We start from the raw sequence: 130,033 nt of genomic DNA on the forward strand, positions 1-130,033 counted from the left end.
GGGTCTAGTGATTGGGCTGTTGGTCTGATTAGCTGCCCATTTGTCTGCACGTTGCTTTCTCCTCCCATTCTGTGCTCCCTGCCATCGCCCTGCAGCTGCTGCCCAGGAAGCCTGAGGAAGGGATTCCCTCTGGAGCTGATGGCAGTGGCGCTTTGGAAACTGCTGGCAGGGGGTAGGCTATAAAAAACAATTTGGTCTGGGAACAAAAGGCATCAATCACAGCAGTGTCATCAACCCTTGATTTGGATGGGGAGAAAGAAATTTCTTGGATCACCCTGGAAGCAGGAAAGGAAGAGTTATTTTATTTAGTCATCTCCGCTTTCCTATGTATTAGAGGCTCTAATTAAATTAATGGGAAAGCTAATGCATGACTGCTTCACAAAGATCTTTTTCTTTAGTCATGTCCTTTGGTGAGGTGGAAGAAAGTTATATAAAATTGCCAGAAATCACTGGACTCTATCTTTAGAAATAAACTTCTCCGTTCAGTAAATTTCTCTCATAAGCCTGGGAGTTTCTGAGCTATAATTAACTTTTGGAACATAATTATGGATCTTAAATGAAAGGTGTAAAGATAATATAGAGAATGTTACTAGTAAGGGGACTAACAAAAACAGAGAACCCAAGGAAAGCAATTGAAGTCACAGAAATAGCAAACTGAGAAGAACTGGACCATCTCTGAATCAAAAATCAAGTCTTAGACCAGGTGCAGTGGCTCACGCCTGTAATCTGAACACTTTGAGAGGCCAAAGCAGAAGAATAGCTTGAGCCCAGGAGTAAAAGACCAACCTGGGCAACAAAGTGAGACCCTGTCTCTACAAAAAAATTGTTTTAATTAGCTGGGCGTGGTGGCTCATGCCTGCATTCCCAGCTACTTAGGAGGCTGAGGTGGGAGGACCACTTGAGCCCAGGAAGTCAAGGCTGCAGTGAGCTATGACAGTGTTGCTGCACTCCAGCCTGGGTGACAGAAGACTCTGTATCAAAAAGAAAAAATAATAATAAAAGCATCATCTGAATAGTTCTTATAAAGAGTTAACTGCATAAGAGAAGTGGCAGTATTTCTGAACTGGGAGAGTACTTCTCAAATACTATATAACTTTCAAATCAAGCTTATCCATGACACCCTTAACACAGGACAGACAAGTTATTGCCCTGGGCTCCTTTCTCCAAGCATTATCTCATGCTCCAAAATCCCACACCCACGTCCCCCATCCCCATGCCACACACATGCACACAAATAGAAACTTAAGTAGGAATGCCCAGGTTAGACATGTACTGTTTATTCTGGCTAAGTACAAGAAGATTGGCAAGAGGCCTGGGAAGAGGGGGCTTCTAGATGCCATCCCAGATCTAAACTTCTAAAGAAAAAAGAGAGGAATCTAAACTTCTGTTTAGTTTCAAGTTTTAAGAGAGCTGCATGCTTGCTTGCTTTTTTGGCTGTCTTTAGTTTGAGTCCTGGAGAAAGGAACCAAACAAAATGACATATCGTGCTTAACAAGGATGCCACGCTATGATTCTGTATGATGAAAATGCATTAAGGCACCAGTACTTAACAACCACAAATGCATGCACAGTACTTTGGTAACACTTAACAGGTTATGTTGGAAGACAGACTTCTCCTCTTCTAGTTATTTTGGAAGTAAACAAGAAGGCAGACTTCTCATTTTCCTACTCACCTTATGCTGCACTTCCCAGTTCCTGGCTCATGAAGTAAGGAAATCAAATGTGTGCAAAATTAAAGAATTCCATGATAACTATATTATTTTCCATTTGCATGTGGATTTGTCTACCGATCCCTAAAATATATCTTAAATTAGTCTGCTTTTCTCCACTTTTCCCCTTCCATTTTATTTTTATTTATTTATTTTTTTTTGAGACAGGTTCTAGCACTGTCGCTCAGGCTGGTGTGCAGTTACACAATCATGGCTCACTACAGCCTTGACCTTCTGGGCTTAAATGTTCCTCCTGCCTCAGCCTCACAAGTAGCTGGAACTACAGGCATGCACCATGATGTCCGGCTAATTTTTGTATTTTTACTAGAGATGTGGTTTCCCCATGTTGCCCAGGCTGGTCTCAAACTACTGGGCTCAAGCGATTGGCCCGCCTCAGTCTCCCAAAACGTTGGAATTACAGGCATGAGCCACCGCACTCAGCTTCCGCTCCATTAAAACAACAATAACAACAACAACGAATGGCAGGTCTGGATTGGAGATGACTACCAGCACAGAATTTTTCTTTCTTTTTTTTTATGTTTGATATGTTTAGACAGAATCTTCCTCTGTCCCCTAGTCTGCAGAACACTGGTATGATTATGGCTTACGGCAGCCTTGACCTCCTGGGCTCAAGCAATCCTCCCACCTCAGCTTCCCAAGTGGCTGAGACCAGAAGTGCAGGCCACTACACCCAGCTAATTTTTATACTTTTTGTAGAGACGTGGTTTTGCTATGTTGCCCAGGCTGGTCTTGAACTCTTGGCCTCAAGTGATCCTCCTGCTTTGGCCTCCCAAAGTGCTAGGAGTATAGGCATGAGCCACCACACCCAGTTGGAATTTTTTGCTACACACAATGCTGCCCTTTTTTTTCTTTCCTCCATGACAGAGGCTTTGAATGTGGAAATGACCTCCTAAAGCTGTCACACTGGAATCCTACTGTAAAAATGATTTGCTTTTTCCTGTATGTCCTTGGTCATTGCTAAAAAATATAACAATTTATTGGCCGGGCGCGGTGGCTCAAGCCTGTAATCCCAGCGCTTTGGGAGGCCGAGACGGGCGGATCACGAGGTCAGAAGATCGAGACCATCCTGGCTAACATGGTGAAACCCCGTCTCTACTAAAAAATACAAAAAACTAGCCGGGTGAGGTGGCGGGCGCCTGTAGTCCCAGCTACTCGGGAGGCTGAGGCAGGAGAATGGCGTAAACCCGGGAGGCGGAGCTTGCAGTGAGCTGAGATCCGGCCACTGCACTCCAGCCCGGGCGACAGAGCTCTCGCTCTGAGACTCCGTCTCAAAAAAAAAAAAAAAAAAAAAAACAATTTATTATTTATCTTTTGTTTTGTTTTGTTGTTTGTTTGTTTGTTTTTGAGATGGAGTCTCGCTCTGTCGCCCAGGCTACAGTGCAGTGGTGCAATGGCACGATCTCAGCTCACTGCAAGCTCTGCCTTGTCTCCCGGGTTCACACCATTCTCCTGCCTCAGCCTCCCGAGTAGCTGGGAGTACAGGTGCCTGCCACCACGCCCGGCTAATTTTTTGCATTTTTAATAGAGACGGGGTTTCACTGTGTTAGCCAGGATGGTCTCGATCTCCTGACCTCGTGATCCGCCCACCTCAGCCTCCCAAAGTGCTGGGATTACAGGTGTGAGCCACCACGCCCAGCTATTTATTTTTAAGATTTTGGTTTGTTCTCCCAACGCTGATGCTAAAGGTGTTTTGAAATACAGTGGGCACACAGACTCAGAAGGAGTATGTCCAAAACTTCAGAAAAATACCAACACTGACAACTTGCAAAACATCTTAGCCACTGACAGCTTAAACACAGTCTATTAATAAGGAAGTGTTGCCAGCCCTTTTAAAGTTGACATTTGTTACAACATTTATTTTTCGTAATCTTAATGTTTCTTTTAATTACAAAAGTAGTTACATAAATACTGTAGAAAAATTTAAAATACAGCTAAGCAAAAGAAGAAAAATAAAATATTTCTAACATCCAGAGATTATAGATAGTAACACTTGAGTGGGTATCCTTCTACATGTTATTCTATACACATTTATTTATTCATTTTTTAATCTAAATGAGAACATATGGCTGGGCACAATGGCTCATGCCTATAAACCTAACACTTTGGGAGGCCAAGGCAGGAGGATTGCTTGAGCCCCAGAGTTTGGGACCAGCCTGGGCAACATAGTGGGACCCTATCTTATTAATACAAAACAAAATCAAAACCAAAATTAAATGGGTGCACACTGTGCATATTGCTTTGTAACATGCTTTTTTTTCAGCTAACAATCTTTCTTTCCATTTTCTTACATTATATTTTCTTTTCTTTTTTTTTTTTTTTTTGGGGGGGGGACAGGGTCTCATTCTGTTGCACAGGCTGGAGTGCAGGGGTGCAGTCTCAGCTCACTGCAACTTCCACCTCCCAGGTTCAAGGGATTCTTGTGCCTCAGCCTCCTGAGTAGCTGGGATTACAGGCACAAGGCAATGTATTTTCATCTCATCTAATACTCAGTCTAGATTCAAATCTTCTCAGTTGTCTCAGAATGTTCTTTGTAGCCTGTCTGCCTAAACCAGGGTCCAACCTAGGGACAGGTACTGATTTTGATTATATATCTTAACTCTCTTTTAATATAAGACAGTCCCTCTTCTCAAGACACCCATTTATTTAAGACAGGCTGAGCGCGGTGGCTCAACGCCTGTAATCCCAGCATTTAGGAGGCCAAGGCAGGTGGATCACAACGTCAGGAGTTCGAGACCATTCTGGCCAACATAGTGAAACCCAGTCTCTACTAAAAATACAAAAATGAGCTGGGCGTGGTGGTGTGCGCCTGTAGTCCCAGCTATTCGGGAGGCTAAGGCAGAAGAATCGCTTGAACCCGAGAAGCGGAGGTTGCAGTGAGCTGAGATCATGCCACTGCACTCTACCCTGGTGACAGAGCAAGACTCCATCTCAAAATTTAAAAAAGGCCAGGCACGGTGGCTCAAGCCTGTAATCCTAGCACTTTGGGAGGCCCAGCTAATTTTATATTTTTAGTAGAGATGGGCTTCCTCCATGTTGGTCAGGCTGGTCTCAAACTCCCAGTCTCAGGTGATCCACGCACCTCGGCCTCCCAATGTGCTGGAACTATAGGCGTTAGCCACCAAGACCAGCCATGATTGTGGTTTTTGCCACTGTTTTTTAATGGCAAAAACCACAGTTGCTTTTGCACCAGCCTAAAAGTTATCCAAGTGATTAGTTTAAGATCATCCCCTGGTTCTGGCCATTTTCATTGTACCAAAAAATTATTTATATATTTACACCTTTCTATTTTTTACTTTTTACATCAAACAGGTAATGTGATGATGCTGTAACAAGGTTTGAGGCAAGCATATCTCACACATAAGCATGAAACCAAATTATCATCCTTATGGCCTACAAAAGCACCTACTATGCCTTTTAAACTAGACTGTCTCAACTGTGCATTAATTATGTATCTAGATATAGGATATGTGCTTGGGAAAATGTATAACTAAACTTTATGTCTTACTTCTCAAACTTAAGAAAAACATCTAGCAACATCTTACATCAGTTTTCCATTACCTAGTGTTACATCATTGTTTTTTGTTTTGTTTTGTTTTGTTTTGAGACGGAGTCTTGCTCTGTCACCCAGGCTGGAGTGCAGTGGCACGATCTCAGCTCACTGCAAGCTCCGCCTCCCAGGTTCACGCCATTCTCCTGCCTCAGCCTCCTGAGTAGCTGGCACTACAGGCACCTGCCACTGCGCCCAGCTAATTTTTTGTAGTTTTAGTAGAGACGGGGTTTCACCATGGTCTCGATCGCCTGACCTCATGATCCACCCACCTCGGCCTCCCAAAGTGCTGGGATTACAGTTGTGAACCACCACACCCGGCCCCACATCACTATTAAAATCATACTTTAGGCCGGGCGCGGTGGCTCAAGCCTGTAATCCCAGCACTTTGGGAGGCTGAGACGGGCGGATCACGAGGTCAGGAGATCGAGACCATCCTGGCAAACACGGTGAAACCCCGTCTCTACTAAAAAAATACAAAAAACTAGCCGGGCGAGGTGGCGGTCGCCTGTAGTCCCAGCTACTCGAGAGGCTGAGGCAGGAGAATGGCGTGAACCTGGGAGGCGGAGCTTGCAGTGAGCCGAGATCCGGTCACTGCACTCCAGCCTGGGTGACAGAGCGAGACTCCATTTCAAAAAAAAAAAAAAAAAAAAAAAAAAATCATACTCTAAGCCTATATTTTACCTTAATGTTATCTGCTTCATAGAATAGTTATTCCTTTAACACTTATTTTTAAGAAATAAATTTATTTTACTTGTAGTTACTTAAATCCTAGAAATAATTTTTTCAAACAATAGAAATACAGCCTTTTACAGTAAGATAGTTCATGATTTGTTCTTTCGAGGATTTTTTTAATAAGGTTCTTCTACAATTGGATGGTGACAAAGTTTGGGTTTGTTAGGATTATTTTTCAGCAGCCAATCAGCTAGCCAAATCTATGGGGAGGAAAAAAAAAACCTTAAGTTAAGAAGCAGTTACATATTTCCTTTCAATATATACTATATCAATTGGAAACTTAAACAGTTTTCAAAATCACTTTAAGAAAATGACCATTAAAAATGGAAACATTGGCCGGGCGCGGTGGCTCAAGCCTGTAATCCCAGCACTTTGGGAGGCTGAGACGGGCGGATCACGAGGTCAGGAGATCGAGACCATCCTGGCAAACACGGTGAAACCCCGTCTCTACTAAAAAAATACAAAAAACTAGCCGGGCGAGGTGGCAGGCGCCTGTAGTCCCAGCTACTCGGGAGGCTGAGGCAGGAGAATGGCGTAAACCCGGGAGGCGGAGCTTGCAGTGAGCTGAGATCCGGCCACTGCACTCCAGCCTGGGCGACAGAGCGAGACTCTGTCTCAAAAAAAAAAAAAAAAAGGAAACATTTGGATTTACATCATGCAAGATTGTCAAGAATAGATCCAAACTGGAAAGAAAGAAGTAAAACTATCTCTATTCACAGATGGCATAAACCTATATATGGAAAATCCTAAGGAATTTACAAGGAAGCCACTAGAGCTAATAAATTCAGCAAAGATGTAGGTTATAAGATCAATACACAAAAATCAATTGTATTTCTATACATCAGCAATGACAGTCCAAAAAAAATTTTTAAATCACTTTCATTTACAATAGCATATAGCTATTGTAGCATACAATAGACAAATAAAATGCCAAGGGATAAATTTAACCCAAGAAGTGAAAGGCTTATACATTAAGAATTGTAAAACATTGCTGAAAGAAATTGAAGAATACCTAAATAAATGAGAAGACATTATTTTTCATGGATAGGAAGACTTGATATTGTCAAGATGTCAATACTACCCAAAGCAATCTACAGATCCAATGCAGCTCTTGCCAAATGTCCAACAAGCCTTTTTTGCAGAAATGGAAAGCCAATCCTCAAATTCATATGAAATTGCAAGGGGTTCTGAGCAGCCAAAACAATCATGAAAAAGAACAAAGTTGGAGGACTGACTTGTACTCTCAATTTCAAAACCTTCTACAAAGCTACAGTAGTCAGCACAGTGTGGTAATGACATCCTTATGCCAGACATGTAGACCAGTAGAATAGACCTAAGAGTCCAGTGCTCTCTTCGGCAGCACATATACCAAAACTGGTATGATACAGAGAGGTTATTAGCATGGCCCCTGTGCAAGGATGATGCACAATTTATGAAGCATTTCATATTTTTAAAAAAGAATGAGAATCCAGGAATAAACCCAGGCATCTATGGTCAACAAATTTTTGACAATGGTACCAAGTCCATTCATGGAGAAAGAACAGTCTCTTCAACAGATGGTACTAGGACAATTGGATTTCCACATGCAAATGGATAAAGTTGGACCCCTATACCACACCACATACAAAAATGAACTCACAATGGACCAATGACCTAAATATAAGAGCTAAAACAATAAACATCTTAAAAGAGGCCAGGTGCAGTGACTCACACCTGTAATCTCAACACTTTTGGAGGCCAAGGTAGGAAGATCACTCGAGACCCGGAGTTTAAGACCAGCCTGGACAACATAGGGAGACGCCATCTCTACAAAAAATGTTAAAAATTAGCTGGGTGTGGTAGTGTGCTCCTGTGGTCCCAGCTACTTGGGAGGCTGGTGCACAAGAATCACTTGAACCCAGGAGGCAGAGGTTGAAGTGAGCCAAGATTGTGCCACTGGACTCCAGCATGGGCAACAAAGACTCAAATGTCTCAAAAAAAAAAAAAAAAAAAAAAAAAGGGAAAGAAAAAAATCTTAAAAGAAAACATAAAACATAGGGGAAATTTTTCATGACCTTGGATTTGGATTTTACAATGGATTCTTAGACATGACACCAAAAGCACAAGAAATAAAAGAAAAAAATAAATAAATTGGATTTCATCAAATGAAAAATGTTTATACATTAAAGGACATTATCAAGAAAGTGAAAAGACAACCTACAAAATGGAAGACAATATTTGCATATCATATATCTAATAAGGGTTTAATATCTAGAAATATAAAGAACTTTAACTCAACAAAAAGACAACCCAGTTTAAAAACCGGCAAAGGACTTTAATTTGAATAGACATTTCTTCAAAGAAGGTATACAAATGGCCAACAAGCTCATGAAAAGATGCTCAACATTAGTCATTAGGGAAATGCTGATCAAAACCACCGTGAGAAACCACTTTGTGTTATCTAGCAGGATGGCTACAAAGAAAAAGAAAGACAGGCCAGGCATGGTGGCTCACACCTGTAATCCCAGCACTTTGGGAGGCCAAGGCAGGCGGATCACATGAGGTCAGGAGTTCGAGACCAGCCTGGCCAACGTAGAGAAACCCTGTCTCTACTAAAAATACAAAAATTAGCCAGGTGTGGTGGCGCATGCCTGTAATCCAAGCTACTCGGGAGGCTGAGGCAGGAGAATTGCTTGAACCTGGGAGGCAGAGGTTGCAGTGAGCCCAGATCGCACCACTGCATTCCAGCCTGGGTGACAGAGTGAGACTGTGTCTCAAATAATAATCATAATAATAAATAAACAGAGCAAGAAAATAAGTAATCAATAATTATACATAATATCTAAAATGTATATAAAATACCTTCTAGAAATGTTTTTTTTTTTAAAGGTTCTCAATATTTGCAGTATTTCAAAGGACACAATGTCTTAAACATGAAAACTATAGACAATTTATAGACAATTTTTTTTTGGGATGGAGTCTCGCTCTGTTGCCCAGGCTGGAGTGCAGTGGCACAATCTTGGCTCTCTGCAACCTCTGCCTCCTGGGTTCAAGTGATTCTCCTGCCTCAGTCTCCTGAGTAGCTGGGATTACAGGTATGCACCACCACGCCTGGCCAATTTTTGTACTTTTAGTAGAGATGGGGTTTCACCATGTTGGTCAGGCTGATCTCAAATTCCTGACCTTGGGATCCACCCACCTTGGCCTCCCAAAGTGCTGGGATTACAGGTGTGAGCCACTGTGCCTGGTGACAATATTTTTAAGTGTGAATAAAAATATTTCTTACCAAAGGATCTGCTGGTTTTTGCTTACAAAGCTCTGTGAGTCCTTCAAGCAAAGTTGGCATTATATGTAAATTTAAATAGTCCTTAGCAGCTTGTCCAATTGGAATGGGCTCAATGATCACTGCAAATACAAATGTATTCTCATTGAAGCAAACATAATGATTAAATACTATACAATCATTAAAAAGGCTCTTTTTTTTTTTTTTTTTTTTTGAGACGAGTCTCGCTCTGTCACCCAGGCTGGAGTGCAGTGGCGCTATCTTGGCTCACTGCAAGCTCCGCCTCCCGGGTTTATGCCATTCTCCTGCCTCAGCCTCCCGAGTAGCTGGGACTACAGACGCCCGCCACCTCACCCGGCTAGTTTTTTGTATTTTTTAGTAGAGACAGGGTTTTACCATGTTAGCCAGGATGGTCTCGATCTCCTGACCTCGTGATCCGCCCGTCTCGGCCTCCCAAAGTGCTGGGATTACAGGCTTGAGCCACCGCGCCCGGCCTAAAAAGGCTCTTTTTAAAGAACGTTTCTCTTTTTTATACATATTTTTTGAGATGGAGTCTCGCTCTGTTGCCCAGGCTGGAGTGCAGTGATGCAATCTCAGATCACTGCAACCTCCTCCTGGGTTCAAGCGATTCTCCCACCTCAGCCTTCCGAGCAGCTGGGACTACAGGTCCGCGTCACCACACCCTGCTAACTTTTGTATTTTTACTTTATTTGTTTATTTATTTTTAAATTTTTTGAGACAGAGTCTCGCTCTGTTGTCCAGGCTGGAATGCAGTGGCACGATCTCAGCTCACTGCAACCTCCACCTCCTGAGTTCAAGTGATTCTCCTGCCTCAGCCTCCTAAGTAGCTGGGATTACAGGCGTGTGCCACTATGCCTGGCTAATTTTTGTACATTGAGTAGAGACAGGGTTTCACCATGTTGGCCAGGTTGGTCTCGAACTCCTGACCTAAGGTAAACCGCCCACCTCGGCCTCCCAAAGTGCTAGGATTGCAGGCATGGGACACCGTGCTAGGCCCTAATTTCTGTATTTTTAGTAGAGACAGGGTTTCACAATGTTGGCCAGGCTGGTCTTGAACTCCTGACATCAAATGATCTGCCTGTCTCAGCCTCCCAAAGTGCTAAGATTACAGGCATAAGCCACTGCAACCAGACTGTTCTGTTTCTTTTCTTTTCTTTTTTTCTTTGAGACAGTTTCACTCTTGTCACCCAGGCTGGAGTGCAGTGGCATGATCTCAGTTCATTGCAACCCCATCTCCTGGGCTCAAGCGATTCTCCTGCCTCAGCCTCCTGAGTAGAACCAGCCTCAATTTTCAGTTGGGATGTTTCTCTTATTATTTAGACATAAGAGTTCTTTATATATTCTAGTTACAAGTTCTTTATTCCTTTATGTGGTATATTATTTGCCAATATTTTTTCCCAGTCTGTTGCCTACCTACCTTTTCATATTTTTAAAAATTTAACTTTTTTTTTTTTTTTTTAGACACAGGGTCTTGCTCTGTTGCCCAGTCTGGAGTGTGGTGGTATGAGCACAGCTCACTGCAGCCTCGAACTCCTGGGCTGAAGCATCCTCTGGCCTCAGCCTTCCAAGTAGCTGGGCCTGCAAGTGTGTGCCACCACACCCAGCTTTTTTTTTCTTTAAGTTTTTAGAGACAGGGTGTCACTCACTATGTCCCTCAGGCTGGTCTCAAACTCCTGCCCTCAAGCAATCCTTCCACCTCAGCCTCCTGAATAGCTGGATTTACAAGTGCAAACCACTGCTCCTAGCTCTTCAAATTATTTTTTGTGTGTGTGACAGAGTCTTGCTCTGTCACCAGGCTGTAGTGCAGTGGCGCGATCTCAGCTCACTGTAAGCTCTGCCTCCCGGGTTCACGCCATTCTCCTGCCTCAGCCTCCCAAGCAGCTGGGATTACAGGCGCCCGCCACCACGCCTGACTAATTTTTTGTATTTTTAGTAAAGACGGGGTTTCACCGTGCTAGCCAGGATGGTCTCGATCTCCTGACCTCGTGATCCGCCCACCTCGGCCTCCCAAAGTGCTGGGATTACAGGCATGAGCCATTGTGCCTGGCCTCTTTTCATATTCTTTTTTTTTTTTTTTTTTTTTTTTTTAGAAACTGATGTTTATTTTCCATCAACCATTTTTCCATGTTGCTTAAGAGCCCGTGCAAGAACAGCTTAAGACCATTCAGTGGTTGCTCCTACCCATTCAGTGGCCTGAGCAGTGGGAGCTGCAGACCAGTCTTCCGTGGCAGGCTGAGCACTCCAGTCTTCAGTAGGGAACTGCTGAATAGGCACAGAGGGCACCTGTACACCTTCAGACCAGTCTGCAACCTCAGGCTGAGTAGCAGTGAACTCAGGAGCTGGAGCAGTCCATTCACCCTGAAATTCCTCCTGGGTCACTGCCTTTTCAGCAGCAGCCTGCTCTTCTTTTTCAATCTCTTCAGGATCTCTGTAGAAGGAGAGATCAGGCATGACCTCCCACAGGTGTTCACAGGAAATGGTGCCACGCATGCGCAGAACTTCCCAAGCCAGCATCCACCACATCAAACCCACTGAGTGAGCTCCCCTGTTGTTGCATGGGATGGCAATGTCCACATAGCGCAGAGGAGAATCTGTGTTACACAGAGCAATGGTAGGTAGGTTAACATAAGATGCCTCCGTAAGAGGCTGGTGGTCAGCCCTGGGGTCAGTAACCACAAGAAGCCGTGGCTCCTGGAAGACTGCCTGGATCTGGTTAGTGAAGGTTCCAGGAGTGAAGCGGCCAGCAATTGGAGTGGCTCCAGTGGCAGCAGCAAACTTCAGCACAGCCCTCTGGCCAGTATTCCTGGAGGATATAACACTGACATCAGCAGGGTTTTCAATGGCAACAATGGCACGGGCCGCCAGCAGAAGCTTCTCCCAGGTCCTCTTCAGATTTATGATGTAGATGCCACCACTTTTCCTTTTATAGATGTACTGTTCCATCTGGAAGTCAAGATTGGTGCCACCTAAGTGGGTTCCTGCTGCAAGGAACTTAAGGACATCCTCCTCCTTCATTTGCAGGACATCAAGGGCTCCGGACATTGTGAAAAGTTTCCCTTTAAGTTACGACGGGAATCCAGAACAACACCGTATGGACCCCTCTGTAGGTAGCGCGGAAAGCTCATATTCTTAATGATGTCTTTTGAAGCACAAAAGCTTTTAATTTGATTTAGTCCAATTTATCAATATTTTCTTTTATGGATCTTGCTTTTTTTTTTTTTTTTTTGAGATGGAGTCTCGCTCTGTTGCCCAGGCTGGAGTGCAGTGGCCAGATCTCAGTTCACTGCAAGCTCCGCCCCCCGGGTTTAGGCCATTCTCCTGCCTCAGCCTCCCAAGTAGCTGGGACTACAGGCGCCTGCCACCTCGCCCTGCTAGTTTTTTGTATTTTTTAGTAGAGACGGGGTTTCACCGTATTAGCCAGGATGGTCTCGATCTCCTGACCTCGTGATCTGCCCGTCTCAGCCTCCCAAAGTGCTGGGATTACAGGCTTGAGCCATCGCGCCCGGCCGGATCTTGCTTTTGATGTCATTTTAAGAACTCTTTGTCCAACTCCAGTTACAAAGATTTTCTCCGGTTTTCTTTTAGATGTTTTTACATTGAAGTCTGTGAGCCATTTTGAGTTAATTTTTGTGTAGGCTATGAAACAAGAGTCTAAGTTCTTGTTTTTATGTGACTATCATGCTGTCCTATGTCCTAGCACCATATACAGATTTTCCTCAACTTACATGGGTTACATCCCAATAAACCCATCATAAGTTGAAAATATCATTAAGTCAAAAACACACTTAATATACCTAGCCTATTGAACATCATAGCATAGCATAGCCTACCTTAAATGTGCTCAGAACACTTACATTAGCCTACAGTTGAGCAAAATCATCTAACACAAAGTGTATTTTATATAAATAACATTTTCTATATAATATACATATATTATGAGCTGGGCACAGTGGTTCACACCTGTAGTCCTAGCTCCTTGGGAGGCTGAGGCAGGAGGAGTACCTGAAGCCATGAGTTTGAGACCACCTGGGCAACAAAGCAAGACTCTGTCTCTTAAAAAAAAAAAAAAGATATATATATCTTAAGCAATCCTTCCACCTCAGCCTCCTGAATAGCTGGATTTACAGGTGCATATGTAAATTAAAATACATATATATATTTATTTATATTCAGTGTTTTTCAGATATATATATATATAAAGATATATACAAAAATATATATATATCTTTTTGGGGGGAGGATCTCTTGAGGCCAGGAGTTCAATACCAGCCTGGGCAATATGGCGAGACCTCCTTTCTACAACAAAAAAATTCAAAAAGTAGCCAGGTACAGTGGTGTATGCCTGTAGTCTCAGCTACTCAGGAGGCTGAAGTGGGAGAATGCTTGAGCCCACGAGTTCAGGCTGCAGTGGGCACCACTGCACTTCAGCCTGGGTGACAGAGAGAGACCCTGTCTCAAAAAAAAAAAAAAAAAAAAATAGAATGGTTGTATGGATATTCACCATTAAGGTACACAGCTGAAAGCACCATAGTAAAGTCAAAAAGCTGTAACTTGAACCATGGTAAGTTGGGTACTGTATTGGCAAGACCATCCTTTTCTCACAGAATTGTCTAGGCACCTTTGTTGAAAGTGAATTGACCATAAGTGTAAAAGTTTATTTCTAGATTCTCAATTCTGTTCCAATAATCTATATATGTATCTTTATGTCACTGCCACACTGCCTTATAATTGTGGCTTTGCAGTAAGTTTCAAAATCAGATAGTGGAAGTCTTCTAACTTTGTTCTTCTTTTCCAAAATTGAGTTCTTTGCAATTTTACTAAATTTTAAACTCAGCTTGTCAATTTCTACATAAAAGTATGCATGGACTTTGATGAGGATTACATTAAAATTTTCTTTAATTTTTTTTTTTTTTTCTTATAGAGACGTGGTCTCACTTCATTGCCCAGGCTGGTCTCCTACTTCTAGACTCAAGCAACCCTCCTGTCTCAGCCTCCCAAAGTGTTGAGATTACAGGCATAGCCACTGCATCCAACCCAAAACTGTTCATTAATTTAGAAAGAATTGCCATCTTAACAATACTGAGTCTTCCAATCCATGAATATGGAATATCTATTTATTTAGATATTTTAAAATTTCTCTCAGCAATGTTTTTTGTTTTCAGTGTACAAGAATTGCACTTTCTGGCCGGGCGCGGTGGCTCAAGCTTGTAATCCCAGCACTTTGGGAGACCGAGACGGGCGGATCAAGAGGTCAGGAGATCGAGACCATCCTGGCTAACACGGTGAAACCCCGTCTCTACTAAAAAATACAAAAAACTAGCCGCGCGAGGTGGCAGGCACCTGTAGTCTCAGCTACTCGGGAGGCTGAGGCAGGAGAATGGCGTAAAGCCGGGAGGCGGAGCTTGCAGTGAGCTGAGATCCGGCCACTGTACTCCAGCCTGGGCGGCAGAGCGAGACTCCGTCTCAAAAAAAAAAAAAAAAGATTTGCACTTTTGTTAAATTTATGCCTAAATGTGGCTGGACACGGTGTCTCACACCTGAAATCCCAGCACTTTGGGAGGCCAAGGCAGGTGGATCACCTGAGGTCAGAAGTTTGAGACCAGCCCACCCAACGTGGTGAAACCCTGTCTCTACTAAAAATACAAAAAATTAGCCAGGCGTGGTGGTGGGCGCCTATAATCCCAGCTACTCAGGAGGCTGAAGCAGGAGAATCGCTTGAACCCAGGAGGCAGAGGCTGCAGTGAGCCGAGATTGGGCCACTGCACTCCAGCCTGGGTGACAAGAGAGAAACTCTTGTCTCTTAAAAAAAAAAAAAAAATTATGCCTAAATATTATATTATTTTTAAAGCCATTGTGAGTGGAATTTTCCCTTTTTTACAGCTTTATTGAAGTATTATTGATGTACACAAAATTGCACACAATTAATGCATACAATTTTTTTCTCAACATGGGGAAATGTTTTATTCATATATTATATAAAGTTCATTATGCTAATTCATCAGGTACTAATCATTAAACAAAAATCTTTTTAATATATATATTTTTTGAGACATGGTCTTGCTCTGTTGCCCAGGCTGGAGTGCAGTGGTGTGATCTCAGTTCACTGCAACCTCTGCCTCCCGGGTTCAAGCAATTCTCCTGCCTCAGCCTCCCGAGTAGCTGGGATTACAGGTGCATGCCACTACACCAGGCTAATTTTCTTTATTTTTAGTAGAGATGGGGTTTCACTATGTTGGCTAGTCTGGTCTCGAACTCCTGACCTCAAGTGATCTGCCCATGTCAGGCTCCCAAAGTGCTGGGATTACAGGCGTGAGCCACCGCCCCTGGCCCCCCAAATTTTTTTAACTTATAAGTGTACTTAAAATTTTTTTTTTATTTTAAAAGCATGTCGCCGGGCGCGGTGGCTCAAGCCTGTAATCCCAGCACTTTGGGAGGCCGAGACGGGCGGATCACAAGGTCAGGAGATCGAGACCATCCCGGCGAACACAGTGAAACCCCGTCTCTACTAAAAATACAAAAAACTAGCCGGGTGACGAGGCGGGCGCCTGTAGTCCCAGCTACTTGGGAGGCTGAGGCAGGAGAATGGCGGGAACCCGGGAGGCGGAGCTTGCAGTGAGCTGAGATCCGGCCACTGCACTCCAGCCTGGGCGACAGAGCAAGACTCCGCCTCAAAAAAAAAAAAGTAAATAGGCCGGGCGCGGTGGCTCAAGCCTGTAATCCCAGCACTTTGGGAGGCCGAGACGGGCGGATCACGAGGTCAGGAGATCGAGACCATCCTGGCTAATACGGTGAAACCCCGTCTCTACTAAAAAATACAAAAAACTAGCCGGGCGACGAGGCGGGCGCCTGTAGTCCCAGCTACTCGGGAGGCTGAGACAGGAGAATGGCGTGAACCCGGGAGGCGGAGCTTGCAGTGAGCTGAGAGCCGGCCACTGCACTCCAGCCCGGGCGGCAGAGCAAGACTCCATCTCAAAAAAAAAAAAAAAAAAAAAAAAAAAAAAAAAAAAGTAAATAAATAAAATAAAAATAAAAATAAAAATAAAAAATAAAAGCATGTCATCCTTGCACAGGGGCCATGCTAATCTTCTCTGTATCGTTCCAATTTTACTGTATGTGCTGAAGTGAGCACAACAAATTTTTTAATAGATAAAAAATATTGTATATATTTATTGTGTACATGTTGTTTTGAAAGATGTAAACACTATGGAAAGACTAAATCAAGCTAATTAACATATGTATTACCTCAAATACTTTTCTTTTTTTGTGGTGAGAACACTTAAAATCTACTTTTTTTTTTTTTTTTTTGAGATGGAGTCTCGCTCTGTCGCCCAGGCTGGAGTGCAGTGGCCGGATCTCAGCTCACTGCAAGCTCCGCCTCCCGGGTTCACGCCATTCTCCTGCCTCAGCCTCCCGAGTAGCTGGGACTACAGGCGCCCGCCACCTCGCCCGGCTAGTTTTTTTGTATTTTTTTAGTAGAGACGGGGTTTCACCATGTTAGCCAGGATGGTCTCGATCTCCTGACCTCGTGATCCGCCCGTCTCGGCCTCCCAAAGTGCTGGGATTACAGGCTTGAGCCACCGCGCCCGGCCTAAAATCTACTTTTTTAGCAATTTTCAACAACACAATATATTTATTGACTATAGTCACCATGTTGTTATACTAGATCTCTTGAACTTATTCCTACTATCGTAGCAATAAGTATCCTTTGATCAACATTTCCATCCCCTACTCTCTCTTGCAAGCTCCTAGTGGCCACCATTCTACTCTCCGAGTTCAACTTTTTTTTAGATTCCACATATAAGTGAGATCATGTGGTATTTGTCTCTCTGTGCCTGACTTATTTCACTGAATATAATGTCCTCCAAGTTCATCCATGTTGTCAAAAATGACAGAATCTATTTCTTTTTTTTTTTTTTTTTGAGACGGAGTCTCGCTCTGTCGCCCAGGCTGGAGTGCAGTGGCCGGATCTCAGCTCACTGCAAGCTCCGCCTCCTGGGCTTACGCCATTCTCCTGCCTCAGCCTCCCGAGTAGCTGGGACTACAGGCGCCCGCCACCTCGCCCGGCTAGTTTTTTGTATTTTTTAGTAGAGATGGGGTTTCACCATGTTAGCCAGGACAGTCTCGATCTCCTGACCTCGTGATCCGCCCGTCTCGGCCTCCCAAAGTGCTGGGATTACAGGCTTGAGCCACCGCGCCCGGCCAGAATCTATTTCTTTTTAAGGCTGAATAGTATTACATCGTATATATATATGCCACATTTTCTTTATCCATTAACCCACTGATGGACACTTAGGTTGATTTCCGTATCTTGGTTATTGCGAATAATGCAGCAATGAACATTATTGTGGTTCACTGGTGCAGGTATCTCTTCAAGATCCTGATTCAATTCTTTCAGATATATAGATCCAGCAGTGAGATTGTCAGATCATGTAACAGCTTTAGTTTCTTCAGGAACTTCCACACTGTCTTCCACAGTGGTGGCACCATTTTAAATCCCCACCAAATGTGTACAAGCGTTCCAATTTCTCTATATGCTTGCCAATATTTACCTTTTCTTTCTTTTGATAACAGCCATCCTAACGTGTGAGGTGATATCTCACCGTGGTTTTGATCTGTATTTCCCTGAGGATTAGTGATTTTGAGCGAATCTTTTTTTTTTTTTTTTTTTTGAGATGGAGTCTCATTCTTGTTGTTGCCCAGGCTGCGATGCAATGGCGCGATCTTGGCTCACTGCAATCTCCACCTCCTGGGTTCAGGCAGTTCTCCTGCCTCAGCCTCCCAAGTAGCTGGGATTATAGGCACGTGCCACCACGCCCAGCTAATTTTTGGTATTTTTTTTAGTAGAGACGGGGTTTCACTTTGTTGAGCAGGCTGGTCTTGAACTCCTGACCTCAGGTGATCTGCCAGCCTCAGCCTCCCAAAGTGCTGGGATTTCAGACGTGAGCCACCACACACGGCCTTGAGCACCTTTTCATATACTTGTTGGTTATTTGTATGTCTTCTTTAGAAAAATGTCTATTCAAGTCCTTTGCCCATTTTTTAAGTGGGTTATTTAGGGGTTTTTTTGGATATTGATTTGTAAGAGTTCCTTATATGTTTTAGACATTAACCCCTTATCAGATATATGGTTTGCAAATATTTTCTTCCCTGGAATTGTTTTCTTAATTTCATTAGTGAATTATTCATTTATTTATTTATTGAGAGGATCTCACTCTGTCACCCAGGCTGAAGTACAGCAGCGGAAATGCAGCTCACTGCGGCCTCAACCGCCTCAGCCTCCCAAGTAGCTGGGACCACAGGTGTGCACCACCACCCCCAGCTAATTTTTCATATTTTTGGTAGAGACAGTGTCTTGCCATATTGCCCAGGCTGCTCTCAAACTTCTGGGCTCAAGCAATCCTCCTGCCTCCGCCTCCCAAAGTGTTGGGATTACAAGCGTGAGCCACCGTGCCAGGCTAGGGCTGAATAAATTAATGAGAGAATAAAAACAGTGTTTTCATGTTTCTTACATGGATGAACTTTAAGTTTTTTAAGTTTTCTGTCATCCTTGTTTTATTTATTTGTTTGTTTGTTTGTTTGAGACAGGGTCTCACTCTGTTGTCCAGGCTGGAGCACTCTGGTGCCATCACAGCTCACACAGCCTTAACTTCCTAGGCTCCAGTGATCCTCCCACCTCAGCCTCTGGAGTAGCTGGGACTATAGACATGGGCCACCATGCCCAGCTAATTTTTTATTTTTTGTCGAGATGAGATCTTGCTATGTTGCCCAGGCTGGTCTCCAACTCCTGGACTCAAGAGATTCTCCCACCTCAGCCTCACGAAGTGTTGGAATACAGGTGTGAGCCACCACACCCAGCCTGTATATTTATTTTCAGATATAATCATTTTGATAGCAGGGATATCTTCTTACTCATCTTTGCATTTATGGCAAATAGTAGGCAACTTAATAAATGTGTTGAAGAAATGGAATATAGCAAAACTTTGAATTAGCCATTTCTATTAAAAGGGAAAGGAGACCAGCCTGGGTAATGTAGTGAGACCCCCATCTCTACAAAAACATTAAAAAATTAGCTGAGCGTGGTGGTACACACCTGTATTCCCAGCTACTCAGGAGGTTTAAGGTTGTAGTGAGCTATGATCGCACCATTGCACTCCATCTGGAGTGACATGGAGAGACCCTGTGACCACCCCTCAAAAAAAAGGGAAAGAAGAGAGCATTACTTTTTTTTCTTTTCTTTTCTTTTCTTTTCTTTTCTTTTCTTTTCTTTTGAGACAGTCTCATTCTGTCACCTAGGCTGGAGTACAGTGGTGCAATCTCGGCTCACTGTAGCCTCTGCCTCCCAGGTTCAAGCAATTCTCCTGCCTCAACCTTCTGAGTAGCTGGGATTACAAGCATGCACCACTATGCCTGGCTAATTTTGTATTTTTAGTATAGACAAGGTTTTACCACACTGGCCAGGCTGGTCTCGAACCCCTAACTTCAAGTGATCCATCTGCCTTAGCCTCTCAAAATGCTGTGATTATAGGTGTGAGCCACCGCGTCCAGCCAGCATTACTTTTTTCAAGGGTTAAGAACATGTCTTTGAACATCTTGATAACTTGCTTGAGTGAATCATCGTATAAAGTTTTGCACATAGTTTTTGATCGACTGCTAAGTAAGAGGACGCTCATACCACAAACTCTCAGTACTTGCTCCAAAGAACTTCACAGCAAAAGATCTGCAATGTGCTAAGTAATTAATGATTTTATATTTATCCTACAACTTGCTGCTTCTCAAATATCTAACTAGATCTCTAAACTCATGCCTAGAGGATTCATTTAATGAGTAAAATCAAAGGCAACTGAAAATAACAGTTGGCTGGGCACAGTGGCTCACGCCTGTAATCCCAACAGTTTGGAAGGCAGGCGGGAGTATCGCTTGAGCCTAACAGTTCAAGACTGGCCTGTGCAACATGGCAAACCTCTGCTTCTACAAAAAACTTGAAAAACTAGCCAGGTGTGGTGGTGCATGCCTGTGGTTCCAGCTACTCCAAAGGCTGAGATGGGAAGATTACTTGAGTCTGAGAGGCCAAGGCTGCGGTGAGCTGTGATTGTGCCACTGCACTCTGGCCTGGGCAACAGAGTGAGATTCTATCTCCAAAAAAAAAAAAAAAAAAGCGAAAAGAAAGAAAATTACAGTTTAGGAATATAATCCTATGAGTAAGAAGAGCTTCCAAATATACCTTCTATTTAAGATAAAATGAATTTTTATCCTGTTTTATTTAAAAGCTAGAGAGAAGTCAGGCGTGATGGCTCATGCCTATAATCCCAACATTTTAGGAGGTAGAGGCAGCAGTATTGCTTGAGCCCAGGAGTTCAAGACCAGCCTGGGCAACATAGTGAGATTTCGTGTCTACAGAAAATACAAAACTTAGCTGGGGCTGGTGATATGCACCTGTGGTTCCAGCTACTCGAAGGCTGAAGTGGGAGGATACTTGAGCTCAGGAGGTTGAGGCTGCCGTGAGTTGTGACCATGCTACTGCACTCCAGCCTGGGTGACAGAGTGAGACTCCATCTCAAATAGATAAATAAATAACAAAAGCTAACAAGCAAAAGTCTAATTCACTTGTAAGACTAATATAAAGTGCTACCACATTAAAAAGACCTCTCGCTGGGCACGGTAACTCACTCCTGTAATCCCAGTGTTTTGGGAAGCTGAGGCAGGAGGACTGCTTTGAGAAAAAATATATAATTTTAAAAGTAGTTTTGTTTGCTTGTTTAAGAATCGGGGACTTTTCTTTTTTCTTTTTTTTTTTTTTTTTTTTGAGGCGGAGTCTGGCTCTGTCGCCCGGACTGGAGTGCAGTGGCCGGATCTCAGCTCACTGCAAGCTCTGCCTCCTGGGTTTACGCCATTCTCCTGCCTCAGCCTCCCTAGTAGCTGGGACTATAGGCGCCCGCCACCTCGCCCGGCTAGTTTTTGTATTTTTAGTAGAGACGGGGTTTCACCGTGTTAGACAGGACGGTCTCGATCTCCTGACCTCGTGATCCGCCCGTCTCGGCCTCCCAAAGTGCTGGGATTACAGGCTTGAGCCACCGCGCCCGGCCAGAATCAGGGACTTTTCAGACTGTACAGAAAGGAGGGAAACAGGTCTTCCCCTGGGAGGATGACTGAAAGGCCAGTGGAGGAAAGTTGTCAGCCCATTGTCAGGTCAGCATCAGGCCTTTACCAAGCCTGTTGGCACTAAAAAGTAACAGATCAAGTACTCAAAATGTGACATATATTTATTTTGAATTTAGAAATTCAAACAACAGTGATACTGTTGTATCACATCAGTTATTCAAAAAATGTGAAATCTCCCCCCCCCCCAAAAAATCAAGAACTTTTAAATCTCCAAGACAGTTTTCAGTTTTATTTGAATTAATCTCCAGTGGAAAATACTGAGGAACAGATCTAAATGACTTAGGGAAAAATAAGTCATAACAGGAAAAATAACATACTAAAAAAATTCAAAATTTTGCTCAATGCTTTGCATTTCTTCCTTATAACAAATATCACCAAATTTTATTTCTGCTCTAAAAATATTAAAAACAAACCAAAAACCTCAGTGTTCTTCCTCGTTTGTCCACTTCTCAAAGGCTTACAACTTCTCTAACAGTAAGGAAACAAAAAAAGGGACTAATTATTAATTTCTCAATTGCATGAGACTTTGTTAAGCAAACAGTAAATTGTTAGAGAAGACGGTAAATCAAATGTAGTTTCCAAGAGAGATTATTTTTCTCATGTGTCACAAACTCTACTGAACCTTTCAGGATAACTAGAAAGAACTGTAACACAGAAGAATATGTTTAATGCAAGAGAAAAGAAAGAAAAAAAAAATTAAGCTGGGTATGGTGGCTTACACCTGCAATCCCAGCACTTTGAGAGGCCAAGGCAGGCAGATTACTTGAGTACAGGCATTTGAGAGTGTCCTGGGCAACATGGTGAGACCCCATCTCTCCAAAAGATAAAAGAAAATTAGTTGGGCATGGTGGCATACACCTATCGTCTCAGCTACCTGGGAGACTACAGTGGGAGGATCACCGGAGCCCTGGAGTTTGAGGCTGCAGTGAGCCAAGACTGTGCCACTGCACTTCAGCCTGGGTGACAGTGAGACACTGTGTTAAATTTTTTTTAATGTTAAAAATAGATAAATAAATAAAAATTAAACACTTCTCAAAAGACTCGCTAGAGGGCACAATTTAGTTGTTAGGGAAATGTCAAGTTTTCCATTTGTGGCTTCAAGTTTTTAAGTAACCACAACTTGAAAACCTAACAAAATATACTGGAAAAAAATTATTTTATCTTCCTTTCCAGCTATATCCGCAAAATAAAAGAAAAAGCAAACAAAAAGGAGATGCAGTTGACAAGTTAGTCATCTGTAACTCACCTTCAGGAAACATAAAACGTATTTCTCTTTCCGCAGCAGCAAAGTCATTACTCCCATGAAGTGCATTCCTTAGGTCATCTGTGCCATAAATTGCCCTTAGACTAAAAACAAGTTAGAGATGATGTTCATCCAATCTGACATCTATTCCTTACTTTATATGCATGCATTCCACTTAAGAATTTTACAAAAGCATTGCCACTTCTTACATATGAAAGCTTCATAATTTATGTCAAATTTAAGCTTAAATTTAAGCTTATCTATCTAGATAAGGATCAAATATATTCACGTCTGCAGGAGGAATACACTGGGAAAACAGAAGTTCTCTGGATAAAAACGTGGTGTTTTGTAAGAAGTAAAAAAGCAATGCACATTCAAAAGTGCAATAACTTAATATCTTCTTGTTTCCATACATTAGCAATAATGCTGAAAATTTGAATTTCTGTTCCTGTATTACCATTTTTATTTTAACATACCATCCCAATTTTTCTATCTAAAAATCCTACTTCAGTGGCAGTTTAAAGGTTGAGAGAATAAGGGTAATCAACTATAAATCAGACATTCTCTGATGCTTTTTCTGGCATGTAGTATTAAGATAGGCATTTAACACTTTAAAATGTAAAATGGACCCCCAAGCCCCGCCCCCCTCCCCCCCAAAAAGCTGATTTTGGAAAACTTCCAAATAATAAAACAAAAATTCCCATTACAATGAAATTAGATTTTTTTTTTTTTTTCATTTTCACAGATGGATTCCATTCCCTGCCATCCCCCCAACCCTGAAAATTACCTGTCTGGATGTGTCTCCTTCGCTACTAAGCTATTATTTGGTCCCAAAAGTTCTAACCAATAAGAGATGGCTTTATGTCTAGCTAATATCATGGCAACAAGTGGTCCAGAACTCATGTAAGCTGTTAAATTGGGGAAAAACATTTTTCCATACTGTTCCACATAAAAGTTACTACATTGCTCAGGGCTGAGGTGTAGTTTTCTTCTCTAGAAAAGACACAAAGTCAACAAAAGCATTTAAAATGACAGTTCAATGATAGCTCATTAAAATCATTACTAACTTGAAACTAGTACCAATCTGATTATAACTTCAAGGTTTATCTTTGTATTATGAAGAAAGAAAATGATATAATTAAATGTATGTTGTAAATAAGATAGTAAGAGGAATTACTTAGCCTACTTAAGAAAAATTATGGCCAGGTGCAGAGGCTCATGCCTGTAGTCCTAGCACTTTGGGAGGCCGAGGCCAGTGGATTGTCTGAGCTCAGGAGTTCGAGACCAGCCTGGGCAACATGGTGAAATCCCATATCTACTAAAATTCAAAAAATTGGCCAGGCGTGGTGGCATGTGCCTGTAGTCCTAGCTACTCAGAAAGCTGAGGCAGAATTGCCTGAACCCGTGAGGTGGAGGTTGCAGTGAGCCGAGACTGCACCACTGCACTCCAGTCCGGGCGACAAAGAAAAATTATTCCAGTTAGGCAGCCTCCTTCAGCATATGGTTTGTTAGTAACAAATTTATCACATCTCCTTCTTAGAGTAAATAACACTTCAATTAATAAAACTGGACTTAAAAATATTTCAAATTCATGTTTCTCTATTTGTGTTACTATTTTGGGAGCTGGTTCTCATTATGGTACTTAGAAATAACAGCTAGGCATAGTGACTCATGCCTGTAATCCCAGCATTTTGGGAGGCCAAGGCGGAAGGATCGCTTCAGCCCAGCCAGGAGTTAGAGAGCAGCCTAAGCAACACAGGGAGACATTGTTTCTACAAAAGATTTTAAAATTAGTCGGGTATGGTGGTGTGTGCCTGTAATCCCCACTACATGAAAGGTAGTGAGCCATGATAACACAATTGCACTCCAGCCTGGGTGATAAAGCAGACCCTGTATCAAATAAACTAACAAAAAAAGTAACATGTAGTATAATGATGCAGTAAAAAAGTTTTTCATTTGAACATGTGTGTTCTTTATTCCGGTTCTGTCATAAATATCTTGATTCACTGTAACATGAAGAAAAATTAGGCCAGGCGAGGTGGCTCAGGCTTCTAATCCCAACACTCTGGGAGGCCAAGACAGGCAGATAACTTGAGGTCAGGAGTTCGAGAACAGTCTGACCAACATAGTGAAACCCCATCTCTAATAAAAATACAAAAATTAGGCCGGGCGCAGTAGCTCACGCCTATAATCCCAGCACTTTGGGAAGCCGAGGTGGGTGGATCACCTGAGGTGAGGAGTTGGAAACTAGTTTGGCCAACATGGTGAAATGCCGTCTCTACTGAAAATACAAAAAATAAGCCAGGTGTGGTGGCACGCGCCTGTAATCCCAGCTACTCGGGAGGCTGAGGCAGGAGAACTGCTTGAACCTGGGAGGCAGGGTTGTAGTGAGCCGAGATCACGCCATTGCACTCCAGCTTGGGCAACAAGAGCAAAACTCTGGCTCAAAAAAAAAAAAAAAAACCAGCCGGGCATGGTGGTACATGCCTGTAGTCCTAGCTACTCGGGAGGCTGAGGCAGGCCAACAGCTTGAACCCGGGAGGCAGAGGTTGCAGTGAGCCAAGATTGCCCCTCTCTACTCCAGCCTGGGTGACACAGCGAGACTCCGCCTAAAAAAAAGAAAAAAGAAAAATCAGGCCGGTGTGGTGGCTCATTCCTGTAATCCCAGCACTTTGAGAAAGACGAGACAAGTGGATCACCTGAGGTCAGGAGTTTGAGACCAGCCTAGCCAACATGGTGAAAACCTGTCTCTACTAAAAGTACAAAAATTAGGCCAGGCGCAGTGGCTCACGCCTGTAATCCCAGCACTTTGGGAGGCAGAGGCGGGTGGATCACCTGAGGTCGGGAGTTCAAGACCAGCCTGGCCAACATGATGAAACCCCGTGTCTACTTAAAAAAAAAAAAAAAAATACAAAAAATTAACCAGGCGTGGTGGCGGGCACCTGTAATCCCAGCTGCTCGGGAGGCTGAGGCAGGAGAATCACTCGAACCCGAGAGGCGGAGGTTGCAGTGAGCCGATATCATGCCACCTCACTCTAGCCTGGGCAACAAGAGTGAAACTCCGTCAAAAAAAAAAAAAACAAAAAAACAAAAATTAGCCAGGCATGGTGGTGCATGTCTATAATCCCAGCTACTCAGAAGGCTGAAGCATGAGAATTGCTTGAACCCAGGAGGCAGAAGTTGTGGTGAGCCAAGATCGAGATAGCGCCATTGCATGCCAGCCTGAGCAACAGAATGAGACTCTGTCTAAAAAAAAAAAAAAAAAAAAAAAAAAAAAAAAAAAAAATTAGTTGCTAGTATGTATCTCAATCTGAAAGACTATGAAACATTCTGGACAAATAGATGTTATTTCCTTCACAAATGAGACTATAAAAATTAATCGAGTTTTAAAAAATCATAGTTGCTGAGTCTAATTTGAAAGTATCATGCTTTCTCTAGAAGCAGCTATTTTGAGTGCCTTTTTTTTTTTTCAAGGCGTGAGCCACTGCGCCCAGCCTTGAAGGTTTTTAAAAAATTATTTATTACTGCCAGCCAGGCTCAGTGGCTCATGCCTCTAATCCCAGCAATCTGGGAGACCAAGGCAGGCAGATTGCTTGAGCCCAGGAGTTCAACACCAGTCAGGGCAACATGGCGAAACCCCATCTCTACAAAAAATACAAAAATTGGTGGTGCACACCTGTAGTCTCAGCTAATCGGGAGGCTGAGGCACGAGAATTGCTTGAACCCAGGAGGCAGAGGTTGCAGTGAACTGAAATCATGCCATTGCACTCCAGCCTGGGCAATACAGTGAGACTCGGTCTCAAAAGAAAAAAAAACGTATTACTGCTGTTTTTTCAATTCCACTAAAGGTGGGTCAGGAGGGAAAATGCTCAAAATACAACAGAGGGATTCAAAGTAGAAATCAAAGAACCTCTGCCTGGAGTAAGGATGATGAGACATGGAGGTATGTTACTAAGTGAAGGCTAAAAATCCCCATGATTATGGCAGAAATCTGTCTTTCTAAAATGTCTTAGATTTTCCTGAGAGTAAGTGTGAATTTTACCAAGTGACCCACCTCTTAAAGCCCTTTCCAAAACTCCGTGTTTCCACAGGCTTCAGAAACTTGGTAAAATTGCTTGGTTTGTAGCAAGGGACCAAACTGCCCAGAGCAAGAAGTTTGGTAAGACACTTACCTAGGTGGCGCAGCTCTGTTATTAATAGGACCTGCTGGACAAGTGTAACATTCTCACCAGTGAAGGGCCAGTTACTATGAAAAAGGTGCTGACATTTGTTCTCAAATTCAAATTCACATAGTGAATAAATAAAAGATGTGAGAAATTATAAGAGCACCTGCTTTAGCGTAATCCTCAATTCTATTATCTAAAATTAAGACATTTATGATTATGCATGTTAGTGTTTTTTTGTTTTTTTCTTGCTGAGTTTAAAAATAAAATCTCATCTGTTGAAATGTAAGCCCTTATCTGCCATTTGCCCCTTAAAAAGCAGGGAAACCTACCTTCTGGAGGTATGCCAGCCAATGTAGCACAATTTTAAAAATTAAGGGTTCATCTTTAACTAAAATTGATACTAAATCAATTATTTCATTGGTTGCTTTAAAATTGGATCAGGTGAAATTTTTTGAAATTATATTGAATAGCCTATAGCCATACCACCCTGAACATGCCCAATCTCGTCTGAAATTAGGTTGAATATTTTCACAAAGAGCAGTATATCAAGTACTATCAGAACAGAACTCTTAGTTTGTAACAAAGGCAACACTGCCATCTATTGAAACGATGTATCATTTTTCAGCTTTTCCCTTAGGTGGGACAGGAAAGCCTCAAGTTCAATGGACTCTCAAGCCTATTTTAAAAGCATACAGTGCAAAGGACAAAACTTGCATAATTTAATTTAAATGAGATAGCTTGAATAGTCAAATTCCTACAGACAGCAAGTAGAATAGTGGTTATTGGGGATGGGGAAGAGGGAAGCAACGAGTTAGCATTAGGTAGAGTGTTTCAGTTTAAGATGAAAAGGTTCTAGAGATGGACAGTAGTAATGGTTGTACAACAATGTGAATATACTTAATGCAACTGAAATGTACACTTGAAAACGGTTAAAATGGTAAATTTTATGTTATGTATATTTTACCACAATAAAAGCAAAAAATGAAGGATATACCATGGCTGCCTTTGCTCTGAAAGTTAACCAGGGAAAGTGTCATATATATTTACATTAAATTTTGTTTGTTTGTTTGTTTGTTTGTTTGTTTCTGGTCTCAGTACATTGCCCAGGCAATCTCAGTTCACTGCAACCTCCACCACCCGGGTTCAAGTGATTCTCCAGCCTTGCCTCCTGAGTAGCTGGGATTACAGGCATGCGCCACCACACCCAGCTACTTTTTATTTGTTTGTTTTTTGAGATGGAGTCTTGCTCTGTTGCCCAGGCTGGAGTGCAGTGGCAAAATCTTGGCTCACTGCAACCTCCACCTCCCAGATTCAAGCGATTCTCCTGCCTCAGCCTCCCAAGTAGCTGGGATTACAGGCTCCCACCACCACGCCCAGCTAATTTTTGTGTTTTTAATAGAAATGGGGCTTCACCATGTTGGCCACGCTGGTCTCGTACTCCTGACCTCAGGTGATCCACCCACCTCGGCCTCCCAAATTGCTGGGATTGCAGGCATGAGCCACTGTGCCCAGCCCTAACTTTGTATTTTTAGTGGAGACAAGGTTTCACCATGTTGGCCAGGTTGGTCTTGAACTTCTGACCTCAGTGATCCACCCGCCTCATCCTCCCAAAGTGCTGGGATTACAGGCCTGAGCCACCATGGCCGGCTAATTTTTAATTTATAATTAACACTAGCCACTTAGTTATTAAGTTTGTCACTAAATATTTTTTAAAATATGGACTTTTTTTTTCTTTTTCTTTTTCTTTTTTGAGATGGAGTCTCACTCTGTCGCCCAGGCTGGAGTGCAGGGGCATGATCTTGACTCACTGCAACCTCCACCTCCCGGGTTGAAGCGATTCTCCTGTCCTAGCCTCCCCAGTAGCTGAGATTACAGGCACGTGCCACCATGCCCAGGTAATTTTTGTATTTTTAGTAGAGATGGTGTTTCACCGTGTTGGTCAGGCTGGTCTCGAACTCCTGACCTCAGGTGATCCACCCGCCTTGGCTTCCCAAAGTGCTGGGATTATAGGCATGAGCCACCACACCCTGCCAAAATATGGCCTTTTAAAAAACTTAAATGGGACACCTTTATCCGTATACTTCATTTGTTTTTTCTAAAGTTAATGGGTAATATAATTACAGGATTCAAAAATTCAAAGCAATACAAAAAGGTATGTACTGAAAAATTGTATTCCTATCCATGTGCTAATCTACCCATTTCTTTTTTTTGTTGTTTTTTTTTTTTTTTTTTTTTTTTGAGGCGGAGTCTCGCTCTGTCGCCCGGACTGGAGTGCAGTGGCCGGATCTCAGCTCACTGCAAGCTCCGCCTCTCGGGTTTACGCCATTCTCCTGCCTCAGCCTCCCGAGTAGCTGGGACTACAGGAGCCCGCCACCTCGCCCGGCTAGTTTTTGTATTTTTAGTAGAGACGGGGTTTCACCAGGTTAGCCAGGATGGTCTCGATCTCCTGACCTTGTGATCCGCCCGTCTCGGCCTCCCAAAGTGCTGGGATTACAGGCTTGAGCCACCGCGCCCGGCCTACCCAGTTCTTCCTTGCCCTCAATAGGTAACCCTTTTCAAATGTTTGTTTTATTCCGCCAGAATTTCATTTTTCAAATATTGGCAAACATGAATATATTACTTTGTCTCTATCACAAAAGGTTGGTACACATGATTTTGCTTTTTTCGCTATTTTGCTCTTTTTGCTACACACTTTGCTTTCTTCCATAACAGTACAGACGGGTTCCTCATTCTTCTATTTAGAATTATTTGCACATTATGCAATTTGGTGGGTTCTCCAGAGTTTATTTAGTCCTGTCTCCCAATCTCCCAACCTGGGTTATTTTCAATCTTTTGTTGATAAGTAAACAATGCTGCAAAAAATAACCTGCATATATATCACTTCATATTAATACAGGCACTTACTGACAGGACTAAACAGGGCTCTGTGCATGACAGGTAATAAGAGCACAAGGAATTCTATAGGACAGATTTCCAAGAGCAGAACTGCTGGATTAAATGGTAAGTCCATCTGTTGTATTGGTAGATAACTGCCAGATTCCCTTTGATAGGGATTGTGCCATTTACTTTTATATTTTTGCCAAATGGAATCTCAGTTTAGTTTTAACTTGCTTTTTTTCCCACCTAAAGATTGAGCATCATTTCATACATTTTAAAAATGATTTTCTTTTTCTGTGACCATCCATCCATCTGTTCTGCCCACTTTTCTACTGATTTATTTTTGTCTTTTTCTAGGAGCTCTTTATATATTAGGAAGACTAGTCCGTTGTCTATGAGTTGCAAATCTTTTCCTCAAGCTTGTTTTGTTTTGACTTTGCTTATGATGTTTATTTCATTGTGCAGACATTTTTTGTTTATATAATCTTTAAAAAAATTTTTTTTTTTTGAGACGGAGTCTCGCTCTGTCGCCCGGGCTGGAGTGCAGTGGCCAGATCTCAGCTCACTGCAAGCTCCGCCTCCCGGCTTTACGCCATTCTCCTGCCTCAGCCTCTCGAGTAGCTGGGACTACAGGTGCCCGCCATCTCTTCCGGCTAGTTTTTTGTATTTTTTAGTAGAGATGGGGTTTCACCGTGTTAGCCAGGATGGTCTGGATCTCCTGACCTCGTGATCCGCCCGTCTCGGCCTCCCAAAGTGCTGGGATTACAGGCTTGAGCCACCGCGCCCGGCCTAAAAATTTTTTTATTTTTTATTTTTGAGACAGAGTTTCGCTCTTGTTGCCCAGGCTGGAGTGCAATGGCGTAATCCGGGCACACCGCAACCTCCACCTCCCAGGTTCAAGCGATTCTCCTGCCTCAGCCTCCTGAGTAGCTGGGATTACAGGCATGCGCCACCATGCCTGGTTAATTTTGTATTTTTTAGTAGAGACAGGGTTTCTCCATGTTGGTCTGGCTGGTCTCGAACTCCCGACCTCAGGTGTTCCACTAGCCTTGGCCTTCCAAAGTGCTGGGATTACAGGCATGAGCCACAGTGCCTGGCCTTGTTTATATGATCTTATCAACCTTTTCTTCCATGGCTCCTAGACCTTAAGTCATAATTTAAAAAGGCTGTCCTACTCCTACAACAAAACAAATCCATTATCTTTTCTTCTTGAACTTACATGGTTTAATTGTTTAAATATTTAGATCTCAGGTTCATTTGGAGTATATCCTGGTATATTATACTTGATCCAACTTTTTCAGTGGCTACCAGTTTTCCTAACGTTTACTAAAAAGTTCTTTACCTGAGTCTTTAATTATATTAAATATTTCCTAACACTTTCTTGTACCATCCCTACCCTGGGACTCCACCTGTCCTTCGAAGCGCAACTGAAATTCCACGTCTTTTCTGAAGATTGATATTTTCTCTTTATTTTATTAATTATTATTATTATTATTATTTGAGACAATCTCCCTCTATTGCCCAAGCTGGTGTGCGATGGCATAATCTCGGCTCACTGCAACCTCCACCTCCCAAGTTCAAGCGATTCTCCTGCCTCAGCTTCCCAAGTAGCTGGGACTACAGGTGCACGCCACCATGCCCAGCTAATTTTTGTATTTTTCATAGAGAGGGGGTTTCACCATATTGGCCAGGCTGGTCTCAAACTCCTGACCTTATGATTCACCCACCTCAGCCTCCCAAAGTGCTGGGATTACAGGTGTAAGCCACCGTACCCGGCATTTTCTCTTTATTTTTAAAAATACTGACTGAATAAGCAATATGACACTGTATAAATGTGAGAAAATCAAAAATTGGAAATTCAAATAAGAATACTATAAAAGAGGCCAGGTGTAGTGGTTCACACCTGTAATCCCAGCACTTTGGGAGGCTGAGGCGGGTGGATCACGAGGTCAGGAGTTCAAGACCACCCTGTCTCTACTAAAAATACAAAAATTAGCTGGGCATGGTGGCGCATGCCTATAATCCCTGCTACTCAGGAGGCTGAGGCAGGAGAATTGCTTGAACCGGGACCCAGGAGGCAGAGGTTGCAGTGAGCTGAGATCGCACCACTGCACTCCAGCCTGGGCTACAGAGGGAGACTCTGTCTCAAAAAAAAAAAAAAAAAAAAAACTATAAAAGAGGAAGATTAAAAATATTCAATTCTATTTGATTATCCTTAACAATGCTATTTATATTCACTTTCAAACCCCTAGAATGACAGTGTTTACTAATTGCAGAACAAATGTAAGGCTGAAAACATTAAATGTTTGCAGTAACTGAAAAAAATACCAATAGCCTAAAATTCCATCAATAGAGGATCAAGTAAATAAATTGTAGTTCTAATACACAGGGAAATATTACACAGAAATTCGGAAGAGTGAGATCAATTCAGATGTACTGATCTGGAATCCTATCTGAGGGACTCTGTAAAGGGGGTCAAGGGAAGGGGACTGCTCTGTTTTATGGGGGGAAAATGTTTATAAATGCATAGAAAACTCCTGGAAAAACAGAAAGTGTTAAGTGGTTGCCTCTCTCTGGAGCCTGGGACTTGGGGTGGGAGAGGACAGGTGAAGGAAAAGTCCATTTTATTTCTCATTTTATATCCTTTTAAAAACTATCACATATAACTTTTATACTTAGAAGAATAAACTTAAATTTAATGCTGAACACTAAGGGTTTAAATGGGGAGGCACATTTACATAAGCATTTTTTTTTTAAGGGCAGAGAGGAAAAAAGCATGAATCATACCCAGAAGTTACCTGAACAATGGTGAATCCGGATCTGAGAATAATATCTTGTATCTCCTCCTCTTTGTCAACAATATCTGGTTTGATAATGGCCAGAGTTTTTTCTACATATATCTGAGGTGGAGGCATTGATATCTCCATTATGGCTTTTCAGGGCGCAAATTGCGAGTTTCTTAACAGTATCAACTGCAATGACATGCATTTCCCCCCCATCGCAAATTCAATGTAATTATGATTAAGAATAGCCATAGTAGGTACTTGATTTTATTAACTGATGAAGGTAGAAACTGCTATGTTTTTTTTTTTTTTTTTTTGAGGCGGAGTCTCGCTCTGTCGCCCGGACTGGAGTGCAGTGGCCGGATCTCAGCTCACTGCAAGCTCCGCCTCCCGGGTTTACGCCATTCTCCTGCCTCAGCCTCCGGAGTAGCTGGGACTACAGGCGCCCGCCACCTCGCCCGGCTAGTTTTTTTTTTGTATTTTTAGTAGAGACGGGGTTTCACCGTGTTAGCCAGGATGGTCTCGATCTCCTGACCTCGTGATCCGCCCATCTCGGCCTCCCAAAGTGCTGGGATTACAGGCTTGAGCCACCGCGCCCGGCCAGAAACTGCTATGTTTTTCTATGTACAGGGTCTCAATAATAGGATTCCTACTATGTCCAAATCGAGCCTCGGCTTTTCGTACACGCTGTCACCGAGGCGGAAAGGACTATGGGCTCACATGACCAGAGGCCAAGGGGCGACTGAAGGTCTGGAACCAGCGACAGCCTCAGGCAGCAGAGTGCAGTGGGGCGGGTGGTGGGGGCTCGAGGGGGCGGTGGCTGGTGGGCAACCACACACCACTACAGCGGTGCGTGAGCAGCCTCAGTCGGCTGCCTCTGTGAAGCGACCCTGTCCCGCAGGGACCTCTCTGTGCATAGGGTCAGGCCTAATTGGAAAGCAGGGCTTCTGGGTCTGCGGGGACTTTCCGGATTGCACCTGCAAATTCTGAATTTGACTCTTAAGTACTCACCTCAGCGGCCGTCCTCGTATGCTACAACTTGTTGCTAGGAGACCTGAGGCCCCAGCGTGAGGACGGTGGCTGCAGAGGGCCAATCCCAGCAAGGAGCCTTGCAGCCTCTGGCCAGTTCGTTTTAACCAAAGGGAACTAGCCAGTCATTTTTATTCTTCTTGTGAATGTTAGAGCACTAGATGTTTCCTGACATTTTACTCATAACTTATTTCATCCTTCTGCCCGTTTGAAGGATGCTGCAATTATCCCTACTCTATAAATGATAAGAACCCCCCCATTCCTTTCCAGGTGGTATATGTAAGAAGACCCATGTCAGATACCTTCATTTAGCTGGATGATGCTGTCCCCTCTATGCCCAGCTTATCTAGTCATTAAAAAGCAATATTCATTTGTGTAAAGACATTTATTTATAGAGGAAAAGGCTTAGTAAAATATCTAATCGAATTGTCTTTAAATCAAGCCTATGGAACAAAGATGCGGGCAACATTTATGGCATAAACCCAAACCTCAGCTTCCCCTTTTTTGCTTTATATTATGTCCACATGCATCTTTGACTCGTTGGTTGTGAGTCAAGGCATTATTCTTATTTGAAAAGAAAGTAGGGACATAGCAAAGAAGTCCCAGGATCCTCTGTGGGTCAGAGTTCGGGGAGAGGTTCAAACTCTAGAAAAAGTCAGGATAGCAGCTGCAGGTTAGAAAACAGGTTTTCCATCATCCACTGGGTTGGCTGGTTCCCCTTCCAGACTACTTGAGCCTTTTCTTTTGTCTAACCAAATATTCAGTACCTAAAGGGTTAAGGAACACATAGCAAGCTATTATGAACCTTTAACGCTGAAGTATTGCAAGTTTTTTTTTTTTTTTTTTTTTTTTTTTTTTTTTTTGGCAAATAGACTCAACTATACTTTTTTCTTTAAAGTATGATGCTACCCAGAAAAGAAACCCACAAATGTCTTCTAGCTACTATATCTTATCCCCTAAAGATGGGAAAGTGTGAACATACATTAATATCAACAGATGAAGCAACCAAAAAATACACAGTGACTCCGGTCTCTTTGGAGTTTAGCCTTTGACTTGAGGCTCTGGAAGCGGGAATTCCCATTACTTGTCTATCCTCAGCTCTCTTGAGAGCTCTTCACTGCCGCCTGCATTCCTAGACGACTTCACTATCAAAGCTGGACTTACTGTGAGGCTCAGGGTTTTCCAAACCAGCTGGCACATTATCAATCCTTCAGGGCCTTAATCACCTTTAAAAGTAAACTCTGGGCCGGGCGCGGTGGCTCAAGCCTGTAATCCCAGCACTTTGGGAGGCCGAGGCGGGTGCATCACGAGGCCAGGAGATCAAGACCATCCTGGCTAACATGGTGAAACCCCGTCTCTACTAAAAATACAAAAAATTAGCCGGGCTTGGTGGCGGGCGCCTGTAGTCCCAGCTACTGGGAGGCTGAGGCGGGAGAATGGCGTAAACCCGGGAGGCGGAGCTTGCAGTGAGCTGAGATCCGGCCACTGCACTCCAGCCTGGGCGACACAGCAAGACTCCGTCTCAAAAAAAAAAAAAAAAAGTAAACTCTGAGAACACAAAGTCACCTCGAAATCACCTTTATTCTCATAGAATCTTGATCTGAAATCAAGATCCCAGAGGCTACAGATATCTACATACGCTACCTGAATCTGCTCCAGGACTTCTCGCCGCATCTCCACAGCCATATGGTATACGTGATGATCAGAGTCATTGTACATTACAGCATTTTGGAACATCAGCATCAGGTCTCGCTGGAATTGGGCCATGGTGCGAATCCGACCTTTAGAGAGATTTCTCTTCAGGCTAGTTAAGTCCATGGGTCTGCAGGTGACCAAGAAAAAACAAAGAAAATCAAACTTTTGTGTAGAACATGATAACCTAACGTGTTCTCTTGAAGAACTAACCAGTTCTTAATGAAAACAGTAACAAAGATAACAACCCTCATCAGATAATAAAATAGCAACAGCAGTTAATATTTGCCTGTTTACAATAGGCCAAACACTGTATTTCTATACTAACTCAATCCTCTCAATAAACCTGTAAGGTAGGTATCAATTAATATCCCCCTTTTTTTTTTTAAGTCAGAGTTTCACTCTTGTTGCACTTTTTTTTAAAGTCAGAGTTTCACTCTGATTGCTCCATTGCAATGCAGCAATTTCAGCTTACTGCAACCTCCGCCTCCCAGGTTCAAGCGATTCCCCTGCCTCAGCCTCCAGAATAACTGGGATTACAGGTGTGCACCACCATGCCCAGCTAATTTTTGTTTTTTTTGTTGTTGTTGTTGTTGCTTTTTTTTTGAGACGGAGTCTCGCTCTCTCTCCCAGGCTGGAGTGCAGTGGCGCGATCTCAGCTGACTGTAAGCTCTGCCTCCCGGGTTCATGCCATTCTCCTGCCTCAGCCCCCAAAGTAGCTGGGACTACAGGCGCCCACCACCACGCCCGGCTAATTTTTTTGTATTTTTAGTAGAGATGGGGTTTCACCGTGGTCTCAATCTCCTGACCTTGTGATCTGCCCACCTAGACCTCCCAAAGTGCTTGGATTACAAGCGTAAGCCACCACGCCCGGCCATAATATTTGTATTTTTAGTAGAGATGGGGTTTCACCATGTTGGTCAGGCTAGTCTCGAACTCCTGACCTCAGGTGATCCATCTTCCTTGGCATCCCAAAGTGCTGGGATTACCCCAAAGCATGAACCACCGCCCCTGGCCTTATTATCTCCATTTGACAGATGAAGAAATTGAAATCTAAAGAGGTTAAGTACTCACTGAAAGGCACACAGCCTAAATTCCAATTCAGAGGCAGCCTGACTCCAGAGCCCACAGGTCAAGCCACTATACGATCAGAGGAGCAGTGCTGGCCCCAGGTTCCAAAGTTGTAAACAGCACCAATGATAAATTTATCACACAGTAGTTATTTGCTGTTTACAATGTACAGTCATATATTATTTAGTCTACTTCTCTTACCACACAAATAAAAAGCTAAGAATAATTTTTTCTCCTTTCATGGAGATGAAAAAAGGATCAAGTGAATATTAAGACAATATTAATAAAACACAGAAAGTAGATATGTAAGAGAAGGCACAGCAGTGTAGAAAGAAGACTGAACTGCAGGTAGGAATCTGGGGCTTAGTTCTAGCTCTGCTAGTAACTGTTGGTTGATCACGAGCAAGTCATGACCAAGCACCTCTGAGCTTTAGTTTCCTCATACCTAAAGAAGTTTGTCTCTGCTGTTTGAATGATGGTATCATTCTGTCTCTGCTGTTTCAATGATGGTATCCCCTCTAGAATTCATATTGAAACTTAATCCCAAGTGCAACAGTATTAAGAGGTGGGGCCTCTGGGAGGTAATTAACTCATGAGTACTCTGCCTTCATGAATGGGATTAGCATCCTTATAAAAGGGCTCCATATCGAAGAGAGTGCCCTCTTACCCTTCTGTCCTTTCTGCCATGTGAGGATACAGTGTGTGTCCCCTCTGCAGAATACAACAACAAGGCATCACCTTAGAAGCAGAGAGTAACCCACCTCACACACCAAAACTACCAGTGCCTTGATCTTGGACTCCAGAACCAAAACAAAGAGAAATAGGTTTCTGTTTTTTATAAATTATCCAGCCTGTGGTATTGTACTATAGCAGCACAGACAAGTGACTCTCCAAAGGTCCTGTCATGAACTTTTACACTCTATTACCATACAGGTTTATGACAGCATTTTAGATGACTTATGCTATAAAAATCCAAAATAGGCCAAGCATGGTGGCTCATGCCTGTAATCCCAGCACTTTGGGAGGCTGAGGCAGGCAGATCACGAGGTCAAGAGATTGGGACCATCCTGGCCAACATGGTGAAACCCCGTCTCTACTAAAAATACAAAAATTAGCTGGGCGTGGTAGCGCACACCTGTAGTTCCAGCTACTCGGGAGGTTGAGGCAGGAGAATTGCTTGAACCCGGGAGGCAGAGGTTGCAGTGAGCCAAGATCTCATCACTGCACTCCAGTCTGGCAACAGAGCGAGACTCTGTCTCAAAAGAAAATAAAAAATGCAAAATAGGCTGGGATTACCTACCTGTAATCCCAGCATTTTGGAAGGCCAAGGTGGGAGGATCATTTGAGACTAGGAATTTAAGACCAACCTGGGCAATATAGTGAGACACCATATCTATAAAAAATTTAAAAATTCCTCCTTAGTGATATTCTGAAGAAAAATAATAACATTTCAAACAAAGAAAAAGTTTTATTACAATAAAAAAATCAGGCCAGGCACAGTGGCTCACACCTGTAATCCCAGCACTTTGGGAGGCTGAGGTGGGTGAATTGCATGAGCCCAGGAGTCTGAGACAAGCCTGGGCACCATGGTAAAACTCTATGTCTACAAAAAAATACAAAAATTAGCTGAGCATGGTGGCACACACCTCTAGACCCAGCTATTAGGGAGGCTGAGGTGGAAGGATAGCTTGAGCCTGGGCAGTTGAGGCTAAGGTATCCATGAAATGTGCCACTGCACTCCAGCCTGAGTGACAGAGTGAGACCTGTCTCAAAAAATAATAAGTAAAAATTTAAAATATAATAAATTTAAAAATTAGCTAAGTGCAGTAGCGCATGCCTGTAGTCCCAGCTACTCAGGAGACTGAAGTGGGAAGACTGCTTGAGCCCAGGAAGTCAAGGCTGCAGTGAGCCATGATTGCACCACTGTTTAGCAAGAGTGAGACCCTGTCTCAAAATTTTATTTATTTATTTATTTTTTGAGACAGAGTCTGGCTTTGTTGCCCAGGCTGGAGTGCAGTGGCGCGATCTCGGTTCACTGCAAGCTCCGCCTCCCAGGTTTACACTATTCTCCTGCCTCAGCCTCCCGAGTAGCTGGGACTACAGTCACCTACCACCACGCCCGGCTAATTTTTTTTTGTATTTTTTAGTGGAGATGGAGTTCCACCATGTCAGCCAGGATGGTCTCGATCTCCTGACCTCGTGATCCGCCTGCCTCAGCCTCCCAAAGTGCTGGGATTACAGGTATGAGCCACCATGCCTGGCCAAAAAAAAAAAAAAAAATTTAAATAAAAAATAAAAATAAAATCCCAAAATACTGAGAGGTGAAGCCGGCTGGGCTTCTGGGTCAGGTGGGGACTTGGAGAACTTTTCTGTCTAGCTAAAGGATTGTAAACACACCAATCAGTGTTCTGTGTCTAGCTAAAGGTTTGTAAATGCACCAATCAGTACTCTGTAAAAACGCACCAATTGGTGCTCTGTATCTAGCTAAAGGTTTGTAAACGTACCAATCAGCACTCTGTAAAATGGACCAATCAGTAGGATGTGGGCAGGGCCAAATAACGGAATAAAAGCTGGCCACCAGAGCCAGCAGCTTCAACGTGGCAGGGTCCCTTTCCATGGTGTGAAACCTTTGTTATTTAACCCTTTGCAGTAATTCTTGCCCCTGCTCGCTCTTTGGGTCTGCACTATGTTTATGAGCTGTAACACTCACCCTGAAGGTCTGCAGCTTCGCTCCTGAAGCCAGAGAGACCACAAACCCACCAAAAGGAACAAACAACTCCAGACGTGCCACCTTTAAGAGCTGTAACACTCACTGTGAAGGTCTGCGGCTTAACTCCTGAAGTCATCAAGAGCCCACTGGGAGGAAGAAACTCTGGACACATGTGAACATCTGAAGGAACAAACTCCGGACACACCATCTTTAAGAACTGTAACACCTTGAGGGTCTGCAGCTTCATTCTTGAAGTCAGCGAGACCAGGAACCCACCGGAAGGAACCAATTCCGGACACAGTACTACAGTCAACCAATGTTCATAACTTCCATTTGGATTGACATCTGTGCCTTAGTATACCTATAACTAACTTAACTGAATAAATACAGAGTTCCTTTTAAAGATTTGCTCCAAAAGAATAGTGTCAGAAACAACCAAAGGCTAATTTAAGATTATAATTAATGAGCAGGCTGGGCACCAAGGCTCATACCTGTAATCCCAGCACTTTGGAAGGCCTAGGCAGGCAGAATGGATGAGCTCAGGAGTTCAAGACCAGTCTGGGCAACGTGGCAAAGTTCCGTTTCTACAAAAAATAATATTAGCGGGACCTGGTGGCTCATGCTTATAGTCTTAGCTACTTGGGAGGCTGAGGCTGGAGAATCGCTTGAGCCTGGGAAGTGGATGTTGCAGTGAACCAAGACTGTACCACTGCACTCCAGCTTGGGCAACAGAGTGAGACCCTGTTAAAAAAAAAAATATATATATATATATGTATATAGAGAGAAAGGATCATGTTACTTAAAAGTGAATAGTACAAAATAAAAAGCCTGTATCATCCTTTTGTTTCCTGCATTCCTTCTTAAATGAAGATATGATACGGAGCTCATCATAACTTCATAAACTTGTTTGGCTATGAAACATCTTGAGTTTGTAAGTAATAAAAATAAATAACAGATGGGAAATAAAAAATGAAAAGGCAGATATAAAAGCAACCAACCTTTCTTTACCCCTTTTTCACTGACCTTTTTACCACATCGTTGTACCCTGGGGCCTGCCTTTCTGACACAGGCTTCAGAAATGGACTGCTGAACCTGTTAAGGGACAAACCCAGAGAGGGTAAAGAAACCCTGGCAAGGCATTCTAAACGAGAAGAGTAGCTCAGTTCTTAGTATACTTCCTTTAGGGGAATGCAGACTATGAGCACCATTTGGAAAAAATCTATTTGTTCCCCCTTGCCAGAGAGTTAAAAAAAAAAAAAAAAAAAAAACTCTAAAATATATATTATTACAATATATTGATTTAGGGCTCAGAAATTTGTTCAGAGTTCCCGAGGCACTGTCTCTGTGAAAAAAGAGAATCCACCAGATTGAAAAGAATATGCATTTTAAATATAAATGTTATCATGTAATAGGAACCACTTTCTAGAGGCAATTCAAATGGCACAGCAACTATTTCTTGTACAGACTTGTGAAAGCAGCTGTGGGTACTTTGGGATAAATCAGGCTTAGATACAGAATCTACCTTTCAACTATGGCTCATTTGAGGGATGAACATATCTCCTTTTATGCTTAAACCCCAATATGTATTACTACTTCAGTTCTGAACATAATCCTATTACCACTTTGGAGACCTACCTGTGACTGGCAATCATCTTCCAGACTGGCAGGAGAGTCTTCTTGAATAGCAAATGATCCTGAACTGGGTCATCCTGGCTTAGATCAGTCCTATGGGGATAAAACATGAAGAAAAGAGACAGTAACTTCACAAATAATATTCTGTCTCCCCCAGGTGGGTAATGAGGTTTTCTTAAGACATGCTCCTAATTAATACCTGAAGCTTTTTATCTCCCCTTAAGTTATCTGGCCAAGCAGAGTTAGTTATTAATATCTATTGCTTTCTCTTTTAATTTTTCTTTTTTATAGTTTAATGTATTTTAATAGCAAACTTACAGGAACAGCACAGAAGACAGACAACATTAAAAACATGTACTTGCATGTAGGACAACTCAGTTAGAAAAGTATAGTGAATGGATGGAATCTACTGTATGATAAAAATGCTACAAACACCATTTAGTTGCCGTCAATAAGAAATTTACTTGTTTTAAAAAAATGCAAATGCTGGCATTGTCCAGAAAAATTTAACAAGTTTATTTATAATAATTATAAAGTTGAACCGCTGAAACTTGTTCACTGAAACATTTTAACTTGCATTAATGCTTTACGCCTCTGCATTTATATTAAAAATTCACACACAAATGAAAATGGAAAAACTGCCAATACCTGATTTCTGTCCCCTATTTTTCCACTCGCAATCATACTTAGGTACCTTTTGACCCCATGGAAAAAAAATATCTGACGTTCAGAACTACCAATAACAGGAAGAAGAGAATTTTTTTTTTTTTTTTTTTTGAGAATGAAATGTTTCCCATCATAGTGGATTCTTAAGCACGTTCTCCACGTATGCGGCGTGCTAGCTGGATGTCTTTTGGCATAATTGTTACACGTTTGGCATGGATAGCACACAGGTTGGTGTCTTCAAAAAGGCCAACCAGATAGGCCTCACTTGCCTCCTGCAAAGCACCGATAGCTGCGCTCTGGAAGCGCAGATCTGTTTTAAAGTCCTGAGCAATTTCTCGCACCAGACGCTGGAAGGGAAGTTTGCGAATCAGAAGTTCAGTGGACTTCTGATAACGTCTAATTTCACGAAGCGCCACAGTACCAAGCCTGTAGCGATGAGGTTTCTTCACCCCTCCAGTAGAGGGCGCACTCTTGCGAGCGGCTTTTGTAGCCAGTTGCTTCCCGGGTGCTTTACCACCGGTCGATTTGCGGGCAGTCTGCTTTGTAGGAGCCATGGTACAGAGACCTCCTTACTTACCCCCCTTCTCCTTCCGCTGGAGCTCGGTGAGCGAAAGGCGGCGCTGGCGTTAGAGAGCAACAGCGGGGCGGCGGCGGCTGCGAACACTCTCTTTTAATTTTTTAATTTTATTTTTCTGAGACAAAGTCTTGCTCTGTTGCCCAGGCTGGAGTGCAGTGGCGATCTCAGCTCACTGCAACCTCTGCCTCCCGGGTTCAAGCAATTCTCCTGCCTCAGCCTCCCAAGTAGCTGGGACTAAAGGTGCACACCACCACGCCCAACTAATTTTCATATTTTCCATAGAGACAGGGTTTTGCCATGTTGGCCAGGCTGGGCTCAAACTCCTGGCCTCAAGTGATCCATCTGCCTCAGCCTCCCAAAGTGCTGGGATTACAGGCATGAACCACCATGCCTACCCATTTTTTTTTTTTTTTTTGAGACAGGGTCTTGCTCTGTTGCCCAGGCTGAAGTGCAGTAGTGTGATCATGGCTCACTGCAGCCTCAACCTGCTGGGTTCAAGCGATCCTCCTGCCTCAGCCTCCCAAGTAGCTGGGACTCCAGGCACATGCCACCACACCCTGCAACTAATTTCTGTATTTGTTGTAGAGACAAGGTCCCACTATGTTGCCCAGGCTGGATATCTACTGCTTTCTAATTAAGATTTCATATTTAATCAATTCTAAGGTAAGAATGTGGAATTTACCATCCAAGACTGTGAACTGCCATAAGATAAAATGTCTCAGATTGGGCCCAGCGCGGTGGCTCACACCTGTAATCCCAGCACTTTGGGAGGCCAAGGTGGGCGGATCATGAGGTCAGGAGATTGAGACCATCCTGGCCAACACGGTGAAACACCATTTCTACTAAAAATACAAAGAAAACTTAACTGGGCGTGGTGGCGGGTGCCTGTAGTCCTAGCTGCTCGGGAGGCTAAGGCAGGAGAATGGTGTGAACCCAGGAGGCGGAGCTTGCAATGAGCCGAGATTGCGCCACTACACTCCAGCCTGGGTGACAGAGTGAGACTCTGTCTCAAAAAAAAAAAAAAAGTCACAGATTGCAGATTTCCTGCTGTTTGTACAGTCACAATATGTCATCTTAGCACGCTATTGCTCATACTTAAGGAGTTATAGAAAAGCAAATGAAGGCATTCGTCACCAATCTACATTTTAAACTGTATCCTATTTGTGTACCAAAAATTGAAATCTAGGCTGGGCACAGTGGCTCAGGCCTATAATCCCAGCACTTTGGGAGGCTGAGGTGGGACTACTTGAAGCCAGGAGTTCAAGACCCAGCCTGGGCAACAAAGCAAGACCCTGTCTCTATGAGAAAAAAAAAAGAAATCTGCTGTTTAAAAAATATTATATATATATATGTGTGTATATATATAATTTTATATACATATATATAATTATATATATATGCCTGGTTCAGCTGTATATCTTAGACAAAAAAACACTAGAATAATTATTAGTTTTGCCTTACCACAGACAACTAGGTGGATCTGAAATACACTGAAGAAAAAAAAAACAATTCATACTATATTCTCTCAACAGATGGATCTGACACAGGCCGGAAAAAGAACAATTTATTTATTACCATAACAAAAATAACTTTGCTGTAGTGGCTCATGCCTATAATCTCAGCACTTTGAAAGGCTGAGGCAGGAGAATCACTTGAGGCCAGGAGTCACAGATAAAAACAACTTTGTTTTTCTGCTTTAAAATGTAATTCACTTCATGCCAGATGCAGTGGTTCATTCTTATAATCCCAGGACTTTGGGAGGCCTAGGCAGGGGATCGCTTGAGTCCAGGAGTACAAGACCAGTCTGGGCAATATGACGAAACCCCGTCTCTAACAAAAATACAAAAAAATCAGCTAGGTGTGGTGGTGCACACCTGTGTTCCCAGCTATTCATGAGGCTGAGGTGAGCCAAGATCACACCATTGCACTCTAACTTGAGCAACAGAGTGAGATCCTACCTCAAAAAAAATAATAATATTTTTTTTGGTTTCCTGTTAAAAAGAACAGCCCCCCATTAAGATTTGAAAATGTGTTTTTTAGTCCTATAATTATCTATACAAAGATGAGACAATTATATAAACCAGGGTGTCCAATCTTTTGGCTTCCCTGGGCTACCCTGGAAGAAGAAGAATTGTCTTGGACCACACATAAAATACACTAACAATAGCTGATGAGCTGGAAAAGAAAAGAAAAGAAAAAAAAAGTCAATGCATAAATCTCATAATGTTTTAAGAATTTGTGTTTGGCCCCATTCAAAGGTGTCCTGGGCTGCAGGCTAGGGATTAGACAAGCTTGACATAAACAATCCCCTAAGAGACGTGAAAAAGAAACAAAGATCACAAACTTCAAAATAATTTTTTTCTTTTCTTTTTTTTTTTTTTTTTTTTTTTTTGAGACGGAGTCTTGCTCTGTTGCCCAGGCTGGAGTGCAGTAGCACGATCTCAGCTCACTGCAAGCTCCACCTCCCAGGTTCACACCATCCTTCTGCCTCAGCCTCCCGAGTAGCTGAGACTACAGGCACCCACCACCACGCACAGCTAATTTTTTGTATTTTTAGTAGAGATGGGGTTTCACCATGTTAGCCAACATGGTCTTGATCTCCTGACCTCGTGATCCACCCTCCTCGGCCTCCCAAAGTGCTGGGATTACAGGCTTGAGCCACCGTGCCCGGCCTTCTTTTTTTTCTTGTTTTGTTTTTTGAGACAGGGTCTTGCTCTGTCACCCAGGCTGTGTAGTGACACGATCATAGCTCACTGTAACCTTCACCTCCCAAGTTCAAGCAATCCTCCTGCCTTGGCCTCCCGTGTAGCTGGGACTACAGGTGCATGCCCCCACACCCAGTACATTTTGTTTATTTTTTGTAAAGATGAGGTTTCACTATGTTGCCCAGGCTAGTCTCAAAACCCTGAGCTCAAGCAATCCTCCTGCATCAGCCTCCCAAAGTGCTGAGACTATAGATGTGAGCCACCGTGCCTGGCCTAATTTTTTTCTTTAAAAAAAAATTTTTTTAAGCCTCTCCCTTGTCTCCTACATCAAAATAATTTTCCATTTCAAGTTCATAAAAGCTATTTTAATTTTTTTTTTTTTTTTGAGACGGAGTCTCGCTTTGTCACCCAGGCTGGAGTGCAGTGGCCGAATCTCAGCTCACTGCAAGCTCCGCCTCCCGGATTTATGCCATTCTCCTGCCTCAGCCTCCCAAGTAGCTGGGACTACAGGCGCCCGCCTCGTCGCCTGGCTAGTTTTTTGTATTTTTTAGTAGAGACAGGGTTTCACCGTGTTAGCCAGGATGGTCTCGATCTCCTGACCTCGTGATCTGCCCGTCTCGGCCTCCCAAAGTGCTGGGATTACAGGCTTGAGCCACCGCGCCCGGCTCTATTTTAATATTTTTAAAAAGAGGTATAGTTTGGGCCAGGCACAGTGGCTCATGCCTGTAATGCCAACACTTTAGGAGGCTGAGGTAGGAGGATCACTTGAAACCAGAAGTTCAAGACAAGCCTGGGCAATATAGCAAGGCTGGCCCTGTCTCTACAAAAAATAAAAAATCAGCTGGGTGTGGTGGCCCATGCCCGTATTCCCAGCTACTTGGAAGCCTGAGGTAGGAGGATCCCTTGAGTTTGGGAAGTCAAGCTGCAGTGAGTCATGATCGTGCCCATTGCACTCCAGCCTGGGTGATGGAGCTAGACCCTGTCTCTATTAAAGAAAAAAAGCATCATAGTTTGTATATTAGGCATAGTTTGTACAACATTAGCTCCATCACCCAGGCTGGAGTAATACAGATTAGGCTAGAGTACAGTGGCACAATCATGTCTCACTGCAGCCTTGACCTCCTGGGCTCAAGCGATCCTCCCACCTCAGCTTCCAGAGTAGCTGAGACTATAGGCAAATGACACCATACCTGGCTAATTTTTTTAAAAGTTTTATTTTGTCGGCCGGGCACGGTGGCTCAAGCCTGTAATCCCAGCACTTTGGGAGGCTGAGACGGGCGGATCACAAGGTCAGGAGATCGAGACCATCCTGGCTAATACGGTGAAACCCCGTCTCTACTAAAGAATACAAAAAACTAGCCGGGCGACGAGGCGGGCGCCTGTAGTCCCAGCTACTTGGGAGGCGGAGGCAGGAGAATGGCGTGAACCTGGGAGGCGGATGGCGTGAACCTGGGAGGCGGATGGCCTGAACCTGGGAGGCGGATGGCCTGAACCTGGGAGGCGGATGGCCTGAACCTGGGAGGCGGAGCTTGCAGTGAGCTGAGATCCGGCCACCGCACTCCAGCCTGGGCGACAGAGCCAGACTCCGTCTCAAAAAAAAAAAGTTTTATTTTGTAGAGGCAGGGTCTCCCTATGTTGCCCAGGCTGGTCTCAAAGTCCTGGGATCAAGGGATCCTCCTGCCTTGGCCTCCCAAAGTGCTGGAATTACAGGTGTGAGCCACCACACCTTGCCTTGAAAGACAGTCCTAATACTGATGAAACAGATTTGTTTTATAACAGGAGAGCACATAGACTTCTATTTATATGATGTTAAAATTATACTTAATTAATTATATTTTTGTGTTTTCCAACTGTAATTTTCTTTAACTTATAAAAGTAATCCATTTCATGATTCAAATATGCATAAACAGAAGTATGAATCTTAACAAATTTGGATGAAAGTCTAGGCTTACAGCTTTGAGGAGGTAGCATGGCTGAAAAGTGTATCCACCAAGGGAGTCTCCTTAATGTTAAAGGCATCATCACACTCGCCTGAAGGGGGCTGGTCTTCCATCTCTGACACATACACTTCACCCTGGTTCTCCCCTTTGGATTCTTGCTGAGCCTCCCCCTAGGAATGCCAGGAAACAGGAAACTTTAGAAGGAGATTTACTTTCTGCATAGTAATTTTTAAATGAAAGCTGCCCGTAAGGTGAGAAGAGGTCAATTATATAAAGCTACAAAAGAAATTAAAGAAAGCTGACTTAACTAGACCTAAGTCAATGAGTTCTTGGTAACAGTCTTGCTGGAGGACTTTGACTCCGTGCCACTCACCTCCACCAAAATGGAAAAGCATTATTTGCCCAATTCTCATTGGATTCTTTAAAAACCATCATGATCACCTGTGGCCCTGGAGTTAACTACTCTAGCTGGCCAGATAGTTTTTTTTTTTGTTTTTTTTTTTGTTTTTTTTTTTTGTTTTTGTTTTTTTTTTGAGACAGGGTCTCACTCTGTTGCCCAGGCTGGAGTGCAGTGGCATCATCATGGCTCACTGCAGCCTTGAACTCCTGGGCTCCCCCTGAGACTCCCAAGTAGCTGGAACTACAGGTACATGCCACCATACCTGGCTAATTTGTTTTTTGTTTTTTTGTAGAGACAGTGTCTCCCTGTATTGCCCAGACTGGTCTCAAACTCCTGACTCAAGAGATTCTCCTGCCTCAGCCTCCCAAAGCACTGGGATTACAGGCATGAGCCACTGCACCCCGCCTGCCAGATAATAATGATGATGGTATTCTAAATTTTACTTATTGCTTACTATAAGCCAGGCACTGTGCTGCTAAGTGCTTTTCATGAATTATCTCATTTAAACCTCACAGCAAACCCACAAAATAGGGTGCTATTATTGCATTTCTGCAGAGAAAACTGAAGTTCTAAAAGGTTCACTAACATGCCTAAGGTAACACAGCTAAAACTGGTGCTCAATCCAGGATTTGGATCCAGGTAGTTTAACTTTCTGGAGTTAGCCTATGTGCTCTAACCACTCTGTTCTACTTCCCTAGGCAGAAGACCAGCAAGACAGCTGATTTAAGTTACTTTCTTACCTCTTTACTCTCTGTGAGTAGTCCCTGAACTGCACAAATAATAGAAGGAGCTGAAGCCACCTCTGGCTTTCCATTTTCTCCCAGTGGCTTTTCAGCTACTAATGGGTCTCCTTTGGCTGAAAGCTCTTCAGTCTCTCTGCAGAGCTTCCTTTCTCCTTCGCTAGCTTTAATTTCCCTTCCTTCTTGTCTGGTACCAGATGGAGGGCAGCAGCCTTCACTTGATTCGTTGCTGCTAATGCACAAGGGCTCCATTAAGTAAGCGACCTGCAATCAAAGTTTATTATTAGCTGCACAGGAACACCAATGAAAATCATCGTCCACATATCAACAATGCCACATGCTAACACTGTCACAGTGACTAAGTCTGAGAGGACAAAATAGTTTCATTAATATAATCATCTAAAATCTGCCAAATATATACACAGGCACTGGGCTGGTTGGTGGGGACACTACAATGAACAAGAAAGATACGGTTCTTGCCTCTTCCAGGAGTTTATGTTCTACTTTTTCATCTCAAGTGTCAACTCTGATCAATTGGGAGTGGCTGTCTAGAATAAAGTGTTGAAAATTTTGTCTACCACAGACACTTGTAGAGAGAAGTAGCAATTTGAAATGGATGCTTGCTGATCTTGATCTAGGTTCTCCTAAATGTATTCAGTAACAGTATACATATAACTCTCTTTCCAATTCTGTTTATTTCTGGTCCCCAGCCCTTAACCAAGGTAATGACACTTAAAAATACTACCTTAAAGTCACAACATTTTAAGCTTCGAGGAAAATTTGTGCAAGTATAATTTCGCACAACTCCAAAAGCATGAATTACAAGGATACTTATAAAGCAGTCCTTATGATTCAGGCCCGTAATGACTGAGGTATTAGAAATTCAGTCAAAAAGCATATATTTTTTTATTTTTTATTTTTGAGATGGAGTCTCGCTCTGTTACCCAGGCTGGAGTCCAATGGCACGATCTCGGCTCACTGCAACCTCCGCCTCCCGCGTTCAAGCAATTCTCCTGCCTCAGCCTCCTGGGTAGCTGGGATTACAGGCACATGCCACCACGTCTGGCTAATTTTTGTATTTTTATTTTTATTTATTTATTTATTTAAAGACAGAGTTTCACTCTGTTGCCCAGGCTAGAGTGCAATGGTGTGACCTCAGCTCATTACAACGTCAGCCTCCCAGGTTCGAGTGATTCTCCTGCCTCAGCCTCCTAAGCAGCTGGGATTACAGGTGCCCGCCACTACACCCGGCTAATTTTTTGTATTTTTAGTAGAGATGGGGTTTCACCATGTTGGCCAGGCTGGTCTCGAACTCCTGACATCAAGTGATCCACCCGCCTCAGCCTCCCAAAGTGCTGGGATTACAGGTGTGAGCCACTGCACCTGGCCATTTTTGTATTTTTAGTAGAGACGGGGTTTCACCATGTTGGCCAGGCTGGTCTCGAACTCCCGACCTCAAGTGATCCACTGGCCTCAGCCTCCAAAAGTGCTGGGATTACAGGCGTGAGCCACTGCACCCGGCCCCAAAAGCATGTATTTGATGCATATTCTGTATCAGCACCAAGTGCTGAGGACATAGCAATGAACTTAATCCCTGCCATTGTGGAGCTTATATTTTAGTAAACAATGTTAAGAGTGGTAGAAGCATGTAAGGATAAGCATTCTCTTAGAAAGTTGAGGCTCTTCCAGCTTTGGAAATAAGAGCTCACTGTTACCTCAGAGAGAAAGTGGAGGAGGTTCTGGTGGCTGGCTTTCTTTGCTGCTTCCTGAGATTCCTCACTGCCTTCGTCCCCAACAAGCAGTTCACTAGGTTCTCTCTCTGGGCTGCTTTCCTCTAGTTCCTCAGCTTCTGGATCCTCAGTTTCCCTCCAGCTGCCCACATCAAGATCCAGACTGGAGTCCCATGAGCTGAAGAGGGACCTGCGGTCATTGCTCAACTCAGAGTCATTGGGATAATCTTGTTCAGAATCCAACCAAACCCACTTATGTCCCATCTGTAAATACACAGGAAGAAAATGCATTAAATTCATTCAAATAAATATTCCTGAGGCATCTCCATCTCCTGAGTTCAGTAGAAAAATAAGGGGCCAGAAATTTATCTGTATTCAAGTATTCATCATTAGGAAGAATTAAAATCTTGCTGAAGGGAGACATGAAATTATATTTGTCTTCGGGAAGAAAGAAAAAGCCCTATGTCAGCATAACAGAGATATTACACTATACAATACAGTATAATAGAGATATTAATATTACCTGATAATTATTTTTACTTGGAATTCCTCATACACCAAAAGAAGGGAAAGAACTGGAGCATAGCTAGCTCAATTATTTTCCTCTAGCCCAAATCATCCATAACTAAACCATAAGGCAAACAAATTGAGGGGGCAGGGGATATTTTCTCAGCGTATAAACATTTTTAACCTATGAACCATTAAATCTTCAAAATACACTTTAGGATTGCCTTTGGCATCCTTCTGGTCATATCCAACTTGATACTGAGAAACATCAAGCTTGAAATATATCTTCCCTTGCTCTCATTACACCACTATCTTTGTTTTCTTACATCTTTCTTTGTCCTCTCCCTTTTACAACTTTCAATAAATCCCTACCTTCTATGTTCCTGCTTGGTCCTCCGCTTTCTTATTAATGTATTTTTAAAAAATGTATATATACTTTGAAGTTTCAACTTTGACCTCCATTCAGGTGGCTCCCAAATCTCTCCACCTTTACTTATATGAATTCTGGTCTCATTTCTCCATGCATCCAAAAGTCAATTCCCTTTAGATGCTCTACCACCTGCTGTAACATTTCTAAAATAAAAATCACATTTCCTCTATCTCCAAAATCACTGCTTCTTCCCAATTTCTTTATCACCATCACATTTTCTTTGTTTTGTTTTGTTTTGTTTTGTTTTTGGAACAAAGTTTCACTCTTGTTGCCCAGGCTGGAGCGTAATGGCGCAATCTCGGCTCACTGCAACCTCTGCCTCTGGGTTCAAGTGATTCTCCTGCCTCAGCCTCCTGAGTAGCTGGGATTACAGGTGCCCACCACCACGCCCGGCTAATTTTTGTATATTTAGTAGAGATGGGGTTTCACCATGTTGACCAGGCTGGTCTTGAACTTCTGACCTCAGGTGATCCATCCACCTTGGCCTCCCAAAGCGCTGGGATTACGGGCGTGAGCCACCACGCCCGGCCCCATCACCATTTTCTTAGTCTACAGAACCCACAATTCTTTTTTGACCCTTCCTTCTCTTATATTCAGTAAGCAAGTCCTCTTCCCAGTTTTCTCCCACAATGTTTTGTCAGTGTCCATCCTTTCCTGAACAAATGTCATAGTCTCCTAGTCAGCTTTTCTATCTTTAATCCTATCTGCTCTCAACAAATATAGTTATTCTACTCAAGGCTTTGTAACAGCTATCACCCTAAATATAAATTTCTCAATCTGCCAAAGTCCTCCATAAATTTAGCCTTATTTTGTTCCCTTCACTCACATGTACACCTCCCTATTCCTTAGTATAATTCCTGTTCTAATTACATTTGTCTCCATATTGCCACCCACCACCCCCATCAGATGCCTACACCTTCCATTCGGTTTGCTAGTCTCATTTATCACCTTCTCTACCAACTCAAAACGTATGTCCTTTAATGGACCTTTTCCACACACTTCTCCCAACTTTTAGAGCTTACGTTTATAGCACATGCCTGTTTGCAGACTGCTTTGGGACTACAATGTTATTTTTTATATTCCTTTCTTGTCTACAACATGTCCATGTAACAAGGAATTTCATTTTCTAATTCCTGGACTAATTGAACACCTTTCCATCACCTCACAAAGACTGTATCTTCTCTTCCTTAGCATCCTAATACAGTTCTATTAAAGGCAAAAAGATCTGTGACTTCTAATCATATCCTCTTAAACCCCCTTCTCAAGAAGGCTTTGACTATTAGACCAGGCTCCAGTGTGACATATTATCTAAATATTTACTTTGTTATAAAGTGATATTCATCTAATACTCATTTTTTCATCGTAGCCATCTGTTTATGGTAAAAATTTCATAACTTTTTTTTTTTCTTTTGAGATGCAGTCTTGCTCTGTGGCTGGGCTGGAGTGCAATAGCTCAATCTTGGGTCACTGCAACCTCTGCCTCCCAGGCTCAAGCAATTCTCCTGCCTCAGGCTCCCCTGTAACTGGGATTACAGGCGCCTGCCACCACGCCTGGCCAATTTTTTGTATTTTTAGTAGAGATGGGGTTTCACCATGTTGGCCAGGCTGGTCTCAAACTAGTGACCTCAAGTGATCCGCCCGCCTCGGCCTCCCAAAGTGCTGGGATTACAGGTGTGAGCCACGGTGCTTGGCATTGTTTCATTTCACTATTGAGTTTTAAAAATCTTGGCCGGGCACGGTGGCTTACGTCTGTAATCCCAGCACTTTGGGAGGCCGAGGCGGGTGGATCACCTGAGATCAGGAGTTTGAGACCAGCCTCACCAACATGGAAAAACTCCGTCTCTACTAAAAAAAATACAAAATTAGCTGGGCTTGGTGGTGCATGCCTGTGATCTCAGCTACTCAGGAAGCTGAGGCAGGAGAATCGCTTGAACCCGGGAGATGGAGGTTGCAGTGAGCTGAGCTCGCGCCATTGCACTCCAGCCTGGGCAACAAGAGCAAATCTCTGAATCAAAAAAAAAAAAAAAAAGTTTAGTTGGCCAGGTGCAGTCGCTCATTAATTAAAAAATAAAAAATGTTGCTATTAACAGAAGTTGGAATAGAACTGAGATTTTAAATTTTGGGGTGTTTTTTCTCTGTTGCCCAGGCTGGAGTGCAGTGGCATGATCTCAGTTCACTGCAGCCTCAACTGGCCAGGGTTGTGATCCTCCCACCTCAGCCTCCAATGTAGCTGGGACCACAGGTGCGTGCCATCACATCTGGCTGATTTATTATTTGTAGAGACAAGGTGGTGCTATGTTGCCCAGGCTGGTCTTGATCTCCTGGGCTCAAGTAATCTTCCAGTCTTGGCCTGGCAAAGTGCTGGGATTACAAGTGTGAGTCACCGTGTCTGGCCAAATTCAGTAATTCTTAAAACTGGGCTTAGCCTTCAAACAGCAATGTTAAAAACTACATTTATTTGAGAAAGGGTCTTGCTCTTTCACCCAGGCTGGAGTGCAGTGATGCAACTATAGGTCATTGCAACTTTGAATTCCATGGCTCAAGAGATCCTCCAGCCACAGCTTCCTGAGTAGCTGTAACTACAGGTGCACACCACCATGCTGGGCTAATTTTTTTTTTTTTTTTTTTTGAGAGGTCTCACTTTGTTGTCCAGGCCGGTCTCAAACTCCTGGGCTCAAGAGATCCTCCCGTCTCAGCCTCCCAAAGTGTTGGGCTATTTTTTTTTTTTTTTGATGGAATCTTGCTCTGTCGCCCAGGCTCGAGTGCAGTGACGCCATCTCCACTCACTGCAACCTCCGCCTCCTGGGTTCAAGCGCTTCTTCTGCCTCAGCCTCCCAAATAGCTGGAACTACAGACACGTGCCACCTCGCCCAGATAATTTTTGCATTTTTAGTAGAGATGGAGTTTCACCATATTGGCCAGGCTGGTCTCAAACTCCTGACCTGGTGATCTGCCAGCCTTGGCCTCCCAAAGTGCTGGGTTAACAGGCATGAGCCACTGCGCCCGGCTGCCAAGAACTCTTTATACAGAGTCCTTAACCATAAAAACAGGGAAAAAAATGGTAACACTATCCTAGAAATACCATCTGCAAAGATAGCATTAAGTGAGACAAATGTTCCTGAGATAAGGGTCAATGTTACGTATGTCCATGCTCTAATCTTCTTTAAGCAATGCCATGAACAGAATTCTGAAAACCTCACTTTTCCGAAACATTCACGAAAATCTGAATAAGGCTGTCTTTCCTGTGCAATGCAACACTTTTAAGGTATATTAACTATAAACTCAATTCTGGTTACTTACCTTCCCATACTACAGTAAGCAGTTCATAAGACCACTTTTTCCCTGTAACAATCTCATTCCCACAAATGAAAGTTATGCAGAAGAAACCACAAGTTTCAAATACACACACACACACACACACACACACACAGAACAAGCCAAAGGCCAGAGTTTTTTTTTTTTCCAGTTTATTGTACACACACATTTCACAGGTTTTGTTGTTTTTTTTTAAAAAAGACTGTACAATTGACAAGACAATACAAACTAGCTATAATCTGCTAGCTACACATTAGGACATTAACATAGCCCATGGTTTCTGCCCTAAAACAGGCAATTGTGCTACTCCAAATCTCTAAGAGAGATTTTCCAGCTCATGTCGTGTGGCCCAGGTACCTCCTCTTCTGTAACTTCCACCTCTGGAACTGGGCCTGCAAGCCCAAGCTCTATCTTGTTTACTTTTATTTTAGGTTCAGCTCAAAGAGGGTACTCTGAGGCTTCACTTTTTCATCTTCATATCTGCTTCAATGGCACAGCGGCGTCCCCTGGTTCCTCCATCCTAGATGACAGGCAGAGAAAGAAAGGGAGCATGAGTTGGTCAGGAGACAAGGGACGGTGCAACAGAAAAGTTGGGGATTTGGTTTCTTGGGGAAGAGGGGAGAAGAGAATCAGCAGAAAAATCCAGAGGGATGAGGGGCATATTTCTGTCTTCCCATAGAGTGGCTAAAGAACACCTGGTAGTTTATGAGAGGAAATGTAGGATGGAGTATCTTGCTCATGCCCACCACAAAGGTCCTTGGAATTCACCTAGGGTCCCACAGAATAACTTTAGTCATCCCACCCAGGCCCAAATCATGTGCAAAGGAACAGGAGAGTAAAAGAAAGGTAGGAGAGTCAGAATGGGCAATGGGTAGTGAGGTTCTTGACTAACGTACCTGTCCAACTGCTGGTCCCTATAAGAAAGGCCTTTCCTGCAGACTGACCCTGGCACTAGTTCCCTAGCACCTCCTGACAGTGGTTTTCCATGAGATCAGGATAATTAGAAGGCTTCTTTCCATCTGCTGCTCTCTCCCTGCAGCCCAGCTCCTTCCTCTTGTGCAATATTTTGCTGTCTTCAATAGATAAAAGATCCCATTAACCAGCCTTGCAATAGCCAGCCAAATGCTTTGCTTGGGGGATCCAGAGTCACTGTTGTAGGCCAATAAGAACGAACAGAGATTATAATGTTCTGTCTGTGGTACGGCCTGTAGGCAAGATGAATTACTGAAACCTTTGCTGGGCCAGGCCATTTTTACATTTCTAATATGCAAGGACTCTAAAATTTTTAGAGTCCATGAACATAAGTTGCCCATGAGGCAACACTGAAAATAAAAAGGTGGTAATCTTGCATGTGTATAATGCTTTTTCTTTTTTTTCCCAGCCAGTTTCATATCTATTATCTCATTTTATCCTCACAACATCCCTGTGAGGTAGGCTGGACAAGTACCTCATTATATTAGCTTCATCACACACCAAGGAAAACAATGCCCCAAGAGATTATCCAGTGACCTTAAGACCTTGTAGTTTTCTAGCCTGATGCCCTTCCATTACCTCATACCTCACTGTCCCATAATGCACAACACAGAGTCAGAGCCAGTTAATTTATGAAGGAAAGTAATACAAGTCTTTAGGCTAGCTCTCCTAAGCTTAACTGTAATTCCAGCAGCCACTACTGATGCAGTGGTCACTTTCTTTTTTTTCTTTTTTTTGTATGAGACAGAGTTTCGCTCTTCTTGCCCAGGCTGGAGTGCAATGGTGCGATCTCAGCTCAGGGCAACCTCCACTTCCTGGGTTCAAGCGATTCTCCTGCCTCAGCCTCCCAAGTAGCTGGGATTACAGGCGTGTGCCACTACGCCCAGCTAATTTTGTATTTTTTTTAGTAGAGACAGGGTTTTTCCATGTTGGTCAGGCTGGTCTCGAACTCCCGACCTCAAGTGATCAGCCCACCTCAGCCTCCCAAAGTGCTGGGACTACAGGTGTGAGCTACCGCACCCGGTCACAGTGGCCATTATTACTGAGATTTTTTTTTTCTTTTTTTTTTTTTTTGAGACGGAGTCTTGCTCTGTCGCCCAGGCTGGAGTGCAGTGGCCGGATCTCAGCTCACTGCAAGCTCTGCCTCCCGGGTTTATGCCATTCTCCTGCCTCAGCCTCCCGAGTAGCTGGGACTACAGGCGCCCGCCACCTCACCCGGCTAGTTTTTTGTATTTTTTAGTAGAGACGGGGTTTCACCATGTTAGCCAGGATGGTCTTGATCTCCTGACCTCGTGATCCGCCCGTCTCGGCCTCCCAAAGTGCTGGGATTACAGGCTTAAGCCACCGCGCCCGGCCAGATTTTTTTTTTTCTTTGGAGACAAGGTCTCGTTCTGTCACCCAGGCTGGAGTGCAGTGGTATGAACAGTGCAGCCTTGACCTCCTGGGCCCAAGTGACGTTCCTACCTTAGCCTTCTGAGTAGCTGGTAGTTGGGGACCACAGGTGCGCACCACTCTGCTGCACAGCTAGTAGGTTTTTTTGTTGTTGTTGCCGTTTTTAAATTTTGTAGAGACATAGTCTCCCTATGTTGCCCAAGCTGGTCTCAAACTCCTGGGCTCAAGCAATCCTTCTACCTCAGCCTCCCAAAGTGTTGGAATTATAGACGTAAACCACCATACCCAGCCTATACTGAGTTCTTTAGCTTAAATTTTACTAAGTGTTTGTTACATTCGTCTTGCAACTTAATTTTAGGAGACAAGAGAAAAACTATGTGCTGAGTACTGCCATTATGAGGAACACTGTTAAAAAGCCAGCTAGCAGCTCCTGCTCTGACCAATTTTAAATTTGTTAAGAAAAGAATTGGTAAAAGGTGAAGTCAGGAAATGATGAGCTGGTACATCCTAGATCCTTCACTCCTAGAATACATTTCAGCCCAGTGATCTCAAAAACAGTCCCTACCCAGCCCACACACACACACATGCAGAAAGACAGAAATGCAGAAGAAAAGAGTTTCTTATTCAATGACCTGAATAAACAGAAGTTCAAGACACTGCCACAGTCTGCATGTTGGATTTCCCTCTGCCACCCACCCCCATTAAGAGCTGAGAATCTTTGTGGCAACACCACCCCTCGCAGCCATTCAATACTTACAAAGAGAGAGAGAAGGAAGGCAGGAGAGCCCATTGGGACACTGTCCTGTTAGAGGACAAACAAACACTGATCAGGTTCCACAGAAACTCTCAGCCACAAGCACCCCAAACCTCAGGACAGAGACACAAGCACCACACACACAAGGACAAAATTTAAAAACTCAAGAACAAGAGGAAAGAGATCCAAAAGCAATCTGGCCATTACGCCTCTAGAACAGAAACTGATGGTCCCCAACTGCTGCAGGCTAAGCCATTTCCCCCGCCTTGAGAGCACTCTCCCAGAGGAATTAATAATTCCCCTACTCACGATTTCTCCCATGTGACTGGGTCTTTCGGTTACAACAGGCTTATTCAATGTTTAGATGGGTGCGAACAACCACCATTCTAAGATCTATGTGTCTGTATATCATTGGAATCTAGAAGCCCAACAGTACCAAGTAGTAACATAAGGTTCCTTGGATACTTCAGACTTCTACTACTGGAACACTGGCACACAGGTTCCTTCCTGATCACCTCACCTTCTCTGAAGCATCCTGTTTGCGAGTAGAATCTCTCCCTCGAAGACTTTTAGCACTGATCCCAGACTCGGATGTTTGCATAATCAACTGTGTGGCCAAGAATTGCTGTAGGGAGAAGAAATAGGGTAGGCCATGGAGACCTGATTTAGTAGGGACAAATCAAGTACACTTTAAGCACTGTATATAGAACTTTGTACAGTACTCTTCTGGCTCAAATATATTTTGACTGATTGGAAGTTTAGCATATTAAGTTTTAATTCCAGTTGCAATAGGGATGCTAAAGAATCAAGTAACCCTCTTTTTTTGCTATAACATAGGATCAAATCTCTATCCTCCAGGAATGAGAAAAAGAATAAAACTGGAATGGTCCAAAGATCATTCAGCAATTTAAGTAATTTGACAGATCGTGCAAAGATTTGTAACATTCTTCCAAGTTCAACACCCCAAAAAGTACCTGGTAATGCAATCACAGGATAAAAGTAGGGAAAAGGAAAGGAGAAACTCTTATTTGCTGAGCATCTACTATGTACAGGTACTTGATGTAATTAAAAAATATGCATACACCATTTTTAAAAAAATTTATTTAAAAACTTTATGAAACTGCAATTAATTGCCCAAGAAAGGTAGAATATTGTATCACAACTCTTTCACCACACCACAGAAAATAAAAACAAATTCCGCAAGAACAAAATATTACGTTTTCAATGTGTCCCTGATAGCTATCCAAGTAAAAGCCACAGCAATCCTTCTTGGCATCAATATGAATTCTCCCCTTGAGTATTTTAATTTCATCCTTGCTGAAACACAAAAGATCTTTAAAGTACCTGGATCTGTTCCAAGACATCTCGCTGCATCTCCACTGCCATGTGATAGACATCATGGTCTGAGCTATTGTACATTACAGCATTCTGAAACATCAGCATAATGTCACGCTGAAATTCAGCTGTGCTTCGGATCAGTCCATTTTCTATGTTTTTCTTAATAGTTGACAAATCCATAGGCCTAAAAAAAAGAACAGAGGTAAGTGGCAGTGTGGGTGGGAAGAGGACTCACCCAGATCTCTGAATACATTATCATCATACAGACTTTCTCATATATACCTTTATTCGCAGCTGCCAGGACTTAAATGCTAACGCCTTACCCCAAAACATGCACTTAACCCATGAAACAATCTATATAATAAGCACTGAGAAAGGTAATAAAGGGAGTTTTAGTGTTTTCTTTTTTTTTTTGGAGACAGGGCCTGGCTCTGTCACTCAGGCTGTAGTGCAGTGGCACAATCATGGTTCATTGCAGCCTCGAACTTCCAAGCTCAAGCAATCCTTCCCACCTCAGCCTCCCAGGTAGTTGGGACTACAAATGCGCGACACCACACCTGGCTAAGTTTTGTATTTTTTTTTTTTTGAGACGGAGTTTCGCTCTGTCGCCCAGGCTGGAGTGCAGTGGCCGGATCTCAGCTCACTGCAAGCTCCTCCTCTCGGGTTCATGCCATTCTACTGCCTCAGCCTCCCGAGTAGCTGGGACTACAGGCGCCCGCCACCTCGCCCAGCTAGTTTTTTTGTATTTTTTAGTAGAGACGGGGTTTCACCGTGTTAGCCAGGATGGTCTCGATCTCCTGACCTCGTGATCCGCCAGTCTCGGCTTCCCAAAGTGCTGGGATTACAGGCTTGAGCCACCGCGCCCGGCCATAAATTTTGTATTTTTTATAGAGAGGGGGTTTCGCCATGTTGCCCAGGCTAGTCTTGAATTCCTGGGCTCAAGTGATTCACCCACTTCAGCACCCTCAAAGTGCTGGGATTACAGGTGTGAGCCACCACTCCCAGTGGGGATTTATTCTTTTAGACTATCAGCGGTGATCCAGCCACTGGAATCATCAGTTTAGTACTTAGTGCCCCTTATAGCAAAACCATAAACTTACTTGCTTTAAACTTTCTATCTAAAGCAAAACTTTCACTAAGACTGGACAACTTATAATTCAGGCAAGTTACCATGCTGAGAGGACCATGGCTCACCTCTGCACAATGCTGTGGTAGCCAGGTGCTATGTCATCTGTAACAGGCTGCAGGAAGACATTGGCATACCTGTCCAAAAGGAATAAGGTGCAATTACTGACATTCTCCAGAAGAACAGGGAGGGAACTTACTCTAAGTAGCTGAAGATAGTAAGAACCAATACCAGCAGTTCCACAGAAGCCTACTCAGACTTTTTTCCAGTCACCAACAATGAAGAGTAGAGAAAATGAACCTACTGACTGGTAAAGCCCACTCACCTATGATTAGCTGCAGCTCTCCATACAAGCATGATGGCTTTCTTCCAAATTTTCTGTGCCTGAATAGCTTCCTGATCCTCACTACAGACAGAGCTGAAACAGAGATACAGCAATTCCACTAGGCACAAGTTTAAAAAAAAAAATACATATTATATATATAATTATCTCTTTTTTTTTGAGACAGGGTCTCACCCTGTCCCCCAGGCTGAAGTGCAGTGGCGTGATCATGTTCACTGCACCCTCAACCTCCCAGACTCAATCCTCTCACCTCAGCCTCCCAAGTAGCTGGGACTGCAGGTGCATACCACCATGCCCAGCTAATTTTTTAATTTTTTTGTAGAGATAGGGTCTCACTGTGTTGCCCAGGCTGGTCTCGAACTCCTGGGTTCCAGCGATCCTCCTGCCTTAGCCTCCTAAAGTGTTGGGATTACAGGTGTGAGCCATGATGCCCAGCCCTAATAATTTTTGTCAAATGTTTATTCCAGGCCAAAAAAAGGGAAACACTAAAGAAAAGATCAGGCCAGGCATTGTGGCTCATGCCTCTAATTCTAGTGCTTTGGGATGTCAAGGCAAGAAGACTGCTTGAGGGCAGGAGTTCAAGACCAGACTGGACCACATAGAGAGATCCTGTCTCTTAAAAGAACATTTTTTAAAAACAAAAATTTAAAAATAAAGAAAAAGACCAGGTATGGTGGCTCATGCCTGTAATCTCAGCACTTTGGGAGGCTGAGGCAACTGTTGAGCTCAGGAGTTTGAGAACAGCCTGGGCAACATGGCAAAACTTGGTCTCTACTAAAAAAAATTTTTTTAATTAGCAGGGTGTGGTGGTGCAGGCCGGTAGTCCCAGCTACTAAGGCGGCTGAGGTGGAAGGATTGCTTGGGCCTGAGAAGTGGAGGTTGCGGTGAGCTGAGATCGCGCCACTGCCCTCCAGCATGGGTGAGTGAGAACAACAAAGAAGGAAAGAAAGAAAGAAAGAAGGAGAGAAGAGAAGAAAAGAGAAGAGAAGAGAGGAAAAGAGGAGAGAGAAGAGAGGAAAGAAAAGGAAGGAAGGAAGGAAGGAAGGGAGGGAGGGAGGGAGGAAGGAAGGGAGGAAGGGAGGGAGGGAGAGAGGGAGGGAGGAAGGAAGGAAAAGATCCTCTCCTTCTCACCTTCACTGCCTTGGCCTCAAAGGAAGAATCTCAGATACTCACAACTGTGAAGAAGCAGGGCTGCTGGGGATGGAGTCTGCCAGTGTGTGTGACTGCAGTGTAGCATTGTGTATGCTGAAGCCATCATCACTCTCGCTCACGGGAGGTTCATTATCCATTTCTGACAAATAACCTTCTCCTTGATCCTCTTCCTTAGGCTCCTCTAGGCTGGCCGCTTCACTGACACCATCTTCCTCCTCATCCTCACCTGGGGCATCCTTAGACACAGTATGCTCCAGTCAACAAATGCAAGCAAAACTATCCAGCAAAGCATCATTAAACATGATCTGTCTTTTGGGTTAGAATTAGTTCTAGAAATGACCTCACGCTGTTTCCTGACTTAGCTATCACTTATACTACCATCTACTTAAAGACACTGACTTAAGTAATTTAGAACCTGGACAAAGAATAATACCCAGGATCTTTTAAAAAGAAAGAAAAAAAGCTACTTACTTAAGACTAAGCTAAGAGGCGTTCCTTCTTTCCCCTTGTTCGAGAGTAACTCTGACCCTGGATACAAAGTTATCAAAAATAATTTTTATTTTGTGTCTCATCTGATGGAGCAAGCTCACATCGCATTCTTTAAGTCTCTGTTACTACTGCTTTAATAATTATAAAAAGAAAACTTTGGATGATTTTCTTTGCATAGTCTAATTAATAAACTGGATTCCTGTATGTTCTCCTTGGTTCTGGTATGCTTATTCACTCCAAATCACTCTAAGTGTATCAAGGCTTCTTAAGGACTGTGATATTCACAAGCTGTTTCATATGGGAGGCACCTGTTGCTACAGTACTCCCATTATGCCTGTCTACTGCAGCTTTTCCCCACGCAACTCCATACCAGTCTCTTATCAGAGAATAAAAATGCAACTTTACTGAAATTCATTAAAAAGTAGTGCTATAGGGAAATCTAATCACATGGCAAGAGGAATAAAGAAAAGTCTGAAATACCTTTATCTGGCTTCCAAAAATAGTCCCTGATTCTTCTTTCAATGAGTCTGCAGAGGAGAGAAAGACTACCTGAAGATTTTTCCACCTTAGCCTTCCCCTTCCTATGGACCATAATCCCCTGCAGCTCTCCTTTCCATGCTGACCTGTTCTACCTCCTCTACTTGCCCACAACCCACAATCCCTCAGAAGCCAAAGCAAATGATTTCAAGTTAGTTAAAGAGGACTTTATTTACCTGACATTTCAAACTTGTGCTGAGTCTCTGCTTCTAAAGGATCTTCAATGGGATTTGAGCCATGTGATGGAGACAACATGCTTTCAGGGGATGCCTGAAAACCAGAAAAGAAAAAACACCCTAAGTACTGGTAAATCACTACAGCTCACACAACTTTATTCTTCAATGATAATGAGACCATAGAAGAAATTCTAAGTCCTACTCATGTAATGTGACTCCAATGGTCACCTTTACAGGAATAAGTATATATAACACTAATCACAGCCTATGGGCTTTGGACCATCAAACATGTCAGAACTCAGGAATGAAACTGGAAAACCAAAAAGCCTAAGCTGTCACTTCTTAAGATATAACCCTCCATCTCCCCAGCCCCTGATCTTTATTAAGTACCTCTGTCTTCACATTTGTAAGTGGAGTCTCATTGCCTTTCCCAATGGCAACATCTGCTTCAACAATCTCTCCAGTTGCAGTACTTCCTGGTTCCTCATCTAAGTCCTGACTCCTGAGTTCTGGTGGCTCCATACTTGTGGCTGGAACAACTCCAGCTACTATTTCGGCCCCTGAAATGACTGATTCTGGTTCTGCAGGTTCCACCTTGATCTCTGCACTGGGCTCCCTGATGTCCACCAGTTCATGTATTCCCTTGTTTTCTGTTTCCTCAAAGTCCAGTCTCTCTTGCTTGACTGTCATTTCTGGTGCAGGGAGAGGTACTGGCTTGTCCCGCTCCTGCTGGATAGGATGCTCCCAGGGGCCAGGCAGGGATTGAGGATCATCATTTTCTTCACAAAATGACAGTGCTGCTTCCACTGCTGCCACATCCAGCACTTCAGGATGATCATCTACCTGTCCCACAAAACACAAGACTATTGAGGTCACAGAAAGAAGCCCAAGTCCCTCAATTTTTGTTAGCACCAAATGTGATGGCTTGAATCTGCATCTTTTCTCTCCATTTTTTCCATGTAGTGGAGGCAAACAATGAACAGGCACCTGTTCCATGCAAACCAGTAACATGGGTAGGCCTGGGGAGATGACTAGTATGTTAGCACCAAAGGGCTACAAAGATGGGGATGGGCAGAAGTAGGAGAGTTAAGTAATTCTTACTGTAAGAAGTAAAGAAGCCAAGCATGGTGGCTCATGTCTGTAACCTCAGCACTTTGGGAGGCCAAGGTGGGTAGATCACTTGAGGCCAGGAGTTTGAGACTAGCCTGGCCAACATGGCAAAACTCATCTCTACTAAAAATGCAAAAAATTAGTGAGGCGTGGTGGCACGTGCCTGTAGTCCCAACTACTCAGGAGGTTGAGGCAAAAGAATTACTTGAGTCTGGGAGGCAGAGGTAACAGTGAACCAACATCGTGCCACTGCACTTCCGCCTGGATGACAGAGCAAGACTCTGTCTCTTAAAAACAAACAAACAAACAAACAAAAAACAGCAGCAAAGTAAGGCTGAAGAGAGAAGCCTATGTAGGACCCATGAGATTCTTTGGGGCTTCACTGAATAGTTACCTTGTCCTCAATGATGGCAATGATGTCTCCAACAGTCTCAAAATCCAGCTCTTCACCTGTGTAAGACACAGCAATATCCATCTTCTCAGCCAGATCTAATTCTTCCTTCCCATCTATGCTGGGAGCCTTTGATCCAACAGGGGCCTCTGCTACCCCTGATCGAAAACACTCTTCTTTGATAGAATTGATGATCATGGATATTTCACTGCTGTCCATGGAAACAGTCACAGTATGTGGATCCCCCACAGCCTCCATGGGAACACAGTTATCGGGCTGACTCACTGAATAATAGAAAGAGAAAAGCCATCTCAGAAGCTTATTGGGTACAAAGTGACCACCTTGAGATCACATCAGCGCTATAGACAGATGTCAAATATCCAAACACTTAAGATCAGAAAGAGTCATCATACATGTGCCTATGTTTTCTTCTTCCCAGTTTTATCTAGAAAGGTGAGAACATAATCTCAAGCCTGCTCACATCTGTACACTTAGCGTCTTCCTGCAATACATAAATGCCCACCCACCTCTTCTCACATCTAAGGATATTTATTTCTAAGGATAAAGATGGCACATGTCTATGTAGAACAGAGAAGCAGCATCTGAATTGGAGCTTGATGCTCTTGGTCATTTTTCCCTAACTGAAGCTCAAAATGAAATTTTAGACCTTGTGGCTGCTCAGGGACGCACCTGGAGCTACACTTTCAGTAGTGGAGACAGCCGGAGCAGAGGATGGTGCTGGCAGCGCAGGCATCATGACAATGGTAGCTTGGGACACAGACTCTACAGGGGGTGGCACAAGTTTAACTGGAGACTCACTGGCAACAGTAGTGAAGGAAGCAAGAGGTGTGGTGAACTGTGTAGGACCAGCTTCTAAAAGCCGGGAAAGAGTGGGAGCACCTAACATATAAAGAGGTACATAAAATGAAGTAAGAAGAAAGCACATAAACAAGAAGCAATAGCTACTTGAAGACTCAACTAAGAAAATTCTTATGGTCTCAAAGGATGAGAGCAACTCCTGCACTGAGTAAGTTCATCATCTATATCCTTACCCTCTCTAACCTTACTTAAGATCTTCCTCCAAGAGGCCGGGCGCGGTGGCTCAAGCCTGTAATCCCAGCACTTTGGGAGGCCGAGACGGGCGGATCACGAGGTCAGAAGATCGAGACCATCCTGGCTAACACGGTGAAACCCCGTCTCTACTAAAAATACAAAAAACTAGCCGGGGGAGGTGGTGGGTGCCTGCAGTCCCAGCTACTCGGGAGGCTGAGGCAGGAGAATGGCTAAACCCGGGAGGCGGAGCTTGCAGTGAGCTGAGATCCTGCCGCTGCACTCCAGCCTGGGCGACAGAGCAAGACTCCGTCTCAAAAAAAAAAAGATCTTCCTCCAAGTTAGGAATGAACCAAAGCACTAGAACACACAACATATATAAAAAATGGGTGGTGAGGCCAGATGCAGTGGCTCATGCCTGTAATGCAAGCACTTTGGGAAGCCAAGGCAGGTGGGTCACTTGCGGTCAAGAGGTTGAGACCAGCCTGGGCAACATAGTAAAACCCTGCCTCTACTAAAAATACAAAAATACAAAAAAAAAAAAAAATTAGCCAGGTGTGGTGGCGGGCGCTGTAATCCCAGCTACTCAGGAGGCTGAGGGAGGAGAACTGCTTGAACCCTTGAACCCAGGAGGTGGAGACTGCAGGGAGCCAAGATCGTGCCACCGCACTCCAGCTTGGGCGACAGAGCGAGGCTCCATCTCCCAAAAAAAAAAAAAAGGGTGGTGGCCGGGCGCGGTGGCTCAAGCCTGTAATCCCAGCACTTTGGGAGGCCGAGACGGGCGGATCACGAGGTCAGGAGATCGAGACCATCCTGGCTAACACGGTGAAACCCCGTCTCTACTAAAAAATACAAAAAACTAGCTGGGCGAGGTGGCGGGCGCCTGTAGTCCCAGCTACTCGGGAGGCTGAGGCAGGAGAATGGCGTAAACCCGGGAGGCGGAGCTTGCAGTGAGCTGAGATCCGGCCACTGTACTCCAGCCTGGGCAACAGAGCGAGACTCCGCCTCAAAAAAAAAAAAAAAAAAAAAAAAAAAGGGTGGTAATTTTTCCTCAGTGGAAAATTAATCATCAAGAAACAAAAAACTGGTATGAATAAATCTGTCACTTCTGCTGAAGTTCAGCATATTGTAAAACCACCCAAGTTTAACACCATTTAAATACCAATAAGGTTTGTATGGTATTCTATGGAGCTTTTTTTCCTTCCCTGCTTTATACTTTCTACCTCATTAAATTCTCATCACATCCTTGTAAAGTATATATGTTACAATAAAAAAGGAAACTGAGGCTCAAAAGCTAAGTTACCTATCCAAGGTCACAAAACCAATGTGTGGCAGGCCTGAGATTCAAGCCCAGTTCTCTGGTTCCAAATCTTATTCCACTATTCTATAATCTTAGGTATCTCTAGCACCTTGATTTTGTAAGCCCTAAGAAAGCAGCTCAATATTACTCTCAATATCCATGCAGTGGTCAATCAGGGCTATCAGTATCTTGAAGATAGATGACTTTATAATACGGAGACTACATTGTTTACCAGGTAAAGTAGCTCCAAAAAAAAGTTAGAAAAAGTTGGGCTTTAAATCTAGAACTGACAACTGCTTAGTAACAAACAGTGAAACTGAGTCAGTGTCAAGTTCAACACCTCTGAGGTTGTAAAGGAAAAGTGGTAACTTACCTGATGCAGCAGGGGAGGCTGCAACAGTATTGGGTGTTTGCTGTATCTCCCCACCATGTATCATGGGAAGGACCCCGCCTACCTCCAGGAGGACACCTGTACTGTTCAGGTGGCCAGAAGCCACAGCCATTTCACTCTCATTGACCTACCAGGGAAGAATAGAGGTGAAGGCTACACTCAAGCTTTCCTTTACTACCATTTCCCAACAAAGCTCCAGCAGTTGATCAAACTTCATGAAAACTAATAGTTAATATCCACGGAGAATAATTTAAGACTCAAGGGAAACTCTAAACTATAATGTTCAAAACTTATCTGACAAGAGTTCTCTGGAGAAGAGAACCAAAATAATTGTGATTCAGATACCTCAGGACCCATGGGTACTATCAACTTACTGTATTTTTAAAAAATTAACATTTAATTAGGAGATCTTTTCCTCTTTTGAACTTTTATTCCCCATGTCACATTTTAGGTCCCAGGCACTCCCTTCCAAGTACTAAATCACCACAGCTCTCAAACACCCACAGAAGTCTCCATACCAGTCTGGGGCTAGTAGGCAGGAGGCTGCCCTTCTTCAAGAGCTCTGACAGCAGAGGGGAGGGGGGTGGAGTTGCTTTCTGTCCAAGCATCTTTTTCTGGGGTGAATCATCTGTTACTGGGGTCATGGGGGCTTCTAAGGGTGCAGAGCCTGGAGGAAGGGTGTCAGGAATCCCAGGAAACGAGGTGACTGGGGTACTCGGCAAAGTCCCAGGGGTTACCTAAGAGACAACAGAGAACCTTTATCTGACTTCTCAAACTATGGAAGGTTCCCTACTCATCTGTATGGGTTAGTGTGTCTAACTATTATTTTATTAGTCCTGAGTGGAACTGCCCAGAAACCCTCTATCCCTCCTGCTCTTAGCCATACTTTTCTTCCCCACAATCTTCTCCTTCATCCACTCAAACCCACAATGACTCAACCATCCCGCCCAACCTGCCTTTTATGAACTCCAGTATTACATTTAAAAGGATTTTGTCCCTTATTTCACAGGAATTTCATAAGACTAGTTTGAAACAATTCCTTAAAATAGTTTTTTACCTATCTCTCAGAAAGGTCAAAAGCCTCAATGCTTTTAGGTCCGTTCTTATCTCAGAGCACAGAACATGGTAAATTAAGTCTTTAGCATTCAGATCAAGAGAGGAAGTTGCCTCTAGGCCAAAAGTGGTTTCCTCATCACTCAGCTCTGCCGGCTTATTGCCCCTTCACTTAATCAATTCCCACAGAAGGAAATATACTCACCCCAGAGGTAGCCTCTTCCATAGTGGTTGGAGTCAAGTCCCCAAGTGGATAATCACCTCCTGGGGAGGCAGAATCTATAGGAGAGCGAACCATCACAGTGGGTAACCTCCGGGGGGGTGTTTTTACTGCTTGACGAGCTAGAACATAAAAGAGAACAATGTCCAAATCTTCAAGATTAAATACATGAAACTTGACACTATTCTACTATTATACAATAAAGGACAAATAGGAATGCTGCATTACTAAAGCAACACAATGAGTCTGAATTAGAAAGCTTTAACAATTCTGGAGATGGATAACTTTAGTATAATTTTTCCTAAGGGCAATTTTCACACTAAGCAATCTCCTTTAACAATCTCAAACTACTTAATTATCCCAAAGGTCCTTGGAGTGGGAAAGTAGTTTAAACACCCTTTAATATTCTCTTCAGCAACTTATTAATATTCTGCTTTTAAGAACAGGCAGGCTGGGTGCGGCGGCTCACGGCCATAATCCCAGCACTTTGGAGGCCAAAGCAGGTGGATTACCTGAGGTCAGGAGTTTGAGGCCAGCCTGCGAAACCCTATCTCTACTAAAAATACAAAAATTAGCCGGGAGTGGTGGCAGGCGCCTGTAATGCCAGCTACGTGGGAGGCTGAAGCAGGAGAATCGCTTCAACCTGGGAGGCGGAGGTTGCAGTGACCCAAGATCGCGCCACTGCACTCCAGCCTGCACAGCAAGAGCAAAACTCAGCCTGGGGGAAAAACAAAAACAAAAACAGGCAAAGACCTCACTGGCTCACAGCATGTATTCCTAGAGTTGTAAATGCTTAAATTTTCCCCCTCATCCAATGACTGAGCTATTCTCAATCTCTTCACAGGCCCTTGATTTCTAAAACATTATGTTGAATATCTTCTTATCAAGCCTTTGTGTCTTAAAGTTAATTTAAGGTCTAGTGAGATCTGAGAACAACTCATGTTCTAGGAGTTTCTTCTTAGACATTAAGGGATGTTTTTATTCTGGTAGAAGAGAAAACTGCAAGCAAATTTAAATCAATGGATTCCATGTTATAAAACAGTCCAACTGTCATTAGCATGCAGTACTGTGCAATTAATTGCTAAACAGGTATACTAGGTCCAGCTTACCCTGATATGCAGCATCTGTAGCCTTCCTCTTTACTTCAGCCTCCTCTTCTTCCAATTTCTTTTTCCTAAACAGGGAATTAACGGTTGGATGCTAGACAGCTCTGGCTCCTCCCCAGAGTTCACAGAACCCTTACAAAGAAATGTTTTTGCCAGGCCAGCACTTTCGGAGGCCTAATCAGGAATTCTAACCAGCAAAACAGGGAACTGGGGTATAGTGCCTAACTCACAGTTCTTCACCCAGGCAAACTATAGCCACTTTTAAGTTAGAACTAAGTTATGTTTTCATACTGAAATGTTCCATCACATTACCTTCTAGGACTCACTCCCCCCTCCCAGCCACTAAACCACTCTGCGCTTTCCCCTTCCAGAATCTGTCTCAAGTCTAAATGGATGGCAGTTGGAGGAAATAAGCCAGATTACTTGAGTAGAAAAGAGGGTAAAAAGAAAGAGGCACAGAAGAACAATATAATATAACCCACATTGCAATGTCATTGCAAAGCTCATCCAGTCTGCTGTCCATGTGTCCAGCTTGAATTAGTTCTGCATCTCTTTTTAGCCGTCTATAGGAAGAAAGAGAGGTAGGTAGACTAGGTTTTTTAATCTGCTATTTAAAAAGTTGCGACCAGTACAAGAAGACAGCCCCTATGTCTTTCTCAATCTTTTGGCATTCTCTCTGATAAGTACCTATATCTCTCCTGAGTTTCCTTTATCACTTTCTTTAGTTCCTCAACTCTCTCAGCAGTCAGTTTCCGAACAATGACATCTTCAACAGTTTCCACCACTTCTCCCTTTTCACCTCGTTTCCGTCTGTGGAAAATTGAAAGAAAAAAAAAAAAATTCATATTCGAGTAAGAGAACATTTATCCCCTCTCCTACTTGCTTTTACCACTTTTATATCACCCAGTATTATAAGTAAGTATAAACCAGAATTCCTCAATAAATACTCTCCACTAAAGAAATTTGGCTGAAGTACCTGGCTTTGTACTCACTTTGGTGTCTCAGTGGTCTCTAAAAGCTCCGAGTATTGGGAAGCACAATGCTATAAAAAAAGTGAAAATGTGATGAGCAAGCCTGGAAAGAAATGACCTTTCAAAGTTTCAAGAGATTAGAGTAAGATTTAGAGAAGAGAGCTATATGTAAGATGGGAGTGGTTTACTAGGAGGGCAAGTAACTTTATAATCAAATCAGTTCAAAATAATCAAAACAAGACACAGAAAAAGGGAGTCTTATGGACTAGAGTTTGTGCATTTGGGGAAAGGCAACATAACTGCCAATATTTATAGCTAATATCTACTAAGTAGTTATCACATGCAAGGCACTGTGTTAAATGTTTTACATGTATTACCTGAATTCACAACAATCCTGAAGCAACTCTTATCTCTATTTTACAAATGAAAAAACAGAGGATCATGGCCCAAAGTTTTTAGATGCAGTAATAATGAACCCAGATCTAATTCCCAAGCTTGGGCTCTTAACTGTTATGCAACACCAGTAAAGAAAGGTCTAATATGATCATACATGGATGGATTAGCAAACAGTAGGAAAAAGAAAAAGGTGTATTCTCAACTATTTTTCCACATCATGGTATAAAAGCTTTGTAATTAAAAGTCACAGCCTGGCAGAGAACCTACTTTACAACCCAAAGACTGCTCTAAAAGAGCACTTGTTTGGGAACTTACTTTTTGAGAGAACCAGTCTGGAGGGCGGCCAGGTTCTGCAAAGGGCTTGATTGCTCTGCTAACTGATACCCTACAAAATGAGGAAAGCTTTATTACACATCAAGCAGAAAATAACATGAGAGGTGTGCTGAGAGTGCAAGGCTTAGAGTTCAAACTTTGGAATAAAAAAGATGCCAATGGCCAGGCGCGGTGGTTCACGCCTGTAATCCCAGCACTTTGGGAGGCCAAGATGGGTGGATCACAAGGTCAGGAGATCGAGACCATCCTGGCCAACATGGTGAAACCCCGTCTCTACTAAAAATACAAAAATTAGTTGGGTGTGGTGGCACGCACCTGTAGTCCCAGCTACTCAGGAGGCTGAGGCAGGAGAATCTCTTGAACATGGGGGGCGGAGGTCACAGTGAGCCAAGATCTCGCCACTGCACTCCAGCCTAGAGACAGAGTGAGACTCTGTCTCAAAAAGAAGAAGGAAAAAAAAAAAAAAAAAAGATGCCAATGAATGCAAGGTGCGCAATGGGCCGTGCGTATAATCCCAGCACTCTGGGAGGCAGAGGTGAGAGGATAGCCTGAGCCCAGGAGTTCAAGCCACCCAAGGAGACCCCATCTCTACAAAAAAAAAAAAAAAAAATTGACAAGGTGTGCTGGTGTGTACCTGCGGCCTGTGGTCCCAGTTACTTGGGCAGCTGAGGTGGGAGGATCCCTTGAGCCCAGAAGTCAAGAGGCTGCAGTGAGCCCAATTCATGCCACTGCACTCCAGCCTGGGTGACAGAGTGAGACCATCCCCTCCGCCATTCAAAAAAAAGAACAGCATGTATAGTATATAATCATGTGTGTTAAAAAATGACGGGGATGAGGAGGAAAAAGAAAGTATTTATTTGCTCACATAAAATTAATGCTGGAGAGACACAAGAAACTGCTAACACCAGTAGATGGGGGTGCCAATAATGCGAGGAAGACATTGCATATAACTTTGAACCTTATGACTTAGTATCTGCCGATAAAATAATAAAATTTAAAAATTTTACTAAAGTATTCTTACACTATTTTTCTATGACTGGGCGTGGTGACTCAGGCCTGTAATCCCAATGCTTTGGGAGGTTGAGGAGGGCAGATTGCTTGAGATGAGGAGTTTGAGACCAGCCTGGGCAACATGGTGAAACCCCATCTCTACTAAAAATACAGAAATTAGCCAGGCTTGGTGGCATGCACCTTTAATCACAGCTACTCGGGAGGCTGAGCTAGGACAATCGCTTAAATCCAGGAGGTGGAGGTTGCAGTGAGCTGAGATTGTGCCACTGCATTCCAACCTGGCTGACACAGCAAGACTCCATCTCAAAAAAACAACCAAAAAGAAGGATTCTTAACACTATCTAATAAAAATGTGAGGAAATATACAGATTAAATTCTATTTCAAACCAGTTTACCTGTTTTGTTTAAAAATGAGCTTAGTTTATATATATATACATATATGTATATATGTACACATGTACACACGTGTATATATACACACACACGCGTATGTATATACACACACATATACACACAAATATATGTGATGTGTATACACACACGCACACACACACAAACACAGTTTTTGTTTAGACAGTATCTCACTTTGTCACCCAGACTTCATGGCACAATCATAGCTCACTATAGCTTCCACCTTTGAGGCTTAGGCAACCTCCTACTGCAGCCCCACCCAAGTAGCTGAAATCACAGATGCACCATCATGCCTGGCTAATTTTCTTTTTTGTAGGGAACAGGGTCTCTTACGTTGCCTCCCTGGCTCAAGTCATCCTCACACCTCAGCTTCCCGAGTAGCTGGAACTATAGGAACACACCACCAAACCGAGCTAATATTTTTATGTTTTTTTGTAGAGACACAGTATTGTCATATTGCCCAGACTGGTCTCCAATTCATCATCTCAAGCGACCTACCCGCCTTGGCCTCCCAAAGTTCTGGGATTGCAGATGTGAGCCACTGCACCCAGCCCCATTCTATTCTCTAGTTCTATGAGGTCTGTAATTTTTCCTAGATTCCACATGTAACTGAGATCATACAGTATTTATGTGTCCGGCTTATTTCACTTTACATACTATCCTCCAGGCTCAACCATGGAATCACAAATGGAGGATTTAACTCTTTTTTATGGCTCAATAGTATTCCATTTTGTATATAAATATATATGTGTGTGTGTGTGTGTGTCTGTATCTCGTATTTTCTTTACCTATTCATCTGTTAACGGATAATAATTACCTTAATTGTAGATAGTTTCACAGATGTATATATATTTCAAAAGTACCGTATCTTATGCTTTAAATATGTGCAGTGGCCGGGTGTGGTACTCACGCCTGTAATCCCAGCACTTTGGGAGGCCAAGGCAGGTGGATCATCTGAGGTCAGGAGTTCAAGACCAGCCTGGCCAACATGGTAAAACCCCATCTCTACCAAAAAATACAAAAATTAGCCAGGCATGCTGGCGTAGGCCTGTAGTCCCAGCTACTCGGGAGGCTGAGGTGGGAGAATCACTTGAACCTGGGAGGCAGAGGTTCCAGTGAGCCAAGATTGCGCCACTGCACTCCAGCCTGGGCAACAGAGTGAGACTCCACCCCCCCCCCAAAAAAAGGTGCAGTTTACTGCACATCAATTATATCACAAAAAAGTTGTTAAAAGGGAAGGAATGTGACCTTTCTTACCAACCCCCTTCCTTCTTGTTGCATGGAACAAGGATGTGATAGCTGAAGGTCAAGCAGCCACCGTGAACCATAAGATAACCAGAAGATAAACTATGTGCTGAGGAAGGTGGCACAGAAAAAGAAGATCCTGAGCCTCTAATGTCACTGTGAGGTTGCTATGAGAGCTGTGGACTGCCTAGACTTCCTGTATGTGTGACAAAAAATAAACTCAAGTTTTTAACCCATTTCTTTGTTGCGGTTGCTCTTTCTATATAGTGTTTTTGTTTTTATGGTGGCCACGTATTACTTCAGAAATTAGATTTAAAAAACAAACAAGGCCGGGCACGGTGGCTCACGCCTGTAACCCCAGTAGTTTGGGAGGCTGAGGCGGGTGGATCACCTGAGGTCAGGAGTTCAAGACCAGCCTGACCAACATGGAGAAACCCCGTCTCTACTAAAAACACATGGTGGCGCATGCCTGTAATCCCAGCTACTCGGGAGGCTGAGGCAGGAGAATCACTTGAACCCGGGAGGCGGAGGTTGTGGTGAGCCGAGATTGCGCCACTGCACTCCAGTCTGGGCAAAAAGAGCGAAACTCTGTCACACACACACACACACACACAAAATGCTAGAAAGCATGACAATCAGCAAAGTACTGAATTGTTTATAAATGTGGCAAGAGAGTTAAATTCATAATGGATGATGCAAAAAAAAAAAAAAAGGGGGGCGGTGAGGGGCTGATACCAAGAAAGGTAAAATGATGACAGTTCTAGGCTGGGAGTGATGGCTCACATCTATAATCCTAGCACTTTGGAAGGCTAAGGTGGGAGGATCACTTGAGCCCAGGAGTTCGAGACCAGCCTGGGCAACAAGTGACAAAAAAAACAAAAAATCAGCCAAGCATGATGGCAAGGGTCTGTAGTCCCAGCTATTCAGGAGGCTAAACTGGGAGGATCACTTGAGGCCAGGAGTTGGAGACCAGCCTGGGGAACATAGTGGGACCTTGTCTCTACAAAAACATAAATATTTAAATTAAAAAAAAAAAAAAAAAAAAAAGTCCAGCCTGGGCAACATGGCAAAACCCTATCCCTACCAAAAAATACAAAAATGAGCCAGGGGTGATGGCATGTGCCTGTAGCCCCAGCTACTCAGGAGGCTGAGGCCGGAGAATCACTTGAGCCCAGGAGGCAGAGGTTGCAGTGAACCAAGATTGCACCACTGCACTCCAGTCTGGGTGACAGTGAGACCCTGTCTGCAAAAAAAAAAAAAAAAAAAAAAAAAAAGCAAACATGATAGAGTTACTACATAACCCAGCAATTTCACTCCTTGAATAAAAAACTCAAGAGAATTAAAAACATTGTTCACAACATTGTACACGAATGTGCGTATCATCAGCATTATTCATAATGGTCAAAAAGTGGAAACAACCCAATTGTCTATCAAGCGATGGATAAACAAAATTTGGTATATTCATACAACAGATTATTATTCAGCTAAAAAAGGAATTAAGTATTGATACATGCTATATAAAAATGAACCTTAAAAGCGTTACGTCAGCCAGGCACGGTGGCTCACTCCTGTAACCCCAGCACTTTGGGAGGCCGAGGTGGGCTGATCACGAGGTCAGGAGATCGAGACCACCCTGGCTAACACGGTGAAAGCCCGTCTCTACTAAAAATAAAAAAAATTAGCTGGGCGTGGCGGCGGGCACCTGTAGTCCCAGATACTCAGGAGGCTAAGGCAGGAGAAAGGCGTGAACCCAGGAGGCGGAACTTGCAGTGAGCCAAGATTGTGCCACCGCACTCCAGCCTGGGCAGCAAAGCAACAGTCTCAAAAAATAAAAAATAAATGAAATAAAAATAAAGAAAATGTTCTAAAATTAGATTGTAGTGATGGCTGCACAACTGTGAATATACTAAAAACCATTATATTGTACATCTGAAGTAGGTTAATTTTATAGTATGTGAATTATATCTCAATAAAGCTGTTTAAAAAAAAATAAAGGCTGGGCGCGGTGGCTCATGCCTGTAATCCCAGCACTTTGGGAGGCCGAGACGGGCGGATCATGAGGTCAGGAGATGGAGACTATCCTGGCTAACACGGTGAAACCCCCTCTTTACTAAAAAATACAAAAATTAGCCGGGCGCGGTGGCGGGCACCTGTAGTCCCAGCTATACGGGAGGCTGAGGCAGGAGAATGGCCTGAATCCGGGAGGCGGAGCTTGCAGTGAGTGGAGATGGCACCACTGCACTCCAGCCTGGGTGACAGAGCGAGACTCCGTACCAAAAAAAAAAAAAAAAAAATACGGCCGGCCTGGTGGCTCACACCCGTAATCCCAGTAGGTTGGGAGGTTGAGGTGGGCAGATCGCTTGAACCCAGGAGTTCAAGACCAGCCTAGGAAACATGATGAAACCCCCAACTCTACAAAAAAATACAAAAAATTAGCTGGGCATGGTGGTGTGCACCTGTAGTCCCAGCTACTAAAGAGGCTGAGGTGGGAGGATCACTTGAGCCTCAGACATGGAGGTTGCAGTGAGCCAAGATCACAACACTGCACTCCAGCCTGGGCCACAGAGTGCAACCCTGTCTCAAAATAAAAAAAAAAAAAAAGGCCGCACTTTCGGAGGCCGAGGCGGGCAGATCATGAGGTTAGGCGACTGAGACCAGCGTGGCCAACATGGTGAAACCTTGTCTCTACTAAAAATACAAAATTAGCCAGGCATGGCCAGGCGCAGTGGCTTACGCCTGTAATCCCAGCACTTTGGGAGGCTGAGGCCAGTGGATCACCTGAGGTCAGGAGTTCGAGACCAGCCTGGCCAACACGGCGAAACTCTGTCTCTACTAAAAACTAAAAAAATTATCTGGGCGTGGCCGCACCACTGCACTCCAGCCTGGGCGAGAGAAGGAGACTCTGTATCAAAAAAAAAAAAGGGAAGAAGAAAAAGAAAGCCTACTTACCGCTTAATATGATTAACTATAGAAATCTACCAATGTGGCCGGGCGCGGTGGCTCAAGCCTGTAATCCCAGCACTTTCGGAGGCCGAGACGGGTGGATCACGAGGTCAGGAGATCGAGAACCATCCTGGTCTACACGGTGAAACCCCGTCTCTACTAAAAAAAATACAAAAAAACTAGCCGGGCGAGATGGCGGCGCCTGTAGGAGGCAGGAGAATGGTGTAAACCCGGGAGGCGGAGCTTGCAGTGAGCCGAGATCGCGCCGCTCACTCCAGCCTGGGCGACAGAGCGAGACTCCGTCTCAAAAAAAAAAAAAAAAGGCCGGGCGCGGTGGCTCAAGCCTGTAATCCCAGCACTTTGGGAGGCCGAGATGGGCGGATCACGAGGTCAGGAGATCGAGACCATCCTGGCTAACATGGTGAAACCCCGTCTCTACTAAAAAATACAAAAAAAAAAACTAGCCGGGCGACGTGGCGGGCGCCTGTAGTCCCAGCTACTCGGGAGGCTGAGGCAGGAGAATGGCCTAAACCTAGGAGGCGGAGCTTGCAGTGAGCTGAGATCCGGCCACCGCACTCCAGCCTGGGCGGCAGAGCAAGACTCTGTCTCAAAAAAAAAAAAAAAAAAAGAAATCTACCATTGTGAAAGAGTATCTAACAATTTCTAAGACCCAGAAAAGCTGACATCCTAGATATCTTACCAATTTTGATCTCCACTTCTCATGACAGAAGATGCTAAACACAGCTTCTCTCGGATGGACCATGGCTCTGTGGGGCCAGTACTCAGCAGCTTGTGTTCTGGGGAAAAAAAAAAAAAAAAAAAGCCTCGGAAGCAACCACTGAGACTGTAGTGCTAAGCTCCAAAATCTCCAAAAAGAGGACTAAAAGCCTAATACAAAATATTTAACTTGTTAGGACAAAGTGAGCTACTATCACCAAATCTTGATTTTCACCTCTCCAAGTGAAATACCATCAGTGACCGTGGTACCAATTTGTTGCATGTGAATTATTAACATTTTATTTCTTAAAACGCCACGGCTTGAAGCTCCGCTCTATTAAAAAATTGGGAATGTCAGATTAGGCAGTTCTCCCTAAAAGCCCAGTTTTAAGAATACTGGACTTTATTCCAGTTTGAACTTATTCAGGGCTTATTTCCCAGGAACCCGAGCGGCCAGTCCCTCCTACAACCCCGCCTCCCTCTTAGCATAAACTTGTTTACTTCTCTCAGATCCTCTACTCCAAACGTCGGGCCTAAAAGACATTTTCAGTCCACTAAAAGAAAAATGGCTGAAATCCCCGAGATGCAATTTCTTGAGTGGCAAGAAAAGCTCATGGTTAAAAGGCCCCACTTCCACTGCCTCACAAACGTCGGACAGAAAATGAATGGCTCTTTGAGGTGCCGGTTACTCCGTCTGGCTCATAACATCTTTTCGTCTACACGCCCAAGTTTCTAGAGTGCTTTTACGGTTACCCCGAAGAGCTCCTAATTCACTAAGCTGCTTCTCTCACACCTCCGCTCCCTCCCTGAGAAACAAGACTCCAGATTTCTGGGCCCCCAAATGTTGGTCTTCACGATGCTGTGGAGCGCAGGTGTCTGAAAACCCTGGGCTCTCAAGCAAACCACTTCTCCCACTCCCTAAGCGTGTAACAAAAATATGGTGCCTAGCCTCGGATCTACAAAGGCCTTTCATGCAAAACCTGCTCAGATACTCACTCCCCGTTCCCGTCGCCATCTTGGCCCCGAAGTCTCCAACCCTGAAGAGAGACTGTCTGGTAGGTCCGAAACCCTGGAATTCTGGGAAGTAGAGTACCGGCGTTGGTTCGCGGTGCCTCCTGGGAAATGTCGTATTTTCCCGTAAGACAAAGCAGGCACCCTAAACCAGTTATCTTGTGCACTCCTTTTAAGATTGCTGGTAAAGAAGGACAGGGGTTGGCGGCTGAAGCCTCAAGATTTCCTTTAGGGTTCTTAGGTAAGAAATGTCTAAGGTTCAAGGAAAAGGGTTAAGTTGGAAGAATCCCAAGCGAAATAACTCCTAACCCGCGACAGTTGGTAACCCGGACCCATATTAGATCTGAGAGGTCAAGCGGAAGCAAATGACTGGAATTCCAGTCAGACCCGCCCCCTTTCCTTACGCGGATTGGTAGCTGCAGACTTCCCTATCTCATTGGCCGAACGAACGCAGCGCGTAATTTAAAATATTGTATCGGTAACAAAGCTGCACTTCGTGGGCGGAGTTGTGCTCTCCGGCTGCGAAAGTCCGGGTTCGGCGACTAGGTGTGAGTGAGCCGGTACCCGAGGAGGAGCAAGTGGCACGTCTTCGGGTGAGTGTGCGGCTGTGCTGGAGCCCGGGTTACCAGCTCTTGCCCGCGCGGAATAGGCTTTAAGAAATCGTAACTGCAGCCATCTGTTTTTCTCTTAATGCTGCATCTCTGTTCTCACGGTGGTCCTTGGGGTTGAGGTTAGAGAAGGAGCCGAGGGATCCTGACACCACCTCCACAGCACCGGCGGGCGAGGTGCCCTACTTTAGGCCTGGCCTTCTGCTTTTGGAGCCAGATTTTTGTGGACTTCTGTTCGCGTTCAGAAATGCCACCTCAAACTTCTCTCTTTTTTTTTTTTTTTGAGACGGAGTCTCGCTCTGTCGCCCAGGCTGGAGTGCAGTGGCCGGATCTCAGCTCACTGCAAGCTCCGCCTCCCGGGTTTACACCATTCTCCTGCCTCAGCCTCCCGAGTAGCTGGGACTACAGGCGCCCGCCACCTCGCCCGGCTAGTTTTTTGTATTTTTTAGTAGAGACGGGGTTTCACAGTGTTAGCCAGGATGGTCTCGATCTCCTGACCTCGTGATCCGCCCGTCTCGGCCTCCCAAAGTGCTGGGATTACAGGTTTGAGCCACCGCGCCCGGCCCAAACTTCTCTCAATTGTTCATTAAGTGAACTTCTCTCATTCCCTTCCCCTTTGCCGATAATTAGAGGGGAAAGGAAGTAGGGAGCGGGACCCGGTGTCCTGGATCAAGGGACTTATTACCTAAAATTCGCGGCCCCTTCTGTCCCTAAAGGTTCTTCTCCCTGGCCACTTTTTGGTCTCTTTTTAGACCTAGGCTGCCCCTGCCGTCATGTCGCAAGGGATCCTTTCTCCGCCAGCGGGCTTGCTGTCCGATGACGATGTCGTAGTCTCTCCCATGTTTGAGTCCACAGCTGCCGATTTGGGGTCTGTGGTACGCAAGAACCTGCTGTCAGACTGCTCTGTCATCTCTACCTCCCTAGAGGACAAGCAGCAGGTAAAGGAACTGGGGAGTGGCTGGGGCAGAAAGTGATATCCTCAGGTCAATAGTTGTCCATACAGGGTAGTATGAGGTCAAAGACTAGCAATCCTGAAGGTCTGAGAGATCAATTCAAAATTAAGGGCATGTAGGACAAAATGGCTACGAAAAGAAAAAAAAAATTAAGGGCATGACAAGTAAAAAAAAATTCTAAGAGTTGTGTGTCCAGAAGAACTATTATTTGCATTGCATTAATGAAATACCCTCAAGTGCATGCTCTCAGTTAATCTCTCAGGGAATAATAGTTATCTCTCTTTGCCTTGAGGCCCAGTTGTGCTAAATAATTTGCACAAGGTCATATAGGCATTATGTAAGTGGAATGTATGTTCAGGTTTTGATCGTATCACCATAGCTTCAATTTGTTGTAGCTTTCCTGCTAGGCCAGGGTTTCTCCATCACAGCATTGTTGACATTTGGGGCTAGACAGTTCTTGTAGGGATCTGTCCTGTATATTGTAAGATGTTTAACAGCATTCCTGGCACCTACCCACTAGATGTCAGTAGTGCCTTCCCATTTGTGACAATCAAGAAATGTCTTCAGGCACTTCAGGCATTGCTTAAATGGCCTTTGGAGTGGAAGTGACCCTGGTTGAGAAACACTGTACTAGGTCCTATGCTAAACATTAACATACATTGTCACTGTGCTTTTATAGAGTTTCTCTTAGAGACTTAAAAAGTTCCATGAGAGCATGGTCCTTGATGATGTCTCTCACTATGGACTATCAGAGCTTCTCAGTTCCTAGGCCATAGTAGGCACTCTAAATATCTGCGGGTTTTTTTTGTTTTTTGTTTGTTTGCTTGTTTGTTTTTGAGATGGAGTGTCGCTCTGTCGCCCAGGCTGGAGTGCAGTGGCACAATCTCTGCTCATTGCAACCTCCGCCTCCGGGGTTCAAGCAGTTCTCCCTCCCTCAGCCTCCTGAGTAGCTGGGATTACAGGCACCCCCCACCAAGCCCAGCTAATGTTTGTATTTTTAGTAGAGACGGGGTTTTGCTGTGTTGGCCAGGCTGGTCTGGAATGCCTGACCTCAGGTGATCCGCGCCCCCCTCAGCCTCCCAAAGTGCTGGGATTACAGGCGTGAGCCACTGCACCCGGCCTCTAAGTATCTGCTGAATTAATAACATGGGTGCTATTATTAACTCCATTCTACAGATGAGGAAATTGAGGCAAAGACTTTCAAGAACTCATAGTTCAAGGTCTCATAGTTACTAAGTGATGGAATTGGGACTCAAATTCAAGTGTTTGCCTCTGCTTTGCTTTAATGTCACATGCAAATTTTCATACCAGTCAATAAATTCTAACTCAGATCACTGGTGTGGCAAGCCAGGTTTGCAGGATAATGATGAGACAGGGAAGGGTGACAAAGTAGTAAAAATGTCCATGTGGGTTGGAGTGATTGTGGAACCAAAGAGTAGCTGCACAGACATTTGAGGTGAAATGGGGTACTGTTATCATGGTTCCTAGAAACTACTGTTTGCCCATTTGCTCGGAGGTAACTGCTGAAATTAATCTGTGGTTCTGGGCTGGAATTCTGCCACAGGTTCCATCTGAGGACAGTATGGAGAAGGTGAAAGTATACTTGAGGGTTAGGCCCTTGTTACCTTCAGAGTTGGAGCGACAGGAAGATCAGGTAAGTGTCTGAGAAGGGAGGATTTAAGGTGAAATGATGCAGTACAAAAGATTCCCAGGAATGCCTTTTGTGACAACTGTATATTCTCCCTTCTCAGGGTTGTGTCCATATTGAGAATGTGGAGACCCTTGTTCTACAAGCACCCAAGGACTCTTTTGCCCTGAAGAGCAATGAGCGGGGAATTGGCCAAGCCACCCACAGGTTCACCTTTTCCCAGGTATGAAGGGTACTGGTTTGTGAACAAAGGACCAACATGTAAGGGCAACTTTATTCCCTCTTTAGAGGGAAAGCTTCTCTACCTGACTGTGAGTTCCTTGTATATGCACACCTACAATTTTGAGGGCCCTAGTTATGTGTTAGTCAATGTGTCAAGCAACATGTATATCAATTCTGAAAAATTCTATTGCTATTATCATTATTTCCTTATTTTCCTCACAAGGATAGTGTGACTCAATGAATGTAATATTGCTGAAGCCATGTAGCTAGTCACTGGTAGAGTTAGTACTTGAATCTAGATCTATGTATCTCCAAAGCCCACGCTTGTGGGCCATTATATTGCCCCATTGTGTGTGCAGCATCAGGCCTAGGGCATAGCACTCCTTAAGTGTTTGTTGATTTAGTTGAAAGATGGACTAGCAGAGAGTACCTGAGTCCTCAATGTTTAGGGAACAGCTGGCAGCACTGCAGGAAGAAGCTGCTTGAGTGGTCTCCAGAGCCAACCACTCAAGAAGGAATATATCTGCTGGCTCTGCACAGGAGGCAAGTGGGAGATGAAGGATAGGCCTCTAAAAAACTGGGTCTTTCTCTAGATCTTTGGGCCAGAAGTGGGACAGGCATCCTTCTTCAACCTAACTGTGAAGGAGATAGTAAAGGATGTACTCAAAGGGCAGAACTGGCTCATCTATACATATGGAGTCACTAACTCAGGGAAAACCCACACAATTCAAGGTGAGTAGTAAGACTTCACAGGATTCCTGATTGGCTGGTAATGGTGTTAGTTTTACCTTTTGAGACTCTGAGTTAGGGGAAGAAGGGCACTTGCCTCAGCTGGCCATCATATGCCTCCAGGTACTATCAAGGATGGAGGGATTCTCCCCCGGTCCTTGGTGCTGATCTTCAATAGCCTCCAAGGCCAGCTTCATCCAACACCTGATCTAAAGCCCTTGCTCTCCAATGAGGTAATCTGGCTAGACAGCAAGCAGATCCGACAGGAGGAAATGAAGAAGCTGTCCCTGCTAAGTGGAGGCCTCCAAGAGGTAAAGCATTGATATCCATGGCAGTGGGGGCAGGGGGTACAAATCTCGGAAGTTTTGTGATTACCTTCTCCCTGTGCCCCTCCAGGAGGAGCTGTCCACTTCCTTGAAGAGGAGTGTCTACATTGAAAGTCGGATAGCTACCAGCACCAGCTTTGACAGTGGCATTGCTGGGCTCTCTTCTATCAGTCAATGTACCAGCAGTAGCCAGCTGGATGGTATGTACCATGACTGGGCTCTGCCAAGAAATAGTAGGAACTCACCCCCTGTTCCTAATAGCTGCCAGGAGTACAGACCAGAGGTTGCAATCTGAAGTGTGCCTTCCAAGGCCCCTGCAGGCCAAAAGAGAGATGAACTGCTCTAGATTGATGCCCTATACATTGGCTTCTTCCCCAGAAACAAGTCACCAATGGGCACAGCCAGACACTGCCCCAGTACCTGTCCCGGCAGACATTCGCTTCTCCGTCTGGGTCTCGTTCTTTGAGATCTACAACGAACTGCTTTATGACCTATTAGAACCACCTAGCCAACAGCGCAAGAGGCAGACTTTGCGGCTATGCGAGGATCAAAATGGCAATCCCTATGTGAAAGGTAAAGGAACATGGGGGAAGCTGGCATGAACGCTGTAGGGCAACTGGGGAGAGACGGGCAAGAGTTGGATGTTCCCATCTTACACCCCTCTCCTTTGGCCCCAGATCTCAACTGGATTCATGTGCAAGATGCTGAGGAGGCCTGGAAGCTCCTGAAAGTGGGTCGTAAGAACCAGAGCTTTGCCAGCACCCACCTCAACCAGAATTCCAGCCGCAGGTGAGTAGATTGTAAGAATAAACTCTTCACTATGTTCCAGGAAACATTAGTCCTCTGCCTGGTTATGGAAGATGTGCAATGACTTTTTGTTTTTCTTAACTTCCAGTCACAGCATCTTCTCAATCAGGATCCTACACCTTCAGGGGGAAGGAGATATGGTCCCCAAGATCAGCGAGTAAGTTTTTCCATTTAGAAATGTGGGCTTCTTGGCCATACATGATAGTTGGGAAAGCATGGAGGAGGTCCTTAGGGGAACTACTTGTTCTCCTTCTTTGGGTACAGAGATTCTTAGTGGGCCATCCCCTCTCCAGAATTACAAAAAGGGCCAGAAGGCTCAACATGTGAGGCCCTTATGTCAGGTCCTGTGCATCATTCTAGGCTGTCACTCTGTGATCTGGCTGGCTCAGAGCGCTGCAAAGATCAGAAGAGTGGTGAACGGTTGAAGGAAGCAGGAAACATTAACACCTCTCTGCACACCCTGGGGCGCTGTATTGCTGCCCTTCGTCAAAATCAGCAGAACCGGTGAGCTTTTGACTATAAGCCCTGGGTTCAGAAATTTGCTAAGAGACTTCCTGGTCACCAGTGGGGATGGTGCTAGGATACCCAAAGGACTGGTGTTCTGCTCACAGCTCTATTATCTCTGATTCTCTGCCAGGTCAAAGCAGAACCTGGTTCCCTTCCGTGACAGCAAGTTGACTCGAGTGTTCCAAGGTTTCTTCACAGGCCGAGGCCGTTCCTGCATGATTGTCAATGTGAATCCCTGTGCATCTACCTATGATGAAACTCTTCATGTGGCCAAGTTCTCAGCTATTGCTAGCCAGGTGAGAAGCCAGAGGTGTGATGGGTGTGCTCACTTGGAACTAGTAACTCTAAGAAAGCTCCTAGGGACTACTTACGGAGTCAAGTAAGATATTTTTTTTTCCTCTAGCTTGTGCATGCCCCACCTATGCAACTGGGATTCCCATCCCTGCACTCGTTCATCAAGGAACATAGTCTTCAGGCACCCCCCAGCTTAGAGAAAGGAGCTAAGGCAGACGCAGGCCTTGATGATGACATTGAAAATGAAACTGACATCTCCATGTATGGCAAAGAGGTGAGAATACAAGAAAGCTTTAGTGTAGCAGCTTAGTGGCTACACATTTTTCCATAGTGCCTTCCAGGTAGGCTTGTGCCTTTTGAGGGCATGAGCATCTGATGACCTCTGACGTGTGTCTCTCCTAGGAGCTCCTACAAGTAGTAGAAGCCATGAAGACACTGCTTTTGAAGGAACGACAGGAAAAGCTGCAGCTGGAGATGCATCTCCGAGATGAAATTTGCAATGAGATGGTAGAACAGATGCAACAGCGGGAACAGTGGTGCAGGTACTAGCTGAGTGACCCCTCTTGCTCTGTCACCTGGGACAGAGGGTGGAAGTAAGGAGTTAGGTGGAGTTGTGCCTCAAGATCTGTTCCCCAAGTTCACTCCTCAGAACCTTCGCTTACTTCTCTTTTCTCCTGTTTCTGACAGTGAACATTTGGACACCCAAAAGGAACTATTGGAGGAAATGTATGAAGAAAAACTAAATATCCTCAAGGAGTCACTGACAAGTTTTTACCAAGAAGAGATTCAGGTGAGTTGCCCTGAGCCAGCTCCAATTAGCTGCTCAGATTTCCATCACTAGCTTGCCTGAAGTAAAGCGATTTTATAAACTACTCCAGTAAGGGCAGGAATATAGAACTCCCTTTTCTCTATTATCCATAGTGCTTTGGGTTCAACCTGTGTTTGGTGAATTGATTAAGGGTTCAGTTGGCCACGAAATCGTATTAAGTGCTAACAAAAGGTTTTCAAGGGATCAGTGTCACAAGTGCTTTGTTTGTTCAGTCATCTGTCTTGGCAGTATTTTTCTGGCTCTGCAAAGAATTGTGCTCTCTGCTTCCCTCTTAGGAGCGGGATGAAAAGATTGAAGAGCTAGAAGCTCTCTTGCAGGAAGCCAGGCAACAGTCAGTGGCCCATCAGCAATCAGGGTCTGAATTGTCCCTACGGCGGTCACAAAGGTTGGCAGCTTCTGCCTCTACCCAGCAGCTTCAGGAGGTTAAAGCTAAATTACACCAGTGCAAAGCAGAGCTAAACTCCACCACTGAAGGTGAGGAAAGAGACAGGCAGGAAACGTAACAGTGGTTCAGGGAAGAGCTGTTACTCAAACCCAGGCCCTCTAACTCCTGCTGTAACATAATTTCCTAAACTGCAAGCTACATCCCCCTGAGCTACATCCCCCTGACATTTCAATCTAGGATGCACATAGCCTCACTTTTTATATTTGCTGCAAGCTACTGTTAAAGAGGTTAGTCCAAGGCTAAAAAAACCCCCACATATTTTAAGTTTCCCGTTTCCTTCCCTCAGAGTTGCATAAGTATCAGAAAATGTTAGAACCACCACCCTCAGCCAAGCCCTTCACCATTGATGTGGACAAGAAGTTAGAAGAGGGCCAGAAGGTAATTAAATTTCTCTGTTTACCAAACTCTTACCTAAGGTAATTTCCCACATGCAACACTCTATCACTGGTTCATGTGAAGACAAGATGTTCGTTGTGCACAGTTCTGGAAAGTGGCTATTTCACTCAGCTGACTAGGCTTTCTAATTTTACTTCTCTTCAAATGGCTACCTGACCCCTCCAGATCATTATCCTGGTTGCTCTTGGCTACAATAGGATTCCTACTTCCCCTTTTTCAGAATATAAGGCTGTTGCGGACAGAGCTTCAGAAACTTGGTGAGTCTCTCCAATCAGCAGAGAGAGCTTGTTGCCACAGCACTGGGGCAGGAAAACTTCGTCAAGCCTTGACCACTTGTGATGAAATCCTAATCAAACAGGTTAGGGCAAATTATATACCCACTTCTCTCCTACCAGCCCACTCCAATGTATATGTGAGAAAGGAAAGAGGACCAGAAGAAAAAGGTAAAGATTTTTAGGCTGAATTTATAGTGAGAGCAGTACATTTGCAAAGTAAAAATAACTATTCTTTGTTAAGCATTTACTAAGTAGCAGGCACTGTGCTAAGTAATTTATAGGCATTTTCTGTCACAGTCACTTTAGGGAAGTAGTTACTGTCATATTTCATCTAAGATGCTACTGATTATAAGAAACCATTATTTTATGTACTACTAAGAAAAAAGTAACAATTTAGCTATGACATTTCTCATCAGTAAGATGCATACTGATTCCAGAGATATTAAAATGTTAAAACTGTATATCTTAAACTCAACATTTAATTTGATATCTAGAGACTGAAGCACTTAGAAATTAAATTTACTCCAGCTACCTTATGTGTTAGAAGATGTCCTATTCAGCACTGCTTATGTTTTGTTCTCAGAAAAATGTCCCGTTATTCAGTTATAAGCTCTGATCTTAGAGTTTTAATCTTTTAAGAAACAGTTGTTAGTAACTAGTAATGGATGGTATATGTTACCCTTAGCCCTCTCGTTTCTCTAATATACCAGACAAAAGTGTTTTCTCTAACTTTATTGATCTTCCTTAGGACCAGACTCTGGCTGAACTGCAGAACAACATGGTGCTAGTAAAACTGGACCTTCGGAAGAAGGCAGCATGTATTGCTGAGCAGTATCATACTGTGCTAAAACTCCAAGGCCAGGTTTCTGCCAAAAAGCGCCTTGGTGCCAACCAGGAAAACCAGCAACCAAACCAACAACCACCAGGGAAGAAACCATTCCTTCGAAATTTACTTCCCCGGACACCAACCTGCCAAAGCTCAACAGACTGCAGCCCTTATGCCCGGATCCTACGCTCACGGCGCTCCCCTTTACTCAAATCTGGGCCTTTTGGCAAAAAGTACTAAGGCTGTGGGGAAAGAGAAGAGCAGTCGTGGCCCTGAGGTGGGTCAGCTACTCTCCTGAAAAAATAGGTCTCTTTTATGCTTTACCATATATCAGGAATTATATCCATGATGCAATACTCAGACACTAGCTTTTTTCCCACTTTTATATTATAACCACCTATGTAATCTCATGGGTTTTTTTTTATAATTTACTTCTATGGTTTCTATGCACACAAAAACAGTTATATTAAAGATATTATTGTTCACATTTTTTATTGAATTCAAAATGTAGCAAAATCATTAAAACAAATTATAAAAGGGGCAGAAAAATTGAGAATCAAACATCATTCTGGACCATGGGAACCTTGAAAAGGCATGGCAGTAGAGACCAGTAACTAGTATACAGCTTGCTTAAGAAGGCTTAGTAACAGATGAATTCAAGTCGTATTAGATATTCTAAACCTTCCTTAACATAAGATGAAGTGTCGGCCGGGCGTGGTGGCTCACGCCTGTAATCCCAGCACTTTGGGAGGCCGAAGCGGGCAGATCACGAGGTCAGGAGATCGAGACCATCCTGGCTAACACAGTGAAACCCCGTCTCTACTAAAAATACAAAAAAAAAAAAAAAAAAATTAGCTGGGCATGGTGGCAGGCGCCTGTAGTCCCAGCTACTCGGGAGGCTGAGGCAGGAGAATGGTGTGAACCCGGGAGGCGGAGCTTGCAGTGAGCCAAGATTGCCCCACTGCACTCCAGACTGGGTGACAGCGAGACTCTGTCTCAACAAACAAACATATGTTAGGAGGTAAAAAGGTAACACAAAATCCTGGGAATAAGAATGAAATCTGGACCCTGAGCTCAGAATGATCCATAGCATCTATTGTGCAAATATATTACGCAGATATTATAGCATATTACCTCCTGCTGCACATACATGCACAGACCTGAAACTCTCCAAGAGCACCATAAGAATGATTCCCTTTACCTCATCTAGATAAAGGCTGAAAAAAATGTATTCTGTTGCAGATGGGAGGGAAAAAAATAGACAATTACATTGAAAATTTATTAAAACAGACCAGCTTGAAATGAGTTTATTCTTGTCTGTATAATCACAATGTTATTTCCAAATGTCCGTGAAATTATCTATAATCCTATTTCCTTGCTTTGCTTTGGTAGGAGTATAGCTAACAATATAGCCATCTTTTGCCCTCAGTAAGGGCTATCAGCAGTTCCAAGCTCTGTGAAATTCTTTCTGCCCTTCTTTTATTCAACTCTAGTAAGTTACTTCCAATTTGAAAGCTTTTAGAAGACACCCAAAACTGTTTTGGAAGATTGTCTCCCTAGAGTGAAGTACAAATGGAGAGCTCTATTCCATTTAAACCTAATCTCTGACATCAGAATAAGGATCATGCTCAGCAAATCCAAGAGCAAGGTCATTTGTATCCATTGCTCTGACTTATTCCTAGGGTCCTCAGTGCCCTACTGCTAGCTGAGTGTACAGCGGCAGACCTTCCTCCTTTCTTTCACTCTCAGCAGCATTGAAACTGTTCCTGTAGCATTGCCTGTGCTAAAGTGCTATAAAAGCAACTTTCTTGGGGGCAAAAAAAAAAAAAAATTCAGAGAAGAAGGCCAAGATCTACAGCCACTCTCCGCACATAAGTGAGATAGAAGTACTTCTAACTGGCAAGATAATGTCTTTTCCTGCCAGTATTCTGTCAGTCGGCCTCTGAAGGTAATTATACAAGCTGTCCCTATGGAGCTGTTGCCATCTGTAGAAACAAGAAGAGCTGAGGTCCTTGGAACAGACGTGCTGTTCTTTACATGGAGGTAAGGCTTAATTAAGATGGGTCTAACAATGTGCTGGCTTGACAGTAGCCAACTATGGCGTGACAGAAGACAAGTTGAGTGGAGAAACTCTGCGTGTGGGGGTGTTGTTAGCAGAGAGTGAAACAGGCAGGAAAAAGGGAGCAGGCACCTCGGTGGTAGGAGTCTCGCCTTGGTTCCGAAGCTGTAGGATTTGCCGGAGTAAGGCCTTACCTTCTTCCCGGGTCTGCAACAAAGTCAGGCAAATGTTTCAAAACATGTCCAAGGCTAGTCTCAAAAACAAGTTATTAAGATGCTGATATGCAAGTTCCACAGATCAAGGCAGGCAGGTAGGCTTGCTTGTTTTTTTCTTGAGATGGGGTCTCACTGTGTCACCCAGGCTACACTGCAGTGGTGTGATCAAGCCTCACTGCAGCTTCAACCTCCCAGGCTCAAGTGATCCTCTCACCTCAGCCTCCCGAGTAGCTGGGACCACAGGCATGCACCACCAAACCTGGTGAAATATATTTTTTGTAGAGACAAGGTCTCCCTTTTTTGTCCAGGCTCATCTTTAACTCCTGGGCACAAGCAATCCTCCTGCCTCAGCCTCCCAAAGTGTTGGGATTATAGGCGTGAGCCACTGCGCCTGGCCAAGGTAGGCTTTCCACTTAAATATCTTATGTTCTAGCCTAAAATTCAAACCTTTTATTGAAGAACTGATACTCACATCATTGAAAGCACAACACTTTTGTGCACAAGTTGAAGCTTCATCCCACAGTTTGCACTTAAAATAGTACTGGGCCAGATAGCGAAAAGCAGTGCTTTCCTCTAAGTGTTCTACTATTTCCTAGAAAAGGAAAGCAAAATGACTGAGGTGACAGCAATAATATCAGCAACACAATTCTCACGCTATGATACATACCCCACAGGAATAGATATCTTGGATATATTTGATGTAACACTGGGCAGCCTGTTCTGACTCAGTCAACTGTTCATGAAGCCTACAAAAGAAACTGGTCTTTAAGTACCAATGATATCCCAAAGCAACTTAGTGAATAAAAAAAGTAAAAGTACGGCCAAAAAAAACAATACATAGGTATAAGTATCAATTTTAACATAAATGACACTCGGAACTAGAATAGTATTAGATGTGATAGTTACTGTTATCAAAGCTTAGAATAATTACTCTGCTAATGATGGAAGGAGAGTTAGTAAACAGTAATATCTAAGCTAGATAATACATCCTTGCAAAAATTATCTAGTAATACCCACAGTAAGGTGGCTTGTGCCTGTAATCCCAGCACTTTGGGAGGCCAAGGAGAGCAGATCACTTGAGGTCAGGAGTTCGAGACCAGCATGGTCAACAAGGTGAAACCTCATCTCTACTAAAAATACAAAAATTAGCCGGGCGTTGTGACACATGCCTGTATTCCCACCTACTCAGGAGGCTGGAGCACGAGAATTGCCTGAACTCGGGAGGTGGAGGTTGCAGTGAGCCAAGATCACACCACTATACTCCAGCCTGGGCCACAGAGTGCGACTCTGACTCAAAAAAAAAAAAAAAAGCTGGGTGTGGTGGCTCACACCTGTAATCCCAGCACTTTGGGAGGCCAAGGCAGGTGGGTCACCAGAGATCAGGAGTTCAAGACCAGCCTGGCCAACATGGCAAAATCCTGTTTCTACTAAAAAATACAAAAATTAGCCAGGTGTGGTGGCACACACCTGAAATCCCAGCTACTCAGGAGACTGAGGCAGGAGAATCGTTTGAACCGAGGAGGCAGAGGTTGCACTCCAGCCTGAATGACAGAGCAAGACTCTGTCTCAAAAAAAAAAAGATACCAAGAGGTCAGGCATGGTGGCATAGGGCCATAATCCTAGCTACTCTCTAATCTGGCTGAGACCAATGATTTCAAGACCAACCTGGTCATCATAGCAAGATCCTATCTGTAAAAAAAAAAAAAAGATACCCAGCAACTCAATTTTTTTCCCTAAGAATCCAGACAGGAACCTCTTTACATTCAAGAACCTCTTTGCCTACTCTTTGAGTAATTCCTAATTTTTCTGGCCCTTATTAGGAAATTAATACTGAAAGTAGTTTTCCTAGACACAAAAATTTTATCCGTTCTTCAAATCAATTTTGATCTCTTGCTTTAATAGGAAAGCAACTGCCCTCCTTCAAGAGAATTAGCATTCTCTTTTTATTTTTTTTATTTTGAGACAGAGTTGCATTCTTGTTGCCCCCACTGGAGTGCAATGGCGCAATCTCGGCTCACTGCAACCTCCGCCTCCTGGGTCTTGAACTCCTGACCTCAGCTCATCCACTCCCTCAGCCTCCCAAAGTGCTGTGATTACAGGCATTTTGGAACTAGAATAGTATTAGATGTGATAGTTACTGTTATCAAAGCTTAGAATAATTACTCTACTAATGATGGAAGGAGAGTTAGTAAACAGTAATATCTAAGCTAGATAATACATCCTTGCAAAAATTATCTAGTAATACCCAGAGTAAGGTGGCTCGTGCCTGTAATCCCAGCACTGCGCCTGGCCAGAAATGGCATTCTCTAGGGTCAAGATGGCTACATTCACAGACCAGCATTCATATATCCTGCTACATCCCCACACCCATGTAGAATTATGGGTGAATGGGAGGCTCTAGAACATGCAGGACCCACATCCCAGAGAAGCCAACAGCAATATCAATAGCATTTCACTCCTTTCACTCACTTTGCCAGTTTCACCAGAGCCATTTTCTCCACATCTCCCACGGCGTAAGCTCTCCAATAACACTGTCAAAAAAATAAAACTGGTCATTTTGACCATTGTCCCATGTGCCACAACTAAATCATATGAAGGTTAAGACACTGCAAGCCTCCCAGAAGTTCAGATTTATAGAATGCAAGGCATTACTAGTTCTGATAGGTCTAGGCTACACACTGACATTCCCACTGATGACCTTGGCCCAGCTTTGCTTTCAGACTATGTATCTATAAATATTCAGACTTTCCTATGCACCTAGATCAGAATAAGCGAAAAATTAGAGCACAGATAGCCCAACCTTCATCTAAACAGCAGATTTCCACTCAAATTCTTCAGGACCCAATTTAAGGTACCTTTTTGGCTTCCACTAGTTGATTGAGTTTCTCATAACATTCTCCTAAAGCAACCAGCATGCGAGAATCATTGGGTCTGAGAAAGAAGAATAGACAGTCTGAGCAAAGACTTGACAGAAACTGAGGTTCTCCCTTGAGGAACCAGTACACCACTATTTCAAATCTATGCAACAACTGGTCTTTAACCTAATGCTCCATATAATAGATTACTTTGTGTTCATAATTACACTATTAACCTGTTAGTGAAATACAGTAAATGAAAATAACCAAACAGCATTTAGCAACTTTAAACTCAGATCCCTAAGAGTAAAAACCATCTACTGTAATTTGTCAATAGCTATCAAAAGAGGGAAAAAAAGATATTAGCCCTTCCCATATCAGATGCATTGTCAAGTGACCAGGCTTACCGAAGCTGGTGGGCCCGTCTATAATAATAAAGGCAGTAAAATGGCATCTTAAGGATTTCATAGGTCTGCCCAAGGCCATACCAAGCTCTGTAGTCCCGCTTGTTGACCTCAATGGCATGTCTAAGAAATGGAAGACAGGTTGTTAAGAAGGCAGAATCAAGGTTAGCAACTTGCAGGCTTAGAGGCTCCTAACATCACAGCAATCTGCTCTACCTCACCGCCCTCTAGATAATCACCTATATGCCTGGATAGCAGCAGACGTGTTCTTCATCTCCATGTACTCATGTCCCATCAGTGTCCAGGCACCAAGATACCGAGGATTTAATTTCAGGGCTCTCTGGAAATACAAGGCTGCTTTCTCATGCTGAGAACGTAAACTGTAATAATTGCCTAGTTAAAAATCAAACAAAAAAATGAATAATAAGAAAGGTAAAAATAAAAGTCTATTAAAATAGATAGCATTCCACCAAATGGGCGTGAAACCATAACCCATTCCGTCTAAAGTCCTGGCAAATCACCCAAATTGTACAAAAGGGAAATATTCCCTTGGGAAATATATTTCATATATCACATATTCTGGTTAAAAAATATATATATATTCTTTTTTTTTTCAATTATTATTATTATTTTTTTTGAGAGCAGAGTCTCGCTGTGTCGCCCAGGCTGGATGGAGTGCAGTGGCGCGATCTCGGCTCACTGCAAGCTCCGCCTCCCGGGTTCACGCCATTCTCCCGCCTCAGCCTCCGAGTAGCTGGGACTACAGGCACCCGCCACCGCGCCCGGCTAGTTTTTTGTATTTTTAGTAGAGACGGGGTTTCACCGTGTTAGCCAGGAGGGTCTCGATCTCCTGACCTCGTGATCCACCCGCCTCGGCCTCCCAAAGTGCTGGGATTACAGGCTTGAGCCACCGCGCCCGGCCGTATTTTTTTTTTGAGATGGAGTCTCGCTCTGTCGCCCAGGCTGGAGTGCAGTGGAACGATCTCAGCTCACTGCAAGCTCCGCCTCCCGGGTTCATGCCATTCTCCTGCCTCAGCCTCCCAAGTAGCTGGGACTACAGGCGCCCGCCAACACGTCCAGCTAACTTTTTTGTAGTTTTAGTAGAGACGGGGTTTCACCATGTTAGCCGGGATGGTCTCGATCTCCTGATCTCATGATCCGCCCGCCTCGTCCTCCCAAAGTGCTGGGATTACAGGCGTGAGCCATGGTGCCCGGCCCAGAATTTTCAATGTCATAGCTCTACTTGGGAGGAATTTGTCTTTCCTAAGTAATTCTGGCAAAGTTCAGTTGTGTTTAATAAGGAATTATAAATCAACTAATCTTACATTATTTTGTGCTCACATGATTATGTTGAGTTAATCCCTCATATATAAGCCAGAAATAAATTTTCCCCAATTGCTTTTTTAAAAATGATCACTACACAGCCCAATGCTCCAACTCGCATATTTATATGAAGGTGAGAGAGAAAACAGATCAATATTTATAATTTGCTACAAACACAGTGACTTCTATCAAGACACAGGCAGAAAAGGGTAAAGTACAGTAAAGTACAGAGAGGTAAAGACTGCCTGAGAATGAACTTGCTGCATCTCAAAAATCTACAGGGAAAAGCAATGAACCAGAGCTACATTAAAGAAAAAATATATTCTTCCAAAGCAGGCGCAGAGTTGGAAGATGGCTAGACCAGGGAGAAGGGCATAAATCCGATGGGAGAAGAACAGCATACAAATGGCGTAATTCAAACTCCATGCATAAATACAGCATCCTAAATAGTACAGGCTAGTCGTTGATATCCAGGTCCTGAAGTCCTCCAGACCTAGGATTAAGCCCCTGCTCTGTCACTTAACAGATCTTGGGAACGTTGTGCTCTCTCAACCTCAGTGTTCTCATCTGTAAAATGGTATAACAGCGCCTATCATTCAAGGACGTGTGAATTTGAATGGGTTAATTCATGTGAAGTACTTGTACTGAGGGGTGGTCTGTTCCCAAATGCCTCTCAGAGGAGGCTGAGATTTCCTTCTCTGGGGTCCGCTGTGTGTAGGTTTTTGGTCTTGATAAGAGAAGAAAATGCTATTTTAGTTTCATTCTATACTTCCATTTCCTAGTATTTTAAAGATGCTCAACCTCATTCCTAAGATAAATGCAAACTAAACTACCCTTAAATACCATTTTTCACCCATCATATTGGCTAACATCCTAAAGTTTGATAACACACTCGGATGTAGAGGCTTGAAGAATCAGGTCCTCTCAGACTGCTGACTCGAATATAAATTGGTATAACCACTACAAGGGTAATTGGCAATATGTCAAAATTACAAATGCAAAAACCCTTGGACTATGGACAATGTTAGTCACTAAAGAAAATTTTTCTAAAATCAAAAGACTAGAAATAACTCCAATGTCTATCAATAAGAGGCCATTCAATTAAATTATGTTTCATCCCTCTAATTTTTTTGCACCTGAATAAAGATAGTTCTTTTTGTGTTCATAGAACATCTCTCTCCAAGATATATTTTAAATTATAAAGATGCAGATGAATATGTGTAATATGCTACATTTTGTGTAATAAAAAGGAAGTAAACATGAATATTCACATTTGTCTTGAATAAACATAAAAAAATTTTAAGGCTGGGTGCAGTGGTTCACACCTGTAATCCCAACACTTTAGGAGGCCCAGACGGGATTGCTTGAGCTCAAGAGTTTGAGACCAGGGGCAACACAATGAAACCTCATCTCTACAAAAATTTTTAAAAAATATAAACTGGCTGGGCATGGTGGTGTGCACCTGTAGTTCTAGCTACTCAGGAGGCTGAGGTGGGAGGACTGCTTGAACCCAGGAGGTCAAGACTGTAGTGAGTCATGATTTTACCATTGCACTCCAGCCTGGGTGACAGAGCAAGACACTGTATCAAAATAAAATATTTATACCTTTTTATTCTTTTAAAGTTTCAAATCATGCAATTGAATTCTTACCAAAGGTTAGTCAAGTAATAATTTTAAAATTTAATTTTTTTTTAATTTTAAAAAAATTTTCAGATAGAGTCAATCAATGTGTTCTGTGGTCAGCCTGGTGGGAGTAAACCTAGTCTTGTTAGAGTTATCATGGCCCACTCTCCGTTTATTAAAAGATATTTTTCATATATTTTTTATGCTTGTGTCCCAAACCTTGTTTACTTTGAGAGAAGTAAAACAAGTACTGCTCTCCCTGGAAGAAGGCAGGATTGCTCACCAGATGGAGATAGAACAGTGCACAGAATAAACCTACTTCCTGACCATGTCTCTGCCTGTAGCTATTTGACTTTAACCTTGGTTGGACAAGTTGCCTTCTTTGCCTGCATGCCTCAGTTTACCATTTCATAAACTAAAGATGTTACTCTAGAATTTTTTCCTTTCAGTTATTCAATTTTAACATGAATATCAATGACACATGCCAGTGCCCTTCTCTACTTATCCTCTCACTTCCTTCAATTTCCTGACCACATTCTTCCTTTTTCAAACATTTATTAAGTATCTATTATGCGCCTGGCATGGTGCTAGGTGCTTTGGAATTCAAAGATGAAAGACCAAGTCCCTGCTATCAAAGAGCTCATGGTCTAGGGAAGGAGAAAGGCAAAAGACAATTATAATACAGAGGGAAAGTTCCGTGATCAACCACATCCTACCCACAAAGCTCTCAGAAATGAGAGTGCCAACATGACCCAGAAAAGCATGGAGTCCCTTGGCTGTTACACTGTCTCTATGAGTAATATATTTACTTATTTCCCCCACAACCCAAGTGTTCCTGCTGCCTTACAGTAGGAACAGTAAGGGCATCCTTGGCTCGTTGCCCTTACTGTTTGGTTGTTTCTTGGGGAAATTTATCCTTTCCTTTCACTTCCTCTCTGGATTTATCCTGGAACCCCATAACTGGTCTTCACATCTACCATTTCTTCTTGATCCAATCTATCATATATGCACTTGCTAGGCAAGTACGCCTAACATACTTTATTCCATTTAGTCTCCTGAATGATCAATCTCTGAATATAAAGGTGGCAAATGAACAAAATGCATGGTAAGCCATGCTATCTGGTATCTGGCTAATCAGAGCCCTCCTGTGTAACATTTCCACAGATCTTCTACACAATGACACATGATGAATGGCGGCCCCACCCCCCAATATTCTAAGATCCAGAGACACTTCTTTAAAAAAAAAAAAAAAAAAAAAACAGGGTCTTGCTTGCTTCATTGACCAGGTTGGAGTGCAGTGGTGCAATCTCAGCTCACTGCAAGCTCCGCCTCCCGGGGTCATGCCATTCTCCTGCCTCAGCCTCCCGAGTAGCTGGGACTACAGGCGCCCGCCACTACGCCCGGCTAATTTTTTGTATTTTTAGTAGAGATGGGGTTTCACCATGCTAGCCAGGATGGTCTTGATCTTCTGACCTCGTGATCTGCCCGCTTCGGCCTCCCAAAGTGCTGGGATTACAGGCGTGAGCCACCACACCCGGACAAAAAAAAAAAAACTCTTAAACACTGCAAGTTTTTATTCTTTTTAATATCACCTGGATACAGCATTTATATACACATTCTCTTTCTTTTTTTCTGAGACAAAGTCTTGCTTTGTCACACAGGCTGGAATGCAGTAGTACAATCACAGCTCACTGCAGTCTCAACCTCCTGAGCTCAAGCAATCTTCCCACATAAGGCTTCCAAGTAGCTAGGATCACAGGCACACACCACCTAGCTGGGATCACAGGCACACACCACCAAGCTGGGGTAATTTTTATATTTTTTTGTAGAGACAGAGTCTCCCTATGTTGCCAGGGTGGTCTCAAATTCCTGAGCTCAAGCGATCCTCCTGCCTCAGCCTCCCAAAGTGCTGGAATTAACATTTTCTTAGATTATGCTTTACATCGGTGGTTTTCAAACTACATTCCTTGGAGCCTAGGTTTCTAAAGAGGTATCCAGGCCGGGCACAGTGGCTCACGCCTGTAATCCCAGCACTTTGGGAGGCCAAGGTGGGCAGATCACCTGAGGTCAGAAGTTTGAGACCAGCCTGGTCAGCATGGCAAAACCCCGTCTCTACTAAAAATACAAAAACTAGCTGGGTGTGGTAGCGCGTGCCTGTAGTCCCAGCTACTCAGGAAGCTAAGGCAGGAGAATCGCTTGAACCCAGGAGGCGGAGGTTGCAGGGAGCTGAGATCGTGCCACTGCACTCCAGCTTGGGTAATAGAGCAAGACTCCATCTCAAAAAGAAAAAGAAAAAAACAGGTACCTCAAGGGTTAAAAAGGTAGCACTCTGGCCAGGAGCAGTGGCTCATGCCTATAATCCTAGCACTTTGGGAGGCTGAGGCGGGCGGATCACCTGAGGTCAGGAGCTCGAGACCAGCCTGACCAACATGAAGAAACTCGGTCTCTACTAAAAATACAAAATTAGCTGGGCATGGTGGCGCATGCCTGTAATCCCAGCTACTCAGGAGGCTAAGGCAGGAGAATCACTTGAACCCAGGAGGCGGAGGTTACGGTGAGCCAAGATCACGCCATTGCACTCCAGCCTGGGCAACAACAAGCAAAGCTCCGTCTCCAAAAAACTAAAGGTAGTGCTCTAAGTTTCCCTCTCACACAAGAATCAAAGTAGTTCTATTCTCATTGGTCTTAAAAAGTGGAAGTGAAAGATTTCAGCTGAAGAAAGTATAAAAGCCATCTGTCTTACATCAACTGGTAAATAAACAAAATGTGGCATATCTAAACATGGAATACTACTCAGCAATAAAAGGAACTACTATACATGCTACAACATGGATGAACCTCAAAAACATGCTAATGGATGGGAGGCTGAGGCGGGAGGATCACTTAAGGCCAGGAGTACGAGACCAGCATGGGCAACATAGTGAGACCCTGTCTCTAAAAATAAAAATTATCCAGGTGTGGTGGCATATGCCTGTAGTCCCAGCTACTCCAGAGGCTGAGGCAGGAGAAAGCTTGAACCCAGGAGTTCATGCTACTGCACTCCAGCCTGGGTGACAGAGAGAGATCCTGTCTCAAAAAAAAAAAAAAAAAAAAAAAAAAAAGCTAACTGAAAGAAGCCAGACAATAAGACTAAATACTGCAAGAATCCATTTATATGAAATTCCTGGAATAGGTAAAACTATAGAGAAAGAAGCAAAGCAGTGGTTGCCGGGGGATGGGAATGGGACTGACGGCAAATACACACAAGGGAATGTTTTGGGGTGATGGAGTATTCTAAACTGGATTATGGTAATGGTTACAAACTGTACAAATTTACAAAAACTTATTGAAATGTAGACTTAACATTTTATGGTATGCAAATTATACCTCAATAAAGCTATGGTTTTTTTTTTTTTTTTTTTTTTTTGAGAAAGAATTTCGCTCTTGCTGCCCAGGCTAGAGTGCAATGGTATGACTTTGGTTCACTACACCCTCCGTTTCCTGGGATCAAGCGATTCTCCTGCCTCAGTCTCCTGAGTAGCTGGGATTGCAGGCACCCGCCACCATGCCCAGCTAATCTTCAGATTTTTAGTAGTAACAGGGTTTCACCATGTTGGCCAGGCTGGTCTTGAACTCCTGACCTCAGGTGATCCACCCGCCCAGCCTGGCCTGAATGCCTGGGCTCAAGCAATCCTCCTGCCTCAGCCTCCCAAAGTGCTGAGCCCCTGCACTGGCCTAAGCTATATTTTTTTAAAAAAGAATGAAGAGCTACACCAAGACTAGGATTTTCATGAAATCCTGTTGAATGAGAAAAGCAAAATGTAGAGTATGTATATAATATCCTATTTTTGTAGAGCAAGTAGCCCATTAAGCCTTGCATATGTATATATATATTCCTTTTAATGTGGCATGAGAACATGTTAACACAAGTAACTTAAAGGGGGAAAGGTGCAGCAAGCAAAAGAAACCCTGCACTTTAAAAAATCTCCTTTATGGCCCAGGTGCAGTGGCTCACATTTTATTATTCTCCTTTTACAGATGAAGGAACTAAAAGCACAGAAGGTTAGGTAACTTGTCCAAGATTACACAGCTAGTTAGTATCTAAACCAGAATTTAAAATTCGGCAATCTGACTCAGAGTCCAAAGCTTACATATGCTATTCTGTAGTATATGTAAAATATATATATATAAAATAAAATGCTGCCGCTCAGGTAGAGATTGTGACTCACAGGTACAGAAGGTAGCAAGTCACATCAAGACATAAAAGCAAAGGAAGCCAGGACTAAACAAATAGAAGATTCTTGCCATCACTCTACTCTTAAGATTATCTCATTCTCTCAGGTCCTCAGTTTCCTTTTCTTGTCTCCATCCTTCTTTCTCCTTTTCACTTCCCCTGAACTGGCTATAATATGAAAGCTAAAGTATATTTTTTGTCATATCTAACATTTCCTGCTCGAATTTGTTTTTTTTTTTTTTTTTTTTTTTTTTTTTGAGACGGAGTCTCGCTCTGTCGCCCAGGCTGGAGTGAAGTGGCCGGATCTTAGCTCACTGCAAACTCCACCTCCCGGGTTTACGCCATTCTCCTGCCTCAGCCTCCCGTATAGCTGGGATTACAGGCGCCCGCCACCTCGCCCGGCTGGTTTTTTTGTATTTTTTTAGTAGAGACGGGGTTTCACCGTGTTTGCCAGGATGGTCTCGATCTCCTGACCTCGTGATCCACCCGTCTCAGCCTCCCAAAGTGCTGGGATTACAGGTTTGAGCCACCGCGCCTGGCCTCCTGCTCGAATTTTTAAGGTAGGTGGGCTGAATTCAACAAACATTTATTGACTATATGTCAGAAATTTTACTGGGCATTACAGATATACTAAGGAAAAAAACACAATTCATTAAGGAGTTCGCCTCAAACGATTACTAAAAGAAAGAAAAGAGCCAGGCGCGGTGGCTCACCCCTGTAATCCCAGCACTTTGGGAGGCCGAGGCGGGCGGATCACAAGGTCAGGAGATCGAGACCATCGCGGCCAACATGATGAAACCCTGTCTCTACTAAAAATACAAAAAATTAGCTGGGCGTGGTGGCGGACGCCTGTAGTTCCAGCTACTCAGGAGGCCGAGGCAGGAGAATGGCGTCAACCTGAGAGGCGGAGCGTGTAGTGAGCCAAGATCCTGCCACTGCACTCCAACCTGGGTGACAGAGGGAGACTGACTCAAAAAAAAAAAAAAAAAAAGAAAAAGAAAAAAGAAAAAAAGAAGCTTCTAAATAATTATTCTTCTCATATTTTTTTTTGTTGTTTTTTTGCTTTTTTGTTTTTTTTGAGATGGAGTCTTGCTGTTGCCCAGGCTGGAGCATAGTGGCACGATCTTGGTTCACTGCAATCTCCGCCTCCTGGGTTCAAGCAATTCTCCTGCCTCAGCCTCCCGAGTAGCTGGGATTACAGGTGCCCGCCACCACGCCCAGCTAATTTTTGTATTTTTAGTAGAAACAGGGTTTCACCATGTTGGCCAGGCTGGTCTCAAACTCCTGACCTCAGGTGATTCACCTGCCTTGGCCTCCCAAAGTACTGGGACTATAGGCATGAGCCACTGTACCCAGCCTGATTTTTTTGTTTTATTTTGTTTTGAGACGGAGTCTTGCTCTGTTGCTCAGGCTAGAGTGCAGTGGCGCGATCTCGGCTCACTGCAACCTCTGCCTCCTGGGTTCGAGTGATTCTCCTGCCTCAGCCTCCCGAGTAGCTGGGATTACATGCGCCCGCCACCGCACCTGGCTAACTTTATTTATTTATTTATTTTTAGTAGAGATGGGGTTTAACCATCTTGACCAGGCTAGTCTCGAACTCCTGACCTTATGATCCACCCAACCTGGCCTCCCAAAGTGCTGGGATTTCAGGCGCTGTGAGCCCCCATGCTTGGCCTGTGAGCCAGAATCAACCATTGCACTCCAGTCTGGGCAACAAGAGTGAAACTCCATCTCAAAACAAACAAACCCAATTGCCTCTCTCCATTCCTCCTGCCAATACATCAATTTAGGCCGTCATTCCTAGGACTGGATTATTGTAACATCCTCCTACCTGGCCTCCCTGCCTCTAGTCTTGCCCTCTTTCTAATCCTCCCAGCACATTGTCTCTAGTCATCTTTTTTTTTTTTTCTAATTTCCAAAAAAAAAAATTTTTTTTTTTTAGAGGTGGGGTCTTACTGTGTTGCCTGGGTTAGACTCGAACTCCTGAACTCAAGTAATCCTTCCACCACAGCCTCTTGAGTAGCTGGAACTACAGGCACACGCAACTGTGCCCGGCTTCAGTCATCATTCTAAAGTGAAAATCTGACCACTTTAGAAAGGCATCAAAGGCTCTTCAAGATCTGGCCCCTGTTTGTACATTCTTACCTCCCACACCATGCCTCAGGCACAGTGAACTATTTCAAGCACAATGTCGGTTGTACGCTTCAATGCCCTTCCGAAGTCAAGCCTTCTCCCTTCTTGAGTTCTTTTTCTCCTGCCCATCCTTTAAGCATCACCTTCTTCAAGAAGCCTTCCTAATCTCAGACTGATTAGATGCTTTTCCTATGTATTCCCTCAACATCCTGGGTTTACCTTAATCATAACACTCAATGCATTAAATTTATAGTTGTTTTCTTACTGGTCATCTTCAATAGGCAATTGGGGTAGGTACTGCAATACAAGGCACAGTGCCTGGCACACAGAAAATGCAAAAGAGATGCTTTCTGAATAAACTAGAGTCCCACTCTCACCATAATGGACTTTATGATTTATTTATAATGCTCTGATACTGAAAAGATCATTTGTTCCTTGTTAATCTGTGTTCTCATAGAATTTCTTCTTTTTTTTTGAGATGGAGTCTAGCTCTGTCGCCCAGGCTGGAGTGCAATGGCACAATCTTGGCTCACTGCAATCTCTGCCTCCAGGGTTCAAGAGATGCTCCTACTTAAACCTCCTGAGTAGCTGAGACTACTGGCATGCGCCACCACACCCAGCTAATTTTTTTTTTATTTTTAGTAGAGACAAGGTTTCACCATGTTGGCCAGGTTGGTTTCAAACTCCTGACCTCAAATGATCTGTCCACCTCAGCCTCCCAAAGTGCTGAGATTACAGGTGTGAGCCACCGCGCCTGGACTGTTCTCATAGAATTTATTACATTTTTTATTAATGTTTACTTCCTATACTAGACCATAACTTCTTCAAGGGCTAAAAAAATTTATTGAATGATTGATGGATTAAAATTCCATCTGTTTATTAATAATATCCTAACCTAGAAAGGTACAAATATATGATGTCAATGTAATGTGACCAAAAACCCGGGAACAGGGAAGCTAGGCTTTCAATCACAATCAACCAAACCTACTTTCATCTAGGAGTGATCATTCAGCTGTCTATGTCAACTGATTATCAGGCCACACAGTGTGGCCAAGTATAGTATATAGGGCCATGGTTATCAACTGAGGGTGATTCTGACTCTCAGAGAACATTTGGAAATGGCTAGAAACACTTTTAGGTGTCACAACTGGGGGAAGGGAGTTACTGCCATCTAGTGGGTAGAGGCCAGCAATGCAGCTAACATCTATGATGCACAGGACAGCCCCCCACAAAAAAATTATCCAGCCCAAAATGTCAATAGTGCTGAGACTGAGACACCCTGATGTAGGAAAACAGGCAGTCTCGTCTCTTTTTTGAAATTCTTATGAGCTTTTTAGCTATATAAAAGTTTAAAACAAATACACCTTTGATCCAGTCTTTCACTGCTAGGAACTTATTATATATAGTTGCATAAGCATGCAAAAATAAATATACATGTACAAAGATGTTTCCTGAAGTCATCTTTTTTTTTTTTTTTTTTTTTTTTGAGGCAGAGTTTCGCTCTTGTTGCCCAGGCTGGAGTGCAATAGCGTGATCTCGGCTCACCACAACCTCCACCTCCTGGGTTCAAGTGATTCTCTTGCCTCAGCCTCCCAAGAAGCTGGGATTACAGGCACGCACCACCACACCAGGCTAATTTTGTATTTTTAATAGAGACGGGATTTCTTCATGTTGGTCTCGAACTCCCGATCTCAGGTGAGCTGCCCGCCTCGGCCTCCAAAGTGCTGGGATTACAGGCATGAGACCCTGCACCCAGCTGTGCAATGTTTATATTAATAAAATCTAGCCACAACTTATATAATAGAAAATGATTAAATTAAAATGATGGCCAGGGCTGGGCACAGTGGCTCACACCTGTAATCCCTGCACTTTGGGAGGCCAAGGTGGGCGGATCAGGAGGTCAAGAGATCAAGGCCATCCTGGCTAACACAGTGAAACTCCATCTCTACTAAAAATACAAAAAAATAAGCCAGGCATGGTGGTGGATGCTTGTAGTCCCAGCTACTAGGGAGGTTGAAGCAGGAGAATCGCTTGAACCAGGGAGGCAAAGCTTGCAGTGAACTGAGATTGCAGCCACTGCACTCCAGCCTGGGTGACAGAGCAAGACTCTGTCTCAAAAAAATAAAATAAAATAACTGGCCGGGCGCGGTGGCTCACACCTATAATCCTAGCACTTTGGGAGGCCGAGGCAGCAGATCACAAGATCAGGAGATCGAGACCATCCTGGCTAACACAGTGAAACCCCATCTCTACTAAAAATACAAAAAATTAGCCAGGCATGGCGGCATGCGCCTGTAGTCCCAGCTGCTGGGGAGGCTGAGGCAGGAGAATGGCATGAACCCGGGAGGCAGAGCTTGCAGTGAGCCGAGATCGCACCACTGCACTCCAGCCTGGGCGACAAAGCGAGGCTCCGTCTCAAAAATAAAATAAAATGATGGCCAGGCGTAGTGGCTCACACTTATAATCCCAGTACTATGGGAGGCTAAGGTGGGAAGACTACTTGAGCCCAGGGGTTGGAGGTTACAGTGAGCTAAGATTGTTACCACTGTACTCCAGCCTAGATGACGGAGACCCTTTCTCTTAAAAAAAAAACAGAAACAGGCCGGGCGCGGTGGCTCAAGCCTGTAATCCCAGCACTTTGGGAGGCCGAGACGGGCGGATCATGAGGTCAGGAGATCGAGACCATCCTGGCTAATACGGTGAAACCCCGTCTCTACTAAAAAATACAAAAAACTAGCCGGGCGACGAGGCGAGCGCCTGTAGTCCCAGCTACTCGGGAGGCTGAGACAGGAGAATGGCGTGAACCCGGGAGGCGGAGCTTGCAGTGAGCTGAGAGCCGGCCACTGCACTCCAGCCTGGGCGGCAGAGCAAGACTCCGTCTCAAAAAAAAAAAAAAACAGAAACAAAAAAAAAAACCACCAGGTGCAGGGGCTCACACCTGTAATCCCAGCACTTTGGGAGGCCGAGGCAGATAGATCATGAGGTTAGGAGATCAAGACCATCCTGGCTAACAAGGTGAAACCCCATCTCTACTAAAAACACAAAAACTTAGCCGGGCATGGTGGCAGGCCCCTGTAATCCCAGCTACTTGGGAGGCTGAGACAGGAGAACGGCGTGAACCCGGGAGGCGGAACTTGCAGTGAGCCGAGATCGCACCACTGCATTCCAGCCTGGGCAACAGAGCGAGACTTCATCTCAAAAAAAAAAAAAAAAAAAAAAGGTACATCTATAAAATGCTAGTCATCAAAAATAATGTAAGTTTAAATGTACTAACATGAAAAGATGGCAAAGATATTAAGTTAAAAAACAGGAAGTTAGATAGCACTATGTATAATGATATAGTTTTTGCAAGCAAACAATATAGACATACACATACAATACATACTTCTTCTTTTTTTTTTTTTTTGAGACAGAGTCTCGCTCTGTCACCCAGGCTGGAGTGTAGTGGCACGATCTTGGCTCAATGCAACCTCCACCTCCGGGTTCATGTGATTCTTCTGCCTCAGCTTCCCAAGTAGCTGGGACTACCGGCGAGCGCCACCACACCCAGCTAATTTTTGTATTTTTAGTAGAGACGGGGTTCCACCATATTGGCCAGGTTGGTCTTGAACACCTGACCTTGTGATCTGCCCACCTTGGCCTCCCAAAGTGCTGGGATTTTAGGCATGAGCCACTGCTCCTGGCCCCTACACATACATTTTTAATATTTGCTCAGAAAAATATTCTGGAATCATGTTTACCAAACAATCTTCACAGTGGGATTACAGTGAGCTTTTACATTCTATAGTATGTAATTGTTACCTTTGGTACTTTTGTATTACTGAGTTGTTTGTTTGTTTGTTTATTTAAGAGATGGGCTCTCACCCTGTTGCCCAGCCCTGGAGTGCAGTGACATGATCACAGCTGACTGCTGCCCTGACATCCTCTGCTCAAACAATCCTCCCGCCTCAGTCTCCTGAGTAGAGGAAACTAAAGGCACGTACCACCATCCCTAGCTAATTGTGGTTATTTTCACATGTGTTACTTATAATAAATATAAATCTTAAAAGAAAAAATGTAGTTAACTCTTACCAATTACACAGCACGTTTCTACACGATACTTATCAATCTCACAGAGGTTATGAGCCAGATAACTCAACTCCGATTTCATGCTCTGGGATAAAAAAAAAAGACAATGTAAGTATGAAAAAAGAACTCCTTAAATTATTTTTCCTGTAGCTAATACAAGTGGGTGACAATCCAACCCAGGAGATCCAAGCAAGGGAAGCAGCTCACCCTGACATAAAGAAGGTTGGAGAATGTGTCCATATTTTCAATCCTGTAAGGGTCTTGTTTCCTTAGCTCATTAAAAATGGAGAGGGCTTTGTCAATATCTGCAGAAAGAAGGTAGTTCAGAAAACAGCACAATGCACCTGTCAGGGTCTGATAGTATTTTATTGTCTTTATTCACTCACCTCTGATATTGTGATAGGCAACTGCAATTTGGGAAACAATATATGAGCTCTTAGAGAAGCCCACATCAATGAGATTCTGATACTTTTGCAGGGCCTCCTCTATCAACTGCAACTCTGTGTATATATGAGCCAGAAAAAACTCTTTCATCCAGGTGTCTGGCAAAGACAGGAACTTCAGCTGGCAGCAGAAGAGAGAGGGACACAATATAACTTGACCTCTCTTTCAAACAAACATCCAGGAACTATCTTTATTGTCTAAAGGAATTTATCACTAAAATTTTATTAGAACACCTAGTAATGAAAACAGGGCAGTCCAATTAAGTGAATATGACTTATAAGCATAATAGGGAGGAATAACCTAGTTGGGAAAGGCTCCAAAGAAAAGACAGGATTTGAGGTGAGTCTTAGAGAATGGGTAGGATTTAAATAGAAGAGGGGAGAGGAAGAGAAAGAAGACAATAGTCTAGACAAGGGTAATAGCATAAGGAGAGACAGTCATGATGAATGTGAGTGAGTAGGATGAGGCAACTAGCTTGGTTTGCAGGGAGGCTATGTACTGGGAAGCAGTGGAAAAATAAAACTGAATGGGTAGAGTGCATTCTAGGGTACAACAGATAATGGGATACAATAGGGAACCACTGCAAATATTCAGTAAGAGAATGACATGATGACATGGGAGCTTTAAGAATAAGTTTGGAAACTGGCCAGGTGGAATGGCTCAAGCCTGCAACCCCAGCACTTTGGGAAGCTATGGGAGAGGATCCCTGAGGCCAGGAGTTTGACACCAGCCCTGACAAGAGAGCAAAACCTCATCTCCACAAAAAAAAAGAAAAAAAAGAAAAAAATAGTTTGGACATAGTATGCAGATGACTTGGAAATGGAAGTATAAAAATGGGAACACTAGATAGAGGGTATCCATTACTTATAAGTAATCCAAATTTGAGATGACAACTGAGATGATAAAGGAAACCAAGAGAAAGAGATGTATACAAGAATGTAACCATGGTTATGTCTCATGACAGACTAGATAAAGGGAGATAACAGAAAAGGAAGACACAAGTATGACTCTAAAGTGTCAAGACTGGATGTCGTTGTTAATAGCGATGCTAGTAAGAGTCTATCAAGTTGGGAGAATAATTTAGTAGGTAAGATGAGGAATTTGGTTTGCATATTTTGAATCCAGAGATTGTTTAACAAACTTTCAATGAAAGTCTAGCAGGCAGTTACACATAGGTGAATAAAAGTAAACCAAGATAAGATTTCAGATACAGATTTAGTGACAAGTCATTACTGAGGGAAATCAACAAGACTTTAAGGCCAAAATAAGGAAGTGTATTGTTGCTTCCATTAACTACTGAAGAATAGCAAAATAAACACTACAGACAATGTCCTCTACTAATGGCTAATAAAATGACTGGAGTTTAAAAACAACTTAATATACATTATTTCCTTAATGAGCAAATTTCCGAATCTTTACAGAATCCATGACAGCTCAGAAGAGGCCTAAACAATGTTTTTTTGTTTGTTTGTCTGAGATTGAGTTTCACTCCTTCGCCCAGACTGCAGTGAAGTAGCGCCATCAGGGCTCACTGCAACCTCTGCCCTTCAAGTTCAAGTGATTCTCCTGCCTCAGCTTCCCAAGTAGCTGGGATTACAGGCACCCGCCACACCTGGCTAATTTTTATATTTTCAGTAGAGACAGGGTTTCGCCATGTTGGCCAGGCTGGTCTTGAACTCCTGACCTCAGGTGATCCACCCACTTTGGCTTCCCAAAGTGCTAGAATTACAGGCGTGAGCCACCGCACCCGGCCATAATGTTTTAATACAATTCTTGATAGCAGAGAAACCTTTCCCATAGCATCTTTGAGATTAGGGGAGAAACTATAATAACATTCAGTCTACAAAATAAGTCACAGTAGGCTGGGCATGGTGGTTCATGCCTGTAATCCTAGCACTTTGGGAGACTGAGGCAGGAGGATCACTTGAGGTCAGGAGTTTGAGGCCAGCCTGGCCAACATGGTGAAACCCCATCTCTCCTAAAAATACAAAAATTAGCTGGGCATGGTTGTGCGTGCCTGTAGTCCCAGCTACTTGGGAGGCTGAGGCAGAAGAATTGCTTGAACCCGAGAAGCAGAGGTTGCAGTGAGCCGAGATCACAACACTGCACTCCAGCCTAGGTGAAAGAGTAAGACTCCATCTCAAACAAAAACAAAAACAAGTCACAGTAGAACTGAAATGTGAAAACATGAATATGAAAAAAATATTCTAATATAACTGGATACAAATCCAACAGCAACTACTGAAAAAGAGCTAGTCATCAGTCTTTCAAACAAAGACTTAATTCCAAAACGGTGAAAGACACCAGACGCACAGCAAAGAGAGAACTAAAACCAAAGGCCTGCTAAAACTTCCCCCACCCCTATATTACTACAGAATTATAGAAGGCTTGAAGCAGAGGGTTTTTCACATAGCTCATCACAATTTACCATCTCTTTGTCTGTGATCAGGTTACAGAGTTCTAACCAGGCTCCCCAATGCAAGGGCAAAACATGAGTAGCTTCCACAAACACATCAATGGCCTCTTTCACCAAGTCCAGTTTTCGAAGCACCACACCATACCTGGGAAAAAAAAGAAACAATCACAGAAGTTAATGCTATTTAATAGCTCCTTTCTACTCAGGAGACTATGTTACAGAAAGTTCCAAATTACTGTAACACTTACAGATAAAGTCCAAATCCATCAAGTTCTCGAGCTTGGTGTTTTTTGCTGAGTTCCACTCTCAATTCTCTAAGAGCCTCATTTTTCACTTGTCCTTTTTCCAGGGGGCCTAGGAAAGAAAGAGAGTCTCTGTTCTAAGGTTAGGGTGCTGGTTTTGATTTTCTTATTTTATTTATTTACTTGTTTTATTAGAGACAGGGTCTCGCTATGTTCCCCAGGCTGGTCTCAAACTCCTAGGCTCAAGTGATCCTCCCGCCTCAGACTCCCAAAGTGCTGGGATTACAGGTGTGAGCCACTGTACCCAGCTCATTTTCATATGCATAGATATTCTCTTTAGCATCAACGAAAGTTACACCTGAAACCTCTAGCAAATACAAGGTACCAATGATATCTTACACAACCCATTTACTGTACTCCAGAAATTGCAACTACTAATGGGTTTACAGTCATACTCTGTTAGACCCACACAGTTGTTTTTTTTAAAATTTCAATTCGTTATGAAAGTTTAAAAATGAAAACCTCAACTAAAACTCTAAATTTCTAGCTTCAGGTTGCAGAGAACAGAGAAGGGCCAAGGGAAGAAAGCCCTCACAATACCAAGCCCAAGCCCAGATTCCTCCAAGACAGCCCTCAGCTGTAGCTGAGTACAAGGCAGCTGAGATAAACCAGGTGCGTTCCAATTTGTAATGGTTATCCTCAGACCATTCAATTCATATTACCTGCCTGGCTCTTGGAGGCATTTAAGTGCAACCCTGCTTTTTAGGTCAAAAGGTAAAAGGAAAACATTCGTACCTAAGCTATCAACTGTTTCATCGTCCTTCTTTTTTTCTCCAGACTGTAAGAGAAAATCAACAAATAGGTCTTTTTTCAATTTATTCTGAAACATATTCTAAAACTAGCATCCTGATCCTACCTAAAGGGCCAAGTTCAACCAAAATGGCATCTACTTTTTGTCACTATTTATTTATTTATTTATTTATTTTATTTATTTATTTTTTGAGACAGTCTCATTTTGCTTTGTTGCCCAGGCTGGAGCTCAGTGGTGTGGTCTCAGCTCACTGCAACTTCTGCCTCCCAGGTTCAAGTGATTCTCCAGCCTCAGCTTCCCGAGTAGCTAGGATTACAGGCACCCGCCACCACGCCTGGCTAATTTTTGTATTTTTAGTAGAGATGTGGTTTCGTCATGCTGGCCAGGTTGGTCTCAAACTCCGGACCTCACGTGATTTGCCCACCTTGGCCTCCCAAAGTGTTGGGATTACAGGCATGAGCCACTGTGCCCAGCTGGTCACTAAATTTAAATAACTCTTCAGGGGCTCCCTGGCCAAATCTGGAGTTATCTGAGCACCAAAATAATTAAGTAATGAATTATGCACAATTAAAAATATAGCAATCCATGAGTCTATACTGATACTAAATAGATAAATAAATGGGGAAAGGGAGGGAAGGCTCTTAAAGTAGAATGCCAAGGGTTGAGCAGTAAATGTAGACAGAACGCTCGAGTAGAAAATCATCACTCTGCAACATTATAGTAAAGATTGCTTCAGATAAAAATTAACAATGAATATTAAATTTAGAGAAAAAGTTGTATGAGGAGCAAGATATTCGCATGGTCTTAAAGTGTATCCCCACAGATTACTGATGAGTTGCAAGGGAAATAACAGTAACTACAGAGTGGAGAAAATAGATAACATCTTCATCAAATGCTCAAAATTAACAATAGCAGTGAGGGGCTTATGGGCATTGTGTAACACTAGATGCAATGCCCTGTGAAAAAACATCGGACATATCCAAAATGAAGAACGTTTTATTAACAAAAGGGAAAGATTCACATACCAAGAACATGTGAAAAAAAGGAGGAGAGAGGGAAAGGAAAGGAAGGGGAAATAGAAAGGGAAAAGAAGTCAAACACACAGGATGTACAACACAGGGTGAACCCTAATGTAAACTATGGACTTTTGTTGATATGATGCGTCAATACTGGTTCACTGATTACAACAAATATATCACACTGGTGCAGGATACTGATGGTGAGAGAAGCTCTGTGAGAGGGGAGAAGGAGGTATATGGGAACTCCTGTACTTTCTGCTCAATTTTGCTGTGCACCTAAAACTGCTCTAAAAAATAGTCTATTAATTAAAAAAAAAAAAAAAGAAAGAAAAAAAGGAAAAGAAAGAGAAGAAGAAACAGGGAGGGAAGAACTATAAATTTCAAAAAAAGTCAATGACGTAAAAGACAAATAAGGCTGTTCCAGATTAGTGGAGATTAAAGAGACATGACAACTGATTCCAGATGGTACTGAGGGGGAAATGCTATAGAAGGCACTGCTGGGTCAATTGACAAGACTGGAATTCAGCCCGGTGCAGTGGCTCAGGCCTGTAATCCCAGCACTTTGGGAGGCCGAGGCATGCGGATCACCTAAGGTCAGGAGTTCCAAAGCAGCTTGACCAACGTGGTGAAACCCCGTCTCTATTAAAAAATACAAAAATTAGCCAGGCATGGTGGCGAGCACCTGTAATCCCAGCTACCCAGGAGGCTGAGGCAGGAGAATCACTTGAATCCCGGAGGCGGAGGTTGCAGTGAGCCGAGATCACGCCACTGCACTCCAGCCTGGGTGACAGAGCTAGACTCCGTCTCAAATAAAAAAAAAAATTTGGAATTCGGTAATAGATTAAATGTGGTATCAAATACCATATTTAACAATATGGTGTTAAATTTACTCAAGTTGATAACTATGTTGTGGTTATTTAAGAAAATGTCCTTATTCTAAAGAGAACACATTGAAGCATTTAGGGGTAAAGAACGATGATATCTGCAACTTACTCTCAAACCGTTCAGAGTTAAACAATTCCATGTGTATGCACACATTGTGTAGAGATAGAGAGAAATGATAAAGCAAATAGGATTAATGTTCACAATAGGCAAATCTGCATAAAGAGTACATGAGTGCCGGGCACGGTGGCTCACAGCTATAATCTCAGCACTTTGGGAGGCCAGAGCGGGTGGATCATCTGAGGTCAGGAGTTCAACACCAGCCTGACCAATATGGTGAAACCCCATCTCTACTAAAATTACAAAAATTAACTGGACATGCTGGTGTGCGCCTGTAGTCCCAGCTGCTTGGGAGGCTGAGGTAGGAGAAACGCTTAACCCCCATAGGCAGAGGTTACAGTGAGTCAAGATCGCGCCACCGCACTCCAGCCTGGGCGACAGAGCAAGACTCCGTTTCAAAAAAGAAAAAAGTACATGAGTATTCTTTGTATTATTCTTATTCTCACAACTTGTCAATTTGGAATTATTTTCAAATAAAAGGTTAAAAAGTAAACATTCAGACTTTCTTTTTTCTTTCTTTTCTTTTTTTTTTTTTTTTTTTAGGAGACAGGGTCTTGCTCTGTTGCCCAAGCTGGAGTACAATGGTGCAATCTTGGCTCACTGCAACCTCCACCTCCTGGGCTCAAGCGATCCTCCTATCCCAGCCTCCCAAGTAGCTGGAGCCACAGGCACACGCTACCACACCTGGCTAATTATTGTATTTTTTGTAGAGACGGGGTTTCACCATGCCGCCCAGGCTTCCTTTTATATTTTATATATTTGCCGTAAGGAAGTTTATTTTATCCCAAACTTCAGCAAATGCTGGTTCTATTCTACCATAACTCATCCAAATTAGGTGCTTCTACACAAGTATAGATTGTATGTGAAAGATTAACTTTTTAAATCCCATAATTTCAAAATATCTTTCTTAAACTCAAGGAGATAAGCAAAATGTGGTATATAAATACAATGGAATATTATTAAACCTTAAAAAAGAAAGAAATTCTTATATATGCTACCACATGGATGAAACTTGACAGCATTATGGTAAGTGAAATAAGACAGTCGCAAAAAGACTAATACTGCATGATTCCACTTATGTAAGGTACTGATAGTACAGATCTTAGAAACAGAAAATAGAATAGTGGTTGCAAAGGGTTCCTACCTTGGGGGAAGGGAAAAATGGAGAGTTATTGTTTAATGGGTATAGAATTTTAGTTTCACAAGACAAAAAATGTTCTAATGATGGGTGATGGTGACGGTTGAACATTATAAAGGCATTTAATACCACTGAATTGTAAACTTTAAAAAGATTAAAATGGGCTGGGCGAGGTGGCTCACGCCTGTAATCCCAGCACTTCGGGAGGCTGAGGTGGGCAGATCACAAGGTCAAGAGATTGAGACCACCCTGGCTAACACAGTGAAACCCAGTCTCTACTAAAAATACAAAAAAATTAGCCAGGCATGGTGGCGGGTGCCTGTAGTCCCAGCTACTCGGGAGGCTGAGGCAAGAGAATGGCATGAACCTGGGAGGCAGAGCTTGCAGTGAGCCGAGATTGCACCACTGCACTCCAGCCTGGGCGACAGAGCGAGACTCCGTCTCAAAAAAAAAAAAAGTGAAAATGGTAAATTGGAAAAAAAAAAAAAAAAACAAAGATGACTTAAACATAGTCCATAACTGCAAGAAGTTACCATGCTTGACAAATATAAGCTATGCTAACAGTTGATCAACCCAAATCAGAAAATCTGAAATCTGAATTGCTCCAAAACCCAAAACTTTTTCAGCACCAATGACACTCAAAGCACCAATGACACTCACTGGAGCATTTTTTTATTTCAACCAGTAAGTATAATGCAAATATACCAAAATCTGAAAGAAAAAAAAAAATCTGAAAAAAATCCGAAATCTGAAACACTTTTGGTCCCAAGCATTTCAAGTAAAGGATACTCAACCTGTACTAGGAAATGAGAGTATATAAAATGTTTTTTTAAATCAATTTATATACATAAAAACTAAGAAAAAGTAGGCAAGTAAATTCATGTTTCAAAGTAAAATAATAAATTAAATTATTATTCAATACAGTATTAAGTTGGTTTACTTGTATTGTCCTTTACAGTCATAATTTTTAAGTCATGAAAGAAAAACAATAAATATACTATAAAAATGATAAATGAACTTATAAATTTAAAAGTCAGCCCAGGCTTTTTAACTTCTTACACAATAATATTAATTTACAGGCATGAAGAACCTTATATAACCTAAAGCAAATAATCAGGTTGTTATTTATCCTGTTAAGTCATTCCTAAGAATATTTTCTTCTGTACCACCATTTTCAACTTTATTTATATCTTTTTTTATTATTGCTAAGTATTTATAAAGTACATTCATTCAGTAGCCCATTGCTAAGCTATTTAAAAGATTTAACTTTTCCATTGGTTCTAAATATAGATGTTTCACTAAAGGCAGAATGACATTTTAAAATGGCCCTCACCAGATATCTGGAATACATATACAGAAAATAGGCTTTCTTGCTATCGCAGCCATGCAGAAAATGTGCTGCCCGATCATACTCTTTGACGTCAAAGTAGGCCTTGGCCAGGGTATAGGCATCCATATCCTGGGCATCCTCCTAAAAAGGAAACAAGCTTGTGTAAGTGGTTGGGAATAGGACAACAAAAGTTCAAATCTAAAAAGTATATTCATTAATTTCAAGATGTGAGAGAAAAATGATTGTTTTCTTCCTCCTAAAAACCTAGAATATGTAGATGCATATATATATAATTTTATATATTTATTTTATTACCAAGGAAGCCCACAGAACTTTTTTTTTTTTTTTTTTTTTTTCTGAGACAGACTATCACTCTGTCACCCAGGCTGGAGTGCAGTGGCACAATCTCAGCTCACTGCAATCTCTGCCTCCCAGGTTCAAGCGACAGTTGTGCCTCAGCTGCCAGAGTAGCCGGGATTACAGGTGTGCGCCACCACTTCCAGCTAATGTTTGTATTTTTAGTAGTGATGGTGTTTCACCATGTTGGCCAGGCTGGTCTCAAACTCATGGCCTCAAGTGATCTGCCTGCCTCAGCCTCCGAGTAAAAAGTGCTGGTATTACAGGTATGAGCCACTGCACCCGGACAAGCTTTTCTTTCTAAAATATTTTTTCAAAATAAAAAGATGGAGAAAAAAGAAAACTTTAAAAATCTAAACCAACACACTCATAAATGTATATTGTTTCTCTAAATGTAGTAGAAAGTTGAATAGGCTTTGGTATTAAGGATCTAGATTCAAATTCCGACTTTTTGAAGTAGAAAGTAGGGAGGTTACTTAGCTTCTCTGAGCATCCATTTCTTCATCTGTAAAATGAAGTCAATAATACTGACCTTACAGATTTGACTTGAGGAAAATATGAGTCACATAAAATATCCAGCATTAATCTTGGCATTCTATTCCTTCTCCCGTCTTTTAAATTCCTACATAAATGCAATTTACGTGCAATTACTTTTGTTTTTTGTACTTCAATAAAGTTTTGTCATAATTTAGTATTGCTGAAGGCACAGAACACAGCTATAATTCTCTAGGTAAAAAAAATTAGATAATGTCACATTTAAGTTAAAAACATACAATCCTTGGCTGGGCACAGTGGCTCACACCTATAATCCCAGTACTGCAGGAGACCAGGGCAAGAGGATGGCTTGAACTCAGGAGTTCAGGACTGGCCTAGGCAAAGTGGCGAGATCCTGTCTCTACTAAAAACACAAAAAATAGTTGGGTGTGGTGCTGTGTGCTCAGGGTCCCAGATACTTGGAAGGCTGAGGCAGGAGAATCGCTTGTTGCAGTGAGCCAAGATCACACCACGGCACTTCAACCTGGTGACAGAGCAAGACTGTGTCTCAAAAAAAAACAAAAAACAAAAATTCAATCCCCCAAATTCTTTTTTTTTGAGACAGAGTCTTGCTCTGTCACCTAGGATGGAATGCAGTGGAGCGATCTTGGCTGACTGTAACCTCCACCTTCTAGGTTCAAGCAATTCTCCTGCCTCAGCCTCCTTAGCAGCTGGGCTTACAGGCACCCGCCACCATGCCCGGCTAATTTTTGTATTTTAGTAGAGAGAGAGTTTCACCAGGCTGGTCTTGAACTCCTGACCTCAAGCGATCCACCCGTCTTGAACTCTCGGCAAAGTGCTGGGATTACAGGCATGAGCCACCGCGCCCGGCCCAATCCCCTAAATTCTAAGGATGAGTTAATTAAAATTTGAATAACTTTATTTTCCTCATCTTTCTTGCCCCAAACATCACCAGCACAAAACTGGAACGAAAACATATTCAGTGCTTTCTTCATTGGATCAACACATCCTAAATATGGCCATTTAATTTAGGATTCTGGGGACCCTTTTCACATCCACTCACCACTTGTTTCTTTCTTTCCCCCCAACTCTTTCACCTGCATTATGCCTTTTTGAGTAAGAAATACTCATTACTGTTGAGTGGGACAAAAAAAATCAAGAAAGGCATCATCAGGAAAACAAAATGGATTATAATGAAAAGCATTCAGGTTATACAAGCCTATGTATACATGCATATTATAGGCCCTGCATAAAATATATTCATAACAGTCTATATATCTTTATAATTCAGAAAGTTTTACTATTTGGATTATATTATCTTAAATTTTTTTGTTTTGTTTTTGCTTATAGGAAGAATCTGGAACATTCTACTGAAAATTACATATAATTTAGAGGCATTTAGCATTTGGCTGGGTTTTATTTTGTTTCGTTTTGAGACAGGATCTCACTCTGTCTCCTGGGCTGTAGTGTAGTGGCGTAATCTCAGCTCACTCCAACCTCAGCCTCCTAGGCTCAAGTGATCCTCCTCCCACCTCAGCCTCCAGAGTCACTGGGACCACAGGTGTGTTCCACCACACCACCATGTATTTCTAGTACAGATGTGGTTTCACTATGTTGCCCAGGCTGGTCTGGAACTCCTGGCCTCAAGCAATCCTTCCAAAGTGCTGGGATTACAGGCATGGGCCACCATGCTCAGCCAGGTTGAGTTTTTAAACCAAGAAGCCACAATTGGTCCTAGTCACATCTTATATTCAGCACTTTGGGAGGCCAAGACAGGTGGATCACCTGAGGTCAAGAGTTCGAGACCAGCCTAGCCAACATGGTGAAACCCCCATCTCTACTAAAAATACAAAAAATTAGCCAGGCGTGGTGGTGAGCGCCTATAATCCCAGCTACTTGGGAGGCTGAAGCAGGAGAATCACTTGAACCTGGGAGGTGGAGGTTGCAGTAAGTGGAGATCATGCCATTGCACTCCAGCCTGGGCAACAGAGTGAGACTCAAAAAAAAAAAGCTTTGGGTCCAAGACAAAGGATAACGAGTTTAAAGCCTTAGATGGCATGCTTCTTGGGTAATATTTATATAACATTGAGAGTAAGCAAGCCAGGTGTGGTAGGTCACACCTGTAATTCTAGCACTTTGGGAGGCTGAGGCGGTCGGATCACCTAAGGTCAGGAGTTTGAGGCCAGCCTGGTGAAACCTCGTCTCTATTAAAAATACAAAAATTAGCCGGTCATGGTGGCACATTCAGTAATCTCAGCTATTCAGGAGGCTGAGGCAGGAGAATCACTTAACCCAGGAGCCGGAGGTTGCAGTGAGCCAATATCGCGTCATCACACTCCAGCCTGGGTAACAGAGCAAAACTCCATATCAAAAAAAATAATAATAAAATAAAAAATAAAAATTGAGAGTAAGCTATAACAAACATCTATTATGCAGACTGAGGACAGCATAATAATCTTGAATTTTAATAACTTTAAATATCACAGTTACGGCTGCAGTGAATCCCAGCACAACACTTTGGGAGGCTGAGAGGGGTGGATCACTTGAGGTCAGGAGTTCGAGACCAGCCTGGCCAACATAGTGAAACCTCCTCTCTACTAAAAATACAAAAAAAATTAGCCAGGTGTTGTGGCATGCGCCTGTAATCCCAGCTACTCAGGAGGCTGGGACAGGAGAATCGCTTGAACCTGGGAGGTGGGGGATGCAGTGAGCCGAGATTGAGCCACTGCACTCCAGCCTGGGTGACGGAGCAAGACTCTGTCTCAGGCCGGGCGCGGTGGCTCAAGCCTGTAATCCCAGCACTTTGGGAGGCCTAGACGGGCGGATCACGAGGTCAGGAGATCGAGACCATCCTGGCTAACACGGTGAAACCCCGTCTCTACTAAAAAATACAGAAAACTAGCTAGGCAAGGTGGCGGGCGCCTGTAGTCCCAGATTCTTGGGAGGCTGAGGCAGGAGAATGGCGTAAACCCGGGAGGCGGAGCTTGCAGTGAGCTGAGATCCGGCCACTGCACTCCAGCCTGGGCGACAGAGCAAGACTCCGGCTCAAAAAAAAAAAAAGACTGTGTCTCAAACAAACAAACAAAAAATCACAGTTTTGGCTCACACCTGTAATCCCAGCACTTTGGGATGCCTCAGTGGGTGGATCACCTGAGGTGAGGAGTTCAAACCAGCCTGGCCAACGTGGTGAAACCTCATCTCTACTGAAAATACAAAAAAGTAGCCAGGTGTGGTGGCACACGCCTGTAGTCTCAGCTACTCGGAGGCTGAGGCAGGAGAATCCATTGAACCTGGGAGGCAGAGGCTGCAGTGAGTGGAGATCATACTACTGCACTCCAGCCTGGGTGACACAGCAATATTCCGTCTCAAAAAAATAAATAAATAAAATAAAATAAATAAATCACAGTTTTAAGGTTTACTGTAGTTTAAACTTTAGATCAAAACATTATTCTGGGGTTTTTTAGAGACAGTTCCTAGAGAAAACCTGAAAACACTAAGTACACAACAAATTAGTAAAGAGGCTGCTGAATCAATCATTCTCACAGCACACTGAAAGCTATTCAACAAACCAATAGCTAATACTTGACAATAATTCAGTAACAGTCAGGTTTCTGCAATGTCTGTAAAATCCCTGTATATAATATGAACCCTCAGGAGAGGGTGATATTTACTGAGGCGCTACTTCTCAATAAATATGCTTTATTTACTCATTCAATAGTTATTTATCCTATTTAGGGAACACTTATAAACCGTTGGTGGAATTGTAAGTTAGTTCAGCCTCTTCACAAAGCAGTTCAGAGATTTCTCAAAGAACTAAAAATAGAATTACCATTTGACTCAGCAATCCCATTACTGGGTATATACCCAAAGGAAAATAAATTATTCTACCAAAAAAACACCTGCACTCGCATGTTTACCACAGCACTATTCACAATGGCAAAGACATGGAATCAATCTAGGCACCCATCAATGGTGCACTAGATAAAGAAAATGTGGTACATATATACCATGGAATACTACACAGCCATAAAAAAGAACAAAATCATGTCCTTTGCAGTAACATGGATGCAGCTAGAGGCCATTATCCAACGTGAATTAACACAGAACTAGAAACCCAAATACAGCATGTTCTCACTTACAAGTGGAAGCTGATCACTGGGTACACACAGAGATAAAGATGGGAACAGACACTGGGGACTCCAAAAAGGGGAGGGAGAAAAGCAAAGGGTGAAAACTATCTGGCCAGGTGCGGTGGCTCATGCCTGTAATCCCAGCACCTGAAGTCAGGAGTTCCAGACCAGCCTGGTCAACATGGTGAAACCCCGTCCCTACTAAAAATACAAAAAGTTAGCTGGACGTGGTGACAGGTGCTTGTAATCTGAGCTACTCCAGAGGGTGAGGCAGAAGAATTGCTTGAACCTGTGAGGCAGAGGTTGCAGTGAGCTGAGATCATGCCATTGCACTCCAGCCTGGGCAACAAGAGCAAGACTCCGTCTCAAAAAAAAAAAAAAAAAAAAGTAAAACAAAATAAAACTATCTATCAGGTATTATGTTCACTATTTGGGTGACAGGTTCAACTGAAGCCCAAACCTCAGAATCACACAATATATCCATGTAACGAACCTGCACAGGTAACCCCTGAATCTAAAACTTAAACAACAAAAACAATTATTTATCCTATTCAGGACCAACGATGGGCCTAGGCATTATGAAAGTGGGCACAGGAGTAAAAGCTAGTGAGACAGATATAAATTGGATTGACTCAAAAAATGTACCTAAGAGTATATCGTATGCTTTACTTATTGCTTTATTTAATCTTCTTGAAAATCTAGCAATTATTAACATTACCTATAGATGAGAAGGCTGTCACTTAGAAATCATTTGCCCACATTGGTGCTACTAATAAAGAACCTGACTGAAATATAGATGCAAGCACCAGGTACACTTCTAAGCAGCCTATATTATTATCTCATTGACTTCTCTCAATATCCCCACTGAGTAGGTACTATTACTATCGTCACTGCACATATGAGGAAATTGGCTCAGCAGGTTAAGTTGCCAAAGGTCACTTGAACCCAGGATCATTTCAACCCAGCGCCTAAACTCAACCATTACTTGCTATGCTGATCAGACAACAGTGTAGGTATTGTAAAAACTCTTTTTAACTTTTTTTTTTTTTTTTGAGACAGTGTCTGGCTCTGCCCTCAGGCTGGAGTGCAATAGCGCAATCTCAGCTCACCGCAACCTTCGCCTCCCGGGTTAAGAGATTCTCCTGCCTCAGCCTCCCGAGTAGTTGGGATTACAGGCGCGGGCCACCAGGTCCGGCTAATTTTGTATTTTTAGTAGAGACGGGGTTTCACCGTGTTGGCCAGGCTGGTCTCGAACTCCTAACCTCGTGATCCGCCCACCTCGGCCTCCCAAAGTGCTGGGATTACAGACGTGAGCCACCGCGCCAGACCAAAACTTTTTATTCTTCTCATCCTTTGGGGTTATTATGAGATAGTCTTATAATTCCTTATAATAATATTTACTATTATGAGGCACTCTTATGTCTAGGTTTGGCTATAAGCACTAAAAGGCTGAAATCATAAGCAATAATTGTTTACTAATTCTCTCCAGCTTAAATAAGAGGACCACCAAGTCTTTCAAAGCTCAAGAAAACTAGATGGATAAAATCATTTAAAGCACTCAGCTCTTTGAATGCTTGAATTCCCTCTAAAACACTCAGCTCTTTGAATGCTTGAATTCCCTCTAAAACACTCAGCTCTTTGAATGCTTGAATTCCCTCTACAAACACTCCTGCTAAACAGTTTGCTCTCCTCCAATGACAGGGCACTCAGTGGCTCTTGAGGCACATCCCTGGGTTGATGGGGAGCGCTCACAGTAAACATGTTCTTACCTCTGTAATAGGCGGAGGCGGTTGCAGCTCGGCCAGAGGCAATGCGGGAAGAGAGAAAGCCAACTCCGCCGACCTGGAACACCCACACAAACTAGATCAGCTCGACAAGCCCCCCAAGGCCAAGGATCCAAGCCCCGTCCCTTCCCACTCCAACATCTCACCATTTGCTACTGTGTAGTAGGCCCCGCTCCCGAGTAAGGCCCGCAATAAGCAGCAGTTGCTTTTTAATTTCCCGCAAATCTGAGAAATCGCTGTTTGTGGACAGGACAGGCGCCACTGCCGCCGTCACAGCCACCGGGACTACGGAGGTACTCGCAGCCATTTTCCCGACTCGGGCCACTCCAGCCAATCACCGGCGATAATACTGGCTGCCCAGCTGCACCAAAAATATCTGCCTGTCATTGGCCGGCTCTTGCTCCGGAAAAGCCAGTCATAGGTCTTATTTCTGACAACGTCACGAAGAGGCGGGGGAAAAGAAACAATTACATCCCTAAATGGCCAAGAGCTACTGAGGCGGGAAAATTAGAAAGTAGGCGGGGCGAGGGAGAAGCCACGACCTCTGGACGGGGCGGGGAAGAGGGGAATGAGTGACTGGGAAAAGTAAACCGGGAAGCTAGGGGTGGGAGTAGGGGCAAGAAAGGGTGGAGTGCCTTTCACTTTATCCTTTCATAGTAATATACTATCTTACCAACTCTTGGGAATTTTTTCAAAACCATTTTATCATTCCCTGGATAAAATAGAAAGGGCGTAGTTTCAAGGCCGACTCTACCAGAGAATGACAAAGGGATGTATATGCTAAGAAAGGTGCATGGTAGCCTCTGGATTGTTCCTTAAAATAGGAGGATGCATTGCCCCATGTGGAGGATTTTTCCTCTTTGTCTACCCTTTCTTACCCCGGGTAGCTTGGGGTGGTGAGGGTGAGAGCATTTTTATATAACATGTGTTTAACAATAATTGTTAGCATTTCACATTTGTTGAGGGCTTATCCTGCAACAGGTTCTGCCGTTTTACATCTATAATCTGGTTTAATCCTAAAAACAGCACTATGATATTCGTATCATCCCAATTTTATAGACAGAAAAACGGAAGCTCGGCCAGGCGCGGTGGCTCACGCCTGTAATCCAACTCTGTGGGAGGCCGAGGAGGGCGGATCACGAGGTTAAGAGATCGAGACCATCCTGGCCAACACGGTGAAACCCCGTCTCTACTAAAAATACAAAAAAAAAAAAAAAAAAAATTAGCCAGGCGTGGTGGCGCACGCCTGTAGTCCCAGTTATTCGGCAGGCTGAGGCAGGAGAATCGCTTGAACCCGGGAGGCGGAGGTTGCAGCGAGCCGAGATCGTGCCATTGCACTCCAGCCTGGGCGACAGAACGAGACTCCGTCAAAAAAAGGAAGGAAGGAAGGAAGGGAGGGAGGGAGGAGGGAAGGAAGGAAGGAGAAAAAAAAACAAGGAAGCTCAGAGAAGTTCTATCACTCTTCCAAGGAGAGAGTCTAGACTATATACCAGATTTTACTCCAAAGCCCAATGTTCTTAAACATTACATGAACATTTTCGGCATTTTTTGGTTTTTATCCTTTCATAGTAATATACTATCTTACCAACTCTTGGGAATTTTTTCAAAACCATTTTATCATTCCCTGGTTGTTATATAGAAGTTATCTATTTTTACATTGTTATTTCATTATTTTATTTATTTTAAGAAAGAGTCTCACTCTGTCATCCAGGCTGGAGTGGCCGTGGACCGATCAAGGCTCACTGCATCCTCAAACTCCTGGGCTCCAGTTATCTTCCCGCCTCAGCCTCCCAAGTAGCTGGGACCACATGTGTGTGCCACAACACCCAGCTAAATTTTTTTGTAATTTTTGTAGGGACAGAGTCTCCTTATGTTGCCCACGCTGGTCTCAAACTCCTGGGCTTAAATGATCCTCCCGCCTTGCCCTCCCAAAGTGCTGGGATTACAGGCGTAAGTCACCATGCCCAGCCCATCTTATCCTTTAAAAAATCAATTTGTGGGCCTATAATCCCAGTGCTTTGGGAGGCTGAGGTGGGAGGATCATTTGAGCCCAGGTGTTGAAGACCAACCTGGGCAACATACCAAGACCTCCCTATTACTACTACTATAAAAATTAAAAATTAAAAAAATTTATATCCAGGCATGGTGGTGCATGCCTGTCATCCCAGCTACTCGGGAGGCTGAGGTGGGAGGATCGCTTGAGTCCAGGAGTTTGAAGTTGCAGTGAGCTATGATTGCACCACTGCACTCCAGCCTGGATGACAGAGACCCTATCTCAAAAAAAAAAAAAAAAAAAAAAAAAAAGAAGAAGAAGAAGAAGTAGTAATATCAATGTTGAAAACTTGAGGAATATATTAACTATAAAGAAAAATATGAGCCAGGTGCCGGGGCTCATGTCTGTAACACCAACACTTTGGGAGGCCAAGGTGGGTGGATCACCTGAGGTCAGGAGATGGAGACAAGCCTGACCAACGTGGTGAAACCCCGTCTCTACTAAAACTACAAAAAGTAGCTGGGTATGGTATTATGTACCTGTAGTCCCAGCTACTCCGGAGCCTGAGGCAGGAGAATCACTTGAACCTGGGAGGTAGAGGTTGCAGTAAGCCAAGATTGTGCCACTGCACTGCATCCTGGGCAACAAGAGGGAAATTCTGTTTCAAAAAAACTTATTAATTAATTAATTATTTAAAAAAGAAAAATATGTAGAACACTAACTCCCACCCAAAAGAAATCACTGGTTTCTGTGTTTCTCCATCCATCCTTGTACATAGCTTCATACTGCAGTGGTGCCCACATTTGTCATTTGATAATTCACTATAAGTATTTTCCCAAGTTAACATTCTTCTAAATCATGATACTTAATAAATTCATGATAATCCATTATATGAATGTACCATAAATTGGCCGGGCACACTGGCTCATGCTTGTAATCCCAGCAATTTGGGAGCCCAAGGCAGGCAGATCACCTGAGGTCAGGAGTTCAAGACCAGCCTGGCCAACGTGAAGAAACCCCATCTCTACCAAAAATACAAAAATTAGCTGGGCATGGTGGTGTGTCTATAATCCCAGCTACTCGGGAGGCTGAGACAGGAGAATTGCTTGAGCCCAGGAAATAAAGGTTGCAGTGAGCTGAGATCATGCCACTGCACTCCAGTCTGGGCAACAGAGTAAGACTCCGTCTCAAAACAAAACAAAACAAAAAACCATAATATTTAAAGCATATAATACCCAATTGAATAGAACTAGCACTCTGTCACTCTAGACTCATGAGCTCCTCCTGCCTCAGTGTCTCAAGTAGCGGGGATTACATGCAGGTACAAATAAGCCTGGCTAATTTTCTTTACTTTAGAGATGAGGGTCTCACTATGTTGCCCAGGCTGGTCTGGAACATCTGGCCTCAAGTGATCCTTCTGCCTCAGCCTCTAGAGTAGCTGGGATTACAAGCGTGAGCCACTGGCCTGGCCAAGTTCACCCTTTTGATATATACGATTCAATGGTTTTTAGTGTATTAACATAGTTACGCAATTATCAACCACTATCCTATTCCAGAACATTTTCATCACCTGAGAAAGAAACCCCATATCTGTTACCAGTCACTTTCCATTCTCCCCTCCCACCAGCCCCTGACAATATTCTCTGTTGGTACCACCGTTTTCTACAGCCCCCTAAGATTTCTTGCCCTGCTAGATAAGATTTTTTTTTTTTTTTTTTTTTTTGAGACGGAGTCTCACTCTGTTGCCCGGGCTGGAGTGCAGTGGTGCGATCTCGGCTCACTGCAACCTCCAACTCCCAGGTTCATGCCATTCTCCTGCCTCAGCCTCCCGAGTAGCTGGGACTACAGGCGCCCGCCAACACGCCCGGCTAATTTTTTTTTTTTTTTTTTTTTTTTGAGACGGAGTCTCGCACTGCTGCCCAGGCTGGAGTGCTGTGGCCTGATCTCAGCTCACTGCAAGCTCCGCCTCCCAGGTTCACGCCATTCTCCTGCCTCAGCCTCCGGAGTAGCTGGGACTACAGGCGACCGCCACCTCGCCCGGCTAGTTTTTTGTACTTTTTAGTAGAGACGGGGTTTCACCGTGTTAGCCAGGATGGTCTCGATCTCCTGACCTCGTGATCCGCCCGTCTCGGAATTTTTTTTTATATGTTTAGTAGAGACGGGGTTTCACCATGTTAGCCAGGATGGTCTCAATCTCCTGACCTCATGATCCACCCGCCTCGGCCTCCCAAAGTGCTGGGATTACAGGCGTGAGCCACCATGCCTGGCCAAGATTTTTTATTAGATAAATGCAACTCACAGATATGTTGAAGAGTACTTTAAGGAAAATTTATGGGATTCTTATTTGTAAGCTCCTCCTTATGTAGTATTTCAACATCAGGGTTTCTCATGCTTGGGGTCTTTAACCATTATCCATTGCAGGTAATTTTTTGGGCAAATATTTATAGTAGCTTTATTCATAATCACCAATAATTGTAAACAACTCAAATATCTTTTTTTTTTTTTTTTTTTGAGATGGAGTTTCACTCTTGTTGCCTAGGCTGGAGTACAATGGTGCAATCTTGGCTCACTGCAACCTCCTCCACCTCCCAGGTTCAAGTGATTCTCTTGCTTCAGCCTCCCGAGTAGCTGGGATTACAGGCGTGTGCCACCATGCCCGGCTAATTTTGTATTTTTAGTCAGACGGGGGTTTCACCATATTGGTCAGGCTGGTCTTGAACTCCTGACCTCAAATGAGCCACCCGCCTCGGCCTCCCAAAGTGCTGGGATTACAAGCGTGAGCCACTGTGCCCAGCCCCCAAATATCTTTTAATGGGTAAATCTTAGGATAATCAGTGATACATTGATACACTGGAATACTAATCAATAATGCTACTAATATATATATTTTTTTATTTGTTTATTTTTTGAGATGGAATTTCACTCTTGTTGCCCAGGCTGGAGTGCAATGGCACTATTTCTGCTCACTGCAACCTCTGCCTCCCCGGTTCAAGCGATTCTCCTGCTTCAGCCTACTGAGTAGCTAGGATTACAGGCACGAGTCACCACTCCCAGCTAGTTTTTGTATTTTTTTTTAACAGAGACAGGGTTTCACTATGTTGGTGTGAGCCACTGTGCCTGCCACTAATAATAAATTTTTAATATGTATGTGACTTAGAAAATCAACAGTCAAAATTACCACAGAGACCTCCTGTGTTCAGCTGAGTAATAAACTGTTTCATGCTTGCCTAATCATTAGGAAATGCATCATAGACTCATTCCCTCTGGATTCAAACTGTCCCTTTTTTCAGGAGGCAAATATTTAAATAAATATCTTTGTATTAAATGTTTAAAAAGTGAAAGCCGGCCGGGCACGGTGGCTCATGCCTGTAATCCCAGCACTTTGGGAGGCCAAGGCAGGTGGATCACAAGGTCAAGAGATCAAGACCATCCTGGCCAACATGGTAAAACCCCGTCTCTACTCAAAATACAAAAATTAGCTGGGCATAGTGGTGCATACCTGTAGTCCCAGCTACTCGGAAGGCTGAGGCAGGAGAATCGCTTGAACCCAGGAGGCAAAGGTTGCAGTGAGCCGAGATCATGCCACTGCACTCCAGCTTGGGCAACAGAGTGAAACTTTATCTTTAAAAAAAAAAAAAAAGTGAAAGCCGTAATTACCAACTTTAACAATGTGGACCCCTCGACACCTTTGTAAACCCTTGAACTCTACTTCCTTCCTTGACCATCCATCACCACCAATCTCTGCCTAATTCAAAGGTTTTTCATTTCCAAGCTGACGTTAGTTATCTTTTTGCCTTTCTTCTCTCTTTGTAGAGATACAATGGTGATATTAGTAAGAGTTCGTTATTGGGAAGGAATAGAGTGCAGAGCTAGAGAATGTGGGCTCTGAGCCACACCACCTAAAGTCAAACTCTAACTCCACCATTATCAGCTTGTGACCTTGGGAAAGTCATTTATTCTATTAGGCTGGTGCAAAAGTAATTGCAGTTTTTGCCATCACTGGTTTTTTTTGTTTGTTTGTTTGTTTGTTTGTTTTGTTTTTGTTTTTGTTTTTTTTGAGACAAAGTCTCACTTGTTGCCCAGGCTGGAATGCAGTGGTGTGATCTCTGCTCACTGCAACCTCTGCCTCCCGGGTTCCAGCTTCTCCTGTCTCAGCCTCCTGAGTAGCTGGGATTACAGGCGCCCACCATCACACCCAGCTAAGTTTTGTACATTTAGTAGAGATGGGGTTTTGCCATATTGGCCAGGCTGGTCTCGAACTCCTGACCTCAGGTGATCTGTCTGCCTTGGCCTCCCAAAGTGTTGGCATTATAGGCATGAGCTACCGCACCCGGCCTGCCATCACTTTTTTTTTTTTTTTTTTTTTTTTTTTTTTTTGAGACGGAGTCTCACTCTGCCGCCCCGGCTGGAGTGCAGTGGCCGGATCTCAGCTCACTGCAAGCTCCGCCTCCTGGGTTCACGCCATTCTCCTGCCTCAGCCTCCTGAGTAGCTGGGACTACAGGCGCCCGCCACCACGCCCGGCTAGTTTTTTGTATTTTTTTTAGTAGAGACGGGGTTTCACCGTGTTAGCCAGGTTCCGCCCGTCTAGGCCTCTCAAAGTGCTGGGATTACAGGCTTGAGCCACCGCGCCCGGCCCTGCCATCACTTTTAATGGCAAAAACCAGGATTACTTTTGCATCAACCTAGTATGTTCAGGTTATTCACTGATAAAAGAGGACCATACAATAATTCCTGTTATTCAGGTGGGGTGAGAATTGAATGAGATGATCCATGTAATGTATTTTGAACAATTTTTAATACATAGTAAGCACTGGATACATGTAAGCTATTCTTGAACACTAACTCCCTGCTAAAACTTTACGTATCTGAGCACCAATTCTCTTGACAAGCCTGCAAGGCAGGTTATCATTGTCCCTATTTTAGAGAGTAGAAAACAGACTCAGATAGGCACTTAACTGAGGTGACCTCAAGTTCTGTCCAACTACAGCCCATATTCTTCCAGTACGTTTTCATAATGTTAAAAAATTTTCTTGGCCGGGCGCGGTGGCTCAAGCCTGTAATCCCAGCACTTTGGGAGGCCGAGACGGGCGGATCACGAGGTAAGGAGATCGAGACCATCCTGGCTAACACGGTGAAACCCCGTCTCTACTAAAAAATACAAAAAACTAGCCGGGCGAGGTGGCAGGCGCCTATAGTCCCAGCTACTCGGGAGGCTGAGGCAGGAGAATGGCCTAAACCCGGGAGGCGGAGCTTGCAGTGAGCTGAGGTCTGGCCACTGCACTCCAGCCTGGGTGACAGAGCAAGACTCCGTCTCAAAAAAAAAAAAAAAAAAAAAAAAAATTTCTTATTTGTTTTGCTATTTACAAATCATTTTCAAATGTTATCTTGTTAAATCCTGTGAAGTAGGCATTATGCCCTTTTTCAGACAAGATTGGGCACATTCAGGGTGGTATGGCCATAGACATTATGTTCTTTTTCAAAGAGCAACAATTCAGGCAGGTGTGGTGGCTCACACCTGTAATCCCAGCACTTTGGGGAGCCAAGCTGGGAGGATCGCTTGAGTCCAGGAGTTTGAGACAAGCCTGGGCAACATGATGAAACCCCGTCTCTACAAAAAATTCAAAAGTTAGCTGGGCACGGTGGCACACTCCTATAGTCCCAGCTACTCAGTAGGCTGAGGTGGGAGGATTCCTTCGGCCTGGGAAGTCAAGAGGCTGCAGTGAGCCAAGATCATGCCACTGCACTCCAGCCTGGGCGACAGAGTGAGAGTGAGACCCTGTTTCAAAAAAAAAAAAAAAAGAAGAAGAAGTCAATACCTATTTTATAGAATTTCTATGACAATTAGAGATATGTACACTTACTAGGTACTATTTCTATAAGGAAACAGACAGCATGGTTTATGGGTCACCCATCCATTTAGAGGTAAGTAAACCACCTAGAAGCAGCCCAGGATTGGAATCCACAACAGCTGAAACCTGTCACGATCTAAATACACCTGCAAAAATCTCCTACTCCCTTTCCTCACTGGGCCTTAGTTTTCCCCTTGTTAAATGACAGCACTAAGCAAGATGACTTCCAGGATTCCTTCTACCTCTGATAAGCTCCAATTGAAGACTAGAGCTCAGATTGCCTCCATGTAAGTTAGAAGGGAGAGGGCTGGGCACGGTGGCTCACACCTGTAATCCCAGCACTTTGGGAGGCTGAGGCGGGCGGATCATGAGGTCAGGAGTTTGAGACCAGCCTGGCCAACATGGTGAAACTCTGTCTCTACTAAAGATACAAAAAATTAGCTGGGCATGGTGGCAGACGCCTGTAATCCCAGCTACTTGGGAGGCTGAGGCGGAAGAATCGCTTGAACCTGGGAGGCAGAGGTTGCAGTGAGCAGAGATCGTGCCATTGCACTCCAGCCTGGGTGACAGGGCAAGACTCTGTCTCAAAAAAAAAAAAAAAAAAAAAAGGAGAGAGTGACTTCCTTGTTTTTGGTTTATTAATAATAAATACAGGCTGGGCACGATGGCTCATGCCTGTAATCATAGCACTTTGGGATGTCTAGGCAAGTGGATCACTTGAGCCTCGATGTTTGAGACCAGCCTGGGCAACATGGCAAAACTTTCTGTCCCTACCAAAAACACACAGATAAGGCAGTCTCATAACCCAGTCTCTAAATAAATAGATAAAAAAACATTTTTAAATTAAAAAAATTTTTAATAAAAAACAATAAATACATCAAAAGGCAGTGATGTAATGAGGAATTAAGAAGTCAATGTTGGTCAGACACCATGGCTACCACCTTGGGAGGCCAAGGTGGGTGGACTGCTTGAGCTCAAGAGTTCATGACCAGCCTGGACAACATGGCAAAATCCCATCTCTACAAAAAAATACAAAACTTAGCCAGGTGTGGTGGCATGCTCCTATAATCCTAGCTACTCAAAAGGCCTGAGGCGGGAGAATCTCTTGAGCCCAAGAGGTCAAGACTGCAGTGAGCTGAAATTGCCCCACTGCACACCAGCCTGGGTGACTGATTGAGACTCTATCTCAAAATAATAAAGAATAAGAGTCGGGCGCGGTGACTCACACCTGTAATCCCAGCACTTTTTGGGAGGCCGAGGCAGGTGGATCACAAGGTCAGGAGATCGAGACCATCCTAGCTAACACGGTGAAATCCCGTCTCTACTAAAAATACAAAAAAATTAGCCGGGCAAGGTGGCGGGCGCCTGTAGTCCCACTTCTCGGGAGGCTGAGGCAGGAGAATGGTGTGAACCCGGGAGGCGGAGCTTGCAGTGAGCCGAGATAGCGCCACTGCACTCATCAGACTAGCGAGACTCCGTCTCAAAAAAAAAAAAAAAAAGAATAAGAAGGGGCCGGACGCGATGGCTCATGCCTGTAATCCCAGCACTTTGGGAGGCCGAGGTGGGCAGATCATGAGGTCAGGAGATTGAGACCATCCTGGACAACATGGGGAAACCCCATCTCTACTAAAAATACAAAAATTAGCTGGGCATGGTGGC

General features: G+C 43.5%; 6 protein-coding genes and 3 non-coding genes across 11 annotated transcripts; 2 read left to right on the forward strand and 7 right to left on the reverse strand.

Annotated features, from left to right (window-relative positions):
- Positions 1–5,029: 5,029 nt before the first annotated feature.
- LOC115896725 lies at positions 5,030–5,132 on the reverse strand. Its single transcript, XR_004056624.1, has one exon. It is a non-coding gene; the product is annotated as a small nucleolar RNA U13 (small nucleolar RNA).
- An 871-nt stretch (positions 5,133–6,003) lies between these two features.
- NME5 (NME/NM23 family member 5) lies at positions 6,004–32,820 on the reverse strand. The gene is made up of 5 exons (XM_030926782.1): positions 32,539–32,820; positions 23,485–23,690; positions 22,701–22,801; positions 9,278–9,396; positions 6,004–6,212 (listed from the first exon to the last, which is right to left on the reverse strand). Exons 1-5 carry the CDS (start codon positions 32,665–32,667, stop codon positions 6,129–6,131), a joined length of 639 nt encoding a protein of 212 aa, XP_030782642.1. The 5' UTR covers positions 32,668–32,820; the 3' UTR covers positions 6,004–6,128.
- On the forward strand, positions 7,357–7,464 carry LOC115896621. The gene has a single exon (XR_004056536.1). It is a non-coding gene; the product is annotated as a U6 spliceosomal RNA (small nuclear RNA).
- On the reverse strand, positions 11,358–12,408 carry LOC115896393 (40S ribosomal protein SA-like). The gene has a single exon (XM_030926780.1). The coding sequence runs from the start codon at positions 12,335–12,337 to the stop codon at positions 11,450–11,452; it is 888 nt and encodes a 295-aa protein (XP_030782640.1). The 5' UTR covers positions 12,338–12,408; the 3' UTR covers positions 11,358–11,449.
- Positions 16,321–16,424, reverse strand: LOC115896594. The gene has a single exon (XR_004056513.1). It is a non-coding gene; the product is annotated as a U6 spliceosomal RNA (small nuclear RNA).
- Positions 32,821–33,923: 1,103 nt separating the features above from the next.
- BRD8 (bromodomain containing 8) lies at positions 33,924–77,982 on the reverse strand. Of its 3 annotated transcripts, XM_010388079.2 has the most exons (27): positions 77,591–77,982; positions 76,578–76,674; positions 70,250–70,319; positions 69,560–69,609; positions 69,255–69,377; positions 69,050–69,130; positions 68,571–68,635; positions 67,447–67,583; positions 66,171–66,315; positions 64,138–64,347; positions 63,451–63,731; positions 62,337–62,789; positions 61,947–62,040; positions 61,714–61,760; positions 60,766–60,980; positions 59,575–59,667; positions 59,318–59,386; positions 58,130–58,307; positions 57,306–57,410; positions 56,789–56,833; positions 49,401–49,679; positions 47,686–47,949; positions 46,558–46,715; positions 40,661–40,750; positions 40,049–40,117; positions 35,197–35,374; positions 33,924–34,319 (listed from the first exon to the last, which is right to left on the reverse strand). In XM_010388079.2, the coding sequence occupies exons 1-27, from the start codon at positions 77,607–77,609 to the stop codon at positions 34,227–34,229; spliced, it is 3,708 nt and encodes a 1,235-aa protein (XP_010386381.1). In that variant the 5' UTR covers positions 77,610–77,982; the 3' UTR covers positions 33,924–34,226. The 3 variants fall into 3 exon arrangements, with proteins under 3 accessions (XP_010386381.1, XP_010386385.1, XP_010386382.1); XM_010388080.2 differs by lacking the exons at positions 33,924–34,319; positions 35,197–35,374; positions 40,049–40,117; ... (2 more) ...; positions 47,686–47,949; positions 49,401–49,679 and adding exons at positions 53,807–54,187; positions 66,707–66,925; XM_010388083.2 differs by lacking the exons at positions 33,924–34,319; positions 35,197–35,374; positions 40,049–40,117; ... (4 more) ...; positions 56,789–56,833; positions 64,138–64,347 and adding exons at positions 53,803–54,187; positions 66,707–66,925.
- Positions 41,389–41,927, reverse strand: LOC104681721 (histone H3.3-like). The gene has a single exon (XM_010388086.2). It carries the CDS (start codon positions 41,875–41,877, stop codon positions 41,467–41,469), a length of 411 nt encoding a protein of 136 aa, XP_010386388.2. The 5' UTR covers positions 41,878–41,927; the 3' UTR covers positions 41,389–41,466.
- Positions 77,983–78,069: 87 nt separating the features above from the next.
- Positions 78,070–87,010, forward strand: KIF20A (kinesin family member 20A). Its single transcript, XM_010388087.2, has 19 exons — positions 78,070–78,198; positions 78,966–79,151; positions 80,731–80,820; positions 80,918–81,037; positions 81,630–81,768; positions 81,889–82,076; positions 82,162–82,291; positions 82,470–82,664; positions 82,769–82,880; positions 82,987–83,055; positions 83,259–83,402; positions 83,536–83,701; positions 83,809–83,973; positions 84,102–84,241; positions 84,387–84,489; positions 84,804–85,002; positions 85,260–85,351; positions 85,590–85,727; positions 86,393–87,010. Exons 2-19 carry the CDS (start codon positions 78,987–78,989, stop codon positions 86,708–86,710), a joined length of 2,673 nt encoding a protein of 890 aa, XP_010386389.1. The 5' UTR covers positions 78,070–78,198; positions 78,966–78,986; the 3' UTR covers positions 86,711–87,010.
- Positions 87,011–87,358: 348 nt separating this feature from the next.
- CDC23 (cell division cycle 23) lies at positions 87,359–120,879 on the reverse strand. The gene is made up of 16 exons (XM_010388090.2): positions 120,678–120,879; positions 120,517–120,589; positions 113,769–113,906; positions 109,261–109,303; positions 108,472–108,577; positions 108,236–108,368; positions 105,750–105,927; positions 105,571–105,668; positions 105,367–105,448; positions 92,243–92,396; positions 92,007–92,126; positions 91,600–91,675; positions 91,214–91,275; positions 89,412–89,490; positions 89,217–89,336; positions 87,359–88,736 (listed from the first exon to the last, which is right to left on the reverse strand). Exons 1-16 carry the CDS (start codon positions 120,836–120,838, stop codon positions 88,566–88,568), a joined length of 1,794 nt encoding a protein of 597 aa, XP_010386392.1. The 5' UTR covers positions 120,839–120,879; the 3' UTR covers positions 87,359–88,565.
- Positions 120,880–130,033: the final 9,154 nt, after the last annotated feature.

The sequence above is a fragment of the Rhinopithecus roxellana genome, chromosome 3 (assembly GCF_007565055.1).
Source record: "Rhinopithecus roxellana isolate Shanxi Qingling chromosome 3, ASM756505v1, whole genome shotgun sequence".
Taxonomy (NCBI): domain Eukaryota; kingdom Metazoa; phylum Chordata; class Mammalia; order Primates; family Cercopithecidae; genus Rhinopithecus; species Rhinopithecus roxellana.

What these genes read in the sequence shown, in the direction of transcription:
- LOC115896393 (XM_030926780.1), bottom strand. Translation starts at nt 12,337, where the DNA reads ATGTCCGGAGCCCTTGATGTCCTGCAAATGAAGGAGGAGGATGTCCTT.
- NME5 (XM_030926782.1), bottom strand. Translation starts at nt 32,667, where the DNA reads ATGGAGATATCAATGCCTCCACCTCAGATATATGTAGAAAAAACTCTG. An exon ending in CCGGATTCACCATTGTTCAG is followed by an intron (nt 23,691 to 32,538) that starts GTAACTTCTGGG and finishes TGTCTTTTCTAG; the next exon opens with AGAAGAAAACTACACCTCAG. An exon ending in ACGTTTTATGTTTCCTGAAG is followed by an intron (nt 9,397 to 22,700) that starts GTGAGTTACAGA and finishes TTGTATTTGCAG; the next exon opens with TGATCATTGAGCCCATTCCA.
- LOC104681721 (XM_010388086.2), bottom strand. Translation starts at nt 41,877, where the DNA reads ATGGCTCCTACAAAGCAGACTGCCCGCAAATCGACCGGTGGTAAAGCA.
- BRD8 (XM_010388079.2), bottom strand. An exon ending in TTGCCATCATTGAGGACAAG is followed by an intron (nt 62,790 to 63,450) that starts GTAACTATTCAG and finishes TTTGTGGGACAG; the next exon opens with GTAGATGATCATCCTGAAGT. An exon ending in AGCCCTGCTTCTTCACAGTT is followed by an intron (nt 59,668 to 60,765) that starts GTGAGTATCTGA and finishes TCTCTGTTTCAG; the next exon opens with CTCTGTCTGTAGTGAGGATC.
- KIF20A (XM_010388087.2), top strand. Translation starts at nt 78,987, where the DNA reads ATGTCGCAAGGGATCCTTTCTCCGCCAGCGGGCTTGCTGTCCGATGAC. An exon ending in TAAGTGGAGGCCTCCAAGAG is followed by an intron (nt 82,077 to 82,161) that starts GTAAAGCATTGA and finishes GTGCCCCTCCAG; the next exon opens with GAGGAGCTGTCCACTTCCTT. An exon ending in AACCAGAATTCCAGCCGCAG is followed by an intron (nt 82,881 to 82,986) that starts GTGAGTAGATTG and finishes CTTAACTTCCAG; the next exon opens with TCACAGCATCTTCTCAATCA.
- CDC23 (XM_010388090.2), bottom strand. Translation starts at nt 120,838, where the DNA reads ATGGCTGCGAGTACCTCCGTAGTCCCGGTGGCTGTGACGGCGGCAGTG. An exon ending in TGCCTATCACAATATCAGAG is followed by an intron (nt 105,669 to 105,749) that starts GTGAGTGAATAA and finishes TTCTTTCTGCAG; the next exon opens with ATATTGACAAAGCCCTCTCC. An exon ending in GCTGCTATCCAGGCATATAG is followed by an intron (nt 92,127 to 92,242) that starts GTGATTATCTAG and finishes TCCATTTCTTAG; the next exon opens with ACATGCCATTGAGGTCAACA.